At 41.5% G+C, this 144,179-nt stretch overlaps 2 protein-coding genes and 1 long non-coding RNA gene across 3 annotated transcripts; 2 read left to right on the top strand and 1 right to left on the bottom strand.

Annotated features, from left to right (window-relative positions):
- Positions 1-12,037: 12,037 nt before the first annotated feature.
- NDUFAF7 (NADH:ubiquinone oxidoreductase complex assembly factor 7) lies at positions 12,038-73,009 on the bottom strand. The gene is made up of 10 exons (XM_053459792.1): positions 72,864-73,009; positions 63,996-64,165; positions 62,978-63,058; positions 55,267-55,377; positions 53,182-53,395; positions 44,894-44,952; positions 38,498-38,611; positions 32,587-32,730; positions 17,997-18,170; positions 12,038-12,397 (listed from the first exon to the last, which is right to left on the bottom strand). The coding sequence occupies exons 1-10, from the start codon at positions 72,928-72,930 to the stop codon at positions 12,200-12,202; spliced, it is 1,332 nt and encodes a 443-aa protein (XP_053315767.1). The 5' UTR covers positions 72,931-73,009; the 3' UTR covers positions 12,038-12,199.
- On the top strand, positions 67,492-67,893 carry LOC128483570 (uncharacterized). Its single transcript, XR_008351087.1, has 2 exons — positions 67,492-67,783; positions 67,830-67,893. It is a non-coding gene; the product is annotated as an uncharacterized LOC128483570 (long non-coding RNA).
- Positions 73,010-73,231: 222 nt separating the features above from the next.
- On the top strand, positions 73,232-113,240 carry CEBPZ (CCAAT enhancer binding protein zeta). Its single transcript, XM_053458631.1, has 15 exons — positions 73,232-73,446; positions 76,281-77,776; positions 79,388-79,619; positions 81,595-81,727; positions 82,498-82,586; positions 87,196-87,249; positions 90,465-90,567; positions 93,073-93,135; positions 102,727-102,793; positions 103,281-103,378; positions 105,353-105,404; positions 106,561-106,742; positions 107,359-107,414; positions 111,813-111,885; positions 113,111-113,240. Exons 1-15 carry the CDS (start codon positions 73,315-73,317, stop codon positions 113,221-113,223), a joined length of 2,943 nt encoding a protein of 980 aa, XP_053314606.1. The 5' UTR covers positions 73,232-73,314; the 3' UTR covers positions 113,224-113,240.
- The last annotated feature ends 30,939 nt before the right edge of the window (positions 113,241-144,179 follow it).

The raw sequence follows: 144,179 nt of genomic DNA on the forward strand, positions 1-144,179 counted from the left end.
TTTAGATTATTGATTGAGATTTTTTATGTGAGAAATGCAATTGATAAAACATCAAAAGAGGCATTATAGATTTGTAAAAAAAAATATATACTTTTTGAAAAAAGGTGAAAACGGGTTATACCAATTTGAGTGAAATTGTTTCTTGATGTACATGCAGTTTCCAAGAAGTAGATTTAAAAAAATGTTTAGTAGCTCTTTAAATGTTTTATTAATAGCATTTGTAACATAAAAATCTCAATCAGTAATCTAAAAAGACCAAGTGCATACTTTTTCCAGACTTATGTTGAACACTTTGATTAACTGCATATATATATATATATATATATATATATATATATATATATATATATATATATATGCTAAACAGCTTGAAATTGTTCAAAGTGTCGGTGTGTATGTGAGAGAGACTGTCTGACTCTCTCTGTGTATGTGTGTGTGTGTGTGTGTGAGAGAGAGAGAGACTGTCTGAGTCTGTGTGTGTGTGTGTGTGAGAGAGACTGCCTGAGTCTATGTGTGTGTGTGTGTGTGAGAGAGACTGCCTGAGTCTGTGTGTATGTGAGAGAGACTGCCTGAGTCTCTCTGTGTATGTGTGTATGTGAGAGAGAGACTGTCTGAGTCTCTGTGTGTGTGTAAGACTGCCTGAGTCTGTGTGTGTGTGTATGTGAGACTGCCGGAGTCTGTGTGTGTGTGAGAGAGACTGCCTGAGTCTGTGTGTATGTGAGAGAGACTGCCTGAGTCTCTGTGTGTGTGTGTGTGTGTGAGAGAGAGAGGCTGCCTGAGTCTTTGTGTGTGAGAGAGAGAGACTGCCTGTGTCTGTGTATGTGTGTGAAACTGCCTGAGTCTCTGTGTGCATGAGAGAGGCTGCCTGAGTCTCTGTGTGTGTGAGAGAGGCTGCCTAAGTCTCTGTGTGAATTATTATTATTTTTATTTATTGTTTTATAGTGTTATATATAGCGCCATCAAATTCTGTAGCGCTGTACAATGGGCAGACAGGACATAACAAGTAGTATGTAACATAACAAATTTACTAACAGAGACAACAGGTGAGGAGGGCCCTGCTCAAAGAGCTTACAGTCTAGAGGGAGTTAGAGTGTATTACACAATAGGTAAAAGTACCGTTGTTAGGGATAGACCAGCCACACTAGTAAAAGTATCGCAGGAGAGGGACTAGGAAAGGTGAGCTAAAGGAATATGGGAGGGCGTTAGTGTGCTATGTTGTAAGCATCCTTAAAGAAGTGGGTTTTGAGGGATTGTTTGAAGGAATAAAGGCAGGGGGAGAGACGGATAGACCGGGGGAGGGCATTCCAAAGGATAGGGGCAGCCCTTGAGAAATCTTGTAAGCGGGCATGAGAGCTAGAAATCAGAGGAGAGGATAGAAGGAGATCATTGGATGGGCGGAGAGACCGGTTAGGAGTGTATTTGATGAGTGAGGAGATGTAGGGAGGGGAACCTCTGTGAAGGGCTTTTGAAGTAAGAGTGAGGATTTTTAAATGAATCCTGAAGTGCACAGGCAGCCAGTGAAGAGACTGACAGAGGGGAGAGACGTTAGTAAAGCAATGTGAGAGGAAGATAAGTCTGGCAGCAGCATTTATGGTGGATTGTGGAGGGGTGAGACGGTTAAGAGGGAGACTGGCTAATACAGAGTGAGAATGTGTGAGACTGCCTGAGTTTGTGTGTGTGAGACTGCCTGAGTCTGTGTGTGTGTGCAAGGTTTTTATTTTTTAGTAAGAAAGCTCGGAAGTGGTTACTAAAAAAATTGAATCCCACTACTGGGTATAGGTGAATCTATGTATCTCTCCCTTGCCCCATTTTTTGTATGATACATACTCTGTGGCTTATGCTTTATATCATCCAAAAAGGGTGATCCATTCTGTTGTTATTTTGTTCTCTTTAGTCTCCCTTGGACTACTACACCCACAGATTTTAATCTGTATCAATTAAAAGTTACTTTTTATTTCCCTTTTTTAATTTCTATATAAGATGGGGTATTTCCTATACCTACATTTGCACAAAAATAAACTTTAGTTAATGCTTTACTACCTCCTGGTTTATCTATTACACTCCGGGAAGCTAAAGACTGGGATTCTTAAATAAAAAGACTCATGGAAAATCACAGTTTCTTATTTATCTGACACATTAGCACAAATTCACAAGTCCAGTGGCATTGTTAGCGTATACTCTTTGTGGCTGAGATTTACTCAATATAATCATGAGATAATTTGGGGTTGTTTGAAAACCCTCATAAGGAGACAAGGACTTATATCAGACTTTAAAAGATTAAAAACTTCCTATTGGGGAACATAGTGAAAAGAAAATAATTATAAAATATTTTATTATCCCAGGAATAATAAAAAATATTTGTGGATACTTAAAGATTTAACTGGTGAAAGGGGCATTCAGTAGCAGACAGAAGAAGGAGGAAAAAAGGACAAAAGTGTCATTTTCGTACTAGACAGTCTGACTCACGCACACATGCAAGGTCACAGCTTCAAGCAGTACAGAGAAAAGTAAAAATCAGCGTAGAAGAGAAACTCTTCTATCTAGACTACTAACTGAAGAAATAAGGATCAATATGGTTTGCACTCTTTCTTTCATACCCCTGATAGATATCGGCAGATATCCCATGATAGGAGACCAAGGGAGAAATATCAGATTACTTGTAACAGATCATCTGAAAGGGAAAGCAGAGTATAAAAGAGTATAAAAGTTATACCACCTGCTGCCAATAATGAGGACAATAAATGAAGAAGACTTTAGTTTCTCCTGCGCCCGAATCTGAAGAAAGGACTGACGAACATTAAAATGAAGAATTTAAAATTACAAAGGCAATGTTTGTACAAAGGCAATGTTTGTAATTGTGTTTGTACAGCCAATACGTTTACAGGAAGACATGTATATTTCATGCAAATTTAAACATAAATGAAAAATGGTTTACTATGGAATTGGTTGAACATCCTAATTTAAATAAACCATTATTGCTTGTAGCTCATTTTATTCAAATAACTGAAAGACAATTCAAAGAGTCATGATTAACCATGATGTAATACCTACCGTTCAAATAGCTATAGATGATCTGTTCAAGAAGGGATCATTAAAAAGGAGAACAGTCAGATGAATTGGATGAAATAAACGATAATTGGAGATTGTAACTCAAACAGTTTCTGCTCAAAACACACACTCTATATTAATTTTACAAGACTTGACCCTCAAAATAGTTTAAAAATAACACTGAATCTTGCTAATGGTTTTTGGAGCCACCCAATTGATCCAGTTACTGGATTTCTGTCTTTTTCTTGGCGAGGGAAACAATACATATGGACTCGGCACCCACAAGGGTTTGTTAACTCCCCAGATTTGTTTACAGCCGATGTAGTTTCTCTGTTATTTGCATTTCCTAATATTGAGGTGTACGTTGATGATATTCGGCTATTGCATGTGACAACGTTGCTTTTCTAAGGTTTGACATTTCACATAATGGCAGAGGATTGTATAATAATTATAAAGAAAACATTTCTGTGATTAGAAGACTGTAAATTGAAACAATCGCGTGGCATTATTAAATATTTTAACTATGCAATGTTGTTCATTCCAAATTTTAATATCCTAATGGAACCTCTACATACTGCTGTTTCACGAGAAAAAGAAACTCAACAAATGAAAATTTCCTTTTAGTGGAATATGAAGGAAGAAGAAGCTTTACACATTTTGTTGACTTCTGTTAATAATGGTGATCATTTAACTCAAAGTGAACCTACACAACCATTATCTATTTTTCGAAGATTCATAGGGAGAGACCAGACCCCCCCCCACGAATTGGAGGAAACCGAAGAAAAAAATGTTTTCAGAATTTTTGTCCAAAATTTGTGGGCCCATATTCACTCACACTGTCTTACATTCTCACTCTCTCACATTCTCATTTTCCTTCTTTTTCCTTCTATCTTTTATATTCTCTTCAATCTGCTATCTTCGTTCGCATCTCTGCAGAAATAACCCGACGGAAACTCCTGATCCATCAGTCAGGGGAGAGGATGTCAATGAAATTGCAATCCTTTTGTCATAACGTGAACTCAGGCCAAAGAGCTCTGCAATTAAAGTCTGCAATTAAAGTAGTGCAGTTTAAGTAGGAATTGGAGCACTCAGGAAATTGAGCTTAATGGGAATTTGAAGGAAAAACTGTATACAGGTTCAGTGTGATTGTGGGTGAATATATACAGTATCTCACAAAAGTGAGTACACCCCTCACATATTTGCAAATATTTTATTATATCTGAAGAAATGACACTCTGCTACAATGTAAATTAGTGAGTGTACAGCCTGTGTAACAGTGTAAATCTGCTGTCCCCTCAAAATAACTCAACACACAGCCATTAATGTCTAAACTTTGGCAACAAAAGTGAGTACACCCCTAAGTGACAATGTCCAAATTGGGCCCATATAGCCATTTCCCCTCCCCAGTGTCATGTGACTCGTTAGTGTTACAAGGTCTCAGGTCTGAATGGGGAGCAGGTATGTTAAATTTGGTGTTATCACTCTCACGCTCTCTCATACTGGAAGTTCAACATAGCACCTCACGGCAAAGAACTCTCTGAGGATCTGAAAAAAAGAATTGTTGCTCTACATAAAGAAGAAACTGAGCTGCAGCACGGTAGGCAAGACGATACAGCGGTTTCACAGGAAAGGTTCCACTCAGAACAGGCCTCACCATGGTCGACCAAAAAAGTTGAGTGCACATGCTCAGCATCATATCCAGAGGTTGTCTTTGGGAAATAGACATATGAGTGCTGTCAGCATTGCTGCAGAGGTTGAAGGGGTGGGGGGTCAGTCCGTCAGTGCTCAGACCATCTGCCGCACACTGCATCAAATTGGTCTGCATCATCCCAGAAGGAAGCCTCTTCTAAAGATGATGCACAAGAAAGCCTGCAAACAGTTTGCTGAAGACAAGCATACTAAGAACATGGATTACTGGAACATGTCTTGTGGTCCGATGAGACCAAGATAAACTTATTTGGTTCAGATGGTGTCAAGCGTGTGTGGCAGTAACCAAGTGTGTCTTGCCTACACTTAAGCATGGCCACAGTTCATTGAAGGAACCATGAATGCCAACATGTACTGTGACATACTGAAGCAGAGCATGATCCCCTCCCTTCGAAGACAGGGCTGCAGGGCAGTATTCCAACATGATAAAGACCCCAAACACACCTCCAAGACCACCGTTGCCTTGCTAAAGAAGCTGAGGGTAAAGGTGATGGACTGGCCAAGCATGTCTCCAGGGAGGTGGGAGGAGATATGTCAGAGAATCAGGAAGATCAGGGGCATAACTGATTAATTGTTAGTCATGGCTATAGGTGGTGGAAAGAAGAAGAGGGTGATCAGCCCTGAGTTTGTCTATCCCAACCGATTTGCCAGCTTTAGCGAAGCTGCTGGGAATGTCGGCTCAGAAATGGCCACATTAGAGGAAGCTGTTGCGTCTAACAGCCGAGGGAACAGCCCATCTGGTACGAGAGGGATCCAGAAAGGTTAGACAGGTTGTGGTGTTAGGGGATTCCATTATTAGGATGGGATACACATACAGGAAGAAATAGCCAGACCACTGTTTTTGATTTTCCAAGATTCTTTCCAGTCGGAGTTGTATCAAAGGACTGGCATACAGGTGATGTGATTCCCATTTTTAAAAAAGGATCCAAATCTGAGCCTGGGAACTACAGATCTGTAAGCTTAAAATCTGTGGTGGGGAAATTGTTTGAGAGTTTATTAAGAGATGGCATACAGGAATATATTGTGAACAATTATATCATTAGTAGGAGTCAGCACGATTTTGTGAAGATTAGATCATGTAAGACCGATTTACCGTATTTGCTCGATTATAAGACAAGGTTTTTTTCAGAGCAAATGCTCTGAAAAATACCCCTCGTCTTCTAATAGGGGTCGTCTTCTAATCAGACCTCAAATAGAGGTCTGATTAGGAGACTAAGATCCAGATCCCCCGCACCGCTGCAGGGGACCTGGATCCTCCTGTCTCACCCGACCCCCCCTCCATCATACACACACTTACCGGTGCGTCCTGCTGTGTTGCCGGGGCAGCGGGTTGACGTCTACGCGATCCGCGTAGACAACGTCCGCTGCAGCCGGAAGGAGGTGTGGCTAGCAGCGGGGGTTGTCTGCGTCCGTCGCGTATACTTTCCCCGACTGTCAGAGATCAGAGTTCCCCGCACCGGTGCCGCACCGGTGCGGGGAACTCTGATCTCTGACAGCCGGGGAAAGTATACGCGACGGACGCATACAAACCCCCGCTGCTAGCCACACCTCCATCCGGCTGCAGCAGAAGGCGACGTCAACCCGCTGCCCCGGATGGAAGCACCGGTAAGAGAGGGGGGAGAGCGGGGGAAGGGGGGTGAGAGAGGGGGGAGAGCGGGGGAAGGGGGGTGAGAGAGGGGGGGGAGAGAGAGAGTGTGTGTGTGTGTGTGTGTTAGTTAGTTAAATGGGGGTATAGGGTGTGTGTGTGTGTTAAATGGGGGCATAGGGCATTTCTGGAGTGGCGTTAAGGGGGCATTTAATAGAGCACTCTGCCTCCTGAAATGCCTTATACCTCCCTATATGCCACTCTGCCCCATAATATGCCTTTTAACCCCCTAAATGCCAGAGTGGCATATAGGGGTATAAGGCATTTCTGGAGGCAGAGTGCTCTATACAATGCCTTTTAACTCCCTTAATGCCACTCCGCCTCCTGAAATGCCTTATACCTCCCTATATGCCACTCTGCCCCATAATATGCATTTTAACCCCCTAAATGCCAGAATGGGATATAGGGGTATAAGGCATTTCTGGAGGCAGAGTGGCACATAGGGGGTCAAAAGGCATACCATGGGGCACAGTGGCATATAGAGGGTTAAAAGGCATATCATGGGCCACAGTGCCATATTGGAGTGGCAAGCCTGGGGGCAGATGTGCGTAACTGGGGGGAAGGTTGGAAAATACAAGAAATAAAAACAAAAAAAATATTTTTCTCAATCATAGCTTTTATTAAAAAAATAGTTTACATGAATTAACATTTACTGGTAAAACTTTTTTCCTTTGGGGTCGTCTTATATTCAGGCTTTTTCTTTTTTTCCTAAGTTAATATTCAGATTTTGGGGGGTCGTCTTATAATCAGGGTCGTCTTATAATCGAGCAAATACGGTAATTGTATTTCATGATGTTGTGAGTAAATGTATAGATCAGGGTGTTGCTGTAGATGTTGTCAATTTAGATTTTGCAAAAGCATTTGACAGTGTTCCACACCAGCGGTTATTGTATAAACTAGGCTAAATCGGTCTTGGAGAAAATGCCTGTGTTTGGATTAGAAATTGGCGTAACGACATGGTGCAAAGAGTTGTTGTTAATGGTGAATTCTCAAGCTGGACAACTGTGGTAAGTGCCTCAGGGTTTTGTCCTGGGTCCAGTTCTCTTTAACTTATTTATTAATGATATTGCTGGTGACACACAATTAGGTAAGATTAGGACCCGGATGTAGCTTCTCTTCAGAATGATTTGGATAAACTAGGGGACTGGACAAATAAGTGGCAGATGAGATTCAGTATAGGTAAGTGTAAGGTGATGCACTTTGGTACCAAAAATAAACATGCAACTTAATGAACTCACACCTCTGTTACTGGGAGGCTGGGATATAAAGCCTGTTCATCAGATCAGGTGTGAGTTGTCTAGGCTTCAGGCGAGGGAGGCAGGGTAATGGTATAACAAAACACAGCTGAACATAAATACACAGCACATTAATTATATACGTAGCAAGACATGCATACATGTTACAGGATGCCACAAAGGACAGGCAACAAGGCAAAGAACACAGGGGATGGAGTGAGGAGCTGAGATGTATAAGGGAAAAAGGGCAAAGGTACATAAAATACAGACAGAAATAAACAGGATAGCAAGCTGTGGAGAGGAGTTTAACTCCAGGCAAACCACTTAAAGGGGCGGCCACGCCTGGCAGTTTGCAGGGCTGGGGCTGAACCTATTTGGGGCGCTTTATCTTTACATTTCCGCAGTAAAAATACACCATATTGTAAGAAATAATAGAGTGTGTGTGTGTGTGAGATATGTGCAGTGTAACTGTGTTGGTCCAATCGGGGAATCTATTTTAACCCCATGTCGAATGTTGAAAAATTACATTTGGTATCTACTGGGGTGATATTTGGGGTGCTATATCTTTAAATTTCCATAGTAAAAATGCACCATATTCTCAGATATAAAAGAGGGGTGTGTGGGTGAGATATGTGCAGTGTAACTGTGTTGGTCCAATGGGGGAATTCTTTTAACCCCATGTAGAATATTGAAAAATGCCAATAGCTAACTATTAGGCTGATATTTGGGGCGCTATATCTTTACATTTCCGCAGTAAAAAAAAAATCACATTTTCAATCAACTGGGCTGATATTTGGGGTGCTATATCTTTAAAGCTTCACAGTAAAAATACACCATATTCTAAGATATAATGGAGGGGGGTGTATGAGAGATTTGTGCAGTGTAACTGTATTGGTGCAATGGGGGAATTTTGTTTAACCCCATGTAGAATGCTGACAAATGCCAGTTGCTAACTACTGGGCAGATATTTGGGGCTCTATATCTTTAAATTTCCACAGTAAAAATACACCATATTCTAAGATATTATAGAGGAGGGTGTGTGTGAGATATGTCCAGTGTAACTGTATTGGTCCAGTGGGGGAATTTTGTTTAACCCCATGTAGAATGCTGACAAATGCCAGTTGCTGTGAGGATTAGGGATGAGAAACCCAGTATGCAGGAATATACAGTCCAAAAGAAGTAATAGGAACAGATGCGCCACGTGCAGCGTGGTCCAGAAACGTAGCCAAGTCAGGGTAATAGAACGCAGTCCAGTAAACGAAGCCAAGGTTCAGGGAAGGAGAGGTCAGCGAAATCCGTAAACAATAGCCGGGGTCAGGAATATAGAAGTCAGCAAGGTCCGAAGGAAATCTGAGGTCAGCAACAAGATCAATCAAGAAACAGTGTACAGCGTCATCAGAGCGCGTTCCCCGCCATTCCAGGACTGGAAGGATTAAGTTGAGGTGGGGGCGCGCGCCTAGAACAAACTGCAGATGGCGCCGGAGAGGAAGCAGGAGCAGCAGGAGCGACATTGTGCCCGGCACTCGTGGGTGCCGGGTATTCAGATGAGTGACTTCTACGGGGTTTTAGCTGTGGACTCTGACAGTTGCTAACTACTGGGCAGATATTTGGGGCTCTACATCTTTGGTGGTGTGTGTGATATATGTGCAGTGTAACTGTATTGGTCCAATGAGGGATTTTTTTAACCCCTTCCTCATCAGTATTAACATTAGGTGGTTTATAACATATCCCAATCATTAGTTGATTTCATTTTTTTTGCCCCAAGCTGATATCTACCCATAACGCTTCCACATTTTCCTTGTCATATTCAAGTTGCTTAATGTCATATTGCTTAGTATATGCTATTGCCTCTAGTTCACCCATTTTGTTATTTAGACTTGCATTAGTAAGCATGCATTTAATTTTATCATGAGTCTTTTGTATTTTATGTGAATTTTTATTAATACATACCTCCTCTGTTCTGATCCTGCCTCTCCCCCATCTCCGCCCACCTTGTTCCGATCTAAAGACCTTCTCCTTTCTGTGCTATATACCTTTTCTAGATTTCTGTGTCTCTCTCCCCTTACAACAAGTTTAAAATCCCCTCTAACCTTCTTGCCATCCTGCCCCCCAGCACAGCAGACCCTCTTCCATTTAGGTGCAATACATCATGGCTATAAAGATTGTACCCAAGCGCAAAATCAGCCCAGTGCTCTAGAAAGCCTAAACCCCCCTTCCTATACCATGACTTTAGCCATGCATTAACCTCCCTAATCTCCCGCTGCCTTTCTACTGTTGCTGGTGGCACAGGTAATAATTCAGAGAATACTACCTTGGAGGTCCTTTTCTTCAGTTTACCTCCTAATTCCCTGAAATCATTCTTTAGGACCTTCCATTATCCACTGACTTTGTCATTGGTACCAATATGGACCGTGACAGCCAGGTCTTTCCCAGCCCCTCCCAATAATCCATCCAATCCACTCTGTCAACAACGTGCCGGACCCGAGCACCTGGGAGACAGCAAACTGGCCGGTTGAGCCAATCAGAGCGGCAGATTATCCTATCTACTCTCTTAATTATAGAGTTCGCTACCACAAGCCTTTCTTACACTCTCAACCCCACCCGTACTACCGGGGCTGTTCCCTCGGCTGTAAGAAGGAACAGCTTCCTCTAGTACAGCTTCTCCCGAGCTGATGCACCCAACACCTTCAGTCAAGCGGGCAAATCTGTTAGGCTGCACAAGGTCAGGGTTAGCTAATTAATTATTAGTGTGCTAATTGCTGAGACCATTTATAGCTAGTATTAATACTTATTTAAATACCATTGTTATTTTATTGTCTCATTTTATCTGTTCATAAGCATTAAGCTGAGCACGGTGTGAACTACTGCTACTGGGGCACACTTTGCCTATACATGGTTAGACCAAATGTTCTATTGGTGTATTCTGGGTTTTATGCAAAAAAAAAAAAGCTAGTAGTTCACATTAGGGGCTCATTTGCTCATTTTATTCCCCAGTGCCCAGGATCCTTTGCTGATGCATCAGGGTGGGGTGCCCCATCATTTTTTTCAACTAATTTATCTCCACAGGGTTCGGCAGGTGTCTGGTGTGGCTCATGGGTCACTCCTATTCATATTGGGCTCACAGGCTAGTTCTGTCTCAGCCTTCCTACGAGTGTTCCAGAGGTGAGATGGTTCGGGACCTGCGGCTTGCAGTGGGTGCAGCTACTGCCAGAACTTGTCCAGCGGTCATATCTCCTCGGCGCTCTGGATATATTGGTAAATCATTTGGAGGAGGGAGACAATCTGGTTCTCCTTACCAATTTGGGAGATTTAATTAAGGAGGATCTGGCCCGTTTGATGATTTTGTTCCCCGAGGTCTGCTTAATGTGGTCAGAGTTGGTCTCATGTAATTATTGGAAGTAGTGTATTCGACTAGAAGGCGTTAGGACATTGCAGGGTTACATAAAACTAAAGTGGGTGTCTAAATTTGTTTTGGGGATTGTAGGCATCATGGAATCTTTGAGACGAACGGAGTGGTTTATATTTTTAAAGCGATGGGGTACATTGGACTGATGTGGACCTCAATCGGTTTAGTCTAGCGTTGCAGGATGTTTTGGATCAGGTCATGGCACTCTTGATTTTAGGCATAGAACAGCGAGGCTGGTGGTGGGTGTGTCCTTGCCAATCAGGGTGGTTCAGGAGTTGATGGGGCTATCCCTCCCCTAGCCTCTGGTAATGGTACTGGATAAAGGCCGTGCCCACTGACCTAAAAGCCGGTTAGTGGTTGCCACTAATTGGAGGTAAGGCCGATTGGTTGGTGGACAAGGGGGGAGGGGATGCACCCAAATACTTCTTTTATGTCATTGTTAATGACGGTTGGCAAGGACGAGTTATTCAGGGTTAATATTTATTATGTTTTATGTTACAGTGAACATTTCATTATTGGTGAATTAATAAACGCTGTGGCCTGTTTTCACCATTGAATGTGTGTGTGTCTGTCATTTAAGGATGGGTTGGCATTTTTGGTGTTGTCAGAGTCTCTATACACTGTACCCACTACCTTCAAACAAGTGGTTGGTACTAATCTGCTTATTGGAATGAAGAGTGTTTTTTGAATTGTTGAAACCAGACTTGAGCTGTAAAAGCACAGCTCCACCTTGTCCCTACTATCTTATTGAAACAGCTGCATAACGATTCACTCACATATCACAAGCTAAGGTGTTTACGTTTGAGATCTTCTTATAAAATGCTTAAAATATTGATCATGTTTATTAAATGGCTGGGATTTTCCAAACAGCAACATGTTAAAATAAAAATATAGGCATTTGGCCCACAATCGGATTGGACTGTAAGATGAGCCCTGCCTCTTTAAGGTCTGTGTCCAGTCTGGATTCTAAAACATATGAACAATCACAAGTCACTGTTTGCTCAGGAATCAGTTTATTACAGAATAACATTTTATGTATTTTAATGTGAAATAGTTGAAAGAAAAACAAAATATTTTTCAGTCCATAAATTATTAAATGTTTGGAGTGGCATTACAGCCTGGTTAGTACTCTCCAATACTTAGTTAATCTTATCTTTGTTACTGCATTACTAATTTACTAAAACCTGCCACAGGCTGTGATTTGGCATTTGGATCATGTTCGTTTTTAAACCTAGAATGAGGAAAAACTGAAAAAAATTTGAATCGCTCTCCCATTTTATCTGGATGCATAAGAATATCATAACCCGACTTCAGCTGCTGTTGTGTAGCTATATCATTAGCATTTTCCAAAAGTACCTGGAAAGAAAAGAAAAAAAGTAAATACTTCAGGTACAAATCTATACTGTAGTTTGCCAACATATTCACCAATGTGTGAAAAACAAAAGTATCCATAGAATCGTGTACAACATGCAAACCCTGTTTTATGTTTTGCCACATTAGTTTTCGAACAACAAAAGTAAATGTCCTTACCTTTTGGATTAGAAGAAATCGGGAGGGTTTTTTCATTTAAAAACAAAATTTGGAGGAATTTATTTTCAATAGGGGGGTCCCATTTCCTGGACTCACATTTCACTTACATTAGCATCATATTAGGGCATAGGAAGATATTCTGAATAGATTTTTCAATACAGGACCACCAGCAAAAGCAGAACAATTCTACTGGAATAACACATCCACCAACATGCTATTGGATTTCATGGGAACATCTTTAAGAATTTATTTATAATAAAGTTTCAGGAGCACAGCAGAGAAACACACCCTGCCATGGTACAGGGCTACATTTTCCTAAAAAAAAAAAAAAAAAAATACTATTTTTTTTAATAAATCTTCAAGGTGTCATGTGCCTACCTCATGGCGGCAGCACTCCTCCACTGTAACCCTCCATAGGGGGAGGTGCGGGTGTGCGCCAGGGCTTTATTCCATGCATCCAGCGCTGCCGCCTTTCCCTATACTTCAATGAGCATGGATCATACCATGTCACACCAGACATGACATCACACCGAGGCAGCCCTATAAAACCTCTAGGTGAACACAATGTTGGTGCTCATGTATTCTGACCCTCCTGTGAATGTTCCCATCAGTACCTTTCCCCTGAGCTCCCAGTCCTGTGCCTGCTCGACTCTCCATTGCTTGTCTTCTACCCCCGATACCTGGTTTGTTTATGTTAACCCATTGCCTGCTGCCTGCTTTTGTGACCTCGGATCGTTCCTGTTTAACCCTTTGCCTGCTGCCTGTCTTTGAGACCTCGGATAGTACCTGTTTAACCCCTGCCTGCCTTGGGATTCGACTTGTTTAACCGATCGGAGATATTTGTGACCCGTGAGTACCTTGTAATCCTGCAGTGTGGGCATTCCCCTGCATTTGGGTGCTCACTCCACAGCTCCCCTTATACGGGACATAACACAAGGTGATAGAATGGCAGCAACAGGGCGTTGGGCAGGGACTAGCAGACACACACATCCAGCCACAGGGTATGTGACTTAATTTCCCCAAAATTGGGCATGTTTTGCATAGGCTCACTGATATCCTGGTGCTCCTTCACCCCTTTTACCTGCTTATGCTCTGCAGGGCGATCCTGAGTCTACACTACCTGACAGTTGAGGTACATGGTTTCAGCAGTGTCTCCACTCACCTGGGCATCTAAGGTATGGATGTGGGGAACAGTTGGGAAGATATCTAAGCTAGCAACAAAAACTAATACGGTCTAACTTAAACATAACTTTGTATTGCACAATAATACAATACTGTACTATTATACCAGTTAAATAAATGCAATTCAGAATGCAACAGCCAATAAAGTGCAATACACTCAAGCAGGTGTTCCATTGTTGATAGAAACTTCACCACACCCAATACTGTGGCCCACTCTAGGCTTCATTCTAGTGGCAGTCAGGTATCATTATATGGTGCACATAGTTGGGGCCCAAAATAACAGTAATCCATCATATGGCTTGGGTTGTGCGGTAATCTTTCCCCCCAAGCCACCCTAAATCTAAACGAAATGGCATCACGACGGCCAGGGCCGTCTTTAATGCAGGGTAAAAGCCTGCGATCACGTCTGCAGGGGCCCTGCTGCTTAAATGTGCATGCGAGCAACATCTCTTGTCCCGCCCAGGGGAAGCAGAAACCCAACGGAGTCATCTTACTTTACGTCAAATGACCCTGCTGGGTTCCTGCTTCCCCTGGGCAGGTCAAGAGAAGCAGGCCCTTCGGAAGTCTGTGAGCGGCACCAATATCTGCAGTTCAGGTAAGGGATGGGGGAGGGTTATGAATGAGTATCTGTGAATGAGGGGATGAAAGAGTATCTGTGAATAAATGAATATATGAATGAGTGAATTAATGTTTGTGAATGAGTACAGAATGAATATGTGTGTGATAGAATGGATGTGGTGGGAAAGCATTGCACAGAGAGGCTGTTTGAGGCTGGGATGCCACAGGCAGGTTGTTTGGGGGCAAAGGTGGCAGGTCCTATGCTTCCAATCTGGGCAGATCCTGTGGATGCAATCAGGATGCCAGGGCTAACATGAAACTAAAAGATACAATGTTGTAAAGGCTATAAAGAACAACTCTTTGGCACAACAAGACACATTTATATTTCCTAAAAAACATTGTCATTGAGGACTATGCAGAAGTTGCTCACTATTGCCTGTAAGTATGAGATGGTTTACTTGAGCTAGTGGTGAAAAATGCATACTGTATTTGCTCGATTATAAGACAAGGTTTTTTCCAGAGCAAATGCTCTGAAGATACCCTTCGTCTTATAATCAGACCTCAAATGGAGGTCTGACTATGAGACTAAGATCCAGATCCCCCGCAGCGCTGCAGGGGACCTGGATCTTCCTGTCTTATGCGCTACATTTAACACCCCCCCAAACTTACCAGCTATCCTTCCCCGGCTCTTCCCAGATCAGAGTTCCCCGCACCGCGGCTGGAAATTCTCTCTTACAGCCGGAGGGTGTATGCGCGATGGACGCAGACAACCCCTGCTGCTATCCGCACCTCCTTCCGGCTGCAGTTGAAGTTGCCTACGCGAATTGCGTAGACGTCTACCCGCTGCCCTGACTACACACCAGGAAGTCAGAAGCACCGGTAAGCTGTTTGGGGGAGGGTTTGTATTAAATGGGAGGCATAAGGCATTTCTGTAGGCAGAGTTCTCTATGAAATGCATTTTAACCCCCTTAATGCCACTCTGCCTCTAGAAATTCCTTTTAACCCTTTATACCCCACTCTGCCTCCTGAAATGCCTTATACATCCCTATATGCCACTCTGCCCCATAATATGCCTTTTAACCCCCTAAATGCCAGAGTGACATATAGGGGTATAAGGCATTTCTGGAGGCAGAGTGGCACATAGGGGGTCAAACGGCATATCATGGGGCACATTGGCATATAGGGGGTATAAGGCATTTCTGGTGCAGAGTAGCCAGCCTGTGGGCAGATGTGCATAATGGGGGGCAGGCTGGAAAATAAAAGGAAATAAAAACAAAAAATATTTTTCTCAATCATAGCTTTTATTAAAAAAAATATATATTACATGAATTAACACTTACTAGTAAAACTTTTTTCCTATAGGGTCATCTTATATTTAGGGTTTTTCTTTTTTTCCTAAATTAATATTCAGATTTTGGGGGGTCGTCTTATAATCTGTTATATTAGCCAGGAAGTATCAGTTAAATGTCCGTACGAACGACCAATAAAGTCGCTCGTACGGACATTTAACTGATAGAACAGGGAGGGAGACCAGTGGCATCTGCAGGGTATGTTGCAGCATTGGGGTTTTAAAAGTCTGTACGAGCAACTCTGTTGGTCGCTTGTACAGACTTTTAAAACCTCAATGCTGCAACTTACCCTGCAGATCCCACTGGTCTCTCTGTTCTATCAGTTAAATGTCCGTACGAACGACCAATAAAGTCGCTCGTACAGACTTTTAGGCTCCTGGTGCACTTGTTACACCTAAAGGGGTTAAGGGGCCGTGCGAGTGAGCCTATTGGTTGCTTGCACGGCCCTTTAACCTATCCATAGGTTCGCTGTCAGGGGTTACAAAGGCCGTGCGAGTGAGCCTATTGGTCACCTGCAGGCGACCAATAGGCTCATTCGCACTGCCCTGTAACCCGTGAACTGCCCTGTAATCCGTGAACTGCCGCGATGCCAAGGTAAGTTAGAAGGGGGGGAGAATGGTAGACAAAGACAATCACGAAGATCTTCGTGGTGTGTGTCTTCGTCTTCGCCTACGTTTTACCGTGTTCGTTTTCATGTTCGCCCGAAGACGAATGCACAAGTCTAATAAAAGTATTACCAATGATGACATTGTTTGTCTCCTTGAACTTGCAGTGCATTTTGAGGACTTCTTAAAAAAAAAAAAAAATCCAGATCTTGTGGTATCATTTGGGCATCCCGAAAATAAAGCAAGCTTGTACATTTCTTCATGTTTTCAATAAAGACACTACACTACTTTACTACATTAAAGACACTACATTACTACATTTAATGTTGGATGCATGTCTAACACACTTGCAGTGGCGGTTGTTACTGTACTCCAGTCCTGTCGTCAAGGGGTTAATAATAGCTTGATATATTCTAGGAAAGATTTCGAACCAGCAGAAGGTGGATTCTATCCTATATTGAGCATAACTCTATGGTTGTTACATCTTTGTACACTTAGAATTACAAGACTGACATAACAGGTCCTCTTTATCCACTCAGACTCCTGCAGATTCTACATAACATATTACAGATCATGATCGCGATGGTCTGTGTTTTATGATTTGATTCTGAATTACTGCACCATTGGCAATAAACCGGGCGACTCTCCAGATTACAGTTTACTGATTTTAGTAACTTAGAAGGGCAGCAGCAAAGACAGTGTTAATTATTTAAAGTAGGCTTCCACCATTTCAGACTCAGCTTGGGTTGGGTTGGGTTGTCCCACCAAAGAATCAAAGGCCTCTGTCCACACAACTGCTGCTATGGTGGATGCAGTGCTGCTGCTACCAGACTTTGTCAAACTTTATGGTAGTACATTTTTTTGTATTTTTTTCACACGTTGTACTTCAGGTATGAATTTACCGCTCCTGGTATATGTCCGTGTCAAACAACACCGCAATATGTGTTCAGTAACATCTCCTGCAGCGCTGCTGGGGATCTGGATCTTAGTCTTGTAGTCAGACCTCTATTTGAGGTCTGATTATAGGAAGATCTCGAATATAAGATGGGGGGTATTTTTCAAAGGATTTGCTCTGAAAAAACCTTGTCCAATAATCAAGCAAATACAATATTTTTTTAGGCTTTCTGAATGCCTCGACATTGATAAATTACATCAACAACGTTAGGTAGAAGAAAGCAAGAGGTGGCATTCTCTTGGGAAGCTGTTGAGGATGACACTTTGCATTAAATTCATTTCAAAAATAGTGAATGAAAATGAGAGTAGTAATTCAAGCTGCAGTGTCAGAAGTTGCGTGTCACTAGTACTCAGACCCAGCCTGGGCTCCTCCCACATAACATTATTTCGGTAGATCCCATCTTCTAGTATGGAGCTGCAAAAGTGTAAGAGCATAGTGTCTGGCTGCATATATCCAGCAGGTGGCTGCACATGTGCCATTTATCTGCAATGCCAAGACAGATGTTAATTCCCAGTCTGGTCCTGCTAGTAGTGGTTGGACACTCCAAAGGATGTGGAATGTCAGAGTTCATATGGCCAATCAGTGCTGTACAGTATAACAATATTTCTGCATAGCCACACATTTGTTTAACTCAAATAACATCTATTATATTGCTTCAGAAAAAAAGCCATGTACAGCCTTTATTTTGTTGTGTCTGAGCAATTATGTATGGATCAAATGGCACCCAACACTATCAATAGGTAAAAAGTTTTCCACATAAAATAAAAAAAAGTTACCTTTAAGCGAATATCAATTCCCATGTTTTTCAAAAATTCATGTTGTGGAATTGGACCTAAAGTGGCTACGGTACTTCCAATCATCCTTTTTAAGAACTTAAAATCAACATCTGCAGTCAAATCTGCCATCCCAGGTGTGATCAAGACATCATGAAGCTGGTGGGCATGAAATCCCTGCAAAGGTATAAGTTTAACAAGTTTATCAATTACTTTACGCTGTAAGGCTCTTTTCTGCATCCCAAACAATATATTACATGTTTGACGTTAGATGTTTTGCATTTTAATGAGCATGTATAATGTTTGGTATGACTTGAACTATAGGGCTTTGAGGGAAATTACAAAGTTACAACATTTCTATATGTAAATCAGCTTTAAACAGTTAATATCTAAAGTGTAGATTTGCGACCATCAGCAAGGGGAACCAAAGTAGCTGGGCTCTAGTAACCGCGGATCCCTTTTCCACCTTGGACGAATACAATCACACTCATTCACCATTCATTCAGTGAAACTTGATGCTCTCTGCTTATATAATAAAGATTATGAACAATCTGCAGGAGAAAAGTACCCCAATCAGGCTTTCCAGGTTCTGTAGAACTTGTGGATCCCCAGACGTGTTTGGTAATAGCCCCGCTCCATTTGAAATTGAAAGTTTATCTGATTTAAGATGTTCTCCATATGTATTGCCTCTTGCTGACCAAGGCTCTCTTGTTGGGGGGGATAGCAACCAAATGTAAATGCAACAGTGCCATTTCCGAAGTAGGTAGTATGATAATACTGATCATGGGGCAACTACACCATATATGGCTAAAAGTGCCTTGCTCCAGCATACATCTCCAGCAATTAGATGGAGTAAATTTTGCTATCTTAACAGGAACTAAATACCATTATAGCATAATTTTGTAGTGTAGTTCAGCCATATTTAAACAGTGATTAGTTCTTTTGAGTTTATTTATTGCTTTCTGTCTATATGAACATTTAATTCCTTTTGCCATGAGTCTGCAGCTTTTACCGTAATAATGGTTTCTATTTTTTTCCAGTAGATTATACCATTTCCTCAAACTATTCATAATGAGTTCAGTCGTAAACATATCGTTAATCAAGTGCCTTGGATCTGAATCCCCTTTTACATACAAGTGTGAATTTAGATAGTATTTAATTCTGAATTCATTAAAAAATGTATATTCTCTGGTGAGCTGATTGAAAGATTTTATTTTCCCAAATAGTATAATATCCTTTATCTTGCAATTACTATAATTGTTCCAATGGCGGAGAATATTCTTCTGTAAAATTTCTAAAAGGGATGATGTCAATATAATATCTTTCATTTTAATCTTAAATACTAACCAAAAATCTAAGCAGCTTTTGCTGCGTATTCCACGATATGCAAGGTTTTTTGTCTGCACATATAAATCTCTCGATATTTTTTTGGAATAAAATTTTTGGAGTTTTATTGGTATCATCCTTAATAAATAGAGCCATTTGGGAATCATGTAGGCACTTACTATGTTCATTCTGCCTAACCATGAAACAAATGGGCCTTTCCATTCTCTGATTTGTCTACACGTTTTACCGTAATCCTGAGTAGTTTATTATCTGAGAGATTTTAAACGGGATGACAATCCCTAAATAGTCAATCTTACTAGCCTCCTAAATAAAATCACAACTCTCTTCCAGTTTATGTTTCATCGAGTCTGGGATAGATACTAACGCAGCTTGTGTCTTATTTATGTTCAATTTATAATTCGAGAAGTTGCTATAATGCGAAATTTCCTCCATCACTAAGGCCAGGGAGTATTCTCGATCGTAGAGGGATAGCAAAACATCATCGGCATATAGGCTGATTTTATATTCAAAATCTCCGATCCTAATTCCCTTAATATCAACATTGTTCCTTATTCTAGGTGCCAGTGGTTCCATAGTTAGAATGTATAAGAGAGGTGCCGTTAGTTATCCCGAACCGATTAGAGCTTTTCCCCTGGCCTATTACTCTGGCGGAAGGTTTAGTATATAAGGACATCACAGCGCCAGTGAAATTATCGCCAAAACCATAGCAATATAGAGCTTCCTCAAGAAAAGTCCAGCTCACTCTATCAAAGGCCTTTTCGGCATCTAAGGCTAAAAATACTGAGGGAAGTTTATATGTTGAGGCGTACTCCACCAAGTCAATTAATCTCCGTACATTATTGTTAGAATGACGACCCTTTACAAAGCCAGTTTGGTACTTATGAATTAGAAATGGGCATACAGGTTTTAATCTATCAGCTAATATAGTTGAATAGATCATTGATCCAATATTTAATAAAGCGATCGGTCTGAAGTTAGATGTCTTTATATTATCCTTATCCGGTTTTGGAACAGGTATTATGGATGCATCAAGCATGACGCTCGGAAAAATCCCCAAATCTATGATTTCATTAAAAGTGTTAGTTAAATGTAAAGAGAGCTGTTTCATAATTTTTTATAGAATAATGCTGTTTAATTTTCAGTGCCCTAATAGCTCTAAGTATTTCATTCTCATTGAATGGGGTGTCCAGCTGATTAGCTATAGCCTTTGAAACCTTAGGAAGTTTAGATTCTACTAAGTATTTTTTAATCTGGTCTCTTTCTTGAAGTTGTTCTGGAATATATAAACTCTTTTTACGCCTTACCTATCTCTATTGGGCTATAACATTGATTTGCTCCATCTGTAATTTTATATATTCTTTATTTTAAATTTCACTTTTTTAATTGGTTAGTAAGCATTTTATCGACTCTATTGCCCACATAATATAATTTTTGTTTCAACTTCATTTAATTAATATTTGTCAAGATCATATCTATCCTAGGAAAAGGAATAGATCTAAAGGTCTTATGGTTCTCCATACATCATACAGTCCGTACTTTCCTGGTGTATCTCGAAAAGCTCTAGATAGTATTCTCTGTCTGTGGTCGCTTCTAGCTGGATTATTACTTGATTTGTCCCATTCTTGGTCAATCACACAGTTAAAGTCTCCCATACACAGGAAAGCACCCTGAATAAAATCCTTTTGTAAAGTGCTATTTAAGAAGTGTGTTTGTCTGGAATTTGGAGCATATATGTTTAAAATTGAGAACAATCTGTCATTCAGCTTACACACAACAAAGGAGAATCTACCAGCTAAGTTGCTCTGTTTATAAATTACTTCAACCTTGATGTTGTTGTTTGAAATCAATATTGCTACCCCTTGTTTTTTTTTGTCTTTATAAATAATGAATGCTCTATCACTGAGTATCTTTTATTATTTAGCCTGAGAACAGTGGCGGAACTACCGGAACTGGTCGACTGCGACCAGGCCCTGGAGTTCTGCCAGTCAGGGGGGCCCAAGTGGTGCTGAGCGGTCGGTTTCAGCAACCACTCGGCTTCCTTCTGTCTCCTTTGCCGCCACCTGCCTCAGCGCTGCCCCGACTGCAGTGTTGGGAGCGTGAGGCATCTGTCTCGGGTGCCGGCTCCCACCACAGGACTGCACGGTAAGTGACCTACAAAGGGGGGTAGGGAGAGGGTAGATAGTGAGAAGGGGTGGTGGTAGGGAGAGGGTAGATAGTGAGAAGGGGTGGTGGTAGGGAGAGAGTAGATAGAGAGAAGGGAGGGAGAGGGTAGATAGTGAGAAGGGAGGGAGAGGGTAGATAGTGAGAAGGGGGTGGGGAGAAGGCAGATAGTGAGAAGGGGTGGGGAGAGGGCAGATAGTGAGAGGGGGTAGGGAGAGGGTACATAGTGAGAAGGGGGTAGGGAGAGGGTAGATAATGAGAAGGGAGGGAGAGGGTAGATAGTGAGAAGGGGCATAGGGAGAGGGTAGATAGCCTGAGAAGGGGGGAAGAGGGTGTAGATGGTGTGAGACGGGGGTAGATTGGGTGGGGGGCCTTAACAGATTCTTGCACCGGGGCCCTGAGGCTTCTAGTTACGCCACTGCCTGAGAATATCTGCACCCCTCATGTGAGTTTCTTGGATACTACAAACATCAATATGTGCTCTGAACAAATAATCATTCAGAGAGGATCGTTTCTGTGGGCAATTAAGACCTTGCACATTTAACGTAATCACCTTAATTACATTTTCCATTCTGCAGGTATCATATTTTAGTTGCGGTTATCGAGTTCCATCTATTGCATATGCCATACTCACACACATTCTTACACATCCAGACCACCTTAAGGGTTTTTAGTACCCTAGACTCCCTAAAACTATGTAAAATACAAGAAAAATCTCCTTGTAACGATATACATCGTTAATTTCATCGTAAAGTGAGGAACAACACGGGCGAGTCAAATTGTTATGATGCATGAAAAAAAGAATACAATCTTAAAATTGTGCATATTGCCAAATCATAGAATAATCTAAGGTTATGCATATTTGTGCAAAATTACGTCAACAAACAAACTGTGAATCTAAATATCCGCTTATCCCGTTTTTGTTTATGCTTTTCAAAAATAAATAAAAATGAAAATTGTTGTATTGTGCTTAATTACGGCTTCCATATTCCCGACTTATGATACAATCTTTTCCAAGTAATAGAAAAATCTTAAATTATGCATATTTGTGCAATGTTATTATATCAACAAACAATCTGTGGGTCTAAATATCCGCTTATCCCATTTTCATTTATACCTTAAAAAAAAAAAAAAAAAAAAAAACATGTTTCCATCTCCATTAAAGTTACTTTTAAGTCTAATCTTGGCCATCTGCATTTTCATTTACCCTTTCCAGACTACATCTATTGTGGCCAGGCTAAGCGATTACTTTCCTGTCCAAACAATTAATTTAACTGGGAACCCCCAAGCATATCTAATGCAACACGACCTCAGAGCTAGAGTCACTTCTTTGAATTCTTTTCTGTCTAGTGTCCAGAGAACAGTCCTGTAAAAATAGCAGGTTCTTAAACTTTTCATCTTTGGAAACAAAATCTCTAGATGCCACCAGAATCTTTTGACGTAGGAAGAAAGTGGAAAAGCGAATTAGTACATCCTTTGGTTTGGATTCAGCGATATGCTTTGGTTTTGGGATTCTGTGTGCTCGTTCTATAATAATATCTGCTCTCTCTGCTTCCAGAATGTCCATGTTATTAAATAGGTCAAATACGTATTTTCTAATTATGTCTTGTTCTATTTTTTTAAGGTATACCACGTATTCTTAGTTTTTTTCTACGAGTTCTATCTTTGATATCCACCAGTTTTGATTCAAGAGATGCAATCTTGCTTTTCATCTGAATAGATTCTTCCTGTGTAGTTTTTTATTCAAATTCTAGATATTAATTTTTAGCTTGTTTGATTTCACTTGTTCGCCTATTTTCAGCAGCTCCTCTAGTCATTCAACACGTAGTTTCACTATTTCAGCCTTAAACAGAGTGAGCTGAGTTTCTATGCATTGTTGTAAATACTCTTGTGTGATCAGGTGAGAGGATTGTGAGTTAGGACTGAGAGATAACCTTTCTGATTCATCCAGGTTCACTTCAGATAGGGCAAGAGAGGTATTTCTGTTTATTTGTGCCATGGGGTGAAAAAAATTGATGTAATTTTTTTCTCTTTTTGGACTCTAAGTCCCTCTTTTCTCTTTGCACTTAATCTCTTCTTTTTTTGTAGCCATCTTGCCCTCAGTCCTTCTACATGTTGCTTTATAACAGTTCTAGTTTTATGACTTGCTCATTAAAATGTTTTTTTTTTAGCTGGTGGTAATCATTGGTATGCTGCAGCTTTCAACAGACATGGTATAAAACAATTTTATTTCATCTTATTAAAACAATTTCAGCATTAATGGCATATAGCCCCATTACACCAGATTTGTCATGCACCTCTCTTCATGCCACTTGCGGTGTTTAAAACACCCAACTTTTGGTGTGTCAAGCACTGACTCGCCATGCCCGTTGAGCACTGCCCTTATACACACATATACTTTTACACTGCCCTTACACACACACACACATATACATGTACACTGCCCTTTGATTTTGGAATCAAAACATTTGCTACTGCAAACATTTTTAGATGAAAAAGTTCCATTTTATTCAGTGGAACAAAACAGTGATCACATTATTCTTCACAATATTCTTGTAAGAAACTTATTTCTTTATTAAATCATGTAAACTATTTTTTCATATTTAATAAAATCAATTGAGAATTTAATAAAACTGAGAATTTTTGTTTAATTTCCTTTTATTTGCCAACCTGCCCCCCCAGTTATGCACATCTGCCCCCAGAAAAGCCTTAAGCCCCCATATAACACCCCCCCGACTTACCACTGCTTCTGACTCAGTTATGTCTGGTGGGGGCAGAGGGTGGAGGCTGGCGTTCATTAAATTAAAGGGGGCGTCTTAAAAGGGGTAGGACGAAGAGCTGAGGCACGGCAGCCCCTAAATCGGGACAGTTGGGGGGCATGGTAAGGTAATGCACTTTGGTACCAAAAATAAGCATGCAACTTACACTCTAAAGGGGATTGCATTGGGAAAAGCAGAAATGCGAAGGACTAAGGTATAATTGTAGACCATAGACTTTGTAACAAAGTGCAGTGCCAGTCAGCAAAAGCCAGTAAGGTATTGGCATGCATAAAGAAGGATGTTATAGAGCTGGAGAGGCGGGCTACAAAGTTAAATAGAGGAATGGAGAGTTTTAGTTATGTCACACTGTACAAATACATACAGGGTCAGTATAAACAACTCTCCAGTGATCTAATCGCTAAGAGGTCTCTACAAAGGATGTTGTATTATCTAACTCTGTGGATATTTTAAAGAAAGGTCTGGATGCTTTTCTGGTTAAGCATAACATAAAGGGCTACAACTGTTAAAAGGACAGTAGTATTAGCAAATTAATAATTGCCACTATAGAATCAAGAAGGATTTTTTCCCTGTTGTGGCATAATTGGTAATTGGGAAGTAGGGTTTGTTTTGCCTCCTTTTGGATCAACTTTAAAACTTTAGAAGTGGGTATGTGTGAAAGGTTGAACTTGATGGACTGAAGTATTTTTTCAACCTTCTTATACTATACTATACTATACTATACTATACTATACTACTATTGTTCAGGAATCCCATTGGACACAACAGCGGTCTCGACAGTGGAAATATTGCAGATTTCCAGATGTCTAAGCTTCATCCCTCCTGGACAAGGAAAAGAGAGGCATTGCAATAATAGTGACAGCTAAAAATAAATGTGACTATACATATCATAAAATTGACCTAGAGGGAAGAAGGATCCTGTTGGTACGCCAAATGAAAAACATTACTTATACCTTGATGAACCCGTGTGCTCCTTTGGATCATCTGATAAAATGTATGAATACTTCAGTTGAATCAGCTGAAAAAATAGCTAAAGGTAAACTGATCATTGGGGGTGACTTGAATTGTATATGTCATTTTGACTTGGGTGGAAAGGAGCAAAAAATAGGCAAATGTGATCACACTTAGGTCAAAAGCTGTGGCCTTCTCTACATGTTTATTTGGGCATAATATCTGTAACCAGACCATACAATGGATCCTGTGGAGCAGATTAGGTCAGATACAGGACAACAAGAAAGGCTAGAGCCACCAAGGTCAGACAGGCCGGGTAGGTAACAGGAGATTGCAGTAGTAAGCCAAATCAGGAAACAAGGAGCAAGGTCAAACAGTCCGGGTCACAATGGGTTAATGAGATCAAACTACAGCAGCAGCACAAAGTAAGGCACCAACCAAGGGTAAGCAAATATTGAAAGTCCCATATTTAAATAGGCAGCAGAAACTGAGAACACAGGAAGTCAGGCAGGGTAAGACGAGGGCACAACTATGCGTTACTCCTGTACGCGCGCAGATGCCATGTCACGTGACAGGGTGGCTGCTTCTTGCCGGCAGGGATTGCAGTCTGCGTAGAGCGGAATTGGGTAATTGTGGGACGCATGGACAGGTGAGTCCTAATGGTACCCCTTCCTCGACACTCGACCATACGGCGACAATAGGTACCACTGGGTCTATCAGGATGAAAAGCGTAAAACGTATGGAGAAGGCGAGGATCATGGACGTCATTGGCCGGCACTCAGGATCTCTCCTCAGGTCCATACAACTTCAAATGTACTAGGTATTGGAGAGACTCTTTCACCAGAGTCAATGATAGCTTGGATCTCATTTCATCACTACTGGGCCCGGACAAACAGGAGCACGGGAGAATTTGTTGTAGGCTTTAGTTGAAGCAGTACGTACAGAGTTCCATACAGAAGTAAGGTGCTGTGTATGAGAATCAAGTGCAGGAATCCCGTACACAATGGATTCAGACGGAAACGAGACGGGATGAAAGCCATATACAGAGTAAAATGGTGAGGTTTGAGTGGAGCTGGAACTATTGAGGGCGAATTCAGCTATGGGAAGTAGTTTGGACCAGTTGTCCTGAGTACTATTCACAAAGGTCCTTAAGGCAAATAAGGCATGTCAGGGGGGCACAGTGGCATATATGGGGCTATAAGGCATATCAGGGGGCACTGTGGCATATAGGGGGTATAAGGCATATTAGGGGACAGAGTGGCATATCAGTGGCATATCGGGGGCTGTAAGGCATATCAGGAGGGGTATAAGGCATATCAGGGGACAGAGTGGTATATAGGAGATATAAGGGGGCACAGTGACATCTCTGACATATAGGAGGGTATAAGGCATATATAGGGGCAGAGTATCATATAGGGGTATAAGGCATTTCTGGGACAGAGGCAAGCTGGGGGTGAGATGTGCATAACTGGGCAAAAATAGTTTACATGAATCTTTACTAGTAAAGCTTTTTTGGTATTTTTTGGGTTCTTGTTAAAATATAGCTTTAATTATTATGTCAGTAAAATAAGAAGGCAAATCGTGAAATGCCATTGTAAATTATAAGTTTTTATTTTAAATAAACAAAAAATTTGCATATTGTTTTTTTTTACCCGATTAATCGAAAAAATAAATCGGCCAACTAATCGATTATGAAAATAACTGTTAGTTGCAGCCCTAGTAAACACCTTGGAACCCTTGAGTCTATCAAACAGTTCAGATATCAGCGGAAGGGGGTAGGTGTTTTTGATACGATTCAGCCCCCTACGGTCAATGCAGGGTCTGAGACCCCCATCCTTCTTGGAGACGAAAAAGAAACTGGCTCCCACAGGTGATGTGGAGAGAGGAATAAAACCTTTTTGAGGGTTCCCTTGGATGTATTGGTCCATGGCCTTAATCTCAGCAGGGAATAAAGGGTAGACTCTACCACTAGGTGGGATAGTACCCGGCAAAAGATGAATGGGGCAGTCATAGGCATGATCTGGGGGAAAGGAAATCAGCCTCCTTTTTGTTGAGGACATGCACGAAGCCCTGGTATTTTGATGGTAAAGCTGCACAGTTAATTGAGGCTATCAGTCTTGTGCATGGGTGATCAGGAATACAGGATGTACAACGCCAGGAGGTGATATCTCTGAAAGACCAATCAATAACATGGTTGTGCTGGGAATGCCAGGATAACAGGAGTAGAAAAAGAGGAAATTGAATACGAATTATGAAGAACGCCCACATGTAGGCACAAAGGAACTGTTTTAGAGGTTATAATGTCCAGCTGAAAGGGTTGGCAGTCAATGGCTTCCACATGAATTAGAGTCTCTTTAGCGGCCAACAGTATGTCGTGTATCTGGCAAAACTGTCTATCACTCGCCGGCTGCACCACACTCAATGAGTGCCTGGGCGGAGATGGACCTATCCTAAAGAGATGGGTACGGAAATTCTGGAGACTTGTGTACTAGGGGAGGCACAATGTACTTGTCTACGGCAAGGGGCCTTCTCTTTCTCTGAAAGTTGGTTTAACCAATCTGCATTGGTTCATCAGATAGAGGAGGAAAGGACTCAGAAGGGGTGAAGCAAGGAGCCAGGCAAGGAAGAGGTCTCCTTAGGCGATCTCGTTATTAGTTTCTCCAGGTCAAGGGGTAAATCACGGGTAGCCAATTTGTTCTTCAGGTGTTCTGATAAGCCGTTGGACCTCTGTGTTGGAAGCCTTGGGTCTTCCACGTTTGTCCTCAACTGCTATAAAAGATATGCAAGGAGGTAAACCACCAAGCTTCTCCGCAATATTTTATAAAACTTTAGAACCAATTATCACACCAATTCTTGAAAGGGTACACTGGAAGGCTTTCTAGCCGAGATGCATTTATTCTGAAAGTTGGAAAAGGTCCATCCATTGTTACTAATAACAGGCCAAAATCACTTATTAACCAGGATGTCAAGGTTTATTGTATGATTCTAGAATGTGGTTATCCTGAATTTAATAAATCCAGACCAAACGTGCTTTATCTCTGGTGAACACCTGCAGGGTCTTCTTCATTCTTAAGAAAACTCAAGAAAACCCCCTCTGTTCTTATGGCTTTGGATGCGGAGAAAGAATTTGACAGAGGATGATTCAGAGACTGTACAATGGCCCTGTACTCAAACCCCAGAGCTAGGATAAAGGGAATGTATTTTGACTGAATTTTTTAGCATTAAAAAAATAAAATCAGCCATTGTCACGAAGGGGTTAAAGGGAAAACTAATCTCATTACAAGGTTATCCCCAATTGAGCTAATTTATTTTAATATGCAAGAATTGAGTTCGGCCAGGTGGAAAACCCATGGAATAACCAGAACGTCAGATCTGTATGTTGAGAGTCGATTAATACATCACACAGAATTATTTAGACTCTATGGGTTGCCACAGGTTGAACTCCTTATCTACTTTAGACAGAAACATTTTTTTTTTCAAAATCAAGTTTTATTGAGAGTTTTTCAAAATTTCAAAAGGAGGAGGGAAGAGGGACGGGGTACAGAAGAAAAATAGGGGAGGGGGGAGTAGGGACAGGGGAGGGACGCACGGAACCATCCATAGTAGTCAGTATACAGAACAAGACAGTGCACATCATACAATTATAGAGGCAAAATGACAAGAGTAGAAGGCATGCTTCCAAGGAGCCAATGAGACGCAACAAAGAGCTAGGCAAAGCGGCTCGGGGGCTGGACCGCGAAGAAGCAAGGCACAATGCGGAAGCGACGCGGAAGGACACCTAAAAGGCGCCCCGGGCCACATAAGCGAGCCAGTGGAACCACGTGGCCGTGTATCTCTCTCTCTGCTTCAATGAGACAGCAGAGAGATCCTCGATGATCCTAATCTCTTCCACGCGGGACACCCACTCCCGAAGCGTCGGGGACTGCGTTTGCTTCCACAATAGGGGAATGAGGCTCTTAGCAGCATCCAATAAATGGCGAACAACAGATTTCTTGTAACTGGAGACCGAGTGTGTAGTGTGATGCAATAGCATGGGCAGGGCCCGAAACGGCGGGGGGGAATCAGAGACCTCGGATAGCACCCGGTGAACGTCAGACCAAAAGCCCCTAACGCCGGGGCAATCCCACCAGATGTGGAGCAATGAACCCCCGTCCTCCCCACATCGCCAGCATCTATCAGGGGTATTGAGGAACATAAGGTGGAGCTGCTGGGGCGTCCGATACCAACGTGACAAAAGTTTGTAGTTCGTCTCCTGGGTTTTAGAGGCCCTGGAGCTTTTGTGTGTAAAGATAAAGATCCTCTCCCAGTCCGCATCCGTAAGGAGTATGTCACATTGGGATTCCCAGACCCGGCAGAAAGATGGCCTCGAGGCCTGGGCAGAATCCAGAAGGAGCGAGTAGAGCAAGGAGACAGCCCCCTCCGGCGGGCGATCCCCAACACACCAGGTTTCAAAGCGAGCCGGGTCCCTGTGCAGGCAGTGCTGATTAGGAAGGTGAGTAATATAGTGCGTCACTTGATGATGGGTAAAGCGCTCCAGCCATGTAGGGCCAGCGCCCAGAAGCAACACCTCCAAGGGCAAAACACGACCTCCCCTCAGGAGCCCCTGAATACGAACAGGCAAGGGCAGCCCCAGGAACCCCCGGTCGCCCCAGGTTCGCCCCGGCGCAAAGTCCGGGTTGTCCCACAGGGCCAGCAAAGGCGAAGGTGACGAAGAGAACGGGGCACCACGGCCCACCGCCAAAGTCGCAGATATAAAGGGGTGTGTGCTCACTCCGCGGCCCGTCCCGGGGCCCCAGACCACGTGCAACACCCTACCCCGCTCGGAGCCCAACTCTAGAGCCACCCAAGGTTTGGCGCGCGCAGGTGGGAGGTTCCAGTCTATGATCCGGAGGAGCTGGGTGGCCTGATAATACTTATGAAAGTCCGGCAGCGCGAGCCCTCCCCTGGATTTGGATCGGACCAGCTGCGAAAACTTCTGCCTAGGGCTCTTGCCCCCCCAAACGAAACCCGTGACCGCGCGACGGAGAGAAACAAAGAAATCTCGGGGTATCCGAATTGGCAAGGTCTGAAATAGATACAGGACCCGGGGCAGCAAGTTCATTTTCACTACGTTGACCCATCCCATCCACGAGAGGAAGAGAGGCGACCACCGCTTAAGGTCCTCCGCCAATCTGAGCAGTAAAGGGGTAAAGTTAGCACGAAAGAGATGGGCAGGGTCAGATGTCAGCCAGACCCCCAAATACTTCATCTGCCCCGGGCACCAGCGAAAGGGAAAGCTAGAGGCAAGGTGCGGAACCTGAGGCGAGGGCACCGAAATGTTTAGTATTTCAGATTTAGAGAAGTTTATTTTCAGATTCGAGAGCTCCCCATAAGAGCGAAATTCCTCTAAAATGTTGGGCAAGGAAACTACAGGGCGATCAACCACAAAGAGGAGGTCATCCGCATAGGCGGCCACCTTGTGTTGCACTCCCCCATCACTAAAGCCTAATATGTCGGGATTGGAGCGGATGGCTTCAAGGAACGGCTCCAAGGTGAGAACGAACAACAGGAGACAAGGGACACCCCTGCCTCGTGCCATTCCCGATCGAGACCGGGGGTGATAGAACGCCATTGACCCGAACGCGTGCCGTGGGGGAGTCATAAAGGGCCGAAACCCACTTCAACATGGCAGGGCCCAGCCCCTGATGGTGCAGAGTAGCGTGCAGAAACGTCCAGTCCACCCTGTCGAATGCCTTTTCGGCATCGGTGGACAGGAGCAGAATATGGCGAGCCTCCGCCCGCGCCCTGTGGACGATATTTAACAGGCGTATAGTATTATCACAGGCCTCACGTCGGGGAACGAACCCCGCCTGGTCCGGGTTGGCCAGCTGGGGAAGGAAACGAGCCACTCGCAGCGCCACGGTCTTGGCAAGGAGCTTAAGGTCGGCATTCAGTAGCGATATAGGCCTGTAGCTCTGACAGAGGCAGGGGTCCTTGCCCTCCTTAAGCAGCACCGTAACCGTGGCCGCCAAGGTTTGGGGGGCAAACCTATGGCCCTCCTGAATGGAATTGACAGCACTAAGGAAATGGGGAAGGAGCCTCCCAGAAAAAGTCCTATAGTACCCCAAAGGCAATCCGTCCGGACCCGGGCACTTCCCACTCTGGGAAGCCTTCAGCGCCGCGGAGAGCTCCCAGAAACATTTTTTTAGCCATGAACCCTACCAAAGAACCTGATAAATGAGACAAATTCTGTGCATCAATTCCACCGACAAATATTATTTCAAGATTGATGGATTTACTAGCTAATTATAAGCCAATGGAAAAATTGAGAGCTACTAAGAACTGGGAAAGAAAGGGTGGGTTTGAGGTCTCACTACAAACTTGGTTTAAAGCTTGGACGAACACTAGGAGAACGCTCCACTGTATTACTTTACAGAAACAATTCTATAAGCTGTTCCACCTATGATATTTGGTCCCAACGCGTTTGTTTAAATTTCAACCAGCCCAAGGCGACAAATGTTGGAGCTGTCTTACAGAAAAGGGTACTCGCCTTTATTTTTGGTGGGATTGTTCCAGTACTTAGGCTGTTAAGCCCTTAACCCCCCCTAGATGGTTCTGTTCCATATAGATCTACCAGGATTAAATAAATATGATATATTTTTTTCCTTATTAATATCCTCCTGGCATGCAAGATGTGTATGGAACGCTATTGGAAAAAAAAAAACAGAAATCCCCTTATGGAACAAAGATCCATGTCCAGGCTCTAGCTGAGAAATATATGTATCAGAAGTATGTATTTCAGAAGGATAGTTATACAAGGGACTGAGGATGCTCCTTTGCATTTTATATGAGAGTTATTAAGGTACAGAGATAGATGATGACAGATCCAAGGAGTAATACTGTTGTCTTTTTGTATTTATTATTCTATGTACATTTTCTGTAATTAGAATCTATTCTCTTAGGAGAATAGTACAAATTAGGTATTATCAATTCAAATCACGTTTATTTCTTGTATTATCAAGCTAAAAAAAAAGGTTTAATAAAGAATATATAAAAAGCCCTTTTTATAAATGTAAATGAGACATGATAAATAACTGAATCTAAAGAAAGTCCTGCTTATCCTGAAAAAAACAAACAAAATATAACTTGTGCGCATTAAATGAGAAAAAAGAAAATTACAGCTAAACAGCAACACCGCAAAAATGATAAAAAAAAGCATTTGTCCTAAAGTGTACTACAAGTATATGGAAAGGAAGGCACAACCTGTCACAGGATCATTTTAATTCACCTACAAATGGAATTCTCAAAGGTAACAGAACATGTGTAAAATGAAATATGTAAAGCTCAAATAATAAGGATTACAATAATTAACTACATACTCTGAATGTGTCGGTTTTCTCTCCAAAGTGTCCATAATCGACAATCAGTGCCGCTCCGCCATAATTTTTTATTTGATAGGCAAGCCTCTGAATAATGACAGCAGCACTGGGGCACACTTCAACATGACCCCTTTCTTCATCAGCCTTGAAGAAAGGGTGAAATAATACATTTAAAAACACATTAAAACACTGTTTGCATTAACTTTTAACATGTTAAAAATGTTAGCAAGATAAATTATCTGTCCTTTTTTTTCACATTCAAAAGAGAGTCAATTACATAAATCATATAAATAGAGTTATCCCTCATGATTGTTTGAACCCAGTTCAATTAACTTAATTTCTAGATTCCAGTCAAGATTCACAATCTCAGCCGCCTGATTGCACAAGAGGGTGGTTTTTGTCACAACCCCTGGATCTGCTGGCTTAGGCCAGTATACGTCACTGGTGGCAAGGAATATTTGGAATTTGCTCCCACTTCCCAGCTATTTACCTTGCAGGAAATGCATTCTATCAAAAGCATCACCTACGAAGCAGTGTGTATTAACCAATACTCACTGCAAGATATCCATGGGGTTTAACAAGCCCATCCCTCATCCATGCACACACATTAGGCACTCCCGTTGATTCCACTTGGAATTGCTAACTACTGGCTGCTTCCAGAAGCCAAAATGGGTCCAAATTGTGAAGAGAGGAGGGGGTATGCTGCAGCTCTTCACTGCACTTAAAAGAATCCTTCAGTATTTTAATTACTTAAAAAAATAATAATATTTAAGAGCTTCTTGATCCAAGGAGAAATCCAATTGCATTTTGAAGTCAAGAATGAATTTTTCATCCTGATGGCAGAATTCAAAGTAGCTTATTTAGGATTTTTGATGGAGTAAGGTCTTTTTTCAACCTTATGTACTATAATATGTTACTAATGTCATCTTTCATAGAAACAGAATGGCAACGCACTCTGCAAAAAAAGTTAACAGAACACTTGTTGCAATGCCATATTGAACCACATCAAATCAATCAGTAAATAAAAAATGTCCAGCGCACATACTGCTAGCATAGAAGTTAGCTTTTTCAGGAGAGAGCCTTAAACCAAGAAAGGGAACATGAACATATTTAAAAAGCATACAGGAGGTGCAGGGCCGGATAAACTTAGGGGCTGATGGAGCTGCAGCTCCAGGCTCCTACCTGAAAAAAGGCACAGTCAGGGCCAGACTGACTGGGCCAATGCGGCCGCCAGGGCCGTCTAACGCAGTCAAAAGGGGCCCGCAGGGGCTCGCTACTAACCTTCAAATTGCTCCCAAGTGGATGCAGGAACCCAGCGGAGTCACTTATGTCACATGACCCTGCTGCTCGTCTGCTTCCCCTGTGTGGTAAAACCAAAGCTGTTCGCACAAAGCGCAAGCATCACAGAAGGAAGCAGTGGGATTGAGTGAATGAATGAGTGAGTGAATGAGTATCTGCATAGGAGTGAATTAATATTTTTAAATGAGTATATGTAAATGAGTATCTAAATAAGGGAATTAATCTGTGAATGAATGAATTTGTGAATGAGTATCTGTGAATTAGTGAATAAATATTTTTGAATAAGTGAGTAAATGTGTGTGTGATAGCATGGCACGGGGAGATGTTTGGAGGCAGAGATCCCACTGGCAGGCTGTTTGGGGGCAGAGATGCCACTGGCAGGCTGTTTGGGGGCAGAGATGTCACTGGCAGGCTGTTTGGGGGCAGAGATGTCACTGGCAGGCTGTTTTGGGGGCAGAGATGCCACTGGCAGGCTGTTTTGGGGCAAACAGGGCAAGTCCTATGCTTCCAATCTGGGTGCTAGGCAGGTCCTTGTGGATGTAATCTGGGTGCCAGGGCTGATTTGATACTAAAGTAGGGGCTGGATGGGTGGCGTAAATACACAATGTCGGGTTGGCTGGGGGCAATACGCAAGGGTGTGGGGGCATTAATTTACAAGAGGGTGCTGGCTGGGGCATCACATAATTAATACTAAAGGGGGGCTGTCTGGTGGGATAAATATACAATGTGAGCCTGGCTGGGGGCATCAATACACAATGGGGGGCTCGCTGGAATGCACAAATACACGTGGGGGCTGGTGCCATCAATACACAAGGGGGGCAGCTGGGGCTGGAGGGCATAAATACGCATAGGGCTGGCTGGGGGCAATACACAAGGGGGCAAAAACACAAAAGACATAAATGAATGATGAGCTCGTCCGAATGTGGATGTCAGTGTGGCAGAGCCTGTCCTGGTGTGTATGTGTTTGGGTGTCTGTGTGGTAGAGCCTGTCCAGGTGTGTGTGTGTGTTTGGGTGTCGTTGTGACAGAGCTTGTCCTGGTGTGTATATTTGGCCATCTGTTTCCTGACACTTTACTTACCGTAAGAATAAATTGAATTATTTAATTTTTACTTATCTAGAGGTAAAAAGGCACTCTTGAATTTTTAGTCTCTTCAGAGATCAAAACATTCTAGGCCCAGAAATCAGTGAGACGAAAGTAATTTTTACTTTGTGTTATTTACTTTCCTTCAATCTGCATATTTTATTAAAAAGGATAAGTGGCACTAAATTGTGGCTTCAGGCATCCTCTGTACGATGACTTTTTTTTTTATGTACTGATTACTCCCAGTACCATCACATAAGATTCTATCTTGTATTATCTGCCAAGCACTGATGTAATCTTTATTAAGTACGCATCGATGCAGATGAGTTAAGATTCTGTCTATTTTTTTTTTGTTTCCATAAAATGGCCACCAAAATTCTCAGCACAGACCCGTGAAGATCTCAATCCGACCCTGCCTCCAGTGTGCATCAGCCATCACAAATCCAGCTTACACCCACAGTGTGCTCCAGCTTTGTGCAGTTTTATTTGGCTAAAATGGTTTGTGGACTGACTTTGTTTTACTGTTTAACCCCTTAATGACAAGACTTTCTTTCTCGTACTACATTTTGGGACAAAGGCTCTTTTAACACTTTTCCGTGTTGCTGTTTAGCTGTAATTTTCTTCTCTCTCATTTTGTGCACCCACACACATATATTTTTTTCCAGGACAAACAGGGCTTTCTTTAGATACCATTATTTTTATCATATCATATCATGTAATATAAAAAAAATGATAAAATATGGTGATTTTTTTTGTTAAAAAATGACTCACTTTTCTTTGAAAAAGCGTTTACTTGTCTGCAAAAACTAATGAAAAAACCTGCTAAATAAATTCTAATATTTGTCCTGAGCTTAGAAATACCCAATGTTTTTTGCTTATTTCTGCACGTTATGGGGCAAGTACCAGTAGCGTTTTGCTATTTCAAAACCATTTTTCCCCCAAATCTGGTGATTCTGCCTCATGTGCTATTTCAGGTACTTTTGAGGCCGGCCAATGCAATTGACCCCATCAAACCATATATTTTTGAAAACTAGACACCCCAAGGTATTTCAAATGCTGGTATTTTAACCCTTTTCCATGCACAAATTCTACCACTAGCCTTTGTCAAACTTTATAGTAGTAATTTTTTTTTGTATTTTCACACACGTTGTATTCCAGGTATAAATTCACTGCTCCTAGTATATATATCCGTGGGTTTTTGGGTTATTTGAGTGGTAAAAGACCACTTTTGTGAGGTGTGTATTTTTTTGCCATTTAGAAATCTGGTCAGTCTGCGCCCACCATATTTGGGACATCTTTGAAGCCGGCCAATTCACAGTGAATCACAGACCAGTGACTGAAATGGGGTAAATTGAATTGGCCGGCTTCAAAGATGTCCCAAATTCTTGGACGTGGGCACAGACTGACCAGATGTCTAAAAGGCAAAAAAAAAAAAAAAAAAAAAAAAAAAAAATCGGGAGGTTGTGAAGCCCCCTCTGAGGCATTGCAGGCTTGCCTCAATGAAGAGGCAGCCTGGAATGCCCCTCACCAGATTTGCATCAGGTCCGGGGCGTGTTTTAAACTGTTGGGTTTTTTTTGGTTTGTCTGGACAGCCTTACTTGTGGAAAATAACGCTACCACATACATATACGGGCATTGTCACCAACACATTGCATCGTCACCCCGTATATGTACATGGATTGTCGTTAAGGGGTTAAGTAACTTAGTATTGATAGAATGACATGTAAAAGTTGATCAGAAAACTTTCCCACTGCTTTTTTCATTAATCGCCAAATTAACCCTGTATTAATATGCATTATAAAGCTAAAAGGCCATATTTTTCTCTCTGAAAAACAAGTGCGGCCCACGCACACATACATTTCTGATGAAGTGGCCCACTGCAAAAAAATACTTGGACACCCCTGGTCTATGCCTTGCTTTTTTACTCTTGTTGTGACCTGGCTTGTATTCTGATTATTATTATTATGACTTCTGGTATTCTGATCCTAGTTTTGTTCGCACACATTACTCTCTCCGCCGGTTTGTTATGGATTATTCTCCTAACTCACTACCGGTTTCTAGGCAACTGGTTCTTGTCTGTTGCACACAGAGGCGTATCTACCGAAAATAGCGCCTATGGCAAGCGCTGAAATTGCGCCCCTGTCCAAATATCTAATCCCTCTCCCTCTCTTATCACTCCCTAACCCCTCTCCCCCTTTGTAGTTCTCACCTTGAGGTCCAGCGACGGGAGCACAAGGCTTCTGCCTTCTTGCACTGCTGCGGTGCCCGCTGCTTCACTGCTAAGTGCCTTAATATGACGTCATATTTCGGCGCTCAGCACTGAAGCAGCGGGCACCGGGACGGAGGCAGAGGCCTCGTGGAGGAGAATGAGGGGCGCCGAGCGGTTGCTAAGCGCCCCTCTCTCTCCTCCGCAAAAAAAAAAAAAAAAGACGCCGTTTGAAAGCCCCTCACTGGCGCCCCTTTCAAATGGCGCCTATGGCAGGAGCCATAGGTGCCATACCCTAGATACGCCTCTGGTTGCACAATATCTGCACCAGGATTCCAATTCCAGTACGCTGAGTGTAACAGATACTCTGCACTTCTGAGGCACTTTAAGAATTAGAGGTAATGAGTCAGAATCTTTTTCAGCAAATTAGCCAACAATGTGTCAACATTGATTTAGTTATTAGTTACATAGTTATTATCCTAACACAACAATACACTTTTTTTTTTTTACAGTGTGAGAAGTGCCTGCATCAATTAAGTGTCATCCTTTATATGTGAACACTACGCTACGCACATATAAAATGCCCAATTCTCCTTTTAATCTTTCAGCCCTTTTTGTACTCTTTTCCATTCAATCACATCTTTCAAATGGAATGGTCCTCAAATGTATATGCACATACTAAATTATGTCAAACTAGTATTTTGTACAGACATAATTTAATTCTACAAGCTTGCCTTAGAAGCTGCTATTTGACAGTGTATATGGTTATCAAGTTTGTAGTTAATTGGTATACACAAATCTTTTTCATGCTGTGATCTGACAAACATTTCTGTGTGTGTTTCTACGACAAACACATTATCAATAATAAATCTTAATTATCATTCTCCAACTTAAATCATTCTCACAACCCAAATCCTAAATTAACAACCTCTTACAATTGGGCATATTCTGCACAAAGAACATTTTTACTAGGTCATTAACACACCACCACCATATATTAACATCATGAACAACTGTAAAATATATTAAGGATTTCTATACCATTAAATTATATTTCCTTGTCCCATTTTAACAAAATGAATACATTTCTAGCATTTCTAAAGTGAAGTTTAATAAGAACTTAAAATGTTTAAAAATGTGAGTTAAAGCAACAAAACTATAATCATCTAAACAAGTAAAAACATATATATGGAAATATGTGGGGGGAGGTTACTGTTTTTCCCCCATTTATAAAAAAAGATTTTAAACAAAATGGTTACCAAAATGTTTGATGGCTATTTTTTGTAATTTGATGGCTGATTTCTTTATATCTTAATAGCATTACCTGAATAAAGGATTTTGCCACTAGAGAGGAACTGGTTGAAAGAACAAATCTCAGCTTTTCAGGAACAGTTGGATCAATATCAATTAATATTTCCCGCCATCCTTCTTCTGTTTTCTGCATATAAGCACATTTATTATTGAGGATATTTGCATGCATTGTACACATAGTAAATTCCAGAAAAAGGACAGTCATGTAAGAGATATTATCATGTAATAAAAGATATTACAGAAAAAATTTACCCGACTGTTAAAGCCTGGTTTTTAAAAGATGAGAGTTGGTACCGTGTTAGCCGTAGAATTACAGGAGACAAGTGGAGTTTGAATGATACCTTTATTGGCTAACTGAGTAAATATAGACTGCAAGCTTTCAAGACCTCTCAGGTCCCTTCATCAAGCATGTTATACAATAATGTGAAAAACCTCTCTTTAAGTATCAGTCAAATAGCATGGTTACAATTGGGAAGCAGATAACATCAAAATGTCTAAGGCAAGGTTCTTTGATCAGTCAATAGTGTTAAAACCAGAGGTGGATTGGAGTCATAAAAGGAGGTGTCAGGAGGTATTCACAACTCTAATGGGGTCAGGTTATGTGCATGTCTGGTTTGTTATCTACAAAGTGATAATGGGATACAAATTCCCTATCCCGGTTGAGGCCAGCATTTAAAGAGTTAAATTTAAGTATTAATTTAACCTCCCATATTTTTCTCTCCCTCTGAGTTTTGCATAGTCCCATTAATACAGCCAGTCTGATGTCACTGATGCTATGTCCATTTTGGCAAAAATGTTCTCCCACTGGTGTCTCTGCTCTCTTGTTGTTGATGTTGAATCTGTGTGAATTAAACCTTTTATGCAATGGCTGGCTTGTTTCACCCACATAGAGGGCTGTTGGACACTTAGCACACATAATAAGGTAAACCACATTAGAAGATTTGCAGGAGAAGGCACCATTGATCCTATGGAGTGTATCAGAATTTGGTATAGGCACCATGTCCACAGTGTGGATGTGTGCGCATGTTTTACACCTTCCTTGTAGGCAGGGGAAAGTGCCATTTTTTGTGGACTTGTTCAGGGCACTCCTGGTTAATAGTTGTTTAAGATTGGGGGGCTGTCTGAAGGAAAGTAGGGGAGGCTGTGGAAAAATTTCCCTGAGTCTGTCATCGGTGTGTAGTGTTGCTTGAAGTTCTTTAGATATTTTGCGTAGAGCTTCTACCTGGGAGTGGTAAGTGACAACCAGAGGCACACGGGTTCCAGTATGATGTTCTTTGTACTTTAGTAATTTTTTTCTGGGAATGTTGGTGGCCTTCTGTATCTGGTTGTCAATTATCCTGGCATTGTAGCCCTGGTTCATAAAATCTCCCCTTAGGTTCTGGAGCTGTTTGTCGCGATCTGCTGTATCAGAACAGATGCGGTTGTATCTTACGGCCTGGCTGTATATGATGGAGTTTTTTGTATGTTTAGGGTGGAAGCTGTTGTTTTTAAGGTAAGTCGGTCTGTCTGTTGGTTTGTGATACAGGGATGTGTGGATGGTATTGTTCTTAATGCTGATGGTGGTGTCCAGGAAGTTTATTTCTGTGGGTGAGTGGCTGATTGTGAGGTTGATGGTGGGGTGAAATGCATTGTAGTTCTCGTGGAAGGTGAGAAGTTCTGGTTTTTGTCACCCTTTGTCAGCAGGTGCTAGCATCACTTGCTGAAAACTGCCAGGAATAGTTAACAGCGCTTACAGTATGAGTGTCTGAACAGAACAGTAGTAAAAAGTGCTAGGTGCTACCGCAATCCTCAGGGCCGTCACATTAACCCACAGACAACCATAGAACGTGCCATCTTTGCTCGCACTCTGTTTACTGCACAGTGGAAGCAGGAACGCGACAGGGTGATGTGACGTAAACTGATGTTGTGCCGCTGGGCTCCTGCTTCCCCTGGGCAGTACAAGAGCACCAGTAAGCAGAGGACCCTTGCGAAAGTGATCGCAGGCGGGCTTGGTCACAGTTGCTGCCCCGCGGGCCAGACCAAGTGAATCCGCGGGGGCGTTATACAGCCTGTGGGCCAGACGTTCCCCATCCTTGGTGTAAAAGGAGAAAGACGGTAATAATCCTCCCTCCTCCAGGATTTTGTAACCTGTTCAATTGCTATAAAATATAGCAAATTACCATTATTACCATGGAAATTCGCAAAGTGTGCTAAAACACTATGTTGTCTGAAACCTTTTTTCATAGTGTTCACTAATGCGTTATGTAGTTTCCTGGATGTACTCACTTTTGTTGCCAAGGTTTTAGACATTAATGGCTGTGTTTTGAGTTATTTTGAGGGGGACAGCAAGGTTACACGCAGGGCCGGACTGGCCCACCGGGATACCGGGAAATTTCCCGGTGGGCCGGAAGGTCCGTGGGCTGGGCGGCCATGAAGACAGCCGCTGAGCTGCCCCCCAGGCTGCCCGAAATCTAATCAAAGCGGCCGCTGGGTGCTGATGCGGCCGGCATCAGCACCCAGCAGCCGTGTGCGATGGCCGTCTAGTGATGGGAGCAGTGTGAGGGGTGAAAGCTCCGCCCCCTCGCACTGACCTTTCACCCCTCACGCTGCTCCCATCACTATGCGGCCATCAGATTGCTGGGAATGTAATCTAAACGGCCGGTGCGTGCTGATGCCGCCGGCCGCCTCTGCTTTAATACTTTTTTTTTTACTTTATATGGCAAGCCGATCCAGCTTACCATATAAATAAATAAAAAAAAGTGTCAAAGTAGCTCCGGCCGGCGGCATCAGCACGCACCGGCCGTTCAGATTACATTCCCAGCAGTCTGATGGCTGCATAACGATGGGAGCAGCGTGAGGTGGAAGCTCCGCCCCCTCGCGCTCAGACTGCTGCAGCACCGGATGTCAGGTCAGTGGCATCCTGTCAGCATATAGGAGAACAGTGTGCAGCTACCAGGAAGTCAAGAGAAGTAGAAGGTGAGTAAAATAATGTATTTTTTGTACTGTGTGTTTTTTGTATTTGTTAAAAACAAAAAAAATCGTCATGTGTGTGTATGTAAGTGTGTCCCCCTATATGCCACTCTGCCTCCAGAAATGCCTTATACCCCCCTATATGCCACTCTGTCCCATGATATGCCTTTTCTGGATGCAGAGTGACATATAGGGGGTCAAAAGGCATATCTGGAGGCAGAGTGGCATAAAGGGGGTTAAACGGTATATCATGGGGCAGAGGAACATATAGGAGGGTATAAAGCATATCGGGGAGGCAGAGTGGCATATAGGGGGCATAAGGCTTTTCTGTAGGCAGAGTGCCTCATGATATGCTTTTTAACCCCCTTTATGCCACTCTGCCTCCAGAAATGCCTTATACCCCCCCCTATATGCCACTCTGTCCCATGATATGCCTTTTAACCCCCTATATGGCAGAGTGGCATATAGGGGGTTAGAAGGCATATCATGGGACAGAGTGGCATATATTATTTTTTATTTAATATGGCAAGCTGGATCGGCTTGCCATATAAAGTAAACAAAAATGTCCCATGATATGCCTTTTAACCTCCTATATGGCAGAGTGGCATATAGGGGGTTAGAAGGCATATCATGGGACAGAGTGGCATATAGGAGGGTTGAGGCATATCAGGGAGGCAGAGTGGCATATAGGGGGGTATAAGGCTTTTCTGGAGGCAGAGTGCCCCATGATATGCCTTTTCACCCCCTTTATGCCACTCTGCCTCCAGAAATGCCTTATACCCCCTATATGCCACTCTGTCTCATGATATGCCTTTTAACCCCCTATATGCCAGAGTGGCATATAGGGGTATAAGGCATTTCTGGATGCACAGTGACATATAGGGGGTCAACGGCATATCTGGAGGCAGAGTGGCATAAAGGGAGTTAAAAGGGATGTCATGGGGCAGAGGGGCATATAGGAGGGTATAAAGCATATTGGGGAGGCAGAGTGGCATATAGAGGGCATAAGGCTTTTCTGTAGGCAGAGTGCCCCATGATATGCCTTTTAACCCCCTTTATGCCACTCTGCCTCCAGAAATGCCTTATACCCCCCTATATGCCACTCTGTCCCATGATATGCCTTTTAACCCCCTATATGGCAGAGTGGCATATAGGAGGTTAGAAGGCATATCAGGGGACAGAGTGGCATATAGGGTATAAGGCATTTCTGGATGCAGAGTGACATATAGGGGGTCAAAAGGCATATCTGGAGGTGGAGTGGCAAAAAGGGGGTTAAAAGGCATATCACGGGGCAGAGGGGCATATAGGAGGGTTGAGGCATATCAGGGAGGCAGAGTGGCATATGGGGGGTATAAGGCATTTCTGGAGGCAGAGTGACATAGGGAGTAAAAGGCATTTCTGGAGGCAAAGTGGCATATAGGGGATTAAAAGGCATATTATGGGGCAGAGTGGCATGTAGGAGGGTATAAAGCATATCAGGGAGGCAGAGTGGCATATAGGGGGCATAAGGCTTTTCTGGAGGCAGAGTGCCCCATGATATGCCTTTTAACCCCCTTCATGCCACTCTGCCTCCATGAATGCCTTATACCCCCTATATGCCACTCTGTCCCATGATATGCCTTTTAACCCCCTATATGGCAGAGTGGCATATAGGGGGTTAGAAGGCATATCATGGGACAGAGTGGCATATAGGGGGTATAAGGCATTTCTGGAGGCAGAGTGGCATATAGGGGGTTAGAAGGCATATCAGGGGGCAGAGTGGCAAGCCTGGGGGCAGAGGTGCATAACTCGGGGGTAGGTTGTCAAATGAAAGGAAATAAAAACCAAACATGTCTCAATCATAGCTTTTATTAAATATGGAAAAAAATAGTCTACATGAATTAATAAAGAAATAAAAGTTTCTTACCAGAATATCGTGAAGAATAATGTGATCAGTGTTTTGTTCCACTGAATAAAATGGAACTCTTTCATCTAAAAATGTTCGCAGTAGTAAATGTTTTGATCCCATTATGTGTAATGTATTTCATTTATTAGGGCCTTTTAACACTTTTGCTTTCTGGCATTTTAATACAAATAATGAGATAAAAAGAATGGCACATAGTGTGACTCGGGTGTGTATAAGGGGTGTGTGTGGGTATAAGAGCGTCACCGTGAGATAAACTATATGGGGCTGCTCTCCAAATTTTTCCAGGGCTGCTTTTCAGTCCCAGTCCGGCCCTGGTTACACGGTTATACAGGCTGTACACTCACTACTTTACATTGTAGCATAGTGTCATTTCTTCAGTGTTGTCACATGAAAAGATAATAAAATATTTAAATAATGTGAGGGGTTACTCACTTTTGTGAGATACTGTATACATTATGCCCAGATTTAGTTTGTCCCTACGCCTTGGGTGACCCCTGATTTTGACTCTGCTTCTTACTGAATATCCCATTGCATGTCTTTCAGATTATTATTTTGAAAGACCATGGTGGAGTCTGACCTTCTTATGTCTGCTGCCCTACAGGCTTGGCTTAGGGCCACTATAGCCCACATGTCCACTACTCAGGCATTCCCACTTCCTAGCGACTCACCTAGATGTGAGGGCTCGGTGTCAGTTGACTCTTGTCACATGTCGGAACCAGAACAACCGCAAAAACTTTCATGGACAAGCCCGGCGGTACTCGATAAAGGGAAGACACCCCTTAAGAAGGCAAGGAGTGCTCCTCTGCCTCTAACAGATGCTCCTTCCACCGCTCAACCCAAGGTAGGCAATAGAGATGACTGATCTGGTGGCTGACAAACCGGTGCAGGGAATTCTCTCTGACAGCCGGGGAAGGTCTGTGCGATGGACGCAGACAACCCCCGCTGCTAACCACACCTTCTTCCGGCTGAAGAATCGCGTAGACGTCTACCTGCTGCCCGGCTACACACCAGGGAGTCAAAAGCACCGGTAAGTTGGGGGGGTTAAATGGGGGCATAAGGCATTTCTGTAGGCAGAGTGCTCTATGAAATGCCTTTTAACCCCCTTAATGCCACTCTGCCTCCAGAAATGCCCTTTAACGCTCTATACGCCACTCTGCCTCTTGAAATGCCTTATACCTCCCTATATGCCACTCTGCCCCATAATAGGCATTTCTCAAGGCAGAGTGGCACATAGGGGGTCAAAAGGCATATCATGGGGCACAGTGGCATTTAGAGGGTTAAAACAGCTTCCCAGTAGAAGAGGTAAGTGTTAATGCAGTGAGGGCATTTAAACATGCATGGGTTAGCCATAATATAATCTAATGAATAGACAAAGAACTGATCTTTACATTAAATAAAATGGGCAGACTATGTGAGCCAGATGGTTCTTATCTGCCCACAAATTCTGTTTTTCATGCAGTGACATATATTCAGACTGACAATTTTCAAATAAGAATCTCTCACACAAATAGAGATTCAATAAAGCATATATTTTTTCACAATTAGATTGCATACCTGTAATTTATGTATTGGCAATGCATCGAAAAATTCATGTGCTATATAAAGAGAGTAACCTAGTAAAGAAAAAGAAAACTTTATATCACATAAAATAAAAATCAGAATACATTCGTAATAATATTTTAATCAATTTGGTTAATTTAAATAAACAATACGGCCCCCATGTTTATTAAAGCACTTAGGTTTAGTTTCCAGAAGACCAGTATAATTGATATTGTATCTACAATCAAAGAGGAGATTATAGAAAGAAAAAAAAGTATCTTTTGCCTATGAAGACGTCACAGTAGAGATGATGTGAAAAGGGTTTCCTGCATGGCGTTTAAGACCAGCACTTTATATATAATATAGTGGATTTAGGAATACTATATAATGTAATGTATCTGAATCTAATTTAGAATATGGAATGCTGCTGCTAGAATGCTCTTCCTCGCACAATACTATTCTTCTGCTTCTTCACTCTGTGAAGCCCTCCGCTGGCTCCCTATTACCTTCAGAATTAAATATAAAATCCTTGTCATAACATATAAAGCTCCATAATACTGCTCCTCCATACATGCAGTGGGGGAGGGAAGAGGAAGAGGGAAGCCAGCCCAAAGTTTCTCTATCCCAACAAATTTGCCCATGTAAGTGATCATGTTGGGGAGGCAGATTCAGAGGTAGGGTTTCCGGAAAAAGCTGTTCTCCCTAACAGCAGCTCATCCAGTCTGCAGTGGATCAGAAAGGAAGGGAAGCCCAGGCAGGTTGTGGTTGTAGGGGATTCTATAATTAGGAAAACAGACAGGGTAATCTGTAGCTCTGATGGCAGCAACCGAATGGTTTGCTGTCTCCTGAGTGCCCGGGTTCGGCATATGGCAGACAGAGTAGATAGATTATTGGGAGGGGCTGGTGAGGATCCAGCTGCCTTGGTGCTAATTTTAGGGATTTAGGGCGTAAGATTAACCCCTTAATGACAAAGCCCGTACATGTACGGGCTCAAAATGCATTGTTTTCAATGGGTTTAGGGACCGCCCATTGTCCTTAAGGGGTTAAAAAAGGACCTTCAAGGTAGTATTCTCAGAGATACTACCTGTGCCATGCGCTACACCAGAAAGGCAGCAGATGATTAGGCAGATGAATGTATGGCTGAAGTCTTGGTGTAAGAAGGAGGGCTTTGGGTTTTTAGAGCACTGGGCTGATTTTGCTTTGGGGTACAATCTCTATAGTCATGATGGATTGCACCTAAATGTAAGAGGGTCCAATGTGCTCAGGAGAGAATGGCTAGACAGTTGGAAGAGATTTTAAACTAGGGAAGGGGGGGGTAAATACCTTGACAGAAAGTATAGAAAGGGAAGGTGATTTACTTGGTTACCAGGTGGGTGGATCTGGGGGCTTGGTCTATACAGATAATAGGGAGACAGGGCCGGCCCGACAATGGAGCCGAGTGGGGCAACCGCTCCAGGCGGCACTTTTGAAGGGGCGGCACTTTGCCGACCTCATTTCAGGCGCTCAGCATTACAAGCCGGCACCGAGACCGAACAGGGAGACTCACCGCAGGACTGCTGAAAGGTAAGTACAAGGGGGGAGGGGTAAGGGCAGATAATAGGGAGGGAGGGAGGGTAAGGGTAGATAATAGGGAGGGAGGGAGGGTAAGGGTAGATAATAGGGAGGGAGGGAGGGTAAGGGTAGATAATGGGGGTGGGCGGCAGGGACGGAGGAGGAGGAAGGGCAGCATTTTAAAATTCGCCCCAGGCGGCATTTTGTCTTGGGCCGGCCCTGTAGGGAGAAGCATTTATTTTGCCCCCCAAAACAAGGACAGAAAGCGATTGCAGTATTAGTGTTAAACAAGAAGCTAAATGTCTACAAATGCTCGCAGTTTAGGGAATAAGATCCATGAACTTGTAACAGTAGTGGCAACTGAGAATAGTGATACAAGGAGGAATCCCGCTCCACAAAAATAGGAGTTTAAAATTTCAAATTTTAATTAGATCAGTTAAAACATAATAGACAAAAAAAGAAAAAATGTGCTCAAGTGATAGAAAGGAGATACGCCAACGCTTTTCAAACCTTACGGTTCTTAATCATGGCTTAAAAGTATGTAGCCGCTACCAAACCTTATATACAAATGAACTTGATCTATATTCACGCCCACTAATTATCCCATGATTAGCCAACACAGGGAGCAGATGCAATAGGTTACAACACACATGGAGATTCTACACCAGGTGATAATTGCGGTACGTATGACAAATAGGAAACTTGCAAATTAATAATAATAATGCATTAAAAAAAAATGCTTAATAAATGTATGCTAGGTCATTTCTGAAGTTCATGCCCAAAGGAAATCTCGTATTAAGACATAGAATCCAAAAGGCTTCCCTTAGGCCAAGAGCTCGGGACCAATCTCCTCCCCTTTTGAACACACTCTATGACTATTAATTCTAAGTTTGATGTGTTGCCATTATGTACTTCATTAAAATGTTTGGATAAACCAGACATAGATCGCAGTGAGGAAAACGCTGTATCTGAATTATGTATGTGTTCATATACACGTCTTTTGAATTCTCGGGTAGTACACCCGACATATTGTACATTACATGAAGTGCATGTAGCTAAATATGACATGTGTTGTGTCACAATTAATAAAAGTTTTTATAGAGTAACTTTTATGATTAATAGATGACTTAAAAAAATTAGTTTTCTTAATGTAGCTACACAAGTTGCACCTAGGCTTAGAACATTTGTAACAACCTTTAAGATGTAACCAACTACGTGCGTTATCGGTAGTTAAATAATCACTAGGAGACAATTGATTGCGTAATGTACAGCCTCTTTTTGCCACTACTCTGACGCCATTTCTAAGAATCTCACTAAGGATGTCATTTTCATACAGCACCGGTAAATGCCTAGTTAAAATATCCTTTATATGTCTGAACTGTGTGCTGTATGCAGTAAAAAAAAGTAATGTATTTTAAATCATTATTACCATATTTTCTATCCTCATTGGAAGGAGTAAAATATAAATCTCCAGTGGATACTTAAGATTGTATTAGAGTAGCCCCTGTTCCTAAGTCTATTTGTAATGTCATTACGTGTAATTTCATAATTAAATTCATTTGAAGAGGCTCTTTTGGCATGAATGTATTCTCCTACAGGGAGATTATGAATTACATGTCGGGGGTGGCAACTAGAGGCATGTAACGTACTGTTCCCGGACGTGGGTTTACGGAACAAAGATGCATCCACCTTGGCTCCAACCACATCACCAGTTAGACAAACATCCAAAAAATTGATGGTATTTCCACCCCACTCTAGTGTAAATTTAAGAGTCAACTCATTAGAATATAATGTAGGAATTTATCCGCATCTACACGTGACCCTGTCCACACCAGGAGGAGGTCGTCTATATATCGGCCATACCACCCAATCCAAGATGTAAACGGATTGGCGGCCACATATAGATGACTCTCCTCCCAGTAGAGATTCGCCAAAGTAGGGGAGGATTTTGCGCCCATAGGGCAACCAGTGATTTGAAAGTAAAAATTATTGTCAAACCTAAAGAAATTATGTTCTTACAAAAATCGCAGAACCTCCAAAACATAACTGTAAAGAAATACTATATGTACTATATTTTTTCAAATGAAAATTGACTGCAGCCAAAGCCTATCTATGAGGAATGCAGGAGTAAAGTGAGGCAACATCACATGACATCCAAGAACAACCATCTGTCCAAGGTATAACATTCATAGCTGATAATAGGGATTTGGTGTCTCATATATAACCCATAGTGCGAGTAACTAAAGGTTGAAGTATTTCATCCACCCATGCACCCAGTCTTTCATGCACTGACCCCATCCTTGCCACAATAGGGAGAAGGGGAGGGGGGAAAACATTTTTATGGATTTTAGGTAGTGCATGAAAGACTGGACAAACCGGGAAATCAGGACACAAACTCTTTTTGAACAGAAAGAATATTCAGGAAAACACCTTCAGACACTATATGCTTCAACTTCTGCTTAATTAACTCAGTGGGATCATAAGATATTGGTTTATACGTGGAAGTATCCCTCAAGATATCAAGAACAAGTTGCTTGTATAGAGCCTTGTCCATTATAACTGTGGCTCCTCCTTTGTCAGCTCCTCGATTAATCAAATTAGGATAAGTTTTAAATTCCTGAAGCACCAAGTATTGTGATTTAGTAAGATTTTTAAATGATCTTTCTATTGGTGTCTAGTTGCTTTAACTCCTGTTCCACCCTATATTGAAATATATCCATCGATGTAGTACAAGAATTTATGGGATATAAAGATGGATTATAAGTTTTGAATTTATCTTTAGTATCTTCAATACATGAGTCCACTTCTGGATACTGTTCAGACTGTAAATCTATAAGATTAAGTAATGACACATTATCCGCAAATGAAGAATGTAACGGGAGCTAATTGGATCCCAAAATGTTGATTTCGCTTTGAGTTGTTTTTATGCGATCCACAGTGTTAGTATGACTCAGAGAATTCTCTGTAAAAAATATAGTGGCTGTTACTGAGACATGGTATAATGAGAAAAATGACTGGGACATATCAATACCGGGGTTCTCTTTATATAGAAAAGACAGAAAGTGCAAGAAAGGGGGAGGGGTGGCCCTATATGTGAAAAATAACAAAATCTAACTTAACACAAGTTGGTGAGGAGAGCATAGAGTCGGTTTGAGTTACAGTACAATTTGGCAAAAGTAAAGTAGGTGTGATTTATAGACCACCAGGGCAAGTAGAAGAACTAGATAATCTACTAGTGGAGGAAATGGCTAAAATGACAATGAAGGGAGATGTTATAATCATGGATGACTTTAATCTTCCTGATGTGAACTGGAAAACCAAAGTAGCTGGTTGTGCCTGGAGTGCAGATATTCTGAACTCCCTATTGGGACTATCTTATAAAACAATTAGTTGAGGAACCAACTTGAAAGGGGGCATATAGGATTTTGTGTTCACAAATGAGGATTTGTTAATGGATACAGTAAAGTAAGATAAAACATTTTTTAGATAAATAAATGAGAAAATGAAAGTAAAACAAGGATTAGTTAGATTAAAAACAAAAGGAATGTATGTAGAAGAGGATAAAAGGTCTAGCTGACTCAATGAATATTTCTGTTCAGTTTTTACAAATGAAAATAAGGGAATGGGACCTCGGTTAAGAAAAAAGGCTGAGTCATTTGTTAGTTTATCGAGGCAGAGGTTCTACTTATTAAAAGAGCTTGCTGGTGTACTAGCAAAACAGTTAACTGATTAATTTAACGAATCATTGGTAACGGCAGTCATCCCAGCGGATTGGAAATTAGCGAATGTTCTGCCCAGTCACAAAAAGGCAGTATGGAGGAGTCGGGCAACTACAGGCCAGTAAGTCTTACATCTGCAGTAGGGAAATTAATGGAAGCTATATTAAAGGATAGGATTGTTAAACATCTGAAGTCACATGGCTTTCAAGATCAAAAACATGGGATTACCTCAGGAAGATCATGCCAAATTAATTTTATGGATTTTTTTGATGGGTGACTAAAGTAATTGATCAAGGTGGTGCAGCAGACATTGCGTATCTGGATTTCAGTAAGGCTTTTGACACTGTCCCATATAGAAGGCTTATAAATGAACTGCAATCTGAGTTTAGATCCCAATGTTGTTGAATGGATTAGGGAGTGGCTGAGTGACAGACAACAGAGGGTTGTAGTCAATGGCACATATTCAGAGCAGGGTTACCAGTGGGATACCACAGGGATCTGTACTTGGACCCATCCCCTTTAATATTGTTATCAGTGATATTGCAGATGGTCTTGATGGAAAAGTATGTCTAGTTGCCGACGACACAAAAATTTGCAACAGGGTTGATGTTCCTGGAGGGAGAAGCCAAATGGCAAATTATTTAGGTAAACTGGAAAAATGGTCAGAGCTGTGGCAACTGGCATTTAATGTGGATAAATGCAAAGTAATGCATCTAGGGCATAAAAATATAGAATATTTGATACTATCTTAACCTCAACGTGTGAGGAAAGGGGTTTAGGGGTAATTATTTCTGAGGATTTAAAGGTAGGTAGACAATGCAGTAAAATGGTTTATGGATTACAGAATAAACCTTACCAGGACAGGTTAAAGGATCTTAACATATATAGCCTGGAAGAAAGACATGATGGGGGGGGGTATGATAGAAACATTTAAATACTTAAAGGGAATCAACAGGATAAAGGAAGAGTTTATTTAAAAGGAGAAATACTATCAGTATAAGAGGACATAGTCATAAACTAGAGGGGCAAAGGTTGAACGGTAACTTCAGGAAATTACTTCACAGAAAGGGTAGTGGGCGCATGGAATAGCCTTCCAGCAGAAGTGGTAGATGTTAATACAGTAAAGACATTTAAGCAAGCATGGGGTAGGCATAAGACCAAGCTAGATATAGGATAAGGGCAGGTACTAAGGAAAGTACTCAGAGGTCGGGCAGACTGGATGGCCTAAATGGTTCTTAATCTGCCGTCATGTTCTATGTTTCTATGAAGTAGATGTTTCCGTTTGAACAAAAAAATATGGAGCTGTGGAAAAACCCCAGGGTTGATGCAGGAGTGGCCAAAGCCACAAAGAGGACAGCTATTTCTCTGGAGGACGCAGCAAATTTGAATGACCCCCATGGATTAAAGGGCAGACTCTGCAGCAAAAAATCAGCAGCAAAAGATCTACTTCAGTCCCACCTGGAGACGACCCTGCAATTACTACAAGGCAGAAGTTCCAGAAGATACAGGATTCCATCATGTTGGTAAGGCTACAAAAGAAGTCAACAATAAGAAGCCTGGGCACTATCTACAGAAAACAAGGGAAGGCCATAATCCAGGGATACTCATAGCTCCGTATTGGCCAAAGAGGGCTTGGTTCACCAAACTCATGTGTTCCAGAATTTGTCCCGAAGGTATTTTCCAGGTTTCATTTGAACCAGGAGATTATCCCACCCTCCTTTTGTCTGGATCCAAAGAATCCCAAGGAACAAAAGCTCAACACTTTAGACTTGCGGAACTGCATCCAAATATAACTTGCCAGAACAGAATCCTGGAGGAAATACAGTTCCCTGTTTATCTCATTCTCAGGTGTCAGAAATGGAATGAAGGTGACCAAGACTTGGCCGTTGGATAAAGGAAGCGATATCTGAATGCTATGCCTCAGCAGGTCTGGAGCCTCTCTCCAACTTAAAAACTCAACCAAATCCATTTCTGCCTCCTGGCAGTGGCTGAACTTTCATGTCTGGATCCATCGTTGATATGTAAGGCAGCCATCTGGACAATTTTCCACACGTTCACTAAGCTTTTATTTATAAATTGTGTTAATTTGTCCTTTTATAGTTGAGCTACTGAAATAAGGGAACTCTGTATGAAAATGCTTGCTAAAAGTTTCATACAATATTGTTGCTCATCCCCTTGAATTAAAGCTGAAAGTGTCCACTTCAAATACATCTCGGTTGTTTCATTTCAAATCCATTGTGGTGGCATGGAGTGAGACAAAATTATGAAAATTGTGTCAGTGTCCAAATATTTCTGGACCTAACTGTACAAACATTTTTAAAACACAAACACTCTCTCTCTTTCCCATTTCTCATAATTTTGCCCGTTTCCTTTCTGTAAATCTCTCCCCAGTGCGGGGAACTCTGATCTCTGACAGTCGGGAAAGGTCTGCGCAATGGACGCAGACAACCCCCGCTGCTAACCGCACCTCCTTCCAGCTGCAGCGGAAGTTGTCTATGCGAATCGCGTAGACGTCTACACGCTGCCCCGGCTACATGACTGGGGAGTCAGAAGCACCTGTAAGTCTTTGGGGGGGGGGCATAAGACAGGAGGATCCAGGTCCCCTGCAGCACTGCGGGGGATCTGGATCTTAGTCTCAAAGTCAGACCTATTCGAGATCCGATTACAAGACGACCCCGATTATAAGACGAGGGGTATTTTTCAGAGCATTTGCTCGGAAAAAAAACTCGCCTTATAATCGAGCAAATACGGTATTTATATATATATATATATATATATATATATATATATATATATATTGTCTGAAACCTTGAGAGGTAAAATAATCTGAGGAATTCAAAACATTACCAAAGGCAAAGACTGTTTGAGCTCATAATCCTAGGAGACATTTTGTTGAAAAGCAGAGAATGGTGGCAAATGCAGTCTTTTATAATGAGTATGACACATATTTTGGATGCTTCGACACAGGCTATTAGCGAATAGTTCTGGCTTTATTCATAGCTATACACATACACACATCCAATAATAATTTACCTGGTGGCACATCTTCCACATTTTGGTACCAGAACACTGGAATTCCAGACTTGGTTAGTCCTTTCTTGTATACAGGTAAAAGCTCACAAGGTTTCTCATCAATGCTCTTTCCGGTTAAGGCTATCGCTTGGACATCGCTTAGCTTTGGACTCACTTCTACTAAATGTACAGAGATGTCACAGTTGTTCAGTAAATGTGAAAGTTGACTAAAGACCTAAAACCAAAAACAGCAAAAGTATAAAAAAAAAATTAAATACTTTTTCAAATTAAAATGAATTTATTAAAATAACTGGCAATACATTATGTTATGTAATAACTCTCTCCACTCTCATATCCTCCCTTTCTTCCAACCTGCAACACCTTTTTTCTACCTTCAACTCCCTTTTCTGTCCCTCCATACCCACACCACAAACCTCTCTCATTGCCCAAGAGCCATTTACACTTCTGTCACATCAACACTAGTGACCCAGTGCCATTGGAAAACATGCATGCCCATGCCATCACACACCATACCTACAATTACGTAATTTTAATTAAATCCCACAAAAACACAGTCTTCTGTGAGAGTTCAGTACCTTTGAAGGGTTGCATAGACGAGATGACCTCCCGCCGCACGGGATATCTCTTTTATAAGGGATTGTCAATCAGGGGGTGGATGACTCCTTACCCACTTTCACTGGGAAGCGGGAAAGAGTCTTAGGGGTCTCGTTATTACGGCCAGAATGGGAAAAGATCTTTCAATTAACTCATGCTTGTTCCATGAATACTGAGACTCAGGAGCTTTCTTACAAATTGCTCACAATGTGGTACCGTACGCCAGCACGCCTACATGCCATATTTCCTGACCACCCAGATGTGTGTTGGGGCTGTGGACATCCGGGAGGCTCGGTTCTACATATTTGGTGGGAGTGCCCCCTTATTTTGGAGGCAGATTCATGATACTATCCATCTTTTTACGGACTCTCTGCCTCCCTTCCAACCTGTATCTTACTTATTGCACCATACTTCTGACTCGATTACCTCATCCAAAAAATCTATTGTGCGGCACTTACTCAATGAGGCTAAAGCCTTGATCCCCTTGCATTGGAATAAGGTATCACTACCCTCCTTTCGAGAGTGGATATTGAGAGTAGAGAATGTACGGGTTCTTGAAGAATTGGTGGCTGGGCATATGGATCAGGAGGCACAACATGGGAGGAAATGGTTCTACTGGTCCTGTTTCGTGGCTGATCCATCTACACGGGTTGGTCTAGATTGAATTATGGGTTAGCTGGTGAGGTCTGGATTGCGTTCTGGGATTTGCCAAGTCATGTATTGTTGTAATCTTCTTCATTTTCTGTATTTTTTGTCATTAACTTTATTATTATTATTTATTAATGTTATTTACTTCTGTTTCTTGTTCGCGATATACCACACCTTGTCCTGCTGTGTCAGGACTCCCTCCTTTATGTGTGTTCCCCTTTTTTCCCTCCTTTATTGACGAAATCAATAAAACTTTGATTTATAAAAAGAAAATAAAGCTAAGAGCCGACACTTTCAGCGCATATTTAACTGTAACTGAATTTATTTTGGTAAAAATGACGAAATAACTAAACTTTTGTCAATGTCCAAGTATTTCCGGATGTAACTATATACACACACACACACACATACATATATATAAATATACATATATATATATACATATATACACATATACACACACACACTTTTGACGCCTCCGATGCAATAAAATATTTGTTCTTTAAGAGAATGTTTTGGCTGTAAGAGATACATTTATATTTGATGGATATAGTTCTTCAATTAGAATGTTATCAATGTATCCATTTATTTTAGACACTCTAAATATTTAAGAATGCAATATTTTAATGATCGATAGATGTTTGTAACAATTATCGACATTTGTAAAAGCAATTTCGGAAGCACTGATTTCAGTGTATGGTAAGAAATATATTTGTTTGTATGATATATACACCAAAAGTAGCCTTGAGGAAAAAAAAATACATAATAGCCTACACAAATAAGGATAAATCAAACATTATTGGTAACACTTTCCTTTGAAAACCAAAGTATCGTGGCACTTACTCGTAAAATGTCATTCATCAGGGTGCCTCTTCCTGGACCAAGTTCCACCAACTGAAAAGCTTTAGGTTTACCAGCAGATATCCATTCACTAATGTACCATATCCCTAAGACCTGTATATATGTATAAACAGAAGGGAAAGAAATGTTATGAAATCATAACATGATGTAAAATTAAGGCAGCATTCCAGCCCTATTAGCATGTTCAATACATAAGGAGTCAATTTTGCTGTATGAAAATGGGGAATTATAGTCAGTTGGTGCTTAAAATCAGTGGTGACAGCTGTAGCCAATCATGTTTGCTATCTGAAAATTGATGTTATGCTAGCATACATGAAATTGTACATTGGACCAGTGATTTTGATGGAAGCGCTATTGAGCATGTGTAAAATGTTTACATACTAGCACTTCTTTTTAGTAGAGGGAGCCAGGGGACAAAATACATCATTGTTTTCCCTCCAATAACTACTCAACGTATAATCCAACTTGCATACAGAAAAAGCATGAGCAAGATGGACTCCAACATTCATTTAAACACACTACAATTTCGGGGACTAGACTGATCTGTAAACCTTTAAACTCAGATGCCAACTATATACCTCATATGTGGTGGCACATATCTGATGTTTTAGGTTGATAAATATGTATAATATATTTTAAAAGGTGATCATTGTTGACTTTGTTTGCATGCGCCTACCCCTTGTGGTTGTGGCAGCACCATGAGATTTCTAAGGGAAAAAACAAGCCTCCTGGCTTGTCTGGTGTTTGTAGATTAGTGTTTAGCAATGCTTCCACTACCCCTTAATTTTAAGTGGAAGGGTTTTCCATCACCTTTACCCACCATAACTTTTGTTATTGGTATAACATATTATACTCGCATATATATCTATTTATACACTGCTCCAAAAATTAAAGGGAACACTAAGATTACACATCCTAGATCTGAATAAATGAACAAATCGTATGACATACTTTCGTCTTTACATAGTTGAATGTGCTGACAACAAAATCACACAAAAATTCTCAATGGAAATCAAATTTATCAACCCATGGAGGTCTGGATATGGAGTCACACTCAAAATCAAAATGGAAAGCCACACTACAGGCTGATCCAACTTTGATGTAATGTCCTTAAAACAAATCACAATGAGGCTCAGTAGTGTGTGTGGCCTCCACGTGCCCGTATGACCTCCCTACAACGCCTGGGCATGCTCCTGATGAGGTTGCGGATGGTCTCCTGAGGGATGTCCTCCCAGACCTGGACTAAAGCATCCGCCAACTCCTGGACAGTCTGTGGTGCAACGTGGCGTTGGTGGATGGAGCGAAACATGATGTCCCAGATGTACTCAATCGGATTCAGGTCTGGGGAACGCGCGGGCCAGTCCATAGCATCAATGCCTTCCTCTTGGAGGAACTGCTGACACACTCCAGCCACATGAGGTCTACCATTGTCTTGCATTAGGAGGAACCCAGGGCCAACCGCACCAGCATATGGTCTCACAAGGGGTCTGAAGATCTCATCTCGGTACCTAATGGCAGTCAGGCTACCTCTGGCAAGCACATGGAGGGCTGTGTGGCCCCCAAAGAAATGCCACCCCACACCATTACTGACCCACCGCCAAACCGGTCATGCTGGAGGATGTTGCAGGCAGCAGAACGTTCTCCACGGCGTCTCCAGACTCTGTCACGTCTGTCACATGTGCTCAGTGTGAACCTGCTTTTATCTGTAAAGAGCACAGGGCGCCAGTGGCGAATATGCCAATCCTGGTGTTCTCTGGCAAATGCCAAACGTCCTGCACGGCGTTGGGCTGTAAGCACAACTCCCACCTGTAGGCGTCGGGCCCTCATACCACCCTCATGGAGTCTGTTTCTGACCGCTTGAGTGGACACATTTGTGGCCTGCTGGAGGTCATTTTGCAGGGCTCCGGCAGTGCTCCTCCTGCTCCTCCTTGCACAAAGACGGAGGTAGCAGTCCTGCTGCTGGGTTATTCCCCTCCTACGGCCTCCTCCACATCTCCTGATGTACTGGCCTGTCTCCTGGTAGCGCCTCCATGCTCTGGACACTATGCTGACAGACACAGCAAACCTTCTTGCCACAGCTCGCATTGATGTCCCATCCTGGATGAGCTGCACTACCTGAGCCACTTGTGTGGGTTGTAGACTCCGTCTCATGCTACCACTAGAGTGAAAGCACCGCCAGCATTCAGAAGTGACCAAAACATCAGCCAGGAAGCATAGGAACTGAGAAGTGGTCTGTGGTCACCACCTGCAGAACCACTCCTTTTTTGGGGGTGTCTTGCTAATTGCCTATAATTTCCACCTGTTGTCTGTTCCATTTGCACGTGAGCATCAGCATGTGAAATTGATTGTCCATCAGTGTTGCTTCCTGAGTGGACAGTGTGATTGACTTAGAGTTACATTGTGTTGTTTAAGTGTTCCCTTTATTATTTTGAGCAGTGTATTTTGTCAAGTGAATTTGGTCTGCTAAACAGAATCTAAAGGGGAGACCCTGTGTCCTCCATTCCCCTAAACAGATCCAATGAGTCCTCATCTAATGAGGTGGACACAAAAACATATTCTTTATTCAAGGGCTTGCCCCAAGAACATTATGGGAGTTTTTTTTTTGTTAACAAGAAGGGCCAGCCGTACAAACCCAAAAATTACAGGTCTTTTCAATGGGATTGGGAGAGGAAAATGTCACAGACCCAACAGGCAGGATATGGGGAAGTACAGAGAAAGACCTCTTGTATTAGTGGAGTACACAGAGCAGGGTAGAGATTACAGCTGAAACATCTATCAGCATACACTGAAGCTGAGACTTTTGTGCTTAATAAGGGTTTTGAATTTTTTCCTGGAACATGGCCCAACAAGTTTGAGGTATTTATAGACCTCCAGAAGGTTTACGCTCACTCTTAAAATAGTTTTTATAAAATGAACAGGAGAAAAAGCTATACCTGAGGAATGGCTTGAGGCCTTAGAGAGCGTACAAAAGGAAAAACACTATATATTTTTATTTTTTTTATGTCCAACTTCTATTTTTGCTGCCGAGTGCATCATTACTTTTGAAGAGCTACAATATTACCACATATACAGTATGAAAGTCCACTACCTAACACTAGCTATTACAGTATATTGTTACAGTATTACACTATATATTATTTTTATGTTCAAACATTGGGAATTCTTTTTTTGTATAAGCAACAAAAAGGTTATGATATAAGTTTCTGCTTTATAAGGGTTTCACTAAGCACACAAGTCACATTTAGTGCCTATGTTTAGGAAGCCCATAAACTGCTTGATGATACCACCACGTACCAAAATAGCGGTCTACCCTACACAGGTTAATAAAGATGCTCTGCAACAACCATACACAGGAGCTTATGAAAGTCGTGTTATTGATTCATTTACCCCCCCAATCTTTCACCATCTACCAAAAGTACATCAGCACCTACATAATCTACCAGTTCGTCCCATAGTTTCTGGCATAGGATCGTTTACGTGGAACCTGTCAATTTATGTGAATATTTTTTTACAGCCTCTAGTAAAAGCTTTACCCTCCTATCAGGTAAGTACTGTCACAATCTCTCCCTTGGTGTCGGGTGCTCGCGGGTAGAGGACCGCTCGCGAGCAGCCGTTACCGGGGGCGACAGGTGTCTCCCTCGATGCGGACGGTTGGGTCCCCGATCGCCGGCACCGAGGTTTCAAGGCGGTGTCTGGGGACATTGCTGCCGTCCGGCATCATGATGCCCGACGGAGCATTGATCCCCAGTATTCTGTACTTACCCACTCCTGGTCCAGCGGTGTTCCTCCTGTCTGTATCAATGGGGGTGCGGCTGGACGGGTCCGGAGGCGGAGTTCAGGGAGACTGCCCAGAACTGCGATGATGCGGTCCAGAGGGCGGAGCTTGTAAGGGCGCCAGATTTAAAAACCCAGAAAATGCTTTAGTCTGTACCCTGTTGTGGTCTATGTATCCAGAGTTATTGCTACTGCTCGTTACTTTAGTTTTTGACCTCTGCCTGCCTGACGATTCTTTGCCTAGAGATTCTGTACCTTCTCCTGCTTATCCTGGTTACTAGTTTTTTGGCTCGTCTGATTACCCGTTCTGTTACCGACTTGGCTCGTCCGATTACCCGCTCTGTTACGGACTCGGCTCGTCTGATTACCCGCTCTGTTACTGACCCAGCTACCCTGAATACGTTACCTGAGTTCACCCCGGCTCTGCTGCATTTGCCTTCTGGTTCCTGCTGTCGGGGCTCCTACACCTTGCACTCCAACTCGGCCCTTAATTTATCCACCTGCATCTGGCCTCCTCACTGTTGGAATCATCCCAGTCTCCACTCCCTGTCACTAAGGGTCTCCCTTGGTGTGGGCTTCGGAGCAGAAGAACTTCTGCGGTGAGTGCCTTGGTGTTGGTGGTCGTGACACGTACTCAGTAACTCAGTTATTGTCTAATATTAAATAGGATGCCAGCTGGATTTGGATTTGTCCAGATGCTGTCTTTCTCTACAGAAATATTCCCAACCAAATAGGGATCCAAGCTAATATGCATTTTTTTTGTCTAAGGAGTCCATGCCCTTGCAACAGCAACATTGTATCATTGAAAGTACCGTGTTTGCTCGATTATAATAACCATCATCTTATATTCGAGGTCGTCTTCTAATCAGAGCTCAAATAGAGGTCTGACTACAAGACTAAGATCCAGATCCCCTGCAGCGCTACAGGGGACCCGGATCCTCCTCTCTGGCAGCCAGTGGGCGTCTGCACGATACACGCAGACAACCTCCGCTTGCTGCCACCACTTTTGCCGGGGCTTCTATGACGGAGCACCGCCATCACATGACCTTCCGTTGCTCATTCATAGAAGCCCCAGCGGAAGTGCCAGCAGCAGTGGATGTCTGCGCGCATTGCACAGACCTCCACCGGCTGCCCCACTAGACACCAAGGAATCTGAAGCACAGGGGACAAGTCTAGGGAAGCACTGGTAAGTCGGGGGGAGGGTAAGAGTGGTATATGGGGGGTATAAGGGCTTTCTGGAGGCAGAGTGGCATATAGGGGGTTAAAAGGCATATCAGGGAGGCAGAGTGGCATACAAGAGGGTATAAGGCATATCTTTTTCTCAATCATAGTTTTTATTAAATTGTTCTAGATGCAAATTCTTGTTCTTGGGTTGAACACTGGCTTAGCAATCAAGTACAGAGAGTTGTTATAAATGATAAATCTTCAAGCTGGACAAAAGCGGCAAGTGGTGTTCCTCAGGGTTCGGTTCTGGGACCAATTTTATTCAACATTTTTATAAATGACCTTGCAATAGGCGCTAAAAGTCATGTTTCCGTGTATGCAGATGACGCTAAACTTTGTAAAGTAATAAAATGTGAGCAGGATATCACTTTGCTGCAGAGGGATTTAGATAGACTGGGGCACTGTGCACACAAATGGCAGATTAAATTTAATATAGATAAATGCACAAGCAACGTACACCCTAAATGGTAGTGAATAAGGGATGAGAAAGATTTGTGAATTGTTATAGACAACAAAACTAGGAAACAGTGTGCAATGTCCACCAGCAGTTGCTAAGGCCAGTAAAGTATTGTCATGTATAAAAAGGGGCATCAATTCACTGGGGATAAGCCCCCGGATTTAAAGATTTCCCTCTCAGAATCAATGCCGAGAGGTGAATGTGGAGGATCTGGGTGATAAATTGGTCCCAGATGAAGCAACCTCTGACGAGGAGGTACATGGAATGTGGGAAGCTACTTGGAAAGGCACTTTGCAAAAAGGAGTAACAAACCCATATCCCTAGAATTCAGAATTCAGTATTCGACAGCTTGTCTGCTCCAGCAGAGATAGTTTAAGCATTCTGAAAGTACTAGCTCCCTTTAAAAACTTACAGCAGGGGTAGGTGTCGAGGACCCGGTAGGATTTTCCAGCTACCAAGTTAAATCCTGCTAAGGCAGAATTCGTGGAGAAGAGGATTACAGATGAGGCAATATTACTATTAATTAAATCTATGATTTCAGGTAGCGCTCCCAGGCCGGATGACCATTCAATACTTTACTATAGGTCACTTGGTCAATATATAGTGGCTACATTAAACTCAATATTGGAAAGGAGAATTTAACACACAATTAGCCACAGTAAGCGTATTGCCAAAAGAAGGAAAAGACCTGACGCAATGTCACTTATCGCCCATTTTCCTATTAAATGTGGATTTAAAGATCAGTCAAGGCTTATCCCCGGGAGATAGGCAAGGGTCAACACAATGAAAGTGCTAAACATAATACATTTTTACAGGCCAGGGCACCCTAGAGGTTTCATCATCCACGGATGAAGAGAAGGCTTTGTACAGGGTGGATTGGTCTTTTCTCTTTCTTCATTGATTGGCAAGACGGAAGAGTGATTTGGAGGCATGGTCAGTTCCTTACATTAGCTAGCAAGGGAGAATTAAGGCAATTAAAAAATATACTAGCCATCAGAATCAATTTGGTGGCTAGCATATTTATTCCAAACAAATCCCATTGGGGTTCTGCATTCATTCTTCCAGACACCTAAAACAAAGTCCTGTCAAAAGAGAAGTATCATCATCAGCTTTCCAATCTGAAGTGCACATTGGAATGGAATGTTGGCCTTACCCAGAGGCAGTGGATAACACTGAAGCAATCTTTAGGCAATAGTCTGTGGCTGTGCCCAAATAGGCTAGGAAAATATTTGGCAGGCATCCTCTGGTTGGAATTTGGTTGGGTAGCCGTGGAGGAGGCTTGCTAGTTTCACTTCTACCGCTCTACGATAACCCTGATTTTCAGGCAGGAATGAGGAGTGGGTAGCTCAATGTACTTGGGTTGCCTGATCTTGTCAAGATTGCAGATGTCATCCTGGATAGTAGAGTGGTTCACATGTCGCAGCTGAGCCTGCCTGTAGGAAGTGGATCTATGCAGCGTTTTTGATATATTTTAGATGGCTATACAGTCAATATATCTTTTACTCTTCTCTATCATGATAAAACCACTACTGTACTACAATAATTGATGTCTAATTTCAAGTTCACAAAATTAAATTTCACTGTAGCAGTTGTAGTTCAGTAGTGTGAGGTAACCGGTATGTTAACGGAATACATCAATAATTGTTGGTGAAGTCAGCTTGCACAAGAAAGTTGGTTTTCTTTCATGCAAGGGCATAATCAGCATACCTTCCCAGGGTTGGCTACTTGAACCTCTTTTGAAGGTCAGGTTTGGTTAATGAATGGTGCCCCTAAATATTGATCTTCCCACTAATCTAAATAACCCTCAAATTAGTCTGGCTTAAGTTCTTCACGAATTCTATACTGGCTAGTAATGTAAAGCTATATCCTCCCACCCCTCTGGGAATCCTAATAAAAACAGGATAGAATCCCATGTCAACTAAATGCAGGACAGGGGAAAAAATTAGGGATGTGATTTGCCTAAATTTGAGATCTTTATTTATTTTTGTTTCCTCCTGTTTTGATAATTTACTGCTTGTAACTTAACAAAACAGAGAAAGCAGATATGCTTTCTCTCAGCAACCCTAGAGGTTAAAACAAGCCACTAAATATTTCCACAACAATTGCAGTAATTGAAAAGCAAAAATGAGAAATTATAGGTAACTAAAAATTAACCAAAAAAGTTATAAAAAGGCAATTAACTTATGAAATTAAATTATCTTCAAAATTATATTTAAAAATTTAAAAAGATACAAGTACCTCTCCAAAGATCTGACTTATTTCTGGTGATGTAACAAAGTCTCCATGTTCTCCCAGCATATCATGATGCATGTAGTAACCCTTAAAATAGAAATAGGCTTAAAGTAATTAAAATATCTAAGTAACAAGGCTGTTACTTATTATCCCCAGATAATAAATGACAGGACTTCATATTGTTTCAACAACAAACCCCAGACACCATTACAAATATCACAGATAATGTTGTTCATGTTTAATCAAAGTAATTACCCCACAAGCTGGGAGGAATAAAATTAAAAAAAAAGATTAAAAATCTGCTTTATGTCGAACACCTTTAAGCAGGATGGGAGTTTCCAGTTAGTGAGCACTTCTGAGTTCAGGCACGGATACTGGACGATAAGGCCTGGTTTGCAATCTCGGTTTCAGTTTATCCCACAGGTGTTTGATGGAGTTGAGGTCACGGCTCTGTGCAGGTCAGTCACACTCTTCTTCAAAGTCATCCAACAATGTCTTTATTGTTCCCACAAAGTCGGAAGCCAAAAATTGTCCAAAATGTCTTGGTACGCTGAAGGGGACATGGAAAATGCTATGCTTCAAGCTTTGTTGAAACAGTTCGGGGAAAGCCCTTTTCGATTCCATCACGACGGTACCCCAATGCACAAAGCAAGGTCCATAAATTTGGATGAGTTCGTTGTAGAAGAACTTGACTGGCCTGCACACAGCCCTGACCTCAACCCCATCGAACACCTTTGGGATGAGACGGAACACAGATTACGAGGCAGATGTTCTCGTCCAACACCACTGCCACTAATGCTCTACTGAATAAATGGGCAAACATTTTCATAGAAATGCTCCAAAATCTTGTGGAGCTTTTATAATTGTACAGGGAGAGGCCAACTACATATTAACGTCTATGTATTTAAAATACAATGTCATCCTGTTGGTGTAATGGTCAGCTGTCCCAATACTTTTGCCCATATAGTGTACAATATATACAATCAAAGCAACAGTGCCTACAGTTGTATGAGGAGTTACATACCTTTATAGGGTTTGTGAGAACTTCCCTCATGTATTCGGCAACTGTTATAGGCCCCGTCGCTTTTATCTTCATAATTAAGTGTTTCAACAATGAATTAGTAAATGCAGGACCATCTTGATGCTTTCCAGTTTTGCTCGACTGGTATTTTACATAATGATAAGATGCAAAAACTAAAATAAAAATATACACAAAAACAAAACAAAGCATTTCAGAAATAAATCATAATGGGTCATCATAATAGTTAAATCCATTGAACCATAACTTAATTTTAAACAGAAAAACACCTCAAGGAAAAACGGAGGTTTTGTTATATGATAATATTTTGAATTCGGTATCTTATGTATAGTGCTCTGATTCTCAAAAGGAAGAAAATATAAAACAGTCTAGTTTAATCAATATAAAAATTGTAAACATATTTAGACACATACCGTATTGGCTCGGATATAGGCCGCACCCTAAAAGTTTGGTGCTTTTTTTAAAGAAAAAGTTTTGTAATAGATATGCTGCCACTCTGCCCCCCCCTCAGCGGAAGTGCCACCACCGGAAGTTGTATACACGTATTGCGTAGATGTCCCCCTCCGGCCCCGTAAGACACCCGGGAGTCTGCTCTGGTCAGTCTTGGGGGCAGAGGTAAAATGCATCGTGCGGACGTTCACCGGCTGCGGCGATGCGCGTAAACAACCTCCACTGTCGGCACGTCTGCATGATGTGCTTTAACAATCTCCCTTGCCGGGACTCCCCTCATGGGAATTCCCGGTAAGGGAGATTGTTAAAGCACATCGAGCAGATGTGCCAGCAGCGGAGGTTGTTTACGCGCGCATCGCTGCAGCCGGTGAACATCTGCGCGATGCGCTTAGACAATCTCCCGTGCCGGCACTCCCCCGTGGAAAGTGCCGGCAGGGGAGGCTGTCTGAGCGTATCAGAGAGTAGGATGCAGGTCCCCTGCACCACTGCGGGGGATCTGTATCCTAACCCCGCTGCCTGCCCGGCGCCCAGAACTGCATGTCCCGGGCGTCAGGCGCTAGACCCCAAATGTAGGCCGCACGCCCACTTTAAAGACTTAAAGTGGGGGGAAAAAAGTGCGGCCTATATTCGGGCCAATGCGGTATTTGAACACATGCTCCCTTAGTTAAGCATCAGGTGGAGACAGTCAACAAAAGGTAAGCTGACCTGCCTGTGCCGATCCCCCTGGACTAATATGGCAAATGCAGGCACTACTTTGATTGGTCGCCTGTCCACAAAAGGCTTAATGTGATTGGTTGATGTTATGAACATGATTTTCCAAAATGTGATTTACGTCATAGAAAGCAGAACTGATTTGATTTACTGGTCAATAGTGGTCCTAGACCCCCCCCCCCAAAAAAAAAAAAAAACAAAAAAAAAAAACTGTGTGCTTCTCAAAAGAAAAAATGTCGGTGTGCCAAGCTAGCATATTATTATTTGAGCCTGCGACTAGCTTAGCGCACCAACATTTTTTCTTTTCCCCGTTTGCACATATTTGAGGTTGTTGGCTCCTCATCAGTCTGGTTGCAGCTTGCTATCCAGGGGTTAATTGGGAGGAGGTTTAATTGCACCTCACTCAAGACATTAATAAGGTTTTGGCAGCAGTATAAACTGCTTTGTGTGCCCACTATGTAGGAGGTGAGAGTAGGTTCTCACCCTATTGAGAGTGTGCCTTGAAGTGGCGGGTGAGATTAATTATGCTTCGCCAATTCATATAACCAAAACCTCTTATTTATGTTATGTTTATATATTTGTTGCCAACTTTATTAGGGTGAGAAGCGCAGACAGTTTTTGTTTTTTTGTATACATTGTACAGCCAATACACTGTATTTGCAGTACGATTACACCAGTTTGGTAGGCCTCATATTATACATTTGTATTATTTGAGCCTGAGACTAGCTTAGCACACCGACATTTTTTCTTTCCCCTGTCCTAGAAATCATAGCCTGAGGCGATAACAGCTAGTTACCAATTCTTGTGTTATTGGTGTTCCTTACTTACCTATAGGCAGAGGCATATTTTCATTTATCCACATGAGTGTGTGTGTAGGTATAGGGCGAGTTAGTGATTTTGGCTTGCATGGTTACAACCCGAAATATTGTTCTCTAGGTTACACCTTATAACCAAAAAAAAACCTGCTAGTAGTTTGCAATTTATACAGTTGCTATTTACATAGCAACCTATCAATACTATTAGGGCTGCAACAACTAATCGATAAAATCGATAATGAAAGTCGTTGTCAACGGTTTAGCCGCAGCTGCCGCGTTTTGGCAGGTACGGGGCGCGTGTGACGTCAGCGTTGGGGGGCGTGGTGGCTACCGGCGCCAAATTTAAAAATCCGGAAGCCCTGTTACCTGTACCCTGGTGTGGTCTTTTGCTGGTTACCCGTTCTGTAGCGTTCTATGATAAATCTGACCTTTGGCTTGTCCTGACTACCCTCTGATCTGTGATTTGGCTGTGTTCGTTCCTCCACGTGTATGACCTGGATCGTCTGACTACCCGCTTTGGATTTGATCCACCTTCTGGCTGACTACCTGTCCTGTGTATGACCCCTGGCTCGTCTGACTGTGCGTTTGGTTTTGCTCTCCGCCTCATTTAGTGAATTGTGCCCTGACCTATATTCTCCGCTTTCCCTATTTTGTGTGGATCTCTCCTGCTATACCCAGAGACTATCAACCTCTCCATATCTTCCTACTCCGGGGCCTCCTCACTGTTGGGATCATCGAATACCTGGGGGTTGCTTCTCAGCGCACTCCTCCAGGAGAAGAACTTCCGCGGTGAGTGCTCTGGCTTATGGTAGACGTGACATAGTCGAATCGATTTTTATCGATTATAAAAAGGTTTTTTTCCAGAGCAAATGCTCTGAAAAACTCCTCTCCTTATATAATCTGACTTCAAACAGAGATCGGATTATAACACTAGAATCCAGATCCCCCGCAACGCTGCAGGAGACCTCGATTCCCCTCACGGTCAGCCGGTGGGTGTCCGTGCGATAAGCACAGACAACTTCCGTCTCTCCCCTCCACTTTCGCTGGGCACCAGCATCACATGATGTAGAAGCCCCAGCGGAAGTGAACAGGAGTAACAGAGGCTGTCTGTGCACATCTTGCAGACCCCCACCGGCTGAAAGAAAATTGAGGTCTCCTGCAGAGGATCATCCTCTCTGTCAGCTGATAGGGGTCTGCACGATGTGCACAGACAGCCTCCGTTACTGCCCTTCAATTACGCTGAGGCTTCTATGAAGCTCCAGTGAAAGTGCCTGTCAGCAACGGAGGTTCACAAAACACAAGGGAGTCGGGTAGAGAAGCAGAGTGGTAAATGGGAGGGGGGTAGGAGGCAGAGTGGTGTATGTGTGAGTTATTGTGGTGTATGGGGGTATAATGAATTTCAGGGTAGCAGAGTGGTGTATGGGGGTGTAATGAATTTCAGGGAGGCAGAGTAGCATATCAGGGGGAGTTAGAGTGGTGTATGGGGGGTATAATGTATTGCAGAGTGGCATATCTGGGGGAGGCAGAGTGGTGAATCAGGGAGTATAATGAATTTCAGGGTGGTGCAGGGCATTTATGGGGGGCAGAGTGGCATATCAGGGGGCACAGTGGCATATAGGGAGGTATAAGGCATAAATGGGGGCGAGTGGCATATTGGAAGTTATAAAGCATATCGGGGCACAGTGGCATATAGGGGGTATAAGGCATATCGATATTAGGCATATCAGGGGGGCATAAGACATATCTGGGGTAAAAGGTATATCAGGGGCTCAGTTGCATATCACTGGCATATAAGGAGTATAAGGCATATCGGGGGCACAGTGGAATCTCTGGCATATAGGAGGTATAAGGCATATCTGGGGGCAGAGTGGCAAGCTGGGGGTCAGATGTGCATAACTGGGGGCAGTTTGGTAAATAAAAGAAAATATAAACAAGGCTTTTTCTCAGTTTTTATTAAATATGAAAAATAGTTAACATATGAATTAATATTTACTAATAATTTTGGATTAAAACCTAGTTTGAGAAACACTGTTTGGGTTCTTGTAGCTTTTATTATGTCAGTAAAATAAGAAGGTGAATAGAGAAATGCCTTTGCGATAAAGAGATGAAAGTGTAAATTGTAAGTTTTTTTTTTTTATTATTACATTTTAAATAAAAAAAATGTTTGCTTTTATCCAATTAATCAAAAAAATAAATCGGCCAACTAATCGATTATTAAAATAATCGTTAGTTGCAGCCCTAAATACTATAGTAAAAAAATACCTTAAAAAGAACCATACACCATGTGCTAATTGAACTTCAATCCTGCCTGAATCCAGAGGGCTTCACATAGACTGTAAGCGCCCTGGGTTATATACCAGAATCCCATGTTTCATCAAGTAGTCGTTATGACCAACGGAGTTCCATGTGATATTGTTTTACTGGGTTTTCTCATCATCTCTGTAAGCTGATCATCTACCGAAGCCAAGTATCATTGTTATTTTACTGCAATCTGTCAAAACCAGTGTGTGATTTGAATTCTGTTGTAGTGGATTCGACAAATATTATTAAAGTTTATTTATCATTCACCACAGTATTAAATTATTTCTTACCATATAATCGACAGGAATACCTAATTTTATTTATCAATTGTATATCAAGATACAGAGTGTATATAGATTAAATAAATTTTATTGTTAAGATTCCCTAATTACCTTAATTAAATATTTTAAAGTTAGAATCAGGTAGGGCTGCAACAACTAATTGATAAAATCCATAATAATCGATAATGAAAATCGTTGCCAACGATTTTCATTATCGATTATAAAATGAGGGTTTTTTCAGAGCAAAGGCTCTGAAAAATACCCCTCGTTTTATAATCAGTTTGTGACTCACAGCAGTTACTACTTACAGTCCCTCCCTGCAGTCACTGCCGATTGATTGCAAGGAGGGACAGGGAGAAAGAAAGGGGCAGGGCCAACCGGCAGTGACCGGGAGCAAGAAAGGTGTGGGGCCAAACTGCCGATTGGCCCCACCCATTTCCTATAGCATCCACATGGCTCAAGAACTCATCCGAGTATATAAATATTTGGGCTGCTGAAAGTTAGGGGAGGTGGGGGGAAATTTAGGGGCAGTTGTGGTTGATGGGGTCTTCAGGTTAACTTAAGGTGCAGTTAGAGGTAAAGGGGGGGCAAACTGTGGGGAATCTAAATCCTGGGGGCAGTGAAGATTAACCCTGTATTTATTTATAAAAGTAATGTGTCTGTGAACGAGTGTGCAAATCTATGAGTGCACTATGGCATATCAGGGGGGTATACAGCATACCTGGGGAGGACAGAGTGACATATCTGGGGGCATATGAAAATATTAGTTCGTTGCAGCCCTAGAATCAGGTCACAAGTACAACAGTTTCTCTATGCCACAGCATAACATGGGGATGGAAAGTAGCTCTCCGCTTGGTTGCCCCCCCCCCGCCATACATAACAAAGGGATAAAAACACCCACGTAATCAACTGCATAGCCAAAGCGCTGCTACAGGTGTGGGTTCCCCATCCCTAACATAAATGGCGCACTTGAACAATAAAGGGGTACCCAGGAAGTAGCAAGGATTATGTAATCAACAGATCAAGCAGCATTGGGTTCTTGTATAAAACTTTGCTTTTATTTTAGAGATTAAAAGTCAAATACAAGATGCCAGTGTATATTGGCCCCCTTTATCCATTATCTCTCCCTGACGTGCAGGTGGTGGTGGAGTTTATCATAAAAAAGGGTTGATCAACATTCCACATCACCGGTAGGAGCAGGGTTCTTCTTAGTTAGGAAGAAAGAGGGTGATCAACAACTATCAATTATCTGGGTCTCAACAAGATCACTCCCCGAAATACCTATCCCCATCATTTTGATCACAGAGCTGTTTGAAAGGCTGCGTGGAGCTAAAGTCTTCATTAAGCCATCTGTAGGTGATACTGTTTCGTACCCTCCGGGTAGACCACTTGCCTGTGGAATCAACCCTATACCGCTTCGCCATCAGGGACATCCTTGGTCCACTGTACCACGCAGCCCCAGGGATTCTCCAGCAGCTGCTTCCTTTGTATTCCATAGCGACAGTGTATACTTTCCTAGTGCATTATCCATTACTGACCCTGTGTATTCAGCCTGGCTTGATCCTGACCATCCTTTCCTGGCTTCCCAACCTTGGCTCTAATTTACTATTTAGCCAGAACTTTGGCTTCCTGACCTCCGCTTTAATATATCAATTATCCTGATCTTCGGCCCCCTGATTAATGCTTGTTTTGTATATCTTGCTTGTGCACACTTAAAGCCTGTCCCCAGTATCGAAGGATCATCAAAACAGGCTGCTCAAACCTAAAAGGTTCAACCCGAGAGGGAGCCAGTTGGAGGGTGAAGAAACCTGCTACCTAGATTTCAATATTTGTCCTGAGCAGGGCCTGCTCAGGACAAATATTGAAATCTAGTTAGCAGGTTTTTTCACTTGCTTTTGTAGATGAGTATATTTTTTAGATTAAAATCCATGGTTTTTTTTTCAATTTTTCACGATTTATAATACCGCATTTGCTCGATTATAACACGACCCCCTAAAATTGGAATATTAATTTAGGGAAAAAAGAAAAAGCCTGAATGTAAGAAAAGAGTTTTACTAGTAAATATTAGTTCACATGTAAACTATTTTTTCATATTTTATAAAAACTGATTGAAAAAATGATTTTTTTTGTTTTTATTTCCTTTTATTTGCCACACTGCCCCCCAGATTTGCCTTATACCCCCCTATATGCCACCACTCTGCCCCCCATATATCCCTTACACCCCCCCATATGCCGCCACTCTGCCCCATATATCCCCTCATATGCTGCCATTCTGCCCCCCATATATGCCTTATACCCCCATATGCCACCACTCTGCCCCAGATATGTCTTATACCCCCATATGCCACCACTCTGCCCCAGATATGTCTTATACCCCCCCTATGCCACCACTCTGCCCCAGATATGCCTTATACCCCCTATATGCCGCCACTCTGCCCCCAGATATGCCATATACCCCCCATATGCCACCACTATACCCCCAGATATGCCTTATACCCCCAATATGCCACCACTATGCCCCCAGATATGCCTTATACACCCCATATGCCACCACTATGCCCCCAGATATGCCTTATACCCCCTATATGCCGCCATTCTGACCCCCAGATATGCCTTATACACCCCTATATGCCACTGCCCCACATATGCCTTATACACCCCCATATGGCACTCTTGCCCTCCCCGACTTACCAGTGCTTCCCTAGACTTGTCCCCTGTGCTCCAGATTCCTTGGTGTCTAGTGGGGCAACCGGGGCTTCTATGAATGAGCACCAGAAGGTCAAGCGATGCCGGCGCTTCGTCCTAGAAGCCCCAAAGGAAGTGCGGGCAGCAGCGGAGGTTGTCTGTGCGCATCGCACAGACATCCACTGGCTGCCAGAGAGGAGGATCCAGGTCCCCTTCCTAATGGACCTTTTTGTGCCAAAATTGCCTGTTCATAATGCCCTCCACCCTGCCTAAGGCCAAACATACCATTCGGAATTATGGACAAAAATTTCAACCTTCATCAGACCATAACATAATTTTCCTGCGTGCTTTTGAGGCACTTGATGTTTGTTTTTGCAAAATTCAGCCTTGGGTGTTTTTCTTTGTAAGAAAAGGCTTCTGTCTTGCCACCCTAGCCATTCACATGAAGAATATGGGAGATTGTTGTCACATGTAGCACATTGACAGTACTTTCCAGAAATTCCTACAGTTCCTTTAATGTTGCAGAAGGCCTCTAGTAAGCCTCCCTGACCAGCTTTCTTCTCATCAATTCTTGGTAATGTCTCTGTTGTGCCATATTGTCTCCGCTTGATGATGACTGTCTTCACTGTGTTCCATGGTATATCTAATGCTTTGAAAATCCTTTTGTATCCTTCTCCTTACTGATATCTTTCCACAATTAGATCACTCTGATGTTTTTGAAACTTTCCGCGGACCAGCTTTTGCTCTGAAATGCAACTAATGTCAGGTCAATAACAACTAAACTTTATTTGCATACATGGGAACTTCTGGGCTCCGGCTTTCCAGAGCCTTCCCTTGCTGGACGCGGCCAGGACTGCCGACTGACGGCAGCGGGAAACACCACTATTTAAAGAGAAAATGGGAGGGAAGCAGGGCGTGTCAAAACCCCACTCCTGCGACACGGAGGGGCGGTGCTTCACCCGGCAATCCCCGGGTCAAACCCGGAGAGTTCCCAGGTATGTTTGTGATTAATCAGTCACGTTAAATGATGGCAGGTGTGTAATGGCTTCTATTTAACATGAGTTTGAATGTGATTGGTTAATTCTGAACACAGCCGCAGTTATACGAGGATGTGCACACTTATGCAACCAGGTTACTGTAAGTTTTTATCCCCCCCCCCCAAAAAAAAAAAAAGATGACAGTTTGTTTTGCAATTGAATTGTTCACATTAAAAGGTGGAAAAAGTTCTGACATGATTTATCTTTGTCTTACTCTTTAACATCACAAGAACATGGCATTTTAAAAGGTGTGTAGACTTTTTATAACCACTGTATATACACACATTGATGGCAGTGCAGCGTAACCCCTATCGCTATATGGTAAGCCAGACTTTGACATAGTAGGCCCCCAAGAACAGCTTTCCCGTTGCGCTGCAGCCAGCCAGTTTTTGCCGCTTACGGATGTAGGAACGTATGGTTGGAAAGAATAAATATAAACTTTTCTCTTTATATAAAAACTAAGACTAAATATGCAATGCCTATGCAACAGCTACAATGAACAAACATTATATTGCACACACAGAACTTCTCAGTCGCCTTATTTCAAAACCACATTCATAAAACAGCGCTTACCGTGTTTTCTAAAAAGAATCCTTCCGAAAATATTAAATTTAAAAAGTTCATTCACGATTCCACGCATTTAAAAATCCTATTAACTACACTGTAACCTCTTATCCGGAAGCAACCTTTTCACTCAACCACGTGCTTTATCGCTCTATAACCTTCCTTGTAAGGTCCTGACAGGAATTGGTAACAAACGACTACACGATTGCATTCTAAAACCTAAAACAAAAAAACTAAGCTTTAATAAAATTATAAAAAAAAAAAAACACGCTCTACATTTTACGAGAATAACGATCGTGGAGGCACCGAAAGGAAGTTAACCATTATTCATTTTGATTGTTGCTGTTGGCTAGGTTGCCGTTGTGGAAAGTCCTGGCGACTTCCGGTACTCTGTGCAGCTACGAGAAAGCGAATCACGTTGTTTCCGTCATTAAATTACTGATTTCGTTTGGTAAATGCGATGGACCCGAGCTGTGAACGCAAAGCCCTGGAAATGCAATTAAAGGGCCATGATATCGAAGATGATGATATCGAGGGTAGTAACGAGGAGGATTTTACTCTGGAAGAAGTTCTACGTTTAGGAGGGACTAAGGTAGTATAGCGCATACGCAGTGTTTTCTATGACAAGTTTATTTCCTGTAACTTTTGAGCAGTTTATGTAAAAGATGTGGATCGGTCCACTATAAGGCTGCTATTAACAAAGTACTTTTAGTCAGAGTTACCAAATGTCTTTCATTCTTTGCTCTTAATTTGCATTTTTATGAAACGTTGACAAGTTACTTTTTTCTGTTGTGGACTTACATTTTTGGCATGTGATTTGGTATAAAAAGGCTCTTCTGTTAAGCACTTAACAAATAAGATCAAAATGCTGTGCACAGGGACAGTTTACTTGAAAACTTGGGTTTGAGCCGCATGGATATCCTCTCCCCAACGCAGCGTACACTGTAACTGCAGCACATATGTTTAGAGCTGCACTTTTCCACCGGGACGTGTGGGATGCTTGGCGGCAATGCTCAGCACTACCTGTAGGTGGTGAACTACCATCTTCATATAAAAAAGGACAAATGTGTTATATGGCATGTGCAACCATGCTATTCCACCCATAATCCCCATGTAGAGAGAGAAAAATATTTAGGGCTGCAACTAACTATTGTTTTCATTATCGATTAGTTGTACATTTTTTTGTTTAAAATAATTTAATGAACAAACTTGATGTTAAAAGCAAAACTGAGAAAAATGTATTTCTTGTTTTTATTCTGCCCCCCCCACACGTTATGCACTTTTCAGCCCAGAGATGGCGCTCTGCCCGTTCCCCAGAGATGGCGCTCTGCCCGCTCCCCAGAGATGCCTTATACCTCCTATATGCCACTGTGCCCCCTGATATGCCACTCTGCACCGTTACCCCCCCGGGCTCCAGACTCCTTGGTGTCTAGTAGAGGCAGCCGGTGAACATCTGCGCGATGCGCGTAGACAGACCTCCGGTACTGGCCGGCACTTTCGCTCTATGACTGGTCACCAGAAGGTCATGTTACGCTGGTGCTCCATCATAGAAGCCCCAGCTGAAGTGGAGGACAGTAGCGGAAACATGTTCCTTGGCATGTGTAACCATGATATTCCTCCCGTAATGCCCATGTACATAAATATACTCGTATTCTTATCAGAGACAGGTCAAGTATGTTACTTAGCATGTGTAACCATGATATTCCACCCATAATACCTATGTAGAAAAATTATTATTACCATATTCTTAACAGAAAATGATTAACTATTTGCCTTGGCATGTATCGTGATATTCCTTCCATAATCTCCATGTGGAAAAATAATTATACCCATTTTCTTAACATATTCAAATTTGTTCCTTGGCATGCGTAACCATGGTATTCAACTGCAATCCCCAAGTAGAAACATAATTACCAGGGTGCTTCCAGGTCAAATGCTGTGAGTTTAATAACTGCCGCAGAACCAATCAAAGTGGGCTGATGATGATCGGATCACTCCTAGCAAATAGGAGTGATCTGATCATTATGGCAGCCCCTGGATGACCCTGCCCTACAAAAAGAGAGGGGTCATCTAGGGTGATTATGAAAAAACACATATTACCGTATTTGCTCGATAAGACAAGGTTTTTTTCAGAGCAAATGCTCTGAAAAATACCCCTCGTCTTATAATCAGGGTCGCCTTATAATCAGACCTCAAATAGAGGTCTGACTATGAGACTAAGATCCAGATCCCCTGCAGCCGCTGCAGGAGACCTGGATCCTCCTGTCTGGTAACCTCCGCTGCTGGTGCTTCTGACTCCCTGGTGTGTAGTCGGGGCAGCGAGTGGACGTCTACGCAATTCGCCTAGGCAACTTCCGCTGCAGAGTCCTGGGTGCCATTAACTCTTACAGGGGCCCAGGCACTGGGGTCACACGGGGGGGGGCAGCACCGAGCTGTGGGCCGTGTGCCCTTCAGATTGACATCAAACATGGCAGGAGGGAATTACGCAGGGCCAGGGAAATAATAATATGTCACCTAACTATCAGGTAGGTAGAGGGTGTTTGGTACATGTACGCTTCTAATAACACGGTGGGTGCGGTTACCCCAGAGTTTTTAATGTACATGGTGCCATAACAGCAAAATATGTGATGTTAAAATATCAGGCATGAGTTTGCTGCCAGGTTTTACAACCCAGGTCGTTGGGTTACACACTCCCCTCCCCACGTGACACCAAATGGGCGGACTTCCAGAGAAAATGTAACAAGGGTTCTTCTATAAGAATTAAAAATTTAGAATTTCTTTAGGTAGCGTAAGAAATTCCCACAGATTATTTTTACTTTTGTTTTATGTGTTTTATCACTGATTATTTTTATACTGTTTTGTATGTATTTATGTGTCTTTTACCATTATTATTGTTAAGCACTGTGACTATTTTTGTGAAATTTAATATAAATGAATCAGTTCTGTCTTTTGTGCTCTAAATTTGAACTCCTAGCTTCTGAGGATAGCCGTAGTTATCACATAACCGTTTCATATAATTTGGGAGTGCTATTTTGTAACTAAATTTGTTTTTTCTAGGCAGTTCAGGGGTTACCGAAGCCTCCTTTGGTATTTTTTTGAAACCTTAAATACCACTTGGTGGTGGCAGCGAATAAAGTTTGGGGGTCATGGAGTGAACAGGTTTGGGGTTAAGGTGTAGTTGCTCTGGGCCCTGGGGGAGAGAGGCACGTGAGTCTGGGGGCTGGTTTTTGCCATTAACCCTTTTCACGTCCACGTTCCCTTTAACGTTACAGTTAGAGCCTATTGTGCTGTGCTCGTTTTGGGGCATCCATGACAGTCTGTACCTTTTATATGTTTGTCTTTCTGCTAAATGTTTATTTGTAACCCCCAAGGGCTTCTCTTCCTTTCACAGCTAACATTTTTTTTTTCTTCTTCTTATTCTTTCAGCAAGACTACGTTATGCTTGCTGGTTTGAAAGAAGTAGATGTCATGGTGGATGGCGGTACAAAAGGTGGCGGCATTTCTGACTTAGAAGATGGTGAACTAAAAGCTTTCATTGACAAGCTAGGCTTACACAAGTTCTCTCCAAATCTTATGTGGAATGAAAATGATGGGGAAACAAAGAATATGAAGGACACGGAAAAGGACATAGCGGAAAGGCATAACGTAATCAAAATAAATACAATCGCAACAGACCCAGATTTTAGTAAAGTCAAGGATAAAAAGAAAGTAAATACCACAGAGAAAGAAGGTATTTCCAATTCAATGTCAAAAAGTAAAAGAATACCATCATTTGAATTTATAGAACGCTCAACACTACTGATTAAACCAGGTGGAAAGTGGTATGACCATGAATACACAAGGGAATTCAGTTCACAGCCTCAAAACAATGATGATGTTCAAAAGTATAAATATTTAGCAGAAAAGCTATTCGCACATGAAGTGAGTTTGTATAAAAACAAGAAAGAACTCCAGAAAGGAGCTAATTCTGCTTGGATGAAAACAGTTGTCTCAACAGGGACATTGACTGACAGAATGGCTGCTATGACTGTTCTCCTCCAGGATGCTCCTGTGCATACACTTCAATTTGTTGAAAACTTAGTCAACTTGCTGAAGAAGAAGGGTAGCAAACGACAAAACCTTATGGCTCTTGATACATTAAAGGATCTACTTCTTTCTGACCTTTTACCAGATAATCGCAAACTTCATACTTTCTCAGAACATCCATTTAATAAACTGGAAGAAATTTCCAGTGGGAACAGAGATGCAAGGGACCGAAGGCTCATATTCTGGTACTTTGAAGAACAGCTGAAACTTCAAATAGCAGAGTTTGTTAAAGTACTGGAAATTTTATCGCATGACAGCTTGATTGCAACAAAGGCAAAGTCTCTAAATGTGGCCTATGAGCTGCTGTGTAACAAACCCGAAGAAGAAAAAGCTCTTCTAGTGTTGTTGGTCAATAAATTAGGTGATCCTCAGTACAGGATTGCTACAAAAGCTTCATATTTGATTGAAGTATTACTCACTAAGCATCCAAACATGAAAGGAGTTGTGTGCCTGGAAGTTGAAAGACTGCTGAATCGCCCCAATATCAGTGAAAAAGCACAGTATTATGGCATTTGTTTTTTAAACCAAATCATTTTCACTCATGAAGAAGTAGATTTGGCAAATCAACTCATAATGTTGTATTTTAGCTTTTTTCGGGCTTGCATTAAAAAAAATGATATAGATTCAAAGATACTTCGAGGTTTATTGACTGGACTAAATAGGGCTTATCCTTATGCACAAATTAGTAATGAAAAAGTGAAGGAACAGCTTGATACCCTTTTCAAAATAGTGCATACTGTGAACTTTAATACTGCAGTACAAGTCCTGATGCTACTCTTTCAAGTTATGGACTCCCAGCAAACTGTATCAAGCCGATTCTATGCAACTTTATATAGGTAAGACAACGGTTTTATGTGTCTGAGAATGCTAAGTATGAAAAATCTGTGTAGAGATAATATTAAATACCACATTTGCTCGATGTGATGTCTTGCGCATACTATGATTTAGTAAAGAATAGCCTTGATGTGTTTGATCAGCTTGGTTTTGGAGATGTACCTCCTGATGTATTGTTCCATAGCTGCGAGCATGTCCTTTCTCTTTGTTTGCCATATTTTTGTGTTAAAAGTTTTAGGTTCAGAGCAAACAAGCTTACATGATAAAAATACTTTGTAAATGAGTTGTCCCATGAGAACGAAGCGGAACGATTGACTTCCTCGAAGCTGGAAATTGTCAAATTAGGAACTTTACTCTGGGAAAGAGGGGGTGAGATGGTGGAAGGCATATTTCTAGTACATAAGGTCCTTTCCATAGAGCTGAAAGCATAAGTGGGCCCTGAGGCCCTATTCCACTGGTACTTCAGCATATCCAGTACCTTCCTGGCCTATGAAACCACCATCCATCATTGTAAAAGAAATGGAAGTTACCTGAAAGGAAGTGTGCACATTGTGCTATCCTGTTGCTGAGTAAATAATCTGTTTCAGCTGCCTTGTTAGAGTTCCTACTCCAACCAGATCAGTCTACGTGAAAAAGCCTTGGTGCTGAGAGATTGCAAGGGAAGGTTGTTGTAAAGTTCTTATGAAAAAGCAAGCACCTGTCCAAGTAACATTTCAGAAGTTGTTTATCCATTGAGAAATGTGACACTTTTTTTTATTTTTTTATTTTTTGCTGCCAAGGTGTTTCCCCTTTTTAAGGCACAATTGGAAATGTTTTGAATCTGATGCTTATTGTGGATAATTCTTGACATTCTTTTAACTAAAACTGCTGTGGCTTCTAATAACCTGTTCCAATTAACTTGGATGGGCATTTTGCAAGGGTGTCTCATCTGCTATCCCTGGTCCTTCCATTCATCCAGTTATATGTCCATAGGATATTCACCAAAGCATTGGTAGTGCTTTATCTTGAGTAACGGTAATGTCCTCAATTCAAACTCTTTGGTAACTTGTCTATAACACTCAAGACCTTGGTGAATTGGGGTGGATGCAGATGTCTCTGACTCTGTTTTAACAATTGGGATACTTTTGTCTTTTCAACTCTGAGTATGGTGTTCATGACCATGTGTTATGTTTCTTGTCTTGATGGCTTTATCTTTGTATACATTACTGTGGGCTAAAGCCTATGTGTCCATTCTTGTACTAGAGAAACGGCAAAACAAAGTATTTGATGAATTAACAATGCTCGGGACATAACATACTCCTGGCAGATTGGAAGTCCTTAAAGCATTTGTCAGTAGCGGATTGTGGGAATGAGTGTTAGAATTCATGACAATTAATTGATTGTGTAGGCTGTACCACCTCTTTGGCATTAGGTTTTTATACCGTCAATCTAACTGTTAACACTGAAAACGCTTGTGATTACTGCACAAGATATAGCTCAAAAGGAAAATGAAAGTACCCGGAACAGTGTTGTATTGAAAATATTTAGAAAGAGTTCTCTTGTTTATATTCTAAGCATGTGATTGTTATCTTTAAAAGTAAATAAAAGCACAAAATCTTTTTTCTCTTAAACAGAAAACTACTGGATCCTGGCTTATCGCAGTGTTCAAAACACACAATGTTCCTTAACCTTCTCTACAAGTCTATGAAAGCTGATGTCATGCTGAGGCGTGTAAAAGCATTCGTCAAGAGATTATTACAAGTTGCTTCTTGTCAGAGGCCATCTTTTATATGTGGAGCATTATTTCTTATATCTGAGATTTTGAAAATAAAGCCAAGGCTAAGAGTTCTTCTACAGGATAATGGGGTATGTAACTTGATATAAAATGTATCTGTAAAAAAAATATTACTTTATTATATTAGTAGTACTTAAGTTGAAAGGAAAATGGTTTTGAAGTGGTAAACAAACGTATTATTATGCCACACTTTATATGCACAATACCGTATTGTCTCGATTATAGGCCCCACCCTAAAAGTTATGTGCTTTTCTAAAGATATAGATATGCTGCCACCCTGCACCCACCAGATATGCTGCCACTCTGCCCTCCCCCGAGGCATGCTGCCACTCTGTCCGCCCCAAACCCCCCCCCCCGACTTACCAAAGCAGACTCCCGGGTATCTTGCGGGGCCGGCAGGGGACTTCTACGCAATACGCGTAGACAAAAAGGATTGTTAAAGCGCATCGTGCAGACGTTCGCCGGCTACGGCGATGCAAGCGTAAACGACCTCCACTGCCGGCACGTCTGCAGAATGTGCTTTAACAATCTCCCTTGCTGGGACTCCCCCGTAGATTGTTAAAGCAGACGTGCCGGGCGGTGGAGGTTATTTACGCTCGCATCGCCGCTGCCGGTGAACGTCTGCACGATGTGCTTAGACAACCTCCCGTGCTGGCACTTCCCTCGTGGAAAGTGTTGGCAGGGGAGGCTGTCTTAGCGTCTTGGATAGTAGGATGCAGGTCCCCTGAAGCGTCGCGGGGGATCTGTATCCTAACCCTGCTGCCTCCCGGGCGATACGAATCGCGCGTTTCTGCGCTAGACCCCGAATAGACCCCGAATATAGGCAACATCACTTTAAAGACTTAAAGTGTGTGGGGGGGGGGAGTGCGGCCTATATTCGGGCAAATACGGTATATCCATGTATGCCACCATGTATGCAGGTGGTTAACGCTGCACTGTCGCTCTCAGGGAGCGATCAGACAGCAGGGGGGTGTTGGGGCTGGTCTCTACACTCATGGGGAGACCAAAGAACCCTCTCCCCTGTCCCTGAAGCTGCCTCTGGCAGCTGGGAAGCAATGGCTGGTCTATAGACCAGCCATTGCAGGGGGGAGTCTCTGATGACTGCTGTAGGCTTCCATGCCTACAGGAATCATCAAAGGGCTTGTGGGGGCTCGTTTTTGCTGTTGCTGGTCTGCCTGGGCTTCCAGGCAGACCACCAGCAGCAGAGCCCCTTACAAAATGGGAATTAACCCCTAAATGCCGCGATCGCGGCATTGAAGGGGTTAACGCTGCACTGTCACTCTCATGGAGCGATCAGGCAGCAGGGGGGTGTTGTGTCAGGTCCCCACACTTGTGTGGGGGCCCAATCAACACACAACCTCCTTCCCTGAAGATGCCTGTGGCAGCTGAAAACGCGATTGCTGGTTTTGCAGCAACCACGTTTTCAGCCTACAGGCTCACTCCGTGGGAGTGATCTCAGGCTCGGGGGCGGGCTCGGAGTGGCTGTGCTGTCTGCCCAGACTCCTGGGCAGGCAGCAGCGCCCCCGTGTGGTGACTCAGCCTCTTACATCCACATTTTTTTCTGGATGTAAGAGGCTGACAAAACCTAGGCGACCTGGCGCCTGGGATTTGTCGAGCCCTGGCCTAAGGACATAATCAGTATCCCTGCTTCCACCACCACAGCATATGTAAAGGTTTATTTTATACCGTCTTGTTTAGTCATTTTAGCTCTTTGTTCCCCCTAGATTTACCTGTAGGGATTTTGAGGATACAATTTATTGGGTTTTTAATTGGGGTGTGTTATATTTTTTCCTGTTTTTGACTCAGTTGTAATACTTTTGCTCCATGGCCCTACAGTAATCATCTCCTGCCAACTTGGTCTAATCCATAGTTCCAATGCTTCGTGTGCACATAAGTCAGCAATGCACAATTTTAAGTGTTCATTTTAAACAAGTGTTTTTGAGACAAAAAACATTACCTCCAAGATCAGAATAATTTAAATTTGAATTTTCTACTGTAATAACTCAGATGTCATTTTCTTGTGTGTGTGTGTCTCTCTCTGTGAAGGAAAATGAAGACGAAGAAGAACACTTCAGTGATTTACCAGATGAAGATGATGAAGAGGAAAAAAATACTGATAAAAAAGCACCTGGAGGCAAAATTACTACTCAGTCGTGGATACATCAGAAAACTCTCCAGGGTAGTACTTCTTGTTTTCTTTAAATCTAATGTAAACACTATGGATCTTTATTTTGATAGTGTACGAAATTGTAAGAGAATGAGCCATGTATTTAGTAGAGCATATGCCAGTTACTCTCCATCTTTGTGCACTTTCTGTGAATCATTAACTGCCGTTGTAATATGATCATAGAGTTCATCTGCACAGCACACAGCAACAATGACTCACTGAATCGTTCAGAGGAACTCTGAATCGGACACAATTATACTTAACTAAATACAGGATTAATCTTCGCTGCCCCCAGGCTTTAGATTCCTCTTAGTTTGCACCCTAACTGCACCTTAAGTTAACCTTATTAACATACCTGGGAACTCTCCGGGTTTGACCCGGAGATTGCTGGGTGAGCGCTGCTCCTCCGGTTCTCTGGCGCCGCGCTCCCCGCCCATTTTAACTTTAAATGCGGGGGGGCGCCCGCCGACGTCTGTGCAGTCATGGCCAGAGCCAGAGCCAGAGCCCGGAAGGTCCCAGGTATGCTTATTAAATTATTTTAATTAACCCCAAAAGACCCCATTAACTATAACTGCCCCTAAATTAACCCCCACCTCTTCTTGCTTTCAGAACCCCAAATATTAATCATATACATTGATGAATTGGTTAACAATGAATCACTCGAAATGAAACAATTCACTTTACTTATCCGGACTTCCCATCACTAGTGTGTGTGTCTGTGTGTTCATATGTGTGTGCACACTTCCTATTTATAATATTGATAACTTTTTTTGTGTTTTTAGGATTAAATAGTTTCAACAGTTACGATCCTTCAAACAGAAATCCATTATTTTGTGGAGCAGATAACACAAGTCTGTGGGAACTGAAAAAGGTAATATTGTGACCCTTTTAATTCCTTATTTATTGATGCTGGAGAAGTTGTAAAGAATTGCAGTCTGAATTATTAGTTTTTAGTGCATAAATTGGCTTATGGACCTGCTTTTTGCATGCTTTAAAATGTCACAATGGAAACTGTTTCCTGAAGATATTTGGTGGAGAGGGGTGGTCTGGTTTTTTGGCTGCAATCCCCTTTGAAGACCTAGAACATCTTTGAGCAAATAGAAAGGAGGGAGTAGGGACACATCTCCCAAAGGGGTAATGAAGAATCGGGATCCAGGAGTCCAATGTTGCCTTCCTAAGGCGTAAAATGGCTATGCACTTTCTTTATAGATGTCCGTTAAAGGGACACTCCAGCCATCATATGCATATCATAGCTGCGTGGTATCTGTTTTGTGTGCATAGAGGGGGTTTTGCAGAATGCCCCCAAATGTATTTACATGTATCCTTACCTTCCAGCTAAATGTTGTAAACCCGGTGTGCACATTGGAAGCAACTTAAGCAGCCACTTAATTTAGAAACTTTTGGACAGTGGCATCTCCAGCTTTCATATTTAGGAGGGGGGGGGAGGGGGGGATGGGGGGGGACAGGGACCAAAGTAGTGGGTAGTGGGGGCAAATATAAAATGCTACATATATATATATATGTGTGTGTGTGTGTGTGTGTATAATATATATATATATATATATATATATATATATATATATATATATATGTATGTGTGTTAGACATACATAATATGTACATATCTCTTTGAAGGAAAGACCTTGATTGAAATATGATTTCAAAATAACAGCTGAACTGGCAGTTATTTTTCGTTCTTTAATATTAGACCCTGCTGCCAATATATATTATTAGACCCTGTTGGCAATATATTCTATAGTGAAACAATTGGACCCTACCCAAGCATTTTCTTGGGCCGCTCCCTAGCATGCAATCACTCCTTCCGCTACCATACCAAAAATAAAAATATTTGCCGCACTGACTGCAGATCAGTCCTTCTGACTGCACCGTGACATTGAGAGGTCCTCTCCCCCCAGTAATCATCCCCAGAGTCCATTTGTCCCCTCATTCACTAAACCATACCTCTTTTACTTACTCCCTGTAGTTCAGGTATAGATCAAATAAACAACACATGGAAACAGAATGTGGAACTGAATAAGACACAAAATCCCTTTATTTGCAGGTATATATAAATAATGTATGGAAACCTAGCATTGCAGGTATAAATCAACAAAACACATAAACCCATCATTGCAGGTATAGATCAACTGGAATCACATGTAAACTCAGCACTGAAGGTATAGATCAAGTAAACATGGAAACAGCACTCCGGGTATTGATCAACTGAATAAGACACACAAAGGACGTGCCATCTTTGCCCCCGAACAGCCCAGCATTTTCAAACAGCCGAGCGTATGCCATCTTTGTCCCATAAACACGCTACCTGTGCCATCCTTGTCCCATAAACACCCTGCTTATACCATATTTGCCTTTTTTGACAAATCAATTATACACCTATGATTCATACCAACACTTTTGCAGTCACTCGCTAATTCATTTCCATTCACAGAATAACTTATTCTTTCACTCTTTCACAAATTTACACATATTCATTAATGCATTCTCACAAATTCATTACTTCTCACTCATTCACACAATTCATCCACACATTAATCCATTCACTCTCTCTTTCTGACTCTTTATTTCGATATTCTTGCTACCCTCCCTTCCCTCTTCCTTCTACCCTATCTCATACCCTTCGCCCTATCTACCCGCTCCTCGCTATCTACCCTCCCCCCCCCTTTGAAATTCACTTACCTTGTAGAAGTCCTGCGGCAGGATTGCGAGGCCTCTGCCTCCCTGCTCTGCCACGGTGCACGCTGCTGAGCACCGGAATATGAAGTCATATTCCGGCACTTAGCATGAAATGCCGGCACCGCAACTGAGACAGAGGCCTCGCAGAGGAGAGTAAGAGGCGCTGAACGGTTGCTGAAAACGTAATCCTTGAGCAACCACTTGGTGTCTCTCTCTATCCACCAGCTGCGCAAAGGAAAAACGGCATTTCAATTGGGGGGCACAGCATGATGTAGGGGAAAGTGTTGAAATATTGGCATTATCTCTGCTCACTGATTTCTGGGCCTAGAAAGTTTTGTCATTTTAAAGTGATTATATTCCTACAGAAAGTAAAGTGCCAGGAAACAGATGATCAAATACACACCAGGATAGGCTCTGACACCCACCAGACGGGCTGAGCTACAACAATGATAAAAAAAAAAAGTCGCCCTAATGCGCCCACACTCTTGTGTTTTGCCCCACATTGTATATTTATGCCACTGCCCAGCCCCCCCTTTAGTATTGATTTTTGTGATGCCCCCAGCCTCTTGTGAATTAATGCCTCCTCCTTAGCACCCAGATTTCACTCACAGGATCTGCCCAACACCCAGAATGGAAGCATAGGACTTCCCACCTTTGCCCCCCCAAAAACCTGCCTGTGGTATCCTCAAACAGCCTCCCTGTGCAATGCTTTCCCCCGCTTACACATCCATGCAATCACACATGTATTCATTCATTAATTTATTATTCACAAGCATTCATTCACTCATTTATATATATTTCCTCATTTACAGATACTAATCGTTTAGATACTCATTCATTCCCTCAATCATGCATACTCATTCATACAACCTCCCCCACCCACCTTACCTGAACTGCAGATCACTCTGTGCCACTCGCAGACTTCTGCAGCAGCTGCTGGATCCCTCTGCGTTCTTCTCTAGTACGGCCCGGGAGAGCAGGAATGGACCGGAGTCATGTGACATGACTTGACTCTGCTGGTTTCCTGCTTGTCCTGGGTGGAACAAGAGACACTGCTCGCACAGGTTAGTGGCAGGGCCTCTGTGGAAGTGATCGCGGGGGTTGCGACCCCTGCGATCAAGGTTAATGTGGGCTTTTGTCCCACATTTAAGACGGCGATGGTGGTCGTGCGGCCGCATCGGCCGGCCGTTTTATTAACGTTCAGGGTGACCTGGGAGGCAATTGCCCAGCCCGCCCCTGCCTGTGAACGGCTAAAGCTTGGCCGAAATTGGGTCATACAACCAGAGAATTGTCCCAAATACCCAACAAATCTATAACAGAATGGGTAAAAAAGAAATCGAGGTGTTACAGTAGTCCAGATTTCCGTCCAATTGAAATGCAGTGGTGGGGCCTTACGAGAACTGTGCATATGCAATTGCCCTCAAACCTCAATGAACTAAAGCAATCTTCTAAAGAAGAGTGGACCAAAATTCCCCCACAACAATGTGAGAGACTGAAAATGATTACTTGCTACTAAAGGTGGTTCTACAAGCTATCATAGGGTGTGCTTAGTTTTTCTCACATGGCTTATCCATTTTGGCTTTATTTTTGTTGAATAGATCATGACACAGTGTATGACGTCATGTGAGGTTGTATTATCCATAATTTTTAGACCTTGTCAGGAATAGATGATTATGTCCTGATGTGTAAAACCATAGAATTCAAATGCGGTGTACTTGAGTGGGTGCCTTCTTGGAGAATAAATTATCCATCCTTTACACTAGTTCCCAGAACTAGGTACTTTACAATAGCCCCTGACTATGTACTCAAATATCTACACTAGTTCACTGACTTAGGTACTTGACCAACATTTCTATTTAACCTCAGTACAAACAACTAGGAATCACAAATAACCAACAATTCTGTAGGTCTTACCTTTTCAATTACCTGATTTCTGTTACTCGGATGGAATACCAAGGACAACCATATCCCTATCCACCCAATGATTACGTTATAGGCATTTCAAAAGGTGCCTTACCTCTTTTTGTTGGTCAAGTTATTATTATCTTTTATTTATATAGCGCCAACAATTTACACAGCGCTTAATGCAATACATATATTCAAAGGGTATGACAAGACGAGAATTGACAGACTAAGACAAACCGATACATTAGGTGGATCAAGGCTTGGTCCGCTCCTTTACCTCTGGCTTCTGAGACTGTTGGGATCCTGGGGGAGCCCCAAGTGTGGATGCCCACAAGAAATTTGGTGACACTGGTTCAGTGAGTTGAATAAGCTAAGGCTTCTTTATTTCAAGTGCGCAGGGGAGAGTCTACCCGACTTACCTATGCATCCCCAGACTTGTCCTTGGTTCTCCAGACTCCCTGGTGTCTAGTGGGGCAGCCGCGATGCGCAGTCGTCCTCCGTTTATGCCTGGCTCTCAGTCATAGAAGCCCCAGTGGAAGTCCCGGCAGTAGCAGAGGTTGTCTGCGTGCGTCGCACAGACGTCCACCGGATAGTATGATCCAGGTCCCCTGCACCGCTGCGGGGAAACCTCTGTTTGAGGTCTAATTTTAAGGTGACCTTGAATATAAGAGGAGGGGTATTTTTCATCGTATTTGCTCTGAAAAAAACCTGGTCTTATATTTGAGCAAATACAGTACATTAGAAGTGAAACAGGCATGAGCAATGGTGCTTCCAAAAATTGTGGTCCTGGTACTTTTTCTTCCTGTAAATCTCAAGAAGGGAGGAAAACCTAGGTATAGGAGGTATTTACAAGTAATTTTTTACTTTTTGTCTCATCACAGCTTTCTGAACATTTTCATCCATCCGTGGCACTGTTTGCAAAAACTGTCTTAGAGGTAAGATTCTGATATTATTGTAGAATTTTATTTGAAGTTAGTATTTATTTTACAACATGACACACCTTGTTTTTGGTTTTATAGCCTCTAAAATAATGCTTGATATATCCCAGACACCAAAGAACCGTTCTAATTAAAATTATTGTCATAAAAAGGCTCAGTATGTGCTCTTTATTTTTAACAAACGTTATAGTGGGTAAAGGTGATGGGAAAACCCTTCCACTTAAAATTAAGAGGTAGTACAAGCATTATAAAACACTCACATACAGACTCCAGACTGAGAAATCTGAAAGCCGGAAAACTGTTACATTTTTAAATGCCGATCGCACGATCGGCCATTCCCTTCCGGGTTGCGTCATTGCTGATGTCACCTGGAAGGTCATCGTCATCTGTGGAGACTTGCATAGAGATCACAGTGTGATCGGTGCTGGGGGAATCACGGGGAGGAGAGTGAGAAACCATGTTTTAAATCCTCCTCCCATGCTGAAAAATGAAACTGAGGGGGGAAAAGGTTAGTGATTTTTTTTTTATTTTTTTTTAAATCGCTAAAGCTTCAATGGTGTTGCTGAAATGCCTCGATAGGAAGGCATTCAGCGACACTGAACACCCAGCCCAGGACGCACAGTGACTGCTTCGGAGAGTAGTCATACCAATACTGTGAGAGTTTTTGCCACTCGTAAGATGGTGCTGTAAACTTGCAGGTTGAATACAGGTACTACACTCAATCATGCAAGTCAATAAAGCCCGGCCTTCTAATCACAATGTGATTAGTAAAATATTAAAAAAAAATAAAAAACATTTCAAAAATAATTATGCAGTGATGTCGCCATCAGGGGAACCATTCAGTTCCAGCAAAATGTAAAAAAAAATGAAAACTGTAATTTATTATTATGAGCAAGTGCTAAAATTAGTGCTGTATCCTCCCTGAGGATGAAAATATCCTGATATGGAAAGAGTTAAAATACTAACATTTCTGGCCCCTGCCCGGGGCGTCAACAACCGCCATACATTGTATGGCGGCGGACGCCCGTTTTAAAAGCGTTTAGGAGGCGATCAACGATCACCTCCTAAACTTAAATGGTGTCGCTGGAATGCCTCGATCAGGAGCAGCTGCCGGTGATCTCCAGACCCTCTAGAGAACTCTGGCTCCACTTGCAGGTTGAATACAGGTATTCCATTCAACCATGCAAGTCAATGGAGCCCAGCTTTCTAATCACAGTGTGATTAGTAAAAATAAATTAAAAAATAAAATAAAATTATTAATAATTAGAAAAAAATAGTAAAAAAACAGTAAAATGTAAAAATGATTTCCCACTGATGTCACTATGAGGGGAACCTTCAAGTTGAAAAAAAATTTGTAAAACATTTTTTTAAAAAGGCAAAAAAAATAAAATATATATATAAATATATAAAAAATATATTTTTGTGAGCAAGTCCTAAAATTAGCACATTAGCTTAAAACAATTCTCGCATGGAAAGAGTTAAAATACTGGCATATTAAATGCCCATGGGGTGTCTACTTTTAAAAAATGTATGATTTGATGGGGTAAATTGAATTGGCCGGCTTCAACAATGTCCCAATTAACACGGGGGGAAGGATGGCCACACATCTAATTTCCAATTAGAAAAATGCACACGTACCAAATGTGGCCTTTTAGTTCCCCCCAAAAATGACAAACCCATGCATGTGGGACAAACCCATGTCGTGTGACAGCGGCATATACCAGGAGCTGAATTGGCCGGGCTCAAAGATGTATTAAATTGACATTTGGTTATTCACTGCACATGCCCTAAGTTCAAATGCACATGCCTCAAATGCAGACCCTTTGCCCCAAAACAGACAGGCAACCCCATGCATGGGTGTTATCACTGTACTCGGGAGATGTTGCTGAACACATATTGGGGTGTCGTGTGACAGCGGCATATACCAGGAGCTGTAAATTCATACATAACATAGGTGTGTGGGGGAAAAATACACCCAAAACTTTGAGTTAAAATACCAGCATTTAAAATACCCTGGTGTGTCTAGTTTTCAAAAATATATGGTTTTGTTGGGCACACTGAAATGGCCCGGCTCAAAGATGTACCAAATAGGGCATGGGCAGTGGATCCCCAAATGCCAACGTTCAACATTGAAAAATGCGCATGTCCCAAATGTGGCCCTTTTGCCCCCAAACAGCCAGGCAAAATCATTCATGTGAGGTATCGCTGTACTCAGGAGATGTTGCCGAACACATATTGGGGTGTTTTATGATAGTGACATATACCAGAACCTGTTTATTCATACCTGAAGTAAAATGTGTGTGAAAAAACAAATGCAAAAAAAATTACTACCATAAAGTTTGATAAAGGCTGATGGTAGATATGGTGCATGGAAAGAGTTAAAATACTAGCATTTGAAATACCCTGGGGTGTCTAGTTTTCAAAAATATATGGCTTTATTGGGCATACTGAAATGGCCCGGCTCAAAGATGTACCAAATAGGGCATGGGCAGTTGATCGGCAAACGCCAAAGTTCAACATTGAAAATGCGCGTGCCCCAAATGTGGCCCTTTTGCCCCCAAACAGCCAGGCAAAATCATTCATGTGAGGTATCGCTGTACTCAGGAGATGTTGCTAAACACATATTGGGGTGTTTTATGATAATGACATATACCAGAACCTGTTTATTCATACCTGAAGTAAAATGTGTGTGAAAAAACAAATGCAAAAAAAATTACTACCATAAAGTTTGACAAAGGCTGATGGTAGAATTAGTGCTTGGAAAGGGTTAAAATACTAGCATTTGGAATACCCTGGGCTGTCTAGTTTTCAAAAATATGACTTGATGGGGTAAATTGCGTTGGCCGGCTTCAAAGATACCCGAAATGGCACATGGGGGAAGAATTACCAGATTTGGAAAAAATGGCTTTGAAATAGCAAAACGCTACCTGTACTTATTGCCCCATAATGTGTAGAAAAAAGCAAAAAAAAAAACATAAAAACATTGGGTATTTCTAAACTCGAAAAAAACAATATATGTGTGTGGGTTCAGTAAACGGGAAAGAAGAAAATTACAGCTAAACACGAGCAGCGCAGAAATGTTAAAATGGCCATTGTCACGAAGGGTACAAAAAGTAAAATCAGCCTTTGTCACGAAGGGGTTAAAGAAGTGTGCTTTATTAAAAATCAACTTTGAAATCTTCACGTAAACACTAAAGATGTTTTTGCTGCAGGGAAATCCAATTCATTATACAGGCGATCCTTTGCAAGATTTCACACTGATGCGATTCCTTGATCGATTTGTGTATCGCAATCCAAAACTACAGAAAGCGGGAGGTAAGCAAAATTATTAAACATTCTGCATCTGAGCAATAATGAAATCTAATCTATGAATAGGCACTCAAGTCCAAAGTACAGATATTTATGGTCCTTTAGCACCAGAATAAACAAGCAGCTAACTAATTTGTTATAAACGGGAGAGTATTTTGATAGTTGTGATAGTACTTCTGTCTAGTTAATTAAAAAAAATATTCAAAGAATTTCTCAATTCATTAGTCCTCAAGAAAATAAGGTTTGTCTAATTCTCCCAAGTACAACACTTGATCCAAAATGTAGCAATAGTAGTAGTGATTGTGTGTTCAAAATTCATCCATCATATAATCTCAACAGGGCATGTAGTTATACATATAACAAGAATGAATATGTTCGCTGGGGCTTTTAATAATCAGTGTCAAACGTAAACCTTTATAGGGTGTGAATCTGAGATTTTTAAAGCACTGGCATGTAATCCTACATAGATTCCAGTCCCACTTAAAGCAAAAGTAATTCATTATTTTAAAACAGGGAAATATTGAGGATATAATCAAATCAGGAATTATCTACTAAGTAAAGGAAAGAGACCAGAAAAATAATAACACAATGTTAAATGTCTAACTCTATAGGGGCACATACAGAGGGTTCAAAGACGAGGTGAAATTGCCCTGATTCCTGCATATATTGGTCATTAAATTTGACCTTCAACAATCACAACAATAGTTCAAGCAGACATTGTTTCTTAGAACACACATTTAATCCATTGATCACGCAAAAACAATTGACGTGCCAAGACACGTCATGATTTTTAACGGGTGTAGAAAGTCATCTATGAACACTTTCTTCGGCCAAACGGTGTAGCTGTGTAATTCCTCAGTGACTCATAAGGGATCAGGGGCTATGTCTGGCCCCTCCTTGGGGCATCAATGATTGCGAACCATTCAGCGACACAGAACACTAACTCCAGAAAGCGGTCACAACTGCCACTGTGAGATTTTGCCACTCATATGATGGCGCTCTCCTGACCCTCCTGAGAACTCTGGCTCCCCTTGCATGTTTAATACAAGTACTGCATTCAACCATGCAAGTCAGTGGAGCCCAGCTTTCTAATCACAATGTGATTAGAATTAAAATTATAGAAAAAATAGTTTAAAAATTACAATAAATGTAAAAATAATTCTCCATTTCCGGTTCCAAAAAAATGAAAGGCCAGAAATAATTAGATTGAGATCTGGTGACTGTGGAGGCCGTTGGAGAACAGTGAGCTCGTTGTCATGTTAAAAAAAATAAAATAAAAAAGTTCGAGATGATGTGAGCTTTATGACATGGTGCATTATCCTGCTGGATGTAGCCATCAGAAGATGGGTACACTGTGGTCATAGTGGGATAGACATGGTCACCAACAATACTCAGTCGTGTGACAGTGTTGTGTGACAGTGACATATACAAGGACCTGTAAATTTATACATTAAGTAAAATGTGTGGGTGGGGGAAAAATGACTACCACAAAGTTTGACAAAGACTATCGGTAGAATTAGTGCATGGAAAGAGTTAAAATACTAGCATTTGAAATACCCTGGGGTGTCTAGTCTTCAAAAATATGATATATAACTTGTGTGGGTTCAGTAAACGGGAAGGAAGAAAATTACATCTCAACACGAGCACCGCAGAAATGATAAAACAGCCATTGTCACGAAGGGGTTAAACATCTTCATGCCTTTATTGGACACACTGTGTAAACATTCTCAGGTCAGGGTTTTTAAAAGCAATATGCAAACCCCTTGATTTAATAAGAGACTTACCCTCCTTTGGTAGCAGTAGACTTCAGTAGCTGTTAATCTCACCAGGGGGAATCCATTGAATGGGGTCCTCCTTTACAAAACTGTTTCAGTTCAAGAATATTTTTTTAAAGGTTTAGGGTGAAACACTCTTGAGTGCCACAGCATCTCAATCATATTGAGGTCAGGGCATGGTGGGTTATTTTTTTTTTTAGTTTTTTCAGTAGGTGTCTTTTGTGACTTGGTTGAAGATCTTATAAAAATGTATGTTCAAAATGCAGAAAGCCAGCTAATTTCAAAGAGCCCACACTCTTTTTCCTGCAACTGGAACAATAGGCGTCGTGTGTTAATTTAATAACTCACAAAAAAACAGCTTTTTAAAAGCAGAGTAAATGCATAAATAGGGATAATAGTAGCGTAGACATGGAAGAAAATATAGCGCCTTAGTACTAGTAGTGGCAAGACTCACTACAAACACCTGGAGACCTTTGTCTTTGCTACTACCATCTCTCTCCTTATGTATTATCTACTTTTGTGTTTTTTTTGTAATTGTATTGTGTAAAATCTATACAATAATGTGAATATGCATTCTAATTTACATGGTAATGGTTACACAAGTTATATTTTTTTTTTATAGTCCATAAATGCATACAGCCAGGATATATTTTAGAGTTTCTACTTTTTACTAAAAGGTTTAGTTATGATTATTATGAGAAAATGCTCTCACCTCGGTTTTTTGTTGGGCTTACAGAAAACAGAGGATACTTGATGCACCAGAGAAAGAAGTTATACATGAATCAAGAGAAACAACCAGGTAAATTGCTTTTAATTTAACCATGTAATTTATATAAATAGTTCTCATTTTATTCAGATTGTATAAATTGTGTAACATACAGTCACTGAGAACACTACAACTGCAGTTCTACCTCTCTCTATCTCCAATGTAAAATAATGCTCTTGTCTTTAAGTGTTAGTTTTGTGACCTTCCGTCCTTATGGTATTAAGAAATACATATTAACTTTTTCAGTCACATGTACCGTATATACCGGCGTATAAGACGACTTTTTAACCCCAGAAAATCTTCTTAAAAGTGGGGGGTCGTCTTATATGCCGGGTACTAACTTAGAAACCCCTAAAAAAATGCATCCACCGGGTACTTACCAAGCCGGAGGTTCCCACGAAGCCACCAATCTCTAGGGGAGGGGCGAGTGAAGAAGCCGCCTCCCCTGGGCCGGTCTTCAGGGCCGCGCCGAGGTAGGTGCAAGATCGTGATCTCCCCAACTAGCCCTGATCAGCAGGGCTGGTTGGGGAGATCACGACCTCCCTCTAACTAGCCCGACATTAGGGAGCTCGAGGTCTGGCACTTCAGACCTCGGCTTCCCTGCTCTCTAATCACTGCGTGCCGGCTATTGATGCCGAGCACAGGGATGACGTCATGTCCCGGTGCTCGGCATCAATTGCCGGCGCGTAGTGATGAGGGAGCAGGGAAGCTGAGGTCTGAAGTGCCAGACCTCGCGCTCCCACAACTGGATGGAAGAAAGAAGACAGAAGATAAGGTAAGAGATGGGGAGAAAGGGGTGTGAGTGCAGTGTATGTATGTTGGTGTGAAATGGTCAGTGTATTTGTAAGCTGGTGTGTGTGTATATATGTATGTGTGTGTGTGTGTGTGTGTGTGTATATATATATATATATATATATATATATATATATATATATATATATATATATATATATATATATATATATATATATATATATATAATACACACGTGTGTGTGTGTTTGTGTGTATATATATATATATATATATATATATATATATATATATATATATATACACATGTGTGTGTAAAGGCAGGGGTGTGTGGTGAGGGCAGTGTATAAATGTGTATGTATGGACAGGCATATGTGTAGATATACACATATATATATATATATAATGTATGTATGTATGTATGTATATATATATAATGTATGTATGTATATATATATATAATGCATGTATGTGTATATATATATATATATATATATATATATATATATATATATATATTAGGGCTGAAACAACGAATCGATAAAATCGATAATAATCGATAACGGAAATCGTTGTCGACGATTTCCGTTATCGATTAATCGAGTGATCGATTCGTTGTTGGAGCACTCGGCTCCTTTTACTTACCTCCGCGAGCGTTCCCCGCTTCTGCTACACGCTCTGCAGTCTCCGCCTTCTAGCTACGTGACGGATGTGACGCGTTCCGGAGGTAAGTATTCTTCATGTCTATGTGCACAGATCGCACAGAGCCACTCGCACAGAGCGAATCGCTCTGTGCGAATGGAGCCACTCGCACAGAGCGGTTCGCTCTGTGCGAGTGGCTCCATTCGCACAGAGCGGTTCGCTCTGTGCGAGTGGCTCCATTCGCACAGAGCGGTTCGCTCTGTGCGAGTGGCTCCATTCGCACAGAGCGGTTTGCTCTGTGCGAGTGGCTCCATTCGCACAGAGCGGTTCGCTCTGTGCGAGTGGCTCCATTCGCACAGAGCGGTTCGCGGGGGTGGGGGTCCACGGTGGGGTGGGGGTGGGGTTTCAGGGGATGCAGGGTGTGAGTGTGGGTGCAGGGCAGAGTGGGGGTGGGGGTGCAGGGCAGAGTGGGGGTGGGGGGTGCAGGGCAGGAGACTGGGTGCAGGGCAGAGTGGGGGTGGGGATGCAGGGTGTGAGTGTGGGTGCAGGGCAGAGTGGGAGACTGGGTGCAGGGCAGAGTGGGGGTGGGGATGCAGGGCAGGGTGTGAGTGTGGGTGCAGGGCAGAGTGGGTGCAGGGCAGAGTGTGAGTGTGGGGGCAGGGCTGGGTGCAGGGCAGAGTTGGAGACTGGGCGCAGGGGCACAGTGCAAAGTGCTGGGTGCAAAGTGCCAGTGCTGGGTACAAAGTGCCAGGGCTGGCTGCAAAGTGCCAGGGCTGGGTGCAAAGTGCTGGTGCAAAGTGCTGAGTGCTGTGTACAAAGTGCTTGCTGGGTGCAAAGTGCCAGGGCTGGGGCAAAGTGCTGGGTGCAAAGTGCCAGGGCTGGGGCAAAGTGCTGGGTGCAAAGTGCCAGGGCTGGGGCAAAGTGCTGGATACAAAGTGCTGGGTGCAAAGTGCTGGGTGCAAAGTGCTGAGTGCTGGGTGCAAAGTGCTGAGTGCTGGGTGCAAAGTGCCAGGGCTGGGTGCAAAGTGCCAGGGCTGGGTGCAAAGTGCCAGGGCTGGGTGCAAAGTGCTGGGTGCAAAGTGCTGGGTGCAAAGTGCTGGGTGCAAAGTGCTGGGTGCAAAGTGCCAGGGCTGGGGCAAAGTTTCTTGAACAGTAATAGTCCACCTCTTTTCAGAATGTTTGGGGTTATTTTGTTTCATAAATATTGTGTTTGGGTTCTTGTACTTTGAAAATATTGTTTTTTATTACATCATAACAAAATAAGAATGTTAATGTAAATTTTAAGTTGTTTTTTAACATCCAGTTCATTAAATTATTTTAAATAAACGAAAAATTTGCATATTGTTTTTTTTATCCGATTAATCGATTAATCGAAAAAATAATCGGCCAACTAATCGATTATTAAAATAATCGTTAGTTGCAGCCCTAATATATATATAATGTATGTATGTATATATATATATATATATATATATATATATATATGTATGTGTGTATGTGTGTAAGGGCAGTGCATGTATGTATATGTCAGCAAATCACCGGTAAGGTACATTGCTTGCCGTGATTGGCTGGTTGTTGTATGCTGGGTAGAGGGGTAGTCTTATACGGCGAGTATAGTCCAAACTCTATATTTGAACTGTAAAAGTTGGGGGTCGTCTTATACGCCCAGTCATCCTATACGCCGGAATATACGGTATGTTGTTTAACCTCTTAAGGACCAGTGACGCTGGTTTGTTTAAATCCATATTTGACAGGCAAGTCCCCCCAACTTGACAGCTGGGGCCAAAATTAGTGTATTGGCGTAAGAGGGAGAGACCGGTTAGTAGGGAGTTGCTGTAATCCAGATGTGATATCACAAGGAAGTGGATTAATATTTTTGTTTCTTGTGTGAGAAAAGGGCAAATAGAGATGCTTTTTGAGGTGAAGGTGGCAGGATTTGGTATGGGACTGGATGTGAGGGATGAAGGAGGGAGCAGACTCAAATGCGACGCCAAGTTGGAGTCATCAACAGTAACAAGTCAGGAATTGTGGACAGAGAAAATGGTGGGATTACTATAAATTTAGTCATTGCGGTGTTAACCTTTAGGGTAATGGGACGCCATCCTTGATGCAATTCCTGAAGGACAGTTGGTGAGTTAGAAGAGATTTTGAAAGATCAGGAGAGGGTTATGGTGTCTGCTGCATATTGGTGCTACTGGAAGCCAAAGGAAGATACCAGTTGTCCAAGGGAATAGGTGTAGATGGAGAATAATAGAAGCCCAAGAGTAAGCCCTAATAAACACCAAAAGACAGCTGTAGGGGGGGTCCAGTAATGTTACTAAAAGTATGGTCAGAGAGTTAGGATTTGAGCCAGAAAAGAGCTGTTTTATGGAGCCATGAGCATAGATGGTTTGTAGCAGGAGGGAGTGGTCAACTGTGTCAAAGGCGTAAGAGTGTGAGACCAGTTAGTACTGTAGTGAGAAGTGGCCACTCTACGCGCTGAGGTCACGGAGGTTTCGGTAGGTGTGTTGTGGTTTGTTTTTTCAGTTAGAAATGTGCTAGGCATGTCAATGTTTTAATGTTAACAGGCCAGACGGACAGAAGCGAGAGTTGGAGAAATTAGATGTTGAACAAAGGTGGAAGAAGAGTAGGTCAATTTGATGCGTGAGGGAAGCATACCATTGTGAAAGTTGTTTGGATGCAGTAGGGGAGGATGGGTCATCAATAGGTGTATTGAAAGTAATACAAAAATCGGGATGTAGGGCCAGTGTGTTGAGCACACATAAGGAACCATTCGCTACCAGGTGGTGCACAAATCACATGGGTGGTGCTGCAGCAGCTGTGAAAGAAGAAAGTAATATAGATTTAATTTAGCACCGTTGAATTTGATGGTCTGATGAATCTGATGTAATCATTTTAGGTGTTTAAAATTAACCATATACCTGTATGTAGTGTGTGCATTGCATAACTATGAACTGCCCAAGCCCGCTCAGAGTTTTATAGAAAATATGGAAAACTACTTTCCTTGCCTTTCTAGGTGGCACAGATGGAGAGATGGCTCTGCATACCAGGTAGGGCAGGAAACCCTATAAAAAGTGGACCTCTCCTTCCTCCCCAGTGTTTCCTGCCCTGATCAGGTAGGAGGCATGTTAGTTATGCTTCCTTCTTTTTTTTATTTTCTTTGGAGCCCCAGGGGGTATCTGTTGTATGAGTTAAGGCAGAGGTCCTTGGGTGGGTCCAGGGAACCACAACAGGAGGCTGCAGCAGAGACAAGACCCCTCTCTCTTACCTTATTTGGCTCATCTTCCCATAGCCTGGGAGCTCCCTGGGCAGATTCCTGGCAACATGCTCCTTCCTCCACCTTGGAGAGACGCAGCACTGCTCTGGTCCAATAATTTGAGTACATTTCAGGCACTTGCGCTTCACTTCCGGTTCTAGGATCAGCTTGCCTGGAGCTCACCTGAGGCAGGTCAGCTTCCGGAGCTTCCTAAATGCTCATTAAGGCGCCAGATGGGCAAGATCTTTCATTTTTGCTGCTACTTCATGGCTTGCTGCATCCTGTGGATTTCTGCTGTACATGTTAGTGCCTGAGGCGTTGTCTTGCCTTTTCTCAAGTATGTGCCAGGATTTTCAAGCCAAGTGCTTTTTTCTTGTACACTCAGTTCCCTATGTTTATTTGTTTCCGATACGTCTGATTAAAATCCTGCAGTAAATTCCCCTCCTAGGAAAGCTACAGGGAAAGTCTACTCTTCCTGAAAAAAGACTCTGCATGATCCTTCCGCTAAGTTGTGCAACTCCTGCACCCGTGCTAAGGAAGCATGAACTGCTGAATTTGCCTCCTGGTTAAAAGCCAGGCTATGGCCAACCTCATGCGGCCATTCCCCAGCCGGAACCCTTCCATAGAGGGACACAACCTTTTCCCCTTTGTGTTCCAGATGAATACACAGATTCATACATGGACACTGATTTCCAAGGGAAGCTCATCTCGGCGGTCAGATCAACCTGCAGGATGAGGTACCAGAAACAAAACCGGATCCATTTCAAGGTCATTACAAGAAACTGAAGACCTTCCATGTTCATGGAAGCATCCACACAGAAGATTTCTTACATCGAACAGAATAAAGAAGCTGTTCCCATTTGTTAAGAAAGCCACAGACTCCTGGGAAGTCCCTAATGTAGACGCAGCAGTAGCCAAGGCTGCTAAGAAGACGGCCATTCCATTAGACGATGCATCACGTTTCAAGGACCCGATGGACAAGAGGGCCGAAAATGCTGCAAAGAGATCGTTTGAAGCAGCTGCGGCTAATTTTCTTCCAATTGCCATTCGCCTCTACCTTCCGTACTATTAAGCTCTGGGTTCAACAGGCTTTAGAATAACTCGCCAGGAACTTGTCTGACACTTGCTTGGCAGCTGATTTTAATTCAGGCACTGCCATCGAGTCAGTGCATGCATCTGCTAAGGCCACGGAATTGTCTGCTGTATCTAGAAGAGGACTTTGGCTAAAATCGTGGGTTACAGATAAAGCTTCAAAGCATAGGCTCTGCAGCATAACCTTTCAGGGAAACTAACACTTCGGGAGTGAACTCTATCCTGGAATCCACTACAGGGGACAAGTATTGGTTGCCTCAAAGGAGAGGTCCGCCCTGTTTTAGATCCAACTACTTCTGTCCGGCAAGAGACAGGGATATCTACAGATCTTCGTACAAAAGACAGGATTCACAGTCCTTTCGTCATAAACCTTACCCAAGAAGCAGACCTCAGAGAGGTAAGGGAAGAGTTAAGGAAGATAAAGTTAGAAGATTCTGACGCCATCAACCTCAAGTTGGAGGCAGGCTGGCTTTCTTTTTACACGACTGGGAAGAGATATTGGGTCCCTGGGTTCTGTGTATCATCAGTCATGGTTATGCATTAGAGCTGACTCACCTGCCACCCCGAAGATTTCTGCTCTCTACACCTCCTGCACACACTCTGAGAAGAGCTGGTGTCCTTTCTACACTGAAAGAATTCATTCACATGAAGGCTCTTATTCTGGTCCCCCACCAAGAAATAGAATGTACCTTCTCCCGCATTTTTGTGGTACCAAAACCACCTGGAAAATTCAGATTGATTGTCAACCTGCGTTCAGTCAACAACTGCATAAGATACAACAGGTTTCAAATGCAGTCCCTGAGATCCACCACAGAGATCATATATTCAGGGGACTTCATGGTCTCCATAGACCCTCAGGACGCCTACTTGTACGTTCCCATCAGGAGACACCATTAGAGATACCTCCAGCTGGCCGTCCCTTCCTCTCACGGAAACAGCCGTTTCCAAGCCCTTCCATTTGGAGTAGCTTCAGCACCCCGATTATGTCGGTGGTCACTGCCTTCTTGAGACAGAGGGGCGTAAAAGCAGTCCCTTACTTAGATGGTTGTCTTTTAATAGCTGCCTCAGAGTCCCTTCTGCAATGCCACTTGTCAGAATCTCTTGTCAGAGGCTGGGATGGTTGGTCAACCTAAAGAAGTGACAGTTCCTTCCAAGCAGAATAGTAACCTTCTTAGGGATGGTTTTAGATTTGGGGATCCAAAAGACGTTTCTCCCTGGAGCCAAGATCAGAAGGCTAAAGGAGTTCATCTTCTCAGCGATGAGCAACAAGGTGTCCATCAGGTGCATAATGTCTCTATTGTGCCTAATGACTTCATCTCTTTCAGCAGTCCCTTGGGCCCTCGCTCACTCAAGACCCCTACAGCAGCTCCTGCTAGACCATTTTAGCCTTGCTCAGATGGTGGTTGTTGGACAAGAACCTCTCCAAAGGCCTTCCGTGGAAGACACAGGGCTGGATAGTCATCTCCACCAACGTCAGTTTTAGAGCCTGGGGAGCCGTTACGGGGAAAGAGATTGCCCATGGAAATTGGTCTTCACAGGAAACAGACCTATACATCAACTATCTAGAGTTATTGGTGGTCTGGAGAGCACTGAAGTTCGGGTCCCCGACCCTTTGCCACAGGCCAGTAAGGATTCTTTCAATCAATGTCACTGTAGTGGCATTTCTCACCAAGCAGGGAGGCACAAGGAGCAGACGCCTACCGGCCCTGACTGCAAGAATCTGTCAATGGGCAGAGTTTAAGCAGTGCACAATCTCTGCTATTCACATCTAGGGGTCCTCGAATTAGGAGGCAGACTACCTAAGCAGACAAGCCGTGCACCTGGGGGAGTTGAGCCTGAACAGGGATGTATTCGATCATATCAAAAGGAAATGGGGAATGCCCCTGATAGACCTGATGGCCTCCCAGTCAAGCAGACAGGTGAAGGAGTTCTTTTCACTTTCCCCAGATGGCCAGCCTCGAGGCCTAGAAGCGCTCTCAGACCTGGGACTTCGATCTGGCATACCTCTTATCTCTAGGGTCCTCTGAAAGATAAAGGAATGCCCTAACAAGTTCATCATAATCTCTGGCCAAGAAGGATCTGCTTCTCAGACCTTGCCCGCCTGGCCATAGACAGGCCAATTCATCTTCCTCAGCTGAAGGACATTTTCCTCCAGTGTCCTATTCTCCACCCAGATCCTTTAGGCTTGGCTTCTGAAGGGGATATCCTGATCTCTAGAGGTCTATCTACATCAAGATCGAGACTATCCTTTCCAGTTCAGCTAAATACCGGAAGGTCCGGATAACCTTTGTTTCTTGGTGCAGGTTGAATAACCTATACTCCCTCTCCATTCAGGATGTGTTACTATTCCTACAAGACGGCTTTGATGGTGGTCTGAAGCTGGCTACGATTTAAGGTCCAGGTTTTGGCTTTAAGCTGTTATTTTGGATTACAAGCTGGCAGAACATCCCTGGATCTCTATACTATCCAAATGAATGTGCAGACTTTGTCCTAGGTCCCACTCCTCAGTTCCCCCATGGGATCTAAACTTTGTTCTGAGACAACTTACCTCTCAGCAATTTGAGCCTCTAGAAGAGACTTCTCTAAAACTACTCACCTACAAGTTTGTCCTCCTAGTGGCCATCACTTCTGCAAGATGAGTAGGTGAGATCCCTGCCATCTCTAGATTGGAGCTGTTCCTCAGGATCCTCCCGGATAGAGTGGTCATGAGGTTGCCACCAGAATTTAAACCTAAGGTGGTCTCAAGTTTTTACTCCGATCAAGAGATCGTACTACCAGACTTCTATCCGGACCCCAAGAATCCTAAAGATGAACACTCTAGACCTGTGGAGATGTATCCAGATCTACTTGTCCTGTACTCACCCACGGAAGAAATCTAATTCCCTTTTCCTATCTTTTTCTGGTGTCCGTAAGGGGATGTCAGTATCCAAGGCTTCCATAGCCCGTTGGATCAAAGACGCTATCACTGAATGTTACATCTATGCAGGACCGGATCCTCCTTCTGGCCTGAGGGTGCATTCGACTAGATCAGTCTCCTCTTGATGGGCAGAACTCTCCTGTATGAACCCATCTCTTTTCTCTAAGGCAGCGACCTGGAAGTCCATCCATACGTTTGTAAGGCACTACAGGCTCAATGTCCAAGCCTCTGAGGACTCAGTTTGGTCGGCATGTCATTCAGGCCAGAATCTCCCTCCCTATCACGCTAATTCTCCATCTGTGCCACCTGGAATGGCAAGGAAAATGGGAATTCCTACCTGGGAATTCTCTTTCCTTGTCCGTTTCCACGTTGGCACATTTAGCTCCCACCCATTACGTTCTGCTTTTTTTTTTTTTGTTGCACAATTTGTGTCTGAGTATGTCTTTATAACCACACTGGGGAGGAAGGGGGAGGTCCACTTTTTATAGGGTTTCCTGCCCTATCTGGTAGGCGGAGCCATCTCTCAGTCTGTGCCACCAAGGAAAGAAAATTCCCAGGTAAGAATTCCAATTTTCAAACAATGTGTTTGCTATAGGCCTTTTTTATATTTCATAGTTTTATTTTTAAGGGGTTTTTTGTGCATGCATTCTCATAGCAATACAGCATGACTAGAATGACCCAGACTAAAAAGGTTTTTTTTGGAAACAGAGGACCAGTTAGTTACTGTTGATGACACAACCAAATGAGGCAGCAATAACACTTTACTTTTCACTACTGTTTTGGTATAGGGGCTGTACCTCTAGTGTCTGCAGCACTGTTTATAACACTTTTTCACTATATATTTTGTTTGCATCAATATCAAATTATACATTTTAGCGCCTAACCATAACTTTAATTATTATTATTATAGTATTGTAACATATGTGTCAATTATGTTCTTTTTTTTGTGTATTTATGTATGCTAGTGAACAATGCTAAGTTCATTGAAAAAGAAGAAATGGAGGTACCAGTAGATGAAGTGTTTTTTCACAGGTAAAAATCACATGCAAGCTCTTATTGTGATAACATTTGGAATCTGCTCAATTGTATTGGGGTATGCCCTTCATATTTCATTAACATCTGGCTTGTCTGGTGTCTGTAGATGAGTGTTTAATAATGCTTCTACTACCCATTAACATCTTATAAATGCTTTCTTTATCTGCATTGAATGTACAAACGCTTAACAACAAGAGTGAAAAGTGTTAACTGCTTTTTCAGACAACATGAAGCAGTTTTGTGGCAAAAATACACCACTGTAAACTTTTTATGAAAAGAAAATAACTAGAAACACCCACCCAGTTTATGTGCAGATCTGGTCATGTCAGATGATTACTTTTAAGGAGAACCCCACTCTTTTTTTTTTTTCTCTCCTGTATGTGGCATAGTTATATTGCATGCTAACTACCACCTGCTTCTGTGTATAAACCGGGATAATACAAATTATATTTCTGAGTACACTTACTGTTTGTTTCACATACAGGTACTTCAAAAAGATATCAAACGAGAAACCGATTAAACAGAATGAAGAGGAAGATAATTTAGAAGATGTAGACGATGATGAATTTGAACAGATACTTGGTAAGCTATCTTTTGCACACAAATATTTGCTTTTTTATTGAAATAAAATGCTTCTGCTTTTGATATCTCGGCCAGAGATTTTTCTTCCTCCTAAATAAGCAGCAATCTGTGAGGCAAGATGTGCTATTTCTTCAACAACATAAAAAAAGAAAGAGGGTCTCCAAGACAGATTGTCAGATCTCTGGCGAACATGAACCCATACGAGATATGCAGTTATCTGGGTTATGGCCTCTTCAGTTGTTTCTGCTACAAAGATGGAACATATATTTTCAATCCCCAGGTGCCAGGGTAGTTCTTACAGATCTTGTAAAATCTTCCCCAAGGTGGTGGTTTAAGGGACCTCAGTCTGTCAATAGTGGGGGCCCACATGGAAAATGAACGTCAAAAGTCTGGAGAGCTCTGCGTTTCTCGCCGAAGAGTGGTGATATTCTCTGACAGTAGGGCGGTGGTGGCTTATATAAACAAGGAAGGAGGCATAAGGATACACCAACTGAACATGCTGCCTTGACTTATTATTCTGGCACGTCTGCAAGATGTGCTTTAAAATCTCAAGGGAGTTTGTTAAAGCACATCGTGCAGACGTGCCGGCAGCGAAGGCTGTTTATGCTCGCATCGCCGCTGCCGGTGAACGTCTGCGTGATGCGCTTAGACAATCTCCCGTGCCGGCACTCCCCCCGTGGAAAGTGCCGGCAGGGGAGGCTGTCTGAGCATATCAGAGAGTAGGATACAGGTCCCCTGCACCGCTGCGGGGGATCTGTATCCTAACCCCGCTGCCTGCCCGGGACTGCATGTCCCGGGCGTGGGGCGCTAGACCCCGAATATAGGCCGCACCCCCACTTTAAAGACTTAAAGTGGGGGGGGGAGTGCAGCCTATATTCGGGCCAATACGGTTCTATATACAGAGACTGAGTAGCTCTGCCACAGGTGTGTTGGCGTAATTCAACAGCACAACACCCTTGATTGCTCACCACTGTTACACATTGTGAGCACTTCAGAGGTGTTCACTGGCAGTTGCAGTACTATAATAACTTACCCCTCACACAAGAAACTGTGTACACAGGCACTTCAACAGTTATTGGTTTGTCTACTCCTCAAAGAAAATGCCAGCTCCGAAATGAAAGGCAACCTGCATCCAAGCAAGATCAAACAAGCTTTGTGTGTCCTTAGATGTTAACAAAAACAGAGCATAGCACAGGGCCCACACAGGACCAGGTTTGTTCCTGTCTATTCCTGATTCGGTAGCAGAAGTGTCTCTATTATTGCTGCCAGGAGATGAGCAAGGAAAATAAATTCACTGCAAATAGAATTCCATCTTTCCATTTTTATTTAAAGGTGCTCATGGGTTTTTTTCTCAAATTGTAATAGTTTCAAGCTTGAGTGTCTACCGCCCCTACAGATCTTTTCAGATTTCTGTCAGAGTTCTGGCATTTAAATCTCCTGAATATAAACTCACTGTCACATGGCTTGGGCCATAACTTTTGGCCCCTGGTAACAGGGTGGAGACCAGACTTTCAATTGACAGCCTGAGCTCCTGTGCACAGACACCCTTATCGATTTTTAAAATATACTATTACGCTCATTGGCAGGAAGGGGTTATGATGATTTTGTAGTATATAAAAATAGCCTTATCATAAACACTTAAGTGTGCTCAGATTGTTTTCTACTAAATAATAAACCCTACAATAAATATTCACCACCCCTCTTCTTTACCGTTTGTATGCATCATTTTAAATGTTAGTAGAGATCATCAATTCAAGTGAATATTGGTAAAGAAAAATAAATCCAATTCAGAGATCTGAAAAGAAGATTTTCCAGGGGATCATTTTAAAATATTACATTTCTCAATTGTTAAAATATCACCCGTTATGATTAATATGGTTTGGTGTTCTTGTCATCTTTTTGGTAGAAAGTTAATTTGGAATATATGTATTGTTATATTATATATGTGTTTTTTCTTTTTTTTTCTTTTCATAGATACACTTGAAGGTGACCGCTTTTGCACAACAACAGATACTGATTTTGCTGGGTAAAACATTTATCAAAATTTTCTTTGATTATTTTTGCAAACTAATTGATCCGTTTATGACTTTGACAAGGAGTAATGTACTTAGGAACTATCCAGTAGAGGAATGCATTGGGAGGCGGGTCCCATAGGACCCGCCGAAAAACTTGCGGGCTGTCTTGCTGGGGCTGCGGGCGCTCAGGCACTGTACCTGCGGGTCCCGGTAATCCCACGCAGTCCCTCAAGGCTGCCTTCTCGCTGCTCCCTTACAGTGTCTCCTATCTTGCTCCGCCCAGGAACAAAACGGAGTCACGTGATGTGACGTCTGTTCCTGGGCGGAGCAAGAGAAGAGACGCTGTGAGGGAACAGCTCGAGGGCAGCCTTGCGGGACTGCACGGGAAATCAGGTAAGGAGGCGGGCGTGATTGGCCACAAATGTGGCGGGATTGCCCACAAATGTGGCGGTAGCGGAACACCCCCATTGCGGGAGCGGGATTAAAAACAGCGGGAGCGGGATTAAAAAAGCCGCCCCGCGCAGGGCTCTACCAGTTCTATAGAGAAGTGTACATGAAATCCTGCTAGGCTGTGATGATTTCATGAACATTGGGGTATACACATAATCAAACATTTTCAACCGTTTTAGACAAATTCCAATTTGGTGTTTAGTGTTTTGCTTTATTTCTCCAATCTCCTTCACGCTAACCACTACTCCCACACTTAACACTATCCAGCAGCATCTTTCCTCTGGCATAGCCTTTATGTGACATGCAGCAAAGGTGCATTTTGTTTTAAGCTTCACCTAGCATGACAAATTAATCCCTACCGTAGCAAGGGTTTTATATGTGCTGAGCATCTTTCTTATCTACCAAGTAGCTAAAAAAGTAAAATTGTCCTGACAAAAACTGCTTTCTTATATAAAATGTATCATGTAAAAATAACTTACAGTATGAGTTGGCATAATGCTGAAAACAAATGCATTGTAAAAAGACAAAGCCAGTGTTCATTTGCTAAAACTAAAATAATATTTTATTCTATAAGCAGTTAACAGGGAAAAAATAATTCATGTCAAGGAGGTTCCTTGCTACAGTTTAACGTATGTTCAGACTGAGTTGTGTTTTTTCACAGTTTTATATGATGATTGTAAGCAGTTTTAGTATTTACTATGAATGTTATGTGTTTAGAAATCTTAGAGCAAATGAAAAAAAAATGAAGAGCACTTCAGAAAACGATGATTCTGATTCAGATTGGGATGTTGACTGTGAAGATGATGAAGTTTCATTGGATAGTATGTGTGAAGAAGATTTTGAAGATGGCAGTGGTGGTCTTTTTATGGATCCTTCAGATGAGCATGATGAATATCCAGGTACAATAATCAAGCTTGGCTAAGGTCTTAATTCAGAGTTTATTCAGATGTTTTGGCAGTATTATACTTTTTGTATATACACATACAGTATATTGGATACAATAGTGTTTAAGATTAAATATATAGAGGACATGCTCCTTAACTCATTTGTTATTTTGAACCTCTGTAATGTCAAACGAGTGGGCAAAATATTGATTAAACGTGTCTTCTATGAGATTGATGCCATTATCTTATTTCTCAAGTCTTGTTTTCATTATAGAATATAGAGCATCAAGCTAGACTTAAGCTGGCTGCCCTAGGCAACCTTACCAAGAGAAGTATCTCCACCTGCAGTGGTTTACTTCCTTTCTAGAGGGGGCTCTAGAGTTATGTTGTGCTTTACCCTTCCTACTATAACTTCACCACAAGTCTTTTTGCATGTGGCCTACAAACTATGGAGACTGCTTGAAATCATGGAAATATTTATGTACTAGTATATATGTAGTATTTGTTTTTTATTTAATGGTGTTAATCTTTTAAAACATTGAATACATGTCAAACAAAAAATAGTACGGAGACTTAATATGGGAATTTTCCTGCTGTAAGAGTCATCACCTGTTACGTCTTTATTGAACAGAACCAAAGAAAACCAAGAAGAGACGTGTAAAAGAAGACGTGTTTGCGGAAGAAGAGGTGAGAACATTTTCTGTTTCCAATACATCTCTTAAAAAAAAATGAATAGAAATATAAATAGATATAGACAAAAAAAGGTTTAACTTGAGCCCCTTTCAATATATGGGCTTGAGTGCTATATATTCCCTTTTCTATGGTGTCATTCTAACACTTAAATCAACAATAATACCAGCTACACATGTACTCACACCTACACCGGTGTTTAATGTTAACTCATGTCCCAAAATGTGGCCTTCTAGCCCTCAATGCAAAACTTTTGAGTGCTGGATTTCAAGTTATTCTTTAACCACCGGGTCATTTTTCAGTTTTGCTTATACTTCATCTAGGGAAACCATCAAAAGCAATTGCAAGAGATATGTTGATACTTGAGTAAGATACAAAATGCAGAATACACACCCAGCGTATGCAGCAACTTAAAGCCCAACAGACAAACCAAAGTCCTTTTGGTTAATAGCCCATGTCTTTTATCCAGTACATGTGCACTTGTTTAGCAAATCCACCAGCTTCCCTTTCAGGAAAACAAGGAGAACAAAAAAGAAAAAAACAAAACAAAAAGATTTTGCCCACCCGTTGCTACCTTATGCCTCGCGTATACCTGACACCATTTTAATTATCAAAAACATACAGCTTAAGAAAAACAGAAGGTAAAGACATTATAGCCTTTATGGCGCAGATCAATAAAAAACCAGACTATAGCCTCCACTAACTTTAGCAATTATCCCAAATGAAACTCAGGGCTGCCTGGAACCAGACTTGTGCATTGGGTAAATTCGTATGAAGCCCTGAAAACGAGGGCTTGGAAACACTGCCTTCCTATCCTGAAAGTTCAGATCATCAAATGGAATGAATGTCTTCATAGCAATTTATGTCAGAGACAGACTATTTTCCAGGCTTCATTTATGGAATATAGTAAGGGGCTGTCCTTCCTTACTTGTTCCTGGTAATTGAGCATAAAAGGTATGTAGCAAACTAAAAAAAATAAAATACATTAGTATGTTTAGGTAAATGATATTTTTATTGGTTACATTAGTATGTTTTGGCATCTAGCATTACATTAGTAAACTTATTGGCAATGTTCAACCAGTAAAGTGCCTGAGGAAAGAGTTCTGCAAGGTTATAGTTAAATACCTATAAAATTTAACCTGATCTTTCTGGCACTGTAATTTTTAGACACTTATCTGAGGTTTTTCACCCTGCCATAAAAATGACAAACTGAAATATTTATTTGCAGCCCAAACCCCCACAGAATTTTGAACCCCCATCTAAACGTATGGGCACACTGGGCAGTTGTGTGAAAGGGATGTGTATGTATATACATGTTCATGGGTAGGTGTGTGTAAGGGCAGCGTATGTGTATATATGTGTTCATGGGTAGAGGTGTGTGTTAGGGCTGCATATGTGTATATGTGTGTGTTAGGGCTGCATATGTGTATATATGAGCTCATGGGTAGAGGTGTGTGTTAAGGGCATTGTATGTATAAATTAGTTCATGGGTAGTTGTGTGTAAGGGCAGTGTCAATAAAATACCCTGTAGTATCCAAAATGACAGAGTATGGACGACCCTTTTGTGGTCTGAACAAGCCCACAGACTATAATAGGATAGTGTAGTGAATTGTTGCACTTCCCTCTAGTTTCATTGCCCTAGGGAGCCAAGCTTGCAACATGACAATAAAATTAGATGTTGTAATAAACTTTGTGGTTTAGAAACCACCTGCACCTATTTTCTTTATAGTCTAATTTGTCAGTAATTGAATGATTTGGGCCTTGCCCAACAGCTTTTCTGTGGTATCTTCCTTAGTGTTGAGGACTGTTAACGCAGAAAGTCTGAAAATTTACTTATGTGTTCTTTAGGTTGAGGCGTTCTAATAGCAGTCGTGTGACTGAACAGGTATAGTTTCTGAGTCATAGACACGCAATGAGGCAGGGGAACCTGTGACCTAATAGTGGATAGCCATTACATTTCTTTCAGTGCCCACAATTTGTTCAACACTACAGATAGCTGATCTATGCTCAGCAATTCTTTCCTGTGGAAAATCTTTGTATGCAACCTATATAAAACTTAGAACACTGACATGTCAATATGTAAACAACGCAGATGTTTGAACAGGTAAATTACTATAAAAAAATATATAAATATATCCTCTTGCCCGTTTAAGGATGATAAAAGGATTGATATATTTTGACTTCAATGAGTGGTTACACTGGGCATGTTATCTGCATTTGTAGTTGCCATTTGGGGGAAGAAGCCATGTATCAGGTTTGGCAATGTGGACCAGTTTATTTCTTAAATGATGTAACAGTTCATATGCCATGCTTGGCTTGGCATGTTAAGAATTCCTATTTAAATATGTGCCAATGCTTCATCGATATACCGTATTTGTTTGATTATAAGATGAGGGTTTTTTCAGAGCAAGTGCTTGTCTTATAATCGAGGTCGTCTTCTATCTATGAGACTAAGATCCAGATCCCCCGCAGCACTGCAGGGGACCTGGATCCTCCTGTCTGGTAACCTCAGCTGCTGCCGGCACTTACACTGGGCTTGTACTTCCGCCGTAGCTTCTATGACGCAGCACCGGTGTCACATGACCTTCCGATGCTCATAGAAGTTCTGGCGGAACACCTGCTGCCCCCACCAGGGAGTCAGAAGCACTGACTATTTTTCTCAGTCATGGCTTTTATTAAATATGAAAAAAATACTTTACATGAATTAATATTTACTAGTAAAACTCTTTTCCTATAGGGTCGTGTTATAATCAGGGTCGTCTTATAATCAAGCGAATACGGTACTTTTAACATTTCTGGGAATGGGAGCGTAAACCTTTGTGACACCTGCAGAAAGAATTTGCTTTGTTCCTCTGGAGTGCGCGGAGTCAGGTTTAGATGTAAAGTAATGAAGTTTTACTTAACTGAGTGGGTAGAATTGCCTCCTAGTGAAAGTGAAATTTAAGAATAATTAAACATGCTTGGCATAAAGCAATGCCAAATCTAAGATGGGACCATGATCTGAGTTTTGAAACCAGGATGAGATGGGCAGACAAGATGGGCGTATATGTGTGTTTGTGAAAAATGCAAAGAAAAAAAATTACCACAATGTTTGGCAGTAAAAAACCTGAGTAATCCGCATTGAAAAAATATACCATTTTTGCCCGAATATAGGCCACACTTTTCCCTATTTCGGCCTATATTCGGGGTGTAGTGCAGGAATGCGCAATTCGTATCGCCAGATTCCCGGGACATGCAGTTCCGAACACCAGGCATGCAGCAGGGTTAGGATACAGATCTCCCGCAGCGCTGCAGAGGACCTGCATCCTACTCTCCGATTGTGCGACGTGCCGGCAGCGGAGGTTGTTTACGCTCATTAACAATCTTCCTTGCCGGCAGTTGTATACGCGTATTGCGTAGATGTCCCCCGCCGGCCCCGCAAGACCCCCGGGAGTCTGCACTGGTAAGTCTAGGGGGGGCACATCTTCGGGGCAGTGTGGCAGTATGTCTCGGGGGGGGAGCAGAGTGGCAGCATATCTCGGCTTGGGGGCGGGCAGAGTGGCAGCATGTCTCGTGGGGGGGGCGGAGTGGCAGCGTATCTATTCCACTAAGTGGTTTTTTTACCAAAACAAAACCACCTGACTTTTAGGGTGCGGCCTATAATTGAGCCAATACGGTATATACGTTGGTTGGTTTTGAAGTTTGAAACCGCTATCAAGGCTACATATACATTGTATAAAATGTTTCATTTTCGTTTTGACCTGTAATTAGATAAAAAGATTATTCTAGCCAAATACACAAAGTAAATGGAATCCATGATTGCACTGTGTGCATAATTCCTGATGTAAACCCATGCTGTTTCTGATCTTGCAAAGAATTTGCATCCAGACACATTATATGAGCAAAGGTATGTGGCTACCCATCCAAATTAAGTTAAGGTTTAAGCCATGTGTCCAATCAAACACATGTCAATTCCATCGAGAAACATCAGGAGTAGAATGAGTTGTATACTGAAGATCTTAGACAATTGTGTGCTTCCAACCTTATGGCACCTGTTTGGGGAACACTCTTTCCTGTTGCGGCATTACTGTGCGTCTGTGCATAAGTTAAGGTCCATAAAGACATGGTTTGACACATTTGTTCTGGAGGAAATGGAGCGGCCTGCTCAAAGAGCCAAACTTTGGGATGTATTGGAAAGCCGATAGCAATAAATGCCTTATTTTGGGGGCTCTGCGGGCACAAAATACCTCTACGATGTTAAACCTTTTTCTCCAAATCATAAGTGAACGTAGTGTCTTCAAGCCCATCTTAGCTAGAACAATAAGATTTTTCATGTGACACTTTCCTATGTGGTGTGTGCTTTGTTTTGTTTTTTTGCTTTTCATCTTTCTCAAGTTTCTTTTCTTTTTATTTTAGTTTGGAGTCCTGTTGGATGAAAATTCAGGATCAAATACTGGATTAAATGCAGTTGCAAATAAGGATAATGCAAGTGAGTCATTTTAAATCTATTATATTCACTTTGCAGTTAAGCCCTTAAAATGCGTTTTGAGCTTTTATTAAGGTGTTTTCAGCTAAATTAACCTTCTTGTGGCACTTTGTAGTGATTCAGTGTTTACTGATTAAACTGTTAATTCCTAATAACCAGGGGAACAAAGCTTCTTGCCATTTATACCCATATTCCAAATTAGCCCTTTTTAAGGAAAAGGGCCTTCTTTTGGAATAAAATCTCCCATTTACTGATCACACTAATGAGGAAACATGGCTACATAGGGCCTTCTTCCAGCAGGTGTTAGAGGTTTTTCAGAGGATATAAACGTAAGCAGACAATGCAGTAAATTGTTGTAAAACCATGTAGGGAAAGACAGACGTAGTTCTGCCACTTTACGTATAACTAGTCAAACCTCACCTAGAGTGTACATTTCTGGAAACACCACCTCCAGAAAGATATTGATTTTCTAGAGAGAGTTTAGATAAGGACTACTAAAATGTTGAATGGTTTATCATGAAAAATTAAAGGATCTCTCTCTATATATATAGATATAGATATATATAAATATATATATATTTTGGAGGAATAAAGGAGTAGATATGTTAAAGAAATGTATAAATACTTTATAACTAAAGGGTTTTAACAAAGTACAGAAGGTACGTGTTAAAACAAAACTGCATAATCTGCAACTAGAGGGTCAGATGTAATGTAAGGCTATATTCTTTCCTTCCTTACTGAGAATTATTTTTTTTTTTGATAATTGGAACAGTCTCCATGCAGAGGTTGGTAAAGGTTAAAGTGAGAATTCATGGGATAGGCATAAAGTTGGACCTTAATCAGCCCTTGATTTTGTCCTAGATTCAGGATAATTTCTTTTACAGCAGGAAAATGGGCAAATTAGGTGGGCCAAATCGTTTTTATCTGAAATCAGATACTATGATCAGGAATCCAAACGGTAAGGGTGTACCAGCACCCACAAAGAGCATCATGACCCTGACCCCTGTTACCAACAGATAATTTAAGCTTCCTCCCGATGGTCCTGATCTCCTGTGCAACAACAGGGAGATCTTGCAGCTTCAAAAATACTCAAGTGCAAGTACAACCTAGGACATTAGTAGACATCCTAGGGATACTTAATGGTCTTTTTGAGTACAATGGGTCCCTGTGAAAAATCATGTTTGAGTGCTATACTTTATAGTAAAATGTTTTGACTTTCTTTCATTAGGTGTTAAGCAGCTGAAGTGGGAAGCAGAAAGAGACAACTGGGTGAAAGACCGAAAGGCCAACATTAATAAAAGGAGGAAATGTACCAAAAAACAGATTAATAAGAAAAAATAAATCTCCATTATTTCAAAGTCTCGCATTGTTCATTTGGCTGAAATGGAATATTGAGTTTTTTGGAATTGGCTAAGCTTTCTCTTATCTCTGTCACCTATATATAACTGAATACCATTAAAGATATTCGTCTCTGTTCTGAGTTAATGTTGTGAATTCATAGTTGATATATCTGCAATATCAAATAATCAAAAGACACAAGTGTGTTGCATACAATGCGTGCTTAAAAATGTTACAAATCAAAACATATTTGTAAGCAGTTGCAACTAGGGGTTGCAACTGTGACAAGGCCCGCTTATGTAGAGGTCCTAGGAGACCTCTGCAACCACTTTGTGTGTGTCTCTCTCTGTACCGCTTCAAGATTGTTCAGAAACCGCCCTTCTGACCTTGATCACAGTTTGCAGGAGAGGTGAGGCAGGGAGGGGGTGTGTATGTATGCAAGTGAGCACGAATGTCTATGTAAAAGTGTATGTGGACATAAATATCTATTTATTGTATTTGTGATCATGAGTGGTGTTTGAGTTAGCATGTGTAAATTTGTGTGTTTGAAAATGTGTGACATTTATGTTGGAGAGGGACAAGGGGCAATGATGGCACTGACCAGCTGGGGCAAAGATGACACAGGAAGCCTTTTTTGGGGGCACTAATAAGCTGCTTTGAGCAAAGGTGGCACTTACAAGCTGCTTGGGGGCAAAAATGGGATGTGTTTGGTGAAGTTGGGGGGGGGGGCAGGACAATTTTCGCACCAGGGCCCTATGGTTTCTAGCCCCTAAAGTCTTGACTTGAAATCTTTCTGTACAGGAAACACAAACCTTACTCACCTAGATTTTTATTAGTCAGTCATAGTATGAAAGAACAGAATCCGATGGAGAAAAGAGACAGACAATTGAACCATCAAAGATTGGTCGCAAAATGCAGTGTAGTCCCATTGAATCAGCTCCTTGGTAAGCAATAAAGCTATGAAAAAATAGATAGGACTCGCCAAACTTGGGATACATTGATGTAATGGCAGGCTAAGCAATATATATATATATATATATATATATGTATATAACGATAGCGTTTTCAGCTGGCAGCTTCAGAAAAAGGACCTGTCACAACATTCCCCTGCCGCTTAATCGCTCCGTAAGAGTGACAGTGCAGCGTTAACCCCTTCAATACCGCGGTCGTGGCGTTTTAGGGGTTAATACCCTTTTGTATGGGGCTCTGCTGCTGCTGGTCTGCCTAGAAGCAGAGGCATTTGCAGTAAAACCATTTTTCCAATGTTTAGGACAGATTGGCACTAAAATGGTTAAATCAAAAGTGTTAAAATGGCCCAAGTAAACTACTTTCTAAAAATATATAGTTTTGTTGAGCAGTTTTTCTTTTTCTGGCGTCTATTGGGGCGCAACTCCCAGCCTACCACATTTAAAAAAAAAAAATCTTGTTTAGAACTGGCGATGTGCATCATTCATATTTTACCTTCTACGTGCCAAAATAAATGAAAATACCACGCATATGAGGTATTTACAAAAACAGGACAAATACCTAAATACAGTGTTGGAGTTGGGTTTTTTTTTTTCCCATTTGCACTTGTTATATGTAGGGCTGCAACTAACGATTATTTCAATAATCGATTAGTTGGCCGATTATTTTTTCGATTAATCGGATAAAAAAAAACGAATGTAAATTTTTCATTTATTTAAAATAATTTACTAAACAAATGATGTTAAATACAAACAGCAGAATAAAAAAACTTTGATAATACATTTATTGTCTTTATTTCCCAACCAGCCCCCCAATATATGCACATTTGAGCCCAGGCTTGCTACGCTGCCTCCCTGACATGCCATGCTGCCCCCCCACATATGCCACGCTGCCTACCACAGCACTCCACGCTGCCTCCCACATATACCACTCCACGCTGCCTCCCACATATGCCACGCCACGCTGCCTCCCACGTCTGCCACTCCACTCTACCCCCCACATGCCACTGTGCCTGATACGCCTTATACCCCCTGAAACACCACTCCATCCTCCCCAGACATGCCACCCTGCCCTCCCCACATCTGCCACGCCATGCTGCCTCCCACATATGCCACTCCACGCTGCCTCCCACATATGCCACTCCACGCTGCCTCCCACATCTGCCACTCCACGCTGCCTCCCACATCTGCCACTCCACGCTGCCTCCCACATCTGCCACTGTGCCTGATACGCCTTATATCCCCTGATACCCCACTCCATCCTCCCCAGACATGCCACCCTGCCTCCCAGACATGCCACTTCTCTACCCCCAGATATGCCACTCTACCCCCAGATATGCCTTATACACCCTGATACACCACTCCGTCCTCCCCAGACATGCCACACTGCCCTCCCCACATATGCCTTATATACTGTATAAGCCTTATACCCCCAGATATGTCACTTCACTGCCCCCAGGATTTAGATTCCCCTAAATTAACCCTAAACTCCCCATTAACTATAACTGCCCCTTAATTAACCCTTAACACCCCCTTAACCACAGCATCCCCTAAATTAACCCTAAACACGGGACATACTAAAACGAATGACAAAATGGAATGCCCATAGACTATAATGGGGAGGAATGCCCATAGACTATAATGGGGAGGAATGCCCATAGACTATAATGGGGAGGAATGCCCATAGACTATAATGGAAGGGAAAAGAATAATTGATTTTGAAATAAAGGCTTAAGAAATAGCATTTAGATCTTTGGCACACATACTCCTCTAGCACACACATGTGATCTAAAACTCAGATTACGTTGGATTATAGCTGTTTTCTATGGAATGACAGGTGAATGACAGTATTGAGGGAATGCCCATAGGATATAATGGGAGAAAAATCACACCTTTTTTTCAGACAAAACCCTCTGAAAAGTCATATAGATCTTTGGCACACATACTCCTCTAGTACAGATACATGATCTAAAACTCATATTAAGTGGGATTATAGCTGTTTTCTATGGAACGACAGGTGAATGACAGTATTGATGGAATGCCCATAGCATATAATGGGAGAAAAATCAAACCTGTTTTTCAGACAAAACCCTCTGAACTATCATATAGATCTCTGGCACATATACTCTCCTAGTACAGGTATAGGTTCTAAAACTCATATTATGTGGGATTATAGCTGTTTTCTATGGAATGACAGGTGAATGACAGTTTTGAGTGAATGCCCATAGGATATAATGGGATAAAAATTAAACTTGTTTTTTTAGAGAAAACCCTCTGACATATCATATAGATCTTTGTCATGTATACTCCCCTAGTACAGAGACAGGATCTAAAACTCATATTAGGTGGGATTATAGCTGTTTTCTATGGAATGACAGGTGAATGACAGCTTTGAGGGAATGCCCATAGGCTATAATGGGAGAAAAATGAAACTTGTTTTTTTAGAGAAAACCCTCTGACAAATCATATAGATCTTTGTCATGTATACTCCCCAAGTACAGTTATAAATTCTAAACCTCATATTAAGTGGAATTATAGCTGTTTTCTATGGAATGACAGGTGAATGGCAGTAATGATGGAATGCCCATAGGATATAATGGGAGAAAAATCAAACCTGTTTTTCAGACAAAACCCTCTGAAATATCATATAGATCTTTGGCACATATACTCCCCTAGTACAGAGATAGGATCTAAAACTCATATTATGTGGGATTATAGCTGTTTTCTATGGAATGGCAGGTGAATGACAGTTTTGAGTGAATGCCCATATAATATAATGGGATAAAAATGAAACTTGTTTTTTAGAGAAAACCCTCTGACATATCATATAGATTTTTGTCATGTATACTCCCCTAGTACAGTTATAAGTTCCAAACCTCATATTAAGTGGAATTATAGCTGTTTTCTATGGAATGACAGGTGAATGACAGTATTGATGGAATGCCCATAGGATATAATGGGAGAAAAATCATACCTGTTTTTCAGACAAAACCCTCTGAAATATCATATAGATCTTTGGCACATATACTCCTCTAGTACAGGTATAAGTTCTAAACCTCATATTAAGTGGAATTATAGCTGTTTTCTATGGAATGACAGGTGAATGACGGTATTGATGGAATGCCCATAGGATATAATGGGAGAAAAATCAAACTTGTTTTTTAGAGAAAACCCTCTGACATATCATATAGATCTTTCTCATGTATACTCCCCTAGTACAGTTATAGGTTCTAAACCTCATATTAAGTGGAATTATAGCTGTGTTCTATGGAATGACAGGTGAATGGCAGTAATGATGGAATGCCCATAGGCTATAATGGGAGAAAAATCAAACCTGTTTTTCAGACAAAATCCTCTGAAATATCATATAGATCTTTGGCACACATACTCCTCTAGTACAGAGACAGGATCTAAAACTCATATTAAGTGGAATTATAGCTGTTTTCTATGGAATGACAGGTGAATGACAGTTTTGAGTGAATGCCCATAGGATATAATGGGAGAAAAATTAAACTTGTTTTTTAGAGAAAACCCTCTGACATATCATATAGATCTTTGTCATGTATACCCCCCTAGTACAGAGACTGGATCTAAAACTCATATTATGTGGGATTATAGCTGTTTTCTATGGAATGACAGGTGAATGACGGTTTTGAGGGAATGCCCATAGGATATAATGGGAGAAAAATCAAACTTGTTTTTTAGAGAAAACCCTCTGACATATCATATAGATCTTTGTCATGTTTACTCCCCTAGTACAGTTATAGGTTCCAAACCTCATATTAAGTGGAATTATAGCTGTTTTCTATGGAATGACAGGTGAATGACAGTATTGATGGAATGCCCATAGGATATAATGGGAGAAAAATGTAACTTGTTTTTTAGAGAAAACCCTCTGACATATCATATAGATCTTTGTCATGTATACTCCCCTAGTACAGTTATAGGTTCCAAACCTCATATTAAGTGGAATTATAGCTGTTTTCTATGGAATGACAGGTGAATGACAGTAGTGATGGAATGCCCATAGGATATCATGGGAGAAAAATGTAACTTGTTTTTAAGAGAAAACCCTCTGACATATCATATAGATCTTTGTCATGTATACTCCCCTAGTACAGTTATAGGTTCCAAACCTCATATTAAGTGGAATTATAGCTGTTTTCTAAGGAATGACAGGTGAATGACAGTATTGATGGAATGCCCATAGGATATAATGGGAGAAAAATGTAACTTGTTTTTTAGAGAAATCCCTCTGACATATCATATAGATCTTTCTCATGTATACTCCCCTAGTACAGTTATAGGTTCTAAACCTCATATTAAGTGGAATTATAGCTGTGTTCTATGGAATGGCAGGTGAATGGCAGTAATGATGGAATGCCCATAGGCTATAATGGGAGAAAAATCAAACCTGTTTTTCAGACAAAACCCTCTGAAATATCATATAGATCTTTGGCACACATACTCCTCTAGTACAGAGACAGGATCTAAAACTCATATTAAGTGGAATTATAGCTGTTTTCTATGGAATGACAGGTGAATGACAGTTTTGAGTGAATGCCCATAGGATATAATGGGAGAAAAATTAAACTTGTTTTTTAGAGAAAACCCTCTGACATATCATATAGATCTTTGTCATGTATACTCCCCTAGTACAGTTATAGGTTCCAAACCTCATATTAAGTGGAATTATAGCTGTTTTCTATGGAATGACAGGTGAATGACGGTATTGATGGAATGCCCATAGGATATAATGGGAGAAAAATCAAACCTTTTTTTCAGACAAAACCCTTAGACATATCATATAGATCTTTGTCATGTATAGTCCCCTAGTACAGTTATAGGTTCCAAACATCATGTTAAGTGGAATTATAGCTGTTTCTTATGGAATGACAGGTGAATGACAGTATTGATGGAATGCCCATAGGATATAATGGGAGAATAATCAAACCTGTTTTTCAGACAAAACCCTCTGAAATATCATATAGATCTTTGGCACATATACTCCCCTAGTACAGAGACAGGATCTAAAACTCATATTATGTGGGATTATAGCTGTTTTCTATGGAATGACAGGTGAATGACAGTTTTGAGTGAATGCCCATAGGATAAAATGGGAGAAAAATCAAACTTTTTTTTTAGAGAAAACCCTCTGACATATCATATAGATCTTTGGCACATATACTCCCCTAGTACAGAGACAGGATCTAAAACTCATATTAAGTGGAATTATAGCTGTTTTCTATGGAATGACAGGTGAATGACAGTAGTGATGGAATGCCCATAGAATATAATGGGAGAAAAATCAAACCTGTTTTTCAGACAAAAAACCCTCTGACATATCATATAGATCTTTGGCACATATACTCCCCTAGTACAGAGACAGGATCTAAAACTCATATTATGTGGGATTACAGCGGTTTTCTATGGAATGACAGGTGAATGACAGTTTTGAGTGAATGCCCATAGGATATAATGGGAGAAAAATCAAACTTGTTTTTTTTAGAGAAAACCCTCTGACATATCATATAGATCTTTGTCATGTATACTCCCCTAGTACAGTTATAGGTTCCAAACCTCATATTAAGTGGAATTATAGCTGTTTTCTATGGAATGACAGGTGAATGACGGTATTGATGGAATGCCCATAGGATATAATGGGAGGAAAATCAAACTTGTTTTTCAGAGAAATCCATCTGACATATCATATAGATTTTTGTCATTTTGAACACTGGTGACACTTGTAATATGTTGGTCACCAAAATGAGGAATCTGCACACACACCAAAGGAACTCTGGTGCTTAACTGCGCCAGGAAGGGCCAGCTCCCCAGTATGATATGTCAGATGGATTTCTCTAAAAAACAAGTTACATTTTTCTCCCATTATATCCTATGGGCATTCCATTAATACCGTCATTCACCTGTCATTCCTTAGAAAACAGCTATAATTCCACTTAATATGAGGTTTGGAACCTATAACTGTACTAGGGGAGTATACATGACAAAGATCTATATGATATGTCAGAGGGTTTTCTCTAAAAAAACAAGTTTGATTTTTCTCCCATTATATCCTATGAGCATTCACTCAAAACTGTCATTCACCTGTCATTCCATAGAAAACCGCTGTAATCCCACTGTAAGGACTTACCTGCCTCTCCGGTCCCGCCCCGTGGCTGGTCCCGCGACGCTGCCTCCTCAGCCGGCTTCCCGGGCAGCTAGTACCACCGCTACCCGGTCGGCGTCTTCACCGCGTGGCCGACCACGCGGCAAACAGGTAGCACAGCGCCACCGTGTGGCCAAAAAGTAATATTACACGTTACATACATAACGTGTTCTTATAGCCTCGGGTGACCTCCTTAATGCAGGACACACCTCCACCTGTCCCTATTTAAACCTGGACTTCCTCTTCTGGTTCACCCTTGGTTGGTGTATTCTGTGGTTTTCCTGTACGAGTTGCTGTGACTATTTCTTCGTTTGACCCGGCTTGCTGACTTCGTTCCTGTCTCCTGATTTGGCTCCTGATTCCTGTTCGTCTGGTATTTGATTCGGCTTGTTTGACCTCGTCTCTGGATTCTGATTTGGCTTATCCTGATTACCTGTCTGACTTTCTGGTTCCTGTTTGGCCTGGCTAACTCTGCCATCTGGGGTCCTACCTCACCATAATCGTTACACCCACATAATATGAGTTTTAGATCCTGTCTCTGTACTAGGGGAGTATATGTGCCAAAGATCTATATGATATTTCAGAGGGTTTTGTCTGAAAAACAGGTTTGATTTTTCTCCTATTATATCCTATGGGCATTCCATCAATACCGTCATTCACCTGTCATTCCATAGAAAACAGCTATAATTCCACTTAATATGAGGTTTGGAACCTATAACTGTACTAGGGGAGTATATATGACAAAGATCTATATGATATGTCAGAGGGTTTTCTCTAAAAAACAAGTTTGATTTTTCTCCCATTATATCCTATGGGCATTCCATCAATACTGTCATTCACCTGTCATTCCATAGAAAAGAGCTATAATTCCACTTAATATGAGGTTTGGAACCTATAACTGTACTAGGGGAGTATACATGACAAAGATCTATATGATATGTCAGAGGGTTTTCTCTGAAAAAACAAGTTTGATTTTTCTCCCATTATATCCTATGGGCATTCACTCAAAACTGTCATTCACCTGTCATTCCATAGAAAACAGCTATAATTCCACTTAATATGAGTTTTAGATCCTGTCTCTGTACTAGAAGAGTATGTGTGCCAAAGATCTATATGATATTTCAGAGGGTTTTGTCTGAAAAACAGGTTTGATTTTTCTCCCATTATATCCTATGGGCATTCCATCAATACTGCCATTCACCTGTCATTCCATAGAACACAGCTATAATCCCACTTAATATGAGGTTTGGAACCTATAACTGTACTAGAGGAGTATACATGACAAAGATCTATATGATATGTCAGAGGGTTTTCTCTAAAAAACAATCTTAATTTTTATCCCATTATATCCTATGGGCATTCCATCAATACTGTCATTCACCTGTCATTCCATAGAAAACAGCTATAATTCCACTTAATATGAGGTTTGGAACCTATAACTGTACTAGAGGAGTATACATGACAAAGATCTATATGATATGTCAGAGGGTTTTCTCTAAAAAACAAGTTTAATTTTTATCCCATTATATCCTATGGGCATTCACTCCAAACTGTCATTCACCTGTCATTCCATAGAAAACAGCTATAATCCCACATAATATGAGTTTTAGATCCTGTCTCTGTACTAGGGGAGTATATGTGCCAAAGATCTATATGATATTTGAGAGGGTTTTGTCTGAAAAACAGGTTTGATTTTTCTCCCATTATATCCTATGGGCATTCCATCAATACTATCATTCACCTGTCATTCCATAGAAAACAGCTATAAACCCACTTAATATGAGTTTTAGATCATGTATCTGTACTAGGAGAATATATGTGCCAAAGATCGATATGATATTTCAGAGGGGTTTGTCTGAAAAACAGGTTTGATTGTTCTCCCATTATATCCTATGGGCATTCCATCAATACTGTCATTCACCTGTCATTCCATAGAAAACAGCTATGATTCCACTTAATATGAGGTTTGGAACTAATAACTGTACTAGGGGAGTATACATGACAAAGATCTATATGATATGTCAGAGGGTTTTCTCTAAAAAACAAGTTTCATTTTTCTCCCATTATATCCTATGGGCATTCCCTCAAAACTGTCATTCACCTGTCATTCCATAGAAAACAGCTATAATCCCACATAATATGAGTTTTAGATCCTGTCTCTGTACTAGGGGAGTATATGTGCCAAAGATCTATATGATATTTGAGAGGGTTTTGTCTGAAAAACAGGTTTGATTTTTCTCCCATTATATCCTATGGGCATTCCATCAATACTGTCATTCACCTGTCATTCCATAGAAAACAGCTATAAACGCACTTAAAATGAGTTTTAGATCATGTATCTGTACTAGGAGAGTATATGTGCCAAAGATCTATATGATTTTTCAGAGGGTTTTGTCTGAAAAAAAGGTTTGATTTTTCTCCCATTATATCCTATGGGCATTCCATCAATACTGTCATTCCATAGAAAACAGCTATAATCCCACATAATATGAGTTTTAGAACCTATACCTGTACTAGGAGAGTATATGTGCCAGAGATCTATATGATAGTTCAGATTGTTTTGTCTGAAAAACAGGTTTGATTTTTCTCCCATTATATCCTATGGGCATTCCATCAATACTGTCATTCACCTGTCATTCCATAGAAAACAGCTATAATCCCACTTAATATGAGTTTTAGATCCTGTCTCTGTACTAGAGGAGTATGTGTGCCAAAGATCTATATGACTTTTCATAGGGTTTTGTCTGAAAAAAAGGTTTGATTTTTCTCCCATTATATCCTATGGGCATTCCCTCAAAACTGTCATTCACCTGTCATTCCATAGAAAACAGCTATAATCCAACGTAATCTGAGTTTTAGATCACATGTGTGTGCTAGGGGAGTATGTGTGCCAAAGATCTAAATGCTATTTCTTAAGCTTTTATTTCAAAATCAATTATTCTTTTCCCTTCCATTATAGTCTATGGGCATTCCTCCCCATTAAAGTCTATGGGCATTCCTCCCCATTAAAGTCTATGGGCATTCCATTTTGTCATTCGTTTTAGTATGTCCCCCTAAACACACCATTAACCACAACTGCCTCAAATTAACCCCAAACACCCCATTAACCACAGCTGCTCCTAAATTAACCCTAAACACCCTATTAACATAACTGCCCCTAAATTAACCCTAAACACCCAATTAACCATAACTGCCCCTAAATTAACCCTAAACACCCCACTAACCATAACTGCCCCTAAATTAACCCCCACCTCCCCTAACTTTCAGTAGCCCAAATATATATATATATATATATATATTACATACATATATATATATACATATATATATACACATATACATATAGATATATATATATATATACATATACACACACACATATATATATATATATACACACACATATATATATATATATATATATATATATATATATATATACACACACACATTATATATATATATATATATATATATACACACACACATTATATATATATTAGGGCTGCAACAACTAATCGATAAAATCGATAATAATCGATAATGAAATTCGTTGGCAACGAATTTCATTATCGATTAGTTGAATCGATTATTATCGATTATAAAATGAGGGTTTTTTCAGAGCAAACGCTCTGAAAAATCCCCCTGATTATATAATCTGTTTAGTCTGACTCACCGTCTCACAGCAGCAGCTCCTACTTACTCCCCCTCCCTGTAATCACTGTGACAACTGGCCCCGCCCCTTCCTTCTCCAGGCCAGAACCACATGGCTGTGACACTCATCTAACTGTAAGTATATGTATATATATATATATATAATATGTGTATGTGTGTGTATATATATATATATATATATATATGTGTGTGTGTATATGTATGTAATATATATATATATATATATTTGGGCTACTGAAAGATAGGGGAGGTGGGGGTTAATTTAGGAGCAGTTATGGTTAGTGGGGTGTTTAGGGTTAATTTAGGGGCAGTTATGGTTAATTGGGTGTTTAGGGTTAATTTAGGGGCAGTTATGTTAATAGGGTGTTTAGGGCTAATTTAGGAGCAGCTGTGGTTAATGGGGTGTTTGGGGTTAATTTGAGGCAGTTGTGGTTAATGGTGTGTTTAGGGTTAATTTAGGGGATGCTGTGGTTGATGGGGTCTTTAGGGTTAATTTAGGGGATGCTGTGGTTAAGGGGGTGTTAAGGGTTAATTTAGGGGCAGTTATGGTTAATGGGGAGTTTAGGGTTAATTTAGGGGACTCTAAATCCTGGGGGCAGTGAAGTGACATATCTGGGGGTATAAGGCATATACAGTATGTAAGGCATATGTGGGGAGGGCAGTGTGGCATGTCTGGGGAGGACGGAGTGGTTTATCAGGGTGTTTCAGGCATATCTGGGGGTAGAGTGGCATATCTGGGGGTAGAGAAGTGGCATGTCTGGGAGGCAGGGTGGCATGTCTGGGGAGGATGGAGTGGGGTATCAGGGGATATAAGGCGTATCAGGCACAGTGGCAGATGTGGGAGGCAGCGTGGAGTGGCAGATGTGGGAGGCAGCGTGGAGTGGCAGATGTGGGAGGCAGCGTGGCATATGTGGGAGGCATTGTGTAGTGGCAGATGTGGGAGGCAGCATGGCGTGGCATATGTGGGGAGGGCAGGGTGGCATGTCTGGGGAGGATGGAGTGGTGTTTCAGGGGGTATAAGGCGTATCAGGCACAGTGGCATGTGGGGGGTAGAGTGGAGTGGCAGATGTGCGAGGCGGCGTGGCAGATGTGGGAGGCAGCGTGGTGTGGTATATGTGGGAGGCAGCGTGGAGTGCTGTGGTAGGCAGCGTGGCATATGTGGGGGGGGCAACATGGCATGTCTGGGAGGCAGCGTAGCAAGCCTGGGCTCAAATGTGCATATATTGGGGGGCTGGTTGGGAAATAAAGACAAGAAATGTATTATCAAAGTGTTTTTATTCTCCTGTTTGTATTTAACATCATTTGTTTAGTAAATTATTTGAAATAAATGAAAAATTTACATTCATTTTTTTTATCCGATTAATCGATTAATCGAAAAAATAATCGGCCAACTAATCGATTATTAAAATAATCGTTAGTTGCAGCCCTAATATATATATATATATATATATATATATATATATATACACACATACATACATATACTTACAGTTAGATGAGTGTCACAGCCATGTGGTTCTGGCCTGGAGAAGGAAGGGGCGGGGCCAGTTGTCACAGTGATTACAGGGAGGGGGAGTAAGTAGGAGCTGCTGCTGTGAGACGGTGAGTCAGACTAAACGGATTATATAATGAGGGGGATTTTTCAGAGCGTTTGCTCTGAAAAAACCCTCATTTTATAATCGATAATAATCGATTCAACTAATCGATAATGAAATTTGTTGCCAACGAATTTCATTATCGATTATTATCGATTTTATCGATTAGTTGTTGCAGCCCTAGTTATATGTAGTTTTTATAGGTGAAAATATTTACTTTTTTCCCTTAAAATCCCCCACATTTGTAGACATTTTTTGTACTAAATTATTTATATATAATATATATATATAATTTCAAAAGAAAGCCCTACTTGTGCTGAAAAAAGTAATATATGATTTGTGTGGGTGCACTAATAGAGAAGAAAAGTTGAAGAAAGACCAAAAACAGCTCTGGTCTTTTAGCGCAAACATGGTAAACAAAAAACAGTGCTGTAAGGGGTTAAACAGTACAAGGGGTAATTTACATACAATAGATACAACAAGCCACACAAAGTTCATCATCAGGTCCTCCTGCACATGGCTCCGTAATTGCACACAGATCACCTTAGCCCAGTAGGGGGTCGCTATTGTAGTCTGGGGGGAGGATGGTAAACATGGGTGTTTCCCTGACTTCTGGCTGAAACCTGCTGGTTATCAGATCCAATTACACATACTGGCCTTAAAGGTCTCTGTCGTGTAAGTCCTGACCCGATAGAGAGTAACACTACCCATAAACCCCTGCAGGAACCCCAAAGCTGTCCAAGCTCCACAGTCTTTAGAGTCTCTTGTGTTTTGGGAAATGTGGCACTCTGTACCAGGGCCCATAGTCTGTAGGAAGGAGGCTGGCACTCAGTCCCCTCTAGGCAACCCTAATGCTGCCATAGAAAATAGACAGGAAAAGAAAAAGTAAGAATCATTTTTTTCTATTTCCTGGCTAGCCATGGCAGTATTAGCATGAACAGAAACACATGGGAGGGAAATACTGCAAAAAGTATAAAATTAATGATAAGAGTTGACTGCCTCCGAAACTTTTGTGCCAAACTCAATATCCCCTTGGAAGGGATCTGGACCTGGTAATAGTTCAGCAAAGCCCTCAGAGAACACCAAGGGGCTGCGTGACAAATGCTCTCATGGGTTGCACTGTCATCGGCCGCCCGGGAGGTAAACAGAGATCTAGTGATCTATGCGTCAAGTCCAGTAAGAGTCATCTTGTCTTGGGCATAATAAGCCTTGGTAATGAGAGCCACAATCCATCTGTGAAGTGTAGAGGTGGAAACTGAAAGATCCTTTCTTGACCCCACAGGAACCAGAAAAATACTCGATTTTCTCCACTCCTGAGGCCTCTGCATGAAAGCAGATAGGCACTGTACCACATCCAGGTTATGCCGCTCAGATTGTGAACATGGATCTTGATAGGAGGATGGGAGGTCAATGGGTTGGTTTAAATGAAACTAATACTACTGTGGGTAGAAAGTCCGGGGCTGGTCAGAGAATAGCAAGAGAATCTGAGGTGAGGACTTTCACAGGATAAAGCCTGTAGTTCCCACATCAGGAACAGAGCTTTGAAGGCTAACAAGACTAAGATGAAGGCCAGAGATTCAAAAGGAGCCAAGGCGAAACTCTTCAGAACAGATGCAAGTCCCTTGGGGGTGTGCAAAGGTCTTGAGTGGGGGATGTATCCGCAGGACCGCTCAAAAGATTTGCTTGATCATGGGATCCGGAGGCCGTCTGACACTGGTAAGTGCAGACAGAGCAAATAAGTGTACCTTTATAGTGTTCAACTCCAGACCACGATCGAGTCCTCTTTGCAGAAAATCCAAGAACTTGAGCTAAATCCAGAGTGGTAAAGGAGAAACCCCTATCCAAATGCAAATGTCTTTCAGATCCTGGAGGATGAGGACATCTTTTTGGCTTTCAAGAGAATGGAAATGACTGAGGAAGACAAACACTGGTTTTCAAAAGCCAAGCCATTCGCCTGAGGCTCTGCGGTAGGGCTGCAACTAATGATTATTTCATAATCGATTAGTTGGACGATTATTTTTTGGATTAATCGGATAAAAAAAAAAATGTAAATTTTTATTTCATTTAAAATAATTTAATAAGCAAACAGGATGTTAAAAACAAACAACAGAATAAAAAAACTTTGATAAAAATGCATTTCTTGTTTTTATTTCCCAACCTGCCCCCCCAGTTATGCACATTTGAGCCCAGGCTTGCCACACTGCCTCCCAGATATGCCACATACCCCCAAATATGGCGCATGCCTCCCAGATATGCCACTCCGCCCTCCCCACATATACCTTATATACCCTATATGCCTTATACCCCAAGATATGCCACTCTGTCCCCCCCAGATATGCCATAGTGCCCTCATAGATTCACAGACTTGTTCACAGCACACTGACACAATACTTTTATAAATAAATACAATATTAATCTTCACTGCCCCCAGGATTTAGATTCCCCTTAGTTTGCACCCCATTACTTCTAACTGTAACCTTATTAAATTAATTAAATTAACTCTCAGTCCTCAGCATTAAATTAACCCTAAAGACCCCATCAACCATAACTGCCCGTAAATTAACCCTGAAGACCCCATTAACCACAACTGCCCCTAAATTACCCCCCACCTCCCCTAGCTTTCAGCAGCCCAAATATTAATGTTATACTTACTGTTGATGAGTTGCTGAGCAGTGTGGATGCTATAAGGAAAGGGGAGGGGCCAATCATCAGTGTGACCGCAAGAAGGGACCGGGAATCAGAAAGGGGCGGGGCCACTCATCAGAGTGACTGCAGGGAGGGACTGGGAAGTAGTGATTGTTGTAAGTGATATTGAATAAACCGAAGAATCGGATCCAAACTTCATCGAATACCCCACCGGCTGTTAGAGAGGAGGACCCGGGTCCCCTGCAGTGCTCTGGGGATCTGGATCTTAGTGTTATAATCCGACCTCTATTTGAGCATTTGCTCTGAAAAAAAAGTAATCTTATAATCGATAAAATCGATTCAACTAATCGATAATGAAATTCGTTGGCAATAATTTTCATTATCGATTATTATCAATTTTATCGATTAGTTGTTGCAGCCAGGGCCGGCCTTAGGGGTGTGCGACCTGTGCATGGCAGCAGGGGGCGTCTGCCCGGGACTTAAATTAAAACATCGGGGGGTTTTTGTTTGTTTTTTTTTAAACTTTATTTAACATCCTTCATGTTAAATAAAGTTAAAGAAAAAAAAAAAAAAAAAACATGCTTTAATTTAAGTCCCGGGCAGTGGCGCCGAGCAGTTGCTCGTGAAGTTTTCAGCAACCGCTCAGCGCCCCTCACTCTCCGTGACTCAGTCGCGGTGCCGGCATTTCATGTTGAGCGCCGGAATATGACATCATATTCCGGTGCTCAACATGAAATGCCTGCACCGTGGCAGAGAGAGAAGACGGATGCCTCCCGCTCCCATCATAGGACTCCGGCAACAAGGTAAGTGAGGAAAATGAGAAGTAGGGAGAGGGAGTAGGTAGTGAGAAGGGGCAGGAGGGGTAGTGAGAAGGGGGCGCCAGAGGAGTAGTCCGCACAGGGTGCCAGAACACTTAAGGCTGGCTCTGGTTGCAGCCCTGGTTGATGGATGCAGGCCCGGACCCTGAGATAGAAGGTCCCTGGAGATAGAAGTTCCCATGGTTTGTTATTCCTCTCTTTCCTTAACTTCTGTAATGTTCTAAGAATCGGAGGAATAGGAGGGAAGATATAAGCCAAGTTAAGACCATCCTGGAGGGAGACCATTTTCTGGGATGTAGCTGGGAGAAGAAATGGGAAGGTCTGGAAAAAAAAACCTGGAAAAATTTTTTCCAGTTTTTTTTTCCAAAGCCATTTTTTTTCCCGGAAAATTGGAAGCAAAATGGAGTGTGGAATATCTTCATTTACAATGATAAATAATATGTTTCTGACATGGCATTCAAACTATATCACAAGAAGACCTTTATGGAAGATGCACAAATAATGTAATTTACTTAACTTTTCTATTTGCAATTGTGGTCGCTCTCCCCGTCCAATTCATGTAGGAGGATCTTTTCTTTTTTGTGTATTGATGGTTTCTTCATTTATGACTTCATGAAATACAGTGTAACAAAAAAACAATTGTAAACCTACTCCACATTATTTTTAAATTTTTCTGAAATTTTTCTTTTTTTTCCGTTTTCAACGATAGCTATGCCTCGCAACTGTAAATAAAATTGATATTCAAACCAAAAATAATTGCGAGTGAGAATCATGTCTACGATAGTCAATTTGTCTTTTTAGGAGGGTTTTATCTTAATAGATTATTTACCACCTTACATCCAATAATAGTGTATAGGCTACTTGTTACAGGGTCACCATAATTTGAATATTAATTGAGGGGGGGGCTGAATAGAAAACTACCTTATAGGAAAAAAAGTTTTACTAGTAAATATTAATTCTCATGTAAACTATTTTTTCATATTTAATAAAAACTGATTAAGAAAATATTTTTTTGTTTTTATTTCCTTTTATTTGCCACACTTCCCCAGTTATGCACATCTGCCCCCCAGATATGCCTTATACCCTCTTATATGCCACTCTGCCCCCAGAAATGCCTTATACACCCATATATGCCACTCTGCATCCCTGACATGCCTTTTAACCTCCTATTTGTCACCTCCCCGATATGCCTTATACACCCTGATATGCCTTTAACTCCCTATATGCCTCCATTATACCCCCCCCATGCCACTCTTACCAACCTCCGCTGCTGCTGGCCGATACTTCCACCGGGGCTTCTATGACTAAGCATCCGAAGGTCATGTCACGTCGGTGCTCTGTCATAGAAGCTCTGGCAGAAGTGCCGGCAGCAGCGGAGGTTGTCTGTGCGCATCCCACAAATGTTCACCGTGGTGGAACATGTGGTGCCGGCCCTCCGTCATAGAAGCCTCAGAGGAAGTGATGGCAGCAGCGGAGGTTGTCTGCGTGCATCGTGCAGACATCCAACAGCTGCCAGGATCCAGGTTCCCCGCTGTGGAGGATCTGGATCTTAGTCTTGTAATTAGACCTCTATTTGAGGTCTGATTATAAGATGACCTTGAATATAAGACAAGAGATATTTTTCAGAGCATTTGCGCTGATAAAACCTTGTCTTCTAATCAAGCAAATATGGTAGTTAAATTAAATATATATTATCTATATCCATCATGACCTTATTGATTATTTTTTTTTTCTTTAGATCAGTGTGTTTGAAATTAGATTCAGGTGTAGTGTCTATTGGAAATTTTAAAAAAAGTTTTAAGACACACATTTCTTATATATTTAAATCAACGGAAATATCAAAATTATATAGTTGGGGCAAATTTAAGTCCTTTATTTAATACATTTATATGATTTCTAGTAAGTGTCTTATCACTTAAATAAAAAATGCCTGTTCGCTCTCTGGTTCGCTCTTTTTGGAAATATTGGACCCTCTTCCTCTTTTTCCTCTTCCCCTATAAACCTGTGTCTTTTGGTGTCAATCCTGATCTAAAAAAAAGTACGTTGTCTAATCTTTTTAGTTGGTGTAATAACCGTAGGTTCAGAGGTCATGGGTCTCGAGGGGGAATTTTGGGTAATTGCCCGTTTTTCTATATTATGGGTGTAATTACTTTCTTTTTGTTTCATATCATTATTCTCTTGAATATTGTGTCCTATTCATATGTATATGTGTTTTGTTTTATTTTTTGTATATTCACTTGTCACCTAGGGTCTCTGGATCTGCAATTTATTTTACCGTTTATTAGCCTGCTTAACATAAGGTTTCCTATTCTCTTCTAACCCCAACTCTTATTTTATTTTGGTGATAGTCATCCTGATCCCTTATATTTATTTGTCTTTAGATCACCTATGTTTAATTTTCATGGATAGTTCTTCATAATCTTTAGAAGTGGCAAACTGAGAAAAAAATGTTGAATAGTATTAATTTCTTGATCTAAAAGTGTTAACATTTCAGTTCTATGTTGAATAATTAACTGCATAAGTGCAATAGTGGATTTTTCTAATATTATATTCCACTTTTTCAAAAAGTTTGTATTGTCCTTCTCAAAAGTGAGAGTCTTGTTTAAATGTAATCCCCTCAGTGTTATTCCTTCCTTAATATATTTTTGTTGTAGCTACTTCCCATCTTATCTTTGTCTCTTTAATTAATAATGTTTCTAAATTTTTCATTGTGACATCTAGATTATCAGATGTGTTCCTCTCTTTGTTATCAAAATCTTGAAATATGTGAACTTTATGTGCAAAATCTTTTCTAAAGTCAAAAAGTGACATATTTGTCCTGCTGCTGCTACCACTCAAAGTGGGGAATGTGATACGTGAAAATTCTGAGACTCTGAGCGTGTGTACAAAGCAGTAGAAGAACCCCTCCTTCTTCTTCCTAAGTCAACATGTAGGGCACGTTTTGCCTAATGCTTTTTCAGGTATGTAGAAACAGACGTCTTCCTGTGCTCATAAAGGTTCCTATGCGTTAAAGTTAATTGAAATCGTCCGTATGCAAATTAATTATTAAATATATAATGTCTCTGGTTGTCCACAAGTAAGTACTCCATCATGATTAGTGAAATAAAAATGTCAATATAAATCACAAACAAACATAAATGCAGATCACAAAAAGATTATAATTGATGGATGACAGTTTTTATTGTCAAAAAAAGGGCTTCTGCGATGGTAACCAGATTTGCTACCAGCTATGCGAATTCTTTCATGGCAGAGTGGAAGAATATGTTCATTTGGTCATCACATAGCTGGAGGGAAAATCTAGTTACCTATCATAGGTACATAGATGATGTTTTTTTTTTTATATATAGAAGGGAGACAAGGACAATTTAACAGCATTTTTGTGTTTACATCAGAATCAATGGGGGATAATATTAAATACAGATTTCAGTGACACACAGGTTAATTTTTTAGATTTGGAGATATATATTGAAGATAAAACAGTTAAAACAAAAACATTGTTTTAAAAAAAGTAGATGTTAATGGCCACTATCCTTACTAATGAAACTATTATTTACCTTGGCTAAATGGAGCCCCAAAAAGCCAGGCTGTGAGAATTATGAGAAACCCCTCTGATGAAAAGGTTTGTGAGGAATACCTCCAAATATTAACCTGTTAAGGACCAGGCTGTTTTTAATTTTTTGTACCCTTTGGGACCAAGGGTGTTTTAACACTTTTTTTGCGGTGCTAATGTGTCACGGAGCTGGCTAGTAAGACCGACTACCTCCCTTAGCCTGGGACACAGGGCCGGCCCAAGGCAAAATTTCGCCTGGGCCGAATTTTAAAATGCCGCCCCCCCCCTTATCTACCCTTCCTCTCCCTCTGTTCCTGCCGCCCCCCCATTATCTACCCTCCCCCCCCCTTGTACTTACCTTTCAGCAGTCCTGTGGCGAGTCTCCCTGTTTGGTCTCGGTGTCGGCTTGTAATGCTGAGCGCCGGAAATCTTCCGGCACTCAGCATTACAAGCCGGCACCGAGACCAAACACAGAGATTCGCCGCAGAGGAGAGAGGGGCGCCCTTCTCTCTCTTTCGCTTTAAAAATAAAAAATAAAAAAAAAGGGCTTGGGGCGGAGCGGTTGCCCCACTCGGCTCCATTGTCGGGCCGGCCCTGCTGGGACAACACACTCAGTGTAGGGTATAAACAAAATCAAGACTACTTTATTTTTCACACACATGGCTGGATATAGCCAGGAAAGCACACATTAACATAAATCAAGATATTGGGATACAAACCGCCCTCTTTAATCTGCCTCCCAGAGACAATAGAGTCAGTAAAGGGATTAACAGTATAATGGGGTCCAAACCGCCACTATATCACTGACCAAAATCAGTTCCAGGGATGCTTGGCCAGGGTAAATGTCTGTAGAGAAGGAACGGGGGGATAGAGAGACTGACTTATACAACATATTAGTGCACCATGGGGGGGGGGGCGCTGATTTATACAACATACTAGTGCACCATGGGGTGGGGGAAAAGAGTCTGACATTAAACTGAAACAATGGCTGTCACTCCCTGGTCTTTACAAAGCCAGTGCCCATAGTCGGTAGGGAGGAGGCTGGCTCTCAAGCCTCTCCAGTGACCCAAGTGATGGAGGGTTCCGTCACATCGTGTTTACATGTAATCATCTCATTTCCAATAAAAAAAAAAAGAAAAATTGAAAAAAAAAAAACTTTTTTTCAATTTTATTTGAAAAATCTTTTACTCATACAAAAAAGTAATTGAGCAATAAATACAAGTAGCGTTTTACAATTTTAAAACCAATTTTTTTTCCAAATCTGGTCATTCGGCCCCATGTGCTATTTCAGGTATCTTTAAAACCGACCAATGCAATTTACCCCATCAAACCATATATTTTTGAAAACTAGACACCTCAAGGTATTTTAACCCTTTCCATGCACTATTTCTACTACCACCTTTTTGTCAAACTTTGTGGTAGTAATTTATTGTGGGGCTTTTTATCACAAAAATTGTGCTCCAGGTATGGATTTACAGCTCCTGGTGTATGTCACTCTCAAGACCCCAATATGTGTTCAGCAACATATCCTGAGTATAGTGATACCCCATGCATGGGTTTGTTGGGTTGTTAGGGAGGTAAAATGCCACATTTATGAAGAGCTATCTTCGAAGCCAGCTAATTCAATTTACCCCATATGTTTTTGAAAACTAGACACCCCAGGGTATTTCAAATGGCGGTATTTTAACCCTTTCCATGCACTAATTTTACCACCAGCCTTTTTCAAAATTTGGGATAGTATATCTTTTGTATTTTTTTCACACACGTTGTACTTCAGGCGTGAATTTTCCTTTCCTGGTATATGTCACTGCCAGCCTCCTCCCTATTGACTATGGGCCCTGACTTTGTAAAGACTTCTGTGGCTACCCCCAGCAGTATATCATCCCATCACTTGCTGAGGGGATTATCTCTGGCAGACAGCCAGGATCTGCAACCAGGGAGTGACCACTATTGTTTCAGTTTAATGTTGCATAAATCAGCCCCCCCCCTCCTATTGTATTGTTAATCCGGTTACTGCCCCTGTAGTCTCTGGGAGGCAGATTAAGGGGTGGTTTGTATCCCAATATCTCGTTTTATGCTAATGTGCGTTTTGCTGGATATATCCAGCCCTGTGTGTCTAAAATAAATCAGTCTTCGTTTGGTTTTACCCTACACTGAGTCTCGGCTAGTGACTGGGGACCATGACCACAGAGCGGTCCACGATAAAGAGAATATCATCCGCATAGGCAGCTACTTTATGATGCCTCTAGATTTAAGATTGTTTGAGCAGGGACCTCCTCACCTGTTGTCTCTGTTAGTCAATTTGTTATATTACATGCTATTTGTTATGTCCTGCCTACCCATTGTACAGCGCTACGGAATTTGACGGCGCTATATAAAACAATAAAACAATAATAATGTCTCTCCCCGTCTTGAAATCCCAAAATGTCAGGGTTAGCTCGAATAGCTTCCAAAGGTTCTAAAGACAACACAACACAAATAACATTGGGGACAAAGAAAATCCCTGTCTCCTTCCATTTCTAATCGCTACCATCGGTGACAAAGCCCCATTAATGGATCTACGGGCCGTAGGTGTGGAGCAATGTTCCCTCTAATTTTTCTTAGGTGGTGTGCGCAGAAAATTTTCCCAGAGCCAAAATTTTGTGCGCACAATATGCTTCTGCAAATGTTACATTTAAATTGTTATTCTATATTTTTGGTTCAGCTCGCTCATGGTTAATAACACTACATTATAGTGTGATAATGTAATATTAGTTACACAACAGTATTACTTACTGTAATGTTTTTTTAAAGGTGAAATTCTCACTGCATAAGTAAATTATGAGCGAATCACGAGCGGAGGCTCCAGGCCGCATAAAGGATAAAAAAAAATTGGGAAAAACTGTTGTCCGCAGGGGCGTACCTAGAGTATTTGGCACCTGGGGCGGATCCTATACGTGGGACCCCCCCACAAACACACTTTAAAACTGCATAGCTTCTATCGTTAGGCAAACATTGACAGGGGTACAGCATAACTGTTATCATTATTTACTAAGGCAGACATTGATGGTGGTACAACATAACACCTATCACTATATACTGAGGCAGACGTTGACGGTGTTACAGCATAACTGCTATCATTATATACTGATGCAAACATTGATGGTGGTACAGCATAACTGCTATCATTATATACTGAGGCAAACATTGACAGTGGTTCAGCATAACTGCTATCACTACATACTGAGGCAAACATTGACGGTGGTACAGCATAACTGCTATCATTATATATTGAGGCAAACACTGACAAGTGGTACAGCAGAAAATCTATCACTATATACTGAGGCACGCACTGACGGTGGTACAGCATAACACCTATCACTATATACAGAGGCACACATTGACCGTGGTACAACATAACACCTATCACAATACATTGAGCCAGACATTGACAATAATGCAGCATAACCCCAATCACTATATACTAAGCCAAACATTGATGTGGTGGAGGCCTACCACTTTAGTGTCTGGCCTAGTATATCCCTATACAGATGTGTATATATATATATATATATATATATATATATATATATATATATATATATATATACACATCTGTATAGGGATGAACCGAAATGAAAATTCTGGACCTGAAAATTTAGCATTCACTTGACTGAAACCGAAAATGACCCCCCCGCACACCTTTAAAAACAAAAACAAAAAAAACACTTTTATTAAAAGTAACACACCGAAATTAGACAAAAAATCAATAACGATATATATATATATATATATATATATATACCGTATTTGCTCGATTATAAGACGACACCCCAAAATCAAAATATTAATTTAGGAAAAAAACAAAAAGCCTGAATATAAGACTACCCTATAGAAAAAAAGTTTTACTAGTAGATATTATTCATGTACACTAATTTTCATATTTAATAAAAGCTATGATTGAGAAAAATATATTTTTTATTTCCTTTTATTTGCCAACCTGCCCCCCCCAGCTATGCACATCTGCCCCCAGGCTTGCCACTCTGCCCCCAGAAATGCCTTATACCCCCCTATTTGCCACTCTGCCCCATGATGTGCCTTTTAACCCTCTATATGCCACTCTGCCTCCAGAAATGTATTAAACCCTCCTATATGCCACTGTGCCCCATGATATGCCTTTTAACCCCCTATATGCCCCTCTGCCCCATGATATGCCTTATACACTCTGGCATATAGGGGGTTAAAAGACATATCATGAAGCTGAGTGGCATATAGGGGGTTAAAATGCATTTCTGGAGATATATATATACTGCTAACAGCAATCACACTCCTATCAAGCCAAGGCAGCCAGTACATGCTGGAACCTGGGGATGTTAGAAGTGTGATTACAGCCTCCCTATGCCATGCTACCACCCCCACCTCCCTTACACATCCATACTATCACACACACACACTCATTCACAAACATTTAAATACTCATTCATTCCATTAATCACATATACACACACACGCTCAAACCCCCCACTCCCCACCCCCTTACCTGAACTGCAGATCTCCCACTCGCAGACTTCTGCAGGGGCCCGGCTGTGCGAGCAACTTCTCTGGCCCCGCCCCCAGAGGAAGGAGGGGGGATGTAGAGTTATGTGAGGACTGTGCTAGCTTCCTGTTTCCTGCTGCTAATAGCAGAGACGCTGCTCGCGATCAAAGCCCGGTAAGCAGCACGGCCGAAGCAGAATGAGGTCTGATTATAAGACGACCTTGATTATAAGACGAGGGGTATTTTTCAGAGCATTTGCTCTGGAAAAAACCTCGTCTTATAATCGAGCAAATACGGTATATATATGATTAACAGCAATCATACTCCTATCATGCCCAGGTTCTAGCATGTACTGCTTGCTTGGGCATGATAGGAGTGGGATTGCTGTTAGCAATCATATATATATATATTGTTATCAAATTTTTCTATCCAATTTTGGTGTGTTACTTATTTTTAATTGAACAAAAAATATATAATTGCTAACAGCAATCTCACTCCTATCATGCTCAGGCAGCCAGTACATGCTGGATCTCACCGCTGGACAAGCCCAAGGTAAGTGAACTTCAAAGGGGGGTAAAAAGTTAGGAGGGGGTTAGAGAGTGAGAAGGGGTAGATAGGAAGTGAGAAGGGGTAGATAGGTATAGATTGGGAGGGAGAGGGGATAGATAGGATAGATTGGGAGGGAGAGGGGGTAGATGGGATAGATATGATAGATAGGGAGGGAGATGGGGGTAGATGGGATAGATTGGGAGGGAGAGGGGGTAGATGGGATAGATTGGGAGGGAGAGGGGGTAGATGGGATAGATTGGGAGGGAGAGGGGGTAGATGGGATAGATTGGGAGGGAGAGGGGGTAGATAGGATAGATTGGGAGGGAGAGGGGGTAGATAGGATAGATTGGGAGGGAGAGTAGGTATATAGGGAGGCAGAGGTGGTAGATAGGGAGGGAGAGGGGGTAGATAGGATAGATTGGGAGGGAGAGGGGGTAGATAGGATAGATTGGGAGGGAGAGGGGGTAGATAGGATAGATTAGGAGGGAGAGGTGTTTATGGGACAAACTTGGCGTACGTTCAGCTGTTTGGGGACAAAGTTGACACAATATGTAATTTGGGTGCTGGTCGGGTTTTACGTGGGCAGTGTGGACACCAGGGTTGGCTTTGGGGTGTGTGACCAGTGATCTATGCCTGTAATTTAGGGTGTTTTATCTATACCTTTAATGCAGAGTTTATATGTAATTTCCAATTGATATATACCTGCAAAGCTGGGTTTTGTGTCATTCTGTTCATCTGTATCGGCTATATTTCCATACATTATTTATGTTTACCTGCAAATATAGGATTTGTATGTCTTATTCAGTTGATCAATACCTGGAGTGCTGTTTCCATGTGTTGTTTATTTGATCTATACCTTCAGTGCTGAGTGTACATGTGATTTCCAGTTGATCTATACCTGCAATGCTGGGTTTGTGTGTTCTGTTGGTTTATAACTGCAATGCTATGTTTCCATACATTATTTATGTATACCTGCAAATACAAGTTGTTTTTTTTATATCTCATTTAGTTGCTGTTTTCCATGTGTTGTTTATTTGATCTATACCTGAACTACAGGGTGTAAGTAAAAGAGCGGTATGGTTTAGTGAATGAGGGGATAAAGGGACTCTGGGGATGATTACAGGGGAGAGGACCTCTCAATGTCACGGTGCAGGACTGACTCTCACGGTCTTTCCCTGATCTGCAGTCAGTGTGGGAAATATTTCTTTTTTTTGTTGTGGTAGCGGAGGGAGTGATTGCATGCAAGGAAGCGTTGAGCGGGGCCCAAGGAAATGCTTGGATAGGGTCCAATTTTTTCACTATAAAATATATTGGCAGAAGGGGCAAATATTTATATATGTTTTGGCAGCAGGGGCTAATATTTATATATTGGCTGCAGGGGCTAATATTAATATATATAGGAAGCAGGGACCAATACTATATATATCGGCAGCAGGGTCTAATATTAATATATATCGGCAGCAGGGTCCAATATTAATATATACCAGCAGCAGGGGCTAATATTAATATATATTGGCAGCAGGAGCTAATATTAACATATATTGGCAGCAGGAGCTAATATTAACATATATTGGCAGCAGGGTCTAGTATTTATATTCATATTGGCAGCAGGGTCTAGTATTTATATATATATCGGCAGCAGGGGTTAATATTAATATATATTGGCTGCAGGGGCTAATTATATATATTGGCTGCAGGGACTAATAATATATATTGGCAGTAGGGGCTAATATTAATATATACTGGTAGCAGGGTCAAATATTTATATATATCAGCAGCAGGGTATAATTTTTATGTATATCAGCAGCAGGGTATAATATAAGTATATATCCGCAGCAGGGGCTAATATCAACATATATCCCCAGCAGGGGTTAATATTAATATATATCAGAAGCAGGGTGTAATATTTCTATATATCGGCAGCAGGGTCTAATATTTATATATATTGTCAGCAGGGGCTAACTTCAAAGAGATAAGTGCATATTATGTAGATAAAAATGCACGTCTAACGCGTGTGTGTATATATATATATATATATATATATATATATATGTACCGTTTTATAATTGGCCCCCCTACTTTGGTCCCTGGCCCCCCTACTTTGGTCCCTGGCCCCCCATGTGCCCCCCCTAAATATGAAAGCTGGAGACGCCACTGCCAATCAGGTCCCATCGACTTATTTGTCGTTACCTTAAACAACTTAAGTAGAACCTCTGCCTCGAAAAACCCACGTATCTGCCTGGATAAACTTTCATGTATCAAATGTCTTTTTTCCTAACTGAGGTTAGCAATCTTACCACTCTTTGTTTTACTTCTCATTTATATATGTAAAAAATGTTTTATCCCTCTTTTAAGTACAGGTTAATTCTATCTTCTGCGTGCGATTTGGCAGCTTGTATAACTTGCTTTGCTTCTTTCTGCCTAATCTTATATATATGTCTATCTTCCTCACTTTAGCTATTTTTGTATTTACTAAAGGCCAACTTCTTGGGGTTTTTTTACGATTTGGCCACTTATGCGGAGTACCACAGTAGTTTCTTTCATTTTTTTGCTCTGACCAGCCTAATACAATTTTCTGTTATCTTCAATAATTCAACAATCCCATTTCTCCTGGACTCCATTTAAATAGCCCCAGTCTTACAGTGACTCGTTTACATATCTAAAACCTTTGTTTTTGTGTGATGTGTCGCTGTTCATATATTAACACACATGGACTGATGATCACTAGATCCCAAACTTTCACCTACAGAAATATCCGTTAACAAATCTCCATTTGGGCTCCTTGGATTTTCAACTATTTGTTTTAAAGATAATCACAATAGGGAGTTTAGATGATCTGCACTTCGGGCACAACCAGCTATTTTGGTTTTTCCAGTTCACATCAGGAAGATTAGTCACTCATGGTTATAACTTCCACCCTCACTGGCATTTTAACTATTTCCTCAATTAGTAGATTATCTAGCTCTTCTACTTGTCCGGGGGGGGGGGGGGGGGGGGTTAGGGGGTTGGTATAAATCACACCTGCACGGTGTTACAGTACTTTTACCAACTTGTAATGTAACTGAAACTATCAATGTTCTCCTCTCCAACTTGTGTTGGATTTTGTTATTTTTCACATATAGGGCCACCCCTCCCCTTGCCCTTTCTGTACCCCGTATTGCTATGTCTCAGTCATTTTTCTCATTATACCATGTCCCAGTAACACCCACTAAATCAACATTCTCAGTTGCCACTACTATTACTCTTATTTGATTTTATTTTAAATGATATGTTGATTCCTTTCATTTTTCATATTTTTATGATTAATTTTTATTCCTTTTTCTCTCAGATTCAACTTCTTTATTTATTCTTTTCTGTTTTACATATGCTGATGTCGTCCTACACTAGTTTTAGACCCTTAAGCAAATGAGTATAAAAACTATTACTGTTCTCTAATAAGGTCCCTGAATGGTATGTTAGTATACAGCTGGTGTTGTGTGTGTGATGATATCGAATGTTTAAAAGTATCCAATCAGTAAAACTGTGTGTAGTGGTTTAGAAACATAGATACATTTATTAAAACAAATACAAAAAATAAATACAAAAAATAGGGTCAGCCGCAGGGCCCTTGCAGCTAGACTCTAAAATAAATTGCATAAAATAACTTTCCTATAAGATCTATAAGGGTATCTCGTTATGATAAAATAAGTATAAAATGGGGAGGGAAAAAAAAAACTGGTTATTAAAATAACACAATATGCTCAAGGCAGTTGATTATAACATCAAGAGATAATGTCTCTCGTGTGAAATATGTACAAATTGTTGGTTTCTATAAAGATATCAAGGACAGAGTGGATGACACAATAATATTGCTGTTTGTTATGTGAAGTACTTCAAATATAGTCCTCTGTGGAAAAAGAGTATTTCATATTATTCACAGTTTGTAGGTGATAACACTTATCAGTGTTCAGTGTGTCTTCTGTGAAGACTTCCTTAGCGATCCTTTCTATGAAAATGTTTTTAGATACCGTGTGTCTTTATTATGATTTTTCGGGAGAATTAAATATGGTGCTGTGCACCTCTCACCGATCTTCTTATGCTGTATCCCGCGGAGCTCTCACACTTACCCTGTAGGCTTCATCGACCATGCCTAGCCGCTGCCGAGTTAACGGATTGCTGGCAGTTCTGGATGCAGGGAGGGAGAGGTCTGCTGATTAGGTAAATGGAGGTCCTTGGTGTCAGCAGTGTTATCCTCGTGCGTGATGAGCACGATAAAGATTTAAAAAAAAAAAATTGATTGAAAGAAATTGCTGATTTAACAAGTAAGTCTTACTCGGTCCAAAGTGCCGTGAGCAGTGTTGATATTGATGCAGATTATGCACAGTGGGAATAGCAGGCTAAACGCGCTTCGAAGCGCACTTGGCTTCTTTTTCAATAGCTCTGTTGGTAATGAAAAAATGTGGGCCTTATATGTGGATCTGAATGCACATGATTGGATCCTTGCTAATGGGTGTTAGAAAATTTGTGGACTGGATTAACAAAGGATTGGGGGGGGGCCGAACTGGATTAAAGGAATCTTCTTAGATCAGTTGCAGTCCTATAAATTGAATAATTGACATGAGTAGTGAAATAGTGGAAGGACAGTGGTGTGGAAAATCTATATAAATAAATAAAAATAAAAAATATATATAGGGTATATAGGATAAATATATAAAAAATAAATATCAAAATGGAGATCATGAATATTAATATAATAATAATAATAATGAAAGGCATAAATTAAATATACATGAAAATGAAATATACATAAAAAAGGGGGGGGGACATTTGTAGGAGAGGGTAGGCCCTCGTGCAGGGGGAGTCAAGGCGCTGGGTAATCAGCCTGGCTCATGATTCACCGTGCAACAATGTGGGGGCCTATCTCTCATCACATAAAGCCAAAAATTTCAAGTTCTGCATTGAGTCCCTTTGGGGCTATTGTGTCCATCTGGAAAATGAATTTAGATTCACCTCTTGAGATTTTGGCAATGAAATTACCTCCTCTCCAATCTGGATGTATTGTCTGGAGAGCTGCATATGTGGTACCTCTAATGTGACAATTATGATGTTCTTTATAGTGTGCTGATAAAGTGTGTTTTTCAAAACCTCTTTTGATGTTGTACAAGTGTTCAGCTATATGTTTTTTTTAGGGTTCTTGATGTACGTCCTACGTATTGTTTGCCACATGGGCATTGAAGGATATATATAATGTTTTTGCTATTACAGGTAAGTAATTCTCTGATAGTGTACTCTGTGCTGTTGGAATAGGATACTATAGTTTCAGTTTTTTTAGGAAATGTTGTGATTTTGCAGTTGTTACATTGTGTGCATCTATGGATCCCGAAATAGATGATTGGTGTTGTTTATATTGTGTGTCTTTAGTGAGTTTGGTTGTGGGAGCAATCTTCAAATCTAAGTTCAGAGCTTTTGTGAAAACAATGGGAGCTTGTGAAGGAAGTGATGGCCATTTTGCTTTATCGGTTTGTAGTAGGTGACAATGTTTATTTATTATTTTCTTGATTTGGCAGTGTGCTATGTTGAAGGGTAGGACTAATTTTGCTGTTTGTTCTATATTTTCTTTTGTTTGTTGTTGTTGTTTGTCTATGAAAAAGGTTTCCCGGTTTTGTTGTTTAGCTTTATTGTAAGAGTGTTCGAGTAGTTGTTTGGGGTAATGTTTTTGTTGAAATTGTTTGGTTAGAGACTGGGCTTCTTGGTCAAATTGGTGTATAGGTGCAGCGGCTAGGCATGGTCGATGAAGCCTACAGGGTAAGTGTGAGAGCTCTGCGGGACACAGCATAAGAAGATCGGTGAGAGGTGCACAGCACCATATTTAATTCTCCCGAAAAATCATAATAAAGACACACGGTATCTAAAAACATTTTCATAGAAAGGATCGCTAAGGAAGTCTTCACAGAAGACACACCGAACACTGATAAGTGTTATCACCTACAAACTGTGAATAATATGAAATACTCTTTTTCCACAGAGGACTATATTTGAAGTACTTCACATAACAAACAGCAATATTATTGTGTCATCCATACACAATATCCATACACATCCATATTTCACACGAGAGACATTATCTCTTGATGTTATAATCAACTGCATTGAGCATATTGTGTTATTTTAATAACCAGTTTTTTTTTTCCCCCTCCCCATTTTTTACTTATTTTATCATAACGAGATACCCTTATAGATCTTATAGGAAAGTTATTTTATGCAAGCTGACCCTATTTTTTGTATTTATTTTAATAAATGTATCTATGTTTCTAAACCACTACACGCAGTTTTACTGATTGGATACTTTTAAACATTCTATATCAGGGGTGTCCAAGTTTTTTCTGCAGTGGGCCACTTCATCAGAATTGTATACGTGCGAGGGCCGCACTCATTTTTCACTGTGACAAAAAATATGGCCTTTAATAAAATATGCAGATTAAAATAAAGTAAATAACACA

Source organism: Spea bombifrons, chromosome 3, assembly GCF_027358695.1.
Source record: "Spea bombifrons isolate aSpeBom1 chromosome 3, aSpeBom1.2.pri, whole genome shotgun sequence".
Lineage (NCBI taxonomy): Eukaryota > Metazoa > Chordata > Amphibia > Anura > Pelobatidae > Spea > Spea bombifrons.

What these genes read in the sequence shown, in the direction of transcription:
- NDUFAF7 (XM_053459792.1), bottom strand. Translation starts at nt 72,930, where the DNA reads ATGCGTGGAATCGTGAATGAACTTTTTAAATTTAATATTTTCGGAAGG. An exon ending in TAAGTCAGATCTTTGGAGAG is followed by an intron (nt 55,378 to 62,977) that starts GTACTTGTATCT and finishes ACATATATACAG; the next exon opens with GTCTTAGGGATATGGTACAT. An exon ending in TGATGAATGACATTTTACGA is followed by an intron (nt 53,396 to 55,266) that starts GTAAGTGCCACG and finishes TTTTGGTTTTAG; the next exon opens with GTCTTTAGTCAACTTTCACA.
- CEBPZ (XM_053458631.1), top strand. Translation starts at nt 73,315, where the DNA reads ATGGACCCGAGCTGTGAACGCAAAGCCCTGGAAATGCAATTAAAGGGC. An exon ending in TTCTATGCAACTTTATATAG is followed by an intron (nt 77,777 to 79,387) that starts GTAAGACAACGG and finishes TCTCTTAAACAG; the next exon opens with AAAACTACTGGATCCTGGCT. An exon ending in GAATCAAGAGAAACAACCAG is followed by an intron (nt 93,136 to 102,726) that starts GTAAATTGCTTT and finishes TATGTATGCTAG; the next exon opens with TGAACAATGCTAAGTTCATT.